Source organism: Taudactylus pleione, unplaced genomic scaffold (assembly GCF_031769625.1).
Source record: "Taudactylus pleione unplaced genomic scaffold, aTauple2 ptg000419l, whole genome shotgun sequence".
NCBI classification, from domain to species: domain Eukaryota; kingdom Metazoa; phylum Chordata; class Amphibia; order Anura; family Myobatrachidae; genus Taudactylus; species Taudactylus pleione.
In genome coordinates, this window is record NW_028284821.1 from 743,600 (window position 1) to 887,778 (window position 144,179).

General features: G+C 42.9%; 1 protein-coding gene across 1 annotated transcript; it reads right to left on the reverse strand.

The window, feature by feature from the left end:
- Window positions 1-10,149: 10,149 nt before the first annotated feature.
- WDR1 (WD repeat domain 1) lies at window positions 10,150-72,595 on the reverse strand. Its single transcript, XM_088447122.1, has 15 exons — window positions 72,377-72,595; window positions 70,400-70,521; window positions 68,490-68,580; window positions 66,314-66,461; window positions 47,547-47,727; window positions 45,101-45,178; window positions 40,863-40,943; window positions 39,896-40,129; window positions 38,840-38,929; window positions 34,258-34,412; window positions 25,967-26,054; window positions 16,405-16,515; window positions 14,520-14,693; window positions 12,614-12,758; window positions 10,150-10,870 (listed from the first exon to the last, which is right to left on the reverse strand). The coding sequence occupies exons 1-15, from the start codon at window positions 72,390-72,392 to the stop codon at window positions 10,761-10,763; spliced, it is 1,824 nt and encodes a 607-aa protein (XP_088303248.1). The 5' UTR covers window positions 72,393-72,595; the 3' UTR covers window positions 10,150-10,760.
- Window positions 72,596-144,179: the final 71,584 nt, after the last annotated feature.

Consider the following 144,179-nt stretch of genomic DNA (forward strand, 5'->3'; position numbering starts at 1 on the left):
GTAGCTATGCCATCTCCTGGCATTCACCCTCTATCACCAATCATATTATTACTGTGATCTACTAGTGCCAATTACTGTATTGTCACACTGGTGCCAATTAATGCAAGCCTGAGCCTTATCTGATACCCTGTATGTAAAATCCCCCAAGTCACTGTTCCCTCATGTCCTACTAATTCTGGAGCTGGATCCATATTAGTTTATTGCTGAGCAAGTGCTCTTCCTGCTCTGAAAGCTGACAACCAATCGGTATTCAGGAGGAAGTAAACTAAGCACGATCAGCCAATTACATCTGATGTGGCACAACGGAGAACATCTTGTACAAGAGGACAGGGCCCCAGTCGAAAACTGCAGTTTTTTGATCGTCATGGCTACCTGGCACTCAGTATATGTCTTGAGACTTGGTATAAGCTATATTACAACTCCACTCCTCTGTGCTGGAAATAGGATTATTCAAAGAAAATCAGTGGGATTGTCCTCTTGTTCTGGAAATGGGTCCAAACTTTTGTCTCCTAAATATTACAAATACAGCCACTGTTTGACTCCTGGGATTACATTTACTAAATGGCAAATGCCTGACTATCTTTTAAGTAGGAGTGTTGCTCTGCAGGGAACCTGCTTTGATTTTCATACAAACACTGTGTGTTGTGTACATATTTGGGGAGATTAATTTAGCCTCTGCTCCCTAGTAAAGATCCTGCTGCTATTCATATTAAAGGCCCGGGGCAGAACTTAAGGTGACATTTTGCTTGCGTCTCCAGAGGGTGGGAGCAGAAACTCGCGTTAAGTGCTTCCTCAGGGTTATTCTCAGTTTGATCACAAGGCTCCACCTGAATAGCCCCCAGCACTTTACACGGTAGCAGAGGACGTACTGCACAACCTGCAGCTAATTGAATCTCCCCCAATCCAGTATAGTTTTGTAAAATAAAAGTGTTTTTGTATCTTTCCATATGCATTTGACAAAGTGATTCTGAACTAAGGCTAGGTACACACCTAAACGACCAGCAATCGTGCCGATGTTCAGGGCGATTTGCCTTCACCCTGGATATCGCATTATTGCCGGTACACACTTAAAAGTTTTAGAAAAGAGGGGTAGTGATAGCGCAACTGGTGATGAATATTGTATATGGAAATTAGTGAGGAACAGTAAACTCGAGATCACACTTAATATAATCTATAAAGCTGCATACACACACAACTATTTTGTAAATGAACGATTTTAGTAAACGATTTTCGTTCAGTTTTTCAAGGGAAAAATTTAAATCATTTACTAAATGTAATGAACATTTTTTTTGAACTACAAACGATTTTTGCATATTCCCTTAATGAAAATCATTCAGTTGGTCAGTCTGACTGAACTACAAACGTGAACGCACATGAACGATAATCGTACATTGTTTTAACTCAGAAAGTGAACGATTTTTTCAACAATTGAACGATAAACGATATCGATAATCGGTCAAAAAAATCGTTGTGTGTGTGTATGCACCTTAACATAGCAGATTTCTTTTAAAAAAACATTACACATTCTATGTCTCATTCATCTTAAAAACAGAAAACATGATGGAAATTAACAGTGAAAATATTGGTTATTGCTTGGTATAGTGTTGATAAAGTGTAATAAAACAATAATAAGAATAAAAATTAAAACACAGATGTGGAAAATCAAGTGGATGAATTGCTATTAGGAATAAGGTCTTTGTGAGTTCTCAAAACACGTTGCTGGAAAAATGCAACAAAGTGCCTAACCTGCAGGTTGGTGTGATTTAGAATCAGTGTCTCACAGAGTGCTCAAGGTATACTGGCGTCCCTAAGATTAAGGGGCTCATGTCCGAGAAGCAAGGCACCCCAAAAAAATTCCAGCCAAGGGCCATCCCCAGGGCATCACATGAAAAAGGTGATAGTGAAGTGTAAAGAAAAGATGTGTAAGTATAAATCAATTAAATCAATAAGTGTTAATGAAATGAGAAAGAATTAAAATGACATAAATAATATACAGAGAAGTGATAAAAGTATTCTATGTGAATTAAGTGGTGATGCCATAAGAAAGGTCCAGTCAGAACCCCCCGGGAGCCCCACTCCCAAACGCTCACCCCAAAATAATTATTGCTAGATAATGGTAGCACCCACTCTGGGTCATATAATTACAATTGATGTACTGCATGATAACAATACATATATAAGCCGAGAGCTAACTTACCTTGGAGGTACCCCAAAAAACCTCCACATGGCACTACAAGGATCAGCACATCCTCCTAATGCTGACTCCCTTCATGCCTCTCCAAACTGCGCTTATTCATATATTTGCAAATGTATGTAACTAATACCTCTGAATCGCTATTATCATGTAGGATTTAAGTATTGTTTTTGCTGCAGTGTGCTGGGGGGCAAATCTCTTTTTTCTGTGCTGTGTAAACCCCGCCATTTACAAGCACCTGTGGTATGCAACTAAGCTGATTTCAGCAACTACCATATTTTTTTGCAGTTTGTATAATTTCCAAGACTTGACTTAGATCTACGAGACATGCCTAATGAGCACACTAATTACTAACGGGTAAAGTCATGAATAAAATGTGTCTGCTGGCTTGCAATTGGTCACAGCTATTTGGCAGCACTATATACTTCAGATCTACAGCAAAATAAACAGAGACTATGTGCCAATGCGACTTCACTGTAGACTCGTAGAGTGTTATTTAGCCTGGAGTGGCACAAAACCATACTTGCCTACTCTCCCAGAACGACCTGGAGGCACCCTAAAATCGGGTGGTGCTTCCAGCCGCCTGGAAAAGTGGGCAAGTCTTCCGGCCGCCAAATCCCCGCAACCCCCCCCCCAACCCTCTCTGTAGCTGAGCACTTGTGGGCGGTTTGAATGGGGGAGGGGGCGATGACGCAATTTGCGCTGATTCACTTCTTATTCACAATGCTGGTAATCTCGATGAGGCAATAATGCAGTCATGCCCTCATGCTCCGCCGCCAATGCGGCATCACATCCCAACCACGCCCCCTCCTATAACAGCCTGGTTGCCCTCTCCCGGGGCCAAAATGCCAGCAAATATCACACAAAGATGCCATAGAGTGAGTTATTGTATACAAATGTGGGCTTCTTTCTTCATGGGGAAATCACCCCTTTTCTAGGTAAATGCAAACTCACTTTGGATGACGTTTGCATTTACCTACATAGCTGGGCTGGTGCAGAGTTGAATGCTTTGCGGAGAGTATCTCGTATGAATTTGCACATGCTCTAGAACCGAGTGCACACAAGTATAGGCAATGCAGAGCTAAAACGCCTCTCTAGCAAATCTCTATCTTGAGACTAGAAGAGTCGTAACTGGTCTGTTATGGGTGCAATCGCGTAGGCAAAGTTCAGATAATGCAGTGGAGGAAAAAGCCATTGTACCAAGAAGAGACTATTCCTTGATATACAGTGTATTATACAGAGCCCATTTTCAGATTGTAACATACGAAGTCCAGTCCCTGTAGTGCACCACACAGAAAACACTGTCTGTTGGCAAATGTCCCAGCTGTTCTGTGTTAATCGTCTGAGTGCAACATCTTGTCCAAATCCTGCCTCGGCGATTTAATATTCTTGTCCGAGCTTGGAGATTATGGTAAAAATAGGTGGTCATACTTTGGGCTTGATTCAGATTTGAGAATAGAGTAAGATATAGCAATTAACTGTGTACCTGGATAACCCATGTTGCAATGCAGGGGGTGCACATACATTTATTTATTTTTGCATGCAGGGTAAATACTAGCTGCTTTTGCATGTAGCCCACAAACGCTGGGCAGCTTTATTTTTACACTGTAATTTAGATGTCAGTTTGGACACACCCCTCCCAAACCTAACTTTCTCTGCACACTTTACATCTGCCCCACCTGCAGTGCAGCATGGTTTTACCGAGGTGCACAGTTACTTGCTCTCTCTTACTCTATTCCCAAACCTGAAACCGGCTCATTGTGTGCTATATGTGAGAAAAACTTGACTTTAATTTTTATACCCAATGAAGAATTTTGAATCAATAAAAGATGATTATAGGTAGGTATTTACAGACAAGTATACACTGCAGAAAGTATTAGGGGTTCATATGTATCAAAAAACATAACATGAGGTAAGGGGCCACTGTTATTATTCATATCTACAGGGATCACTATTATTTACTATTTTTCCCTGGTATCCAAAGACAACGGGTATCTGGAAAGACCCATCGTTACATGGAACTGTGCAGGATACCTAGAGGTGAGGGCGCAAACGTTCAGGTCCTTCCCTCCCTCCAAGTAGCTTAGCCTATTTGTTAATCGGAAGGACAGGGTTTTTTTTTTATTGCACATACTGATAGGCAAGATACTATAGCATAAAATGCCTGCGCTTTCTGAAATTTTTCACCTGTCAAAACCAACAGAATTTACTCCTGTGGTCTGTGAAACGCAGAATGATACACAATTATTTTTTTACATAATAAAAAAAAAAATATCCATGAAGGCGATTCGTAGCCTGCCAAGCTCAACCATAGTGCTTTTGCCTCTAATAAATCTGAACGTAAATTTTACAGAAAACGCTCTTTGATAAATTCGCCTCCAAGTCTAACTTCAAGAAAGGCTGCACAGTGTAATGAAATCATAGGGTAAAATTGAATATGGTGTGCCTGCATAAAATGCATGAAAGGACCTAGACAAAAGAACAAAACTAAAATATACACATTTGTCCAAATAAAAAAAAAAATTAAAAGAAAATGGCTTTATGGTTCCAGCAGTAAAGACAGTGCTGCACTTTAGATCAGTCCTAAGCTCAACCTCCCATATAATCGTATCCTCACAAAGTTGAAAAGATGTATTTTTACCACTGTATTAAAACTAATCTTATTTTCCATGGCACTTTCATAAGAAAGCTGAACACTGGATTTCCCTGCACTGCTTGCATCAGGTCTTGCCGATGTTAAAGCACTGAGACAGCAGATACCATCCAAATCTGCATTTCACTGAGCTATAGACGCTCATCCCATGTTTCACTGCCCAGACACAACAGGGGAAAGCACAAGATGAATGTAACTCTATCTTACCAATCTCAGGGGCAGTGGAGGTGCCAGCGCATGTCAAAATTCAAACAGGGGAGCTAGACCAACTTCCCTTACAAACGCTGCCACACATTGCCGGCCAGGACGCACTGGCAGTTGGTGTGACTCCCCTATTTGAATTTTGTACTGCTCTGGAGCCACCACTGCTCAGGTGTCTGACCCCCATAAAGTGATCGATAACATTGTGATATTTATCCCTTTAACCTGATTTATTGGTTTATGGCGCATTTTTAAATTTTTGTACTTTCTTATATATTGCTTTCATCTTTTACTTATATTTTGCCTCCCTTTTCACCACTTATTTTGGTAATAATCACACCACTATCACACTTATCTCACTCTAAAATATAGATCGTTTACATATTTTTATTTTTTCTTTACATATCCTACAATTTTACTTATTGGTGACACTAGGACACCAAAATGTTTTATTATTCCTCTATTGGCGTTCAGATTAGTAATTGGTTAAGCCTTCTATTTCAACTAAGATAATAAAAGCACAATTTTAATACTAATGCACAAATCTATCAGTGTGTGCGCCCCAACTACTGGAGCTTCTGTTTTTTTCTTTTGTTCATAAAGGTAAAAGAGCGAAATGTTTGCGGAGGCGGTTGGAAATGACGGCACTTGCAGCGGTCTATCATACGACGGACATTATTGAGAAGATCTACTGCAGCAGCTGCGCTCGGTGAGCTCAACGGCAATTGTAATCTCTCCTCTAACTTTGGGGATGTCCACTGCATCCTTCACCAGCTGAACCCAAACAGCACTAGAAACCACTGTCCTGGCTCCATTCAAAGCAGCAAACATGATAGTAATGATAACCCACAATCACAGAGGTACTCCGAGCTGTCAGAGAACTCCAATAACAGCCATGCAAAACAAAAGCCTTTCCTAATACCATAAGATATTTCAGGATAGGCCGTAGAGAGAAGGCCTGGTCCCAGGGGAAGGGGACGTGGCCTAAGTGAGTCACACAGATCTGGAAATAAATCTGCTAGATGTCAATTTGGCACCTACATAAAACTAGGAGCACTTTTGGAAATGTAAATGAACACTGACACATTTTTGCTCTCACCGCATCCATAGAGCCTTATTCAATTAGAGCGGACCCGCGCTACTTTTTCGCCTCCCCGGACTTTCCGCCTACTTCGCCTGTTTTGCAGGTGGAAAAGTATTGCGCACGTGCCCGCGTATCGCCGTATTCAATTTGAAAGTAGGCGAAAACGGGAGCGGCGAAACTTTAACAGGCGGAAAGTACTGTCAGATTTGGGGAAATCAGCTTGACACCCCCCCAAATGATGCTCGAACATGGGGGTTAGCTATGGTACCCCCCGATTTGGCTTGCTGAAGGTATTTGGTGTTTTTAAACAGACTCAATAGCTGCGAAATAGCTTTTTTTTTAATAAGTGGTGCAGAATAGTATTTAGGAGTTTTTGTTAAAAATAACTTATCCCAGCAAATTTGGGGTACTTGAAAATGGGCACCAGCATATTTAAAAGTTGCTAAAGTTGAAAAAAAAATCTTGAAAAATCCACCTGCCGCAAGCACCTTTCAATAAAAAAAAACCACCTGGAGCATACTTGGGACCCTCCCAGAGTCAAGTTGGCTAGTTTTTTAACTTTGTACCCCAACATTTTTTTTTTTTACGCCCCCAAATTCAAAGTCATTTTTTTTGGGTGTTTGTAAATGTTTTTATTTTTTTTAAATTTTGACACAGTTTACCTTTGGGGGACTGTCTGAAGGCTGCATGGGGGTTCCCGCAATGTTGCACCCCAAAACCCCAATTCTGCACTTTTTTCCACCTGCTATTCATAGGCGAAACTTTTCCGCCTAGTACATTGCATTGACTTTCCGCCTAGGCGAAAAGTCTTCCAAATTGAATACGGAGTGAAATCAAATCAGGCAAAAAAGCTGAAAGTACAGGTGTAGAGATAGGTGTGCAGTTTACGTTCATCTATAAAATCAGGCCAATGGTGGATTATTAAGGCGCCCCTATTTTCTACATTATCGGTCACCGAGCATAACTGGTTTACAAGGAAAAAAATGACTGCCACATTAGTGCCGCCTATTTGCCACCACTGTTTTGGGGAACAGCACAACTTTAAGCATGAAAACAGCATAGATGACATGTAATGATCCACGTACAATGACCTAGATAGAGAACTCAGCTTTTCTGCAGTTAACAAATGCAAGGTACAGAGAGCAGCGACATACGGGCAGCCCCGGGGAGAGCCATGAAGTGTACCGTAGAGTATATTTAGGTCAAATGCGTCAGTAATGTTATTTTTATATTTTCAAGAAGTCTCTTCTCCTTTATACGAGCCTTATAGTAATACTTCTAAGTCAGACGAGTATCTTTCGTCTAGCAGGCATTTCCAATAAAAACTCCAGAGGTTTTGTTCAATAGTCAATTCCTTCCCTTACCTGTATCTGATTGCCCAATCAGAAAACCATAATGAGCAGTATGTGGCAAAACCAAGTGTGCAACATATGAATTAGACCATATCCCATAAGATACATGTGCACATCATGACTGGAGAGTTATGAACAGTTGGATTATCCCTACAGAGCAGCGTTTATCACTCTGGGTCTCATTCAGACCCGCTCACGAGCACAGGACGCTCGCAAGCGGGTCAATGGTACCCAAATGCACATGCGCACGACGGAGGGAGCTCCGCCATGCGCGAGACCCAGCAAGCGACGGGGTAGCCGTTGCTCGGGGTCTCGCACCAAAGGGGGCGTGCTGTCGATGGTGACAGCACGCCCCCTTTGGTGGGCATGCCGGGGGCGTGGCTGCCAGATGGAGGCGTTCCCATGGGAATGCCTACCGTCTGGGTCCGGCCCCACTGACATCACTAGTGATGTCAGTGGGAGTGCTTTTGGCTCTGATAGAGCCAAAATCACTCCAGGGCTTGCGGCAACGAGACCCTCCCGCAGGGTCTCGTCGCAAGCCCGATGGTCTTGACCATCGCGACCATCATCATGGACGCTCGCATAAGCTGTGGGTGGTAATCCACAGCTATGCGAGCGTCCAAGAGGCCGCTCCAATTTGAGGTAGGAGGGCCCTGATTCAGAGCGAGCGCTCTGGTCAGAGCTTCCGGCTCTGAATCAGGCCCTCTGTCCTTCAGTTGCCCTAACTGCGTTTTTTCAAGGTATCCTCAGGAATAATTAGTACCATCCGTAGATCTATTGTGTTAGTTAATTAACCAGGGATACCTTCAGGATCACTACAGTGGAGATTCTGGCGTTCACAACACCGACGCCAGAATCCAGACACTTATCGGAATACCACCGTCGGCATCCCATTTGCCGTGATCTCCAAGGTGTGGGAGGGAGGGTTAGGCACTAAGGGGAAGGTTATGGGTAGGGTTAGGCTAGGATATTACCTGGTCGGATTTCTGACCACCAACATCCTGTACCCAACCCAACCAATTAAACACACCAGTGTTCCAGGCAGATGATCTGGAAAACATGCACTGTTACAGTTCAATGAGGACCTAAATTGAGAAACACTGCTATAGAGGCATCACATGTGCTCTGCCCAAGATCTAACACTATATAGAACATAAAAGATACAACCTTTCATAGGACCAATGATGATAACCGGACGTCAGCATAAAGAAAAAAAAAAAAAAAAATTAACACCAATATCTATTTAAGAGAAGTTCGTTGCCATAAAGGGAAATGTAAAGAACAGGAATTTGTCGAAAAATAATGGAAATAGTCCTGGATGGCCAGAAGAAAGATATGGAACTGTAGTTTCTACCAGAGCAGGTGACTAACAACCTTTTCACATTCGCTAAATAAAATAAAAAAAGGATTTGTTAAATTAAGCAAATAATCAACTACGTATATACACTTATGCAATATTAGGTTTAGACTGGGGTCATGTATCACCAACATCAGGTTGTGTGTAGGACACCTCATTAGCACGCCTTACGCAGTGGTCACACAAGGAAGGGGGGTCAATGGTATAGGGCAAAAGTTCTCACTTTCGCTGGGAGGCCACAAGGAGTGAAAGGGCTGGGCTGAAGGTGCATTACAGGCGCGTGCTGGAGTTTGGGAGAATGGAGGGAAGCCACCTACAGTAGGAAATAGAGGAATCGAGGCTGGTAGCCTCTGCAGAGAATCCTTGTTTTTTCACTGTCCCATAATGCACTTCTTTCTCAAAATCTCCTATCAAATGAGTAAACATTTTTCGTGGTCTCCTTTTCCATGTTTTACATTGAGAGGATTAGCATAAAGAGGCAGGTCTGTTTCCACAGGGGGCGGGGCACCCAAAAACAGCCATACAGCAGGTAAGAATTAAGGTGATCACAAACCTTCCTGATTACTCACAGCCTATGCAGATACTGTATAACTGCCCGATGCATGCATTCCCCTATGTAGTGTGTGCAATTAAGCAAATCCAATACTCTTGATCCTAAGATCACAGGTAGATGAAGCGTTCACATTACCATAGGCACAGCGTGGCTACACGTGATAGCAGCTTTTTGTTTACATCTTTGGAAAGTAAAGAAAAGGAGGTAGTCCGTCTTCCAGTGTCACTAGCTCATTCTGAGACCCGAAGAACTGGGCATTTCTTAGTAAACCTGCTGTAGAACGGTGTCCACTAATACCACTGGAATGGTTAATAACCTGTTATCAGAAACAGATGTGATCTTTGCCCACACTCGTATATTACAAGTTTTTTTATTTATTTTTTAAATAGATCCTATTAAAAGCATATTGATGCTTGCAATACCTAAAAACAGGTCAACCATTTTCGGACTAGTGCGCGCTTCACATCACCTCCAATGTTGCCTTCAGTGATCTGAAGCTTTAAATTCCAGAAAACAATGGGATCTCCATTAGTATGCTCCGCTGCACCATCGTGTACAGTTTAGAGACTTGTGACCCAACACGATTCTAATACCCCGAAAGTACCAGCTTTAATGATCCCTGTTTTTCCAACACCTGTGTGCGTGTCAGTCTTTGCACATTTTACATTTTCAATTTATTCAATGCAAAAAAAAATAAAGAATACATTTTAAATAAATAAATTTGTGAAATATATACAATAACTCCACAATAGTAATCTATACATAAAAATTGTTTTTTATTATTTTTTTTTTTAATTTTCCTCATCTACCCCATTCATCATTGGAGGATTTTTTTTTTTTTTTTATTAGTTATTTTTTTATTTTTATTTTTTGAGGCAACAGTTTTATGGACAAGCAGAGCAACAAGACACATTAGCTGCACACCAGGATTTTTAAAAATAGATCACAATTTTTGTCACCATGACAGCAGATACAGGACACTGCTGTAATAGAAAAAAGAAAATAAAAAAACAAAAAGAACATAAGTATGTATTTTCTCATGCTGTTACAGAGCACGCACACATACTGTCTCTCCATTAGAGGCCGAAATCAGTCTGCAACCTTCCTGCAAGTGCTACAGTATTTGGCTGTTGCCTCTGGAATGTAGATCACAACATCGGGTATGTGAGAGAGATTTACCTGCAAGCGGTCACTGACTAAAGCTTTTAAAGTACATGTGTTAGAGAGAGAAAGACACCACCGTTTCTGGAGAGTGAGAATGTGGCACAAAACCACGGAGCATATAACAGAAATATATATATATATATTTAATAGAATTTCCAATTGCAGTAGTCCTAGCCATCACGTGCCGGTACACGATCCGTGCTCATTTGTAGGAGATTGTCCACTGTTTGACACAAGCATCATGGGACACGGTAGCCAATGTGTGCTCGTCCAGCCAAGCCAAGCCACTGACGTGGTGTAGCCGATGGGTATCTGTAGAAGTAAAGGATTTATATCAAACTGATCTCCCCACGTCTTCCAAAAACAGATTGCCAAATTCTGCCAACATTCTATTGTTAGAGCAAATTTTTCCATTAAACTAAAAAATAATCCTAATAAACCCTCTACTGGAAGTTGAAGCCGATAAATATGACACTGCGGATTTCCGCTCTACTTTTCTAAAGATTGCCAGATCATATAAGGTATCACATAAAGCAACCGCCCTAAAATGTCGGCTTGGAGAAAAAAAAGGAAACACATTTTGCCACTTAAAACAGCGTCTGCCGCAAGCAAGAGATGTGACCATCGGTAGCAGATGCAGACCATCGGTTTCAGATGCGTATCCCTCTCCATGCGAGAAACAGGAGTAATTGTGCTATAAATTCATGTTGAGCACAAAAGATACTCAAAAACAAACAAACAAACAAAAAAAAAAGTTAAAAAAAACCACACTCATGCACAATGCAAATTAAATAAGTAAAAATATATATATATTTTTATTTGAAGTCCACACTAACATACCTACAGATGTGAGGTTATAGATCTTTGCTTCAGTTGAATTAAAAAGCCCCTCTCGGCACGCCAGCTCCTGTGAGACTGCTGGCGCTGGGCGTCTTTTTTGCCGAAAATGAGCCTAAAGTTACTTGGACGTACCATCAGACTGAGTCGATTAATTTGATATGCGACACTTGTATGTCTGTATACAGAGTCAGAGACTCAGTCGCACACAAAGTGATACAATGTAGCGGCCGCAGCTATTTTCATGCCAAATTCCGTTGTGCTTCATATACAGATGCACATATGATATACACGCGTCACATATCAAATGAATCAGCAGAGTCTTCCGGTGCATCCTAGTTACATCGCATTGCGACTGAAGCCTGGTACACACTACACGATTTATCAGATGATTCCGACGGATCGGAACATACCGTCAAAATCATCTAGGGTGTGCCCACTGTCGGCTGTTGCACGTCCCTACATGCAGCTCAGCCTGACGATGCGACTGACAACCGGGGTATCAATCAGCTAGGTGAACCTATTCAGATAACCAGATGTTAAGGCAGCGTGAGAGGTCCTGACGGAATCTCGCCACTAATTAAATCTCTCACTAAAAGTTAAATGTAAAAATTCTGCTGTTGGCCACTAGAGGGAGATTTTTAGAACATGAGATTGTTAAGGCGCACATCCACTAGGCGATATTAATGAACGATAACGACATCGTTATCGTTCAATCGCTCATTAATCGTGCATCATAATGTCGGAAACTATCAGCAATGCGCGCTCCTGCTGGTAGTTTCCGACATCGATCATCGCCTGAACATGCCGGTCAATCTGCCTATAACGACAAATTGACCATGTTCAGGGATGAGGGAGGGTGCCTGTACTGACTGACACATCGTTCAGTGTAGGCCCTACAGAGGATCAGGCGATGTTGTAATCATACTGTCTTTCTGAGTGGGGTAGTGGATGCGCACCTTTACACTTCTCTCAAACTAGTCACACTAAAAAGAACGGAGCCAATGTGATGGACACATCTGGGAACGCCTGGGTACTTACTGTATCAGTGACTAGGTGTTAGGACGCACCTTTGTTGCTAAGTTATGAAAAACTAAAATCCAGTGCAGGATACTGAAAGGAATATACACTTCCTGCTATATTACGTCTACATACAGCTCTAACCTACAGCTCTTACTTACCAGTAATAATCAATGGACAAAAGGAAAATAATTATACCTGGCATTTTAAGACGTTTATCTGAATCACTCAACGTCCAAACAATCACCATCATATCCATCCCACCGGAGGCAAAGTGTTCATTGTCGGGCGACCAGGCCACACAGACCACTTTTGCGTGGTGTCCATAAAAGCTATCCTTCTCCTGTTGAATAGTGAAAATCGAGAAAGCAAAGTTTAGTGTCTAATTTAGTGCAGTCTAGACCTTAATCCATACTGACGCGCTGCAGCAATCTCATAGGAGTGCCCGATGGACTGTAGTCGGGGACAGCAAGCTGCCAAAATGTTGGAGCCAGGTAATATATAAATTATGCCTTTTCTCCAAGTTATTTTTCTTTTTGCATTTTATTGTGTGGATGAACGGAAGAAAAAAAATACTTCTATACTATACCTATACACAGGTTCTCAAAATCGGTTCTCGACCCCAAACAGCGCATGTTTTCCAGGTCTCCTCACAGAATCACAAATGAAATTACTAGCTTTACCTGTGGATCTTTTAAAATGTGTCAGTGAGTGATGACTACACCTGTGCACCTGCTGGGTGACCTGGAAAATGTGACCTGTGTGGGGTCCTTAGGAAATTTGAGAACCACTGATGTAGGAGAATACCTATAGCTGATTTAATATTATTTTAATTTTGTTAATGAAAAGTGTAAAAAACTTGGTTTTATACTTACATAAGTTTGTCACCTACTTTGGGAACCTCTGTTCTAGGTAACAAACGCAGTCCTCAAGGTTCCCCAACAGTACAGGTTTTAGAGATATCCATGGTTGAGCACAGGTGGTTACATCAAATTGACTGATACTAATTAAGTCACCTGTGCTCAACCATGGATATCTCTAAAACCTGTACTGTTGGGGAGCCTTGAGGACCGCGTTTGGGAACCTTTGATCTTGAATACATTTTACATACATATTCAGTTTTATAGTTCTAAGGTAAAACTGAAATGCAAACAGTTTTCTATATGGTGCTCAAACTAATACCCAAATATGTACTTGAAGTTGGCTTATAGATGTGAAAGCTAGATCGCTTTGGCTAAATTCAGCTATAGGTTTATATACGGCTATATGAGAGGACAGAGTATGGGAAAAACTGCATCTTTTGGGCACTACTTTGACGTCAATAAACAGAACTGGGACCTCAAAAGCCGCAAGTCAGAAAAAGGCACCACTCTGACAAAAAGGGAATAAAAATCAGATTTTTATATTACTCCGATCGTGTGTGCGATCGCATACACATTTTACTACATCGCCCATTTGAACATATATTTTTGTAGGTGTATCCTGTGCTATAAAAAAATATTAGATTCTAGACTGCTGGTATTACCTGTGGTTAAACGTTATTAATGTTTTATATGATTTATGGTGAGCTGGAGCATCATTGATGTATACACAAGTACTGTCTGCTTCCCGTATGGATGGGCTTCCAACACGTGGCAGACCAACACATATTTCAGGGAAACATTTGATTTTAAAGATGACAATGACTCAAACTGTTAAAGAGACTACATTAATATACAGCTAATATAAGCGAGCTGAGGTGATCTAATCAGTGTGTGCGCGTGTGTGTGTGTGTGTGTGTGTGTGTGTGTGTGTGTGTGTGTGTGTGTGTGTGTGTGTGTGTAAGTAATGATGATTCTTCACCTATTGGGTAATAAAAGTAAAAGGCAAATTTGAAATAAAAAGTGAAGTCTGACAATTCTCTGCAATGTAAGCTGGGGCAGGGAGCGGGCATAACTGCATGTTATAATATAGTATAGTAATGATTTAGAAACAAATGTACTTGTGCTTAGCACATCAGATACACATTTTGCAAAGGTAGGGAAACTAAAGCTGTACACAGCTTTCATGGAACTACGCGTCTAATACTCAGACAACCACCTGCAGAGCTCCGGCAACCACTTACCGCATATCCATCGGCAACACTGTAGACGGTGACCGTTCTGTTCACATCGGTAGCAGCTAGAAAGGCACCATCGTTGGAATAGGCGAGGCTGGTCACCACAGCCTTGACAAGCAGGGTTTTCCCCTCATCCTTCAGGGTGTTGCCTTGAATGGAATACAGATGGATGTTGCCGTCCTATCAGGAAACATGAGCAGGCACATGGGTAACAAAACATCCAATATAACAAGGAAACCTTGGTAATGTTACAGAACAGTCGACACAGACTCAGTTACTGCACAGTTATATAGGTTATCTTATCTTCAGTAAGATGTAGACACCAATTCTGTACCCATTTCCCTACATTAAGATGTACTGGACCTGAAGTGTGGCGGCCAAGGCAAAAATTAAATGTTTGCAAATGGATATGCCACAGCGCCACCTTGTGGCCAATGTAGGATCAGTTCAGCAGCATGTGTGACATTAACAAGCAAACCTCTTTACATTCCTACAGACAGCTGTTACACCTGTATAATCTGCATTAAGTACTTCGCCCCCTGACCATCAGCAAACACTAACTATATTGGTTACAACACAATAATTCAGGGGCATTCACTAAGGGCAGAAAAAGTAAACCGTGAAGGTAAAACTTTTTAGCTACCTGTTATTTTCGGACACCTATACACTTAGCAACTAGCAAGTGAATCATTCAATCACGTTAAAAAAAAACACCAAAAAACCCCCCAAAAACTCAAATTGACAACTGAATCGGCTAAATATCCCTATGAGCCAAAATAGATTTGCCAAAATTTTTTTACAAAAAATCCAGGAATACCTGGCGAGTAAATCCAAATTATTACTAAAAAAATTATATATATGCAATATAGAGTTACAGACATGGGATATCACCCAACATGGCAGAAATATATTCCGCTCTCAAGAATAACATTCTAAACACTTGTCCAGTAACTTATTCATACCGTGCAATTGAAAAGCTAAGGAATAGTAACGTAGTTGTTCATTGTAACTTATCAGCTGGCACAAAAGAGCCCGTCTGCGGGAGCTTACCTCCTTACAAGGTTAGGCCAGTGGAGAGGCAAAGATTAAACATTTCTAGTGCATGGATTTGTGTAAGCGAGTGTTACGGATCCTCCAGGGAGTAGGATCAAGATGGCAGGCGAGTGAAATTACACTCCAATGCAGATGACGGCGAGAGCAGGTCTGGCCAACCTGAAGCTCTCCAGCTGTTGTGAAACTGCATGTCCCAGCTTTACCAGTATTAAGTAATTGCTTTAGGTGCGTACACACACACAACGATATTTTGAACGATTTAACTAGAACGACGTTGTTATCGTTCAAAAAAAAAAAATCGTATTTTTTAGCCTAAATGATGAACGATTATCGTTCATGCGCGTTCACGTTTGTAGTCCATCGTCCATTCTGACTGCACAACTTAACGATTTTCATTAAAGGAAAGTTACAAAAATAGTTTGTAGTTCAAAGAAATCGTTCATTACATTATGAAAATGAACAATTTTAGTAAACGAGGTTCGTTAGGTTTTTTCCCTTGAAAAAATGAACGAAAATCGTTCACTAAAATCGTTCATTTAGAAAATCGTTGTGTGTGTATGCAGCTTTACTATTGAAAACAAATGTTAAATAAAACAAAAAAAACAACCAAAACTGTCCCGGGAGTCAGTTGCATGCGGCAATAAGAGAGACAGTACAGTTAGAAAACGATTGCCCACTCATGCACATATAAACTCACGTCCTTTATGTGCTACACAAGGTGGCAGTAGTAATAAAACCCAGAACGGCCAATAGCACTTGTGCCAAGGTGCGTGTAAGTAAAATAAAGACGTGTCAATATGTCTAAGAGGAAATAATTGTTATTGGCGCATATACTTACCGCTCCTCCAACAGCAACGATTCCAGAGCCTTTGTGAATTGCCACCACTTCTGGCTCGTAGTCCAGAGAGTCCAATACAAAAACCTTTTTTTTGTCTTTCAACAGGACAATCTGTGAGACGGGAGGTACAAGGAGTTTAGTCCGGCATGGAGTAAATCGCTTTGTCTGCAGAAGCCATATTACCCTGACCCAAAGGCTGACTGATATAAATGGGGACTATGTTCACGGCAAACTAAGAGTACTAATTTCCCTGTATTTCCTTCCATTTTAAATATTAAGAGGAATTCAAATTTATATTCCTGATGCAAGGCTTTAACAAACTCTTATAAAAGTGGTTACTCTGATTACATAACCTGTAGATTTAGTCGTCATTTTCCTAGAATCTCTGAAAGCCCCGTTAGGTCTTATATATGCAAGGTCACACAACACGCTAACATTGGCGTGTAACAGCAGGAATCGGGGCCTAATGCCAAAATGTGACAGAGACAGGTCAGACAAAACAGAAAATGAGGAAGGGAACACTCAAGACTGCTTCCAGCCTGCAGCGAGGCATGAACGTAGAATGTAAGCTCCTATGAGCAGGGCCCTCTACCCTCTTGTGCTTCTCCTTACTCTACCTTCATCTACTTCTTACTCTATACCAGGGCACCTAACACTTGGTTGCTTTGCATTGTTGCTTATCTGGGTGTTATGGTCGCGAATGTAGCAATGTATATTATCCATGCCCTGTAATAGATTTACAGTGACTTACAGTACAATACAATACATTTATGTACTTTGTAAGGCACTGCGGAACACTTGTGGCACCATATAAATGATAATAATAATAAACCTATGGCTAGTGCAGTCATTACATTGTACCAGGAACAGTTTGCTAAATTTCCAGTGAGAATTAGCCATAAAAATATAGAGGACAATAGCAGTTGAGCAAATAAAAATATTATGATCTAAAAATAAACTGCTGTGATAATAATAAGCCGCTTTCAAGGTATTGCATATAAAAGCTGCACACATTAACCTCAAACACTAACATATAATGCACAATAGTAGTAGGAGGAGGTTATGTAACAAAGATCAAGACTGTAGAGTGGTTGTTGTTGCTGTACCTTGCACATTTACAGATAAGGGATTTGTTGATCCCACCTTCTAATGATTATTGTAGCATGACATATTAAGTAATCAACTCATTCATCCAAAAAACAAGTGGCTGAGATAATCATGCCAATAACATAAAACAGGCAAAAAAAACAAAACAGACTTTAAATAGGAAAAAAAAAAAATATATATAAATCGAACACCTCAAATAAACCAAAACAGCAATTTATCAGATTAGAGACAAAGAATATATGGCTGAAAATATGTATGAACGTATGTATGTACATAAGAATGTACCAAGTAATTCGTTGTACATGCCAGGAAAGACCATAAACAAACAGTATGCAACTTAAACAGGTAAAAGATTTTTGACTGAATAGGATATTTTACGTCACTGGTATACACTATGTAGTATCTATTTCTGGTCTACAATTTGGTGCATACAGTATGAAAAAGGCAACTGGTGCGGAGGGGGTGGGGGGTTAGACAACTAGCCAGATGGCACCAATGAGGGCGGTATCTAAAAAGTTTACATTTCAATAAGTCCTAAGTATACAGGTCACATTTTGTCACATGGAGAATTTCTTTATTCAACATCATTAAGGGACTAACGCAGAGTCAAAAAACGATTGTAATTTACAATTAACAAAAGGCGCACACAATAAATAGCATATATAGCTTGAGATAGTGTCAGTGATGTCTGGAAGAATATCCCAGAGCTATTCAAGTCACCGCGCTCTTAAGTCAGACTAAAACTTAAGTCGGAGAATGCCGGTGGCGAGGCTGTTAGCACCGCGCTAAGATGAAAGACAGCATCGCGGCCGGCACTTTAGTCTGATTTCTGCTCACGGCATCAGGAGGGTGCGAGATGAAATCCTTTAGTCGGGCTAACTGCGCAGTGAATTAAATAGCTCCCGGAGCTCCTTGCCGAGACTAAACATCGCACTGAACTGAATCGCCCTCTAACATCGCAGATGTGCCCATTTTGTAAACAGTTTGTTTTATGTGCAGCAAACACTAGTAAGCATAAACTAACCTACAGCCATGGCGGAAAGTTTTGAAAATGACACAAGTATTGGTTTCACAAAGTTTGCTGCTTCAGTGGTTTTTAGACCTTTTTGTCAGATGTTACCATGGTATACTGAAGTAATATTACAAGCATTTCATAAGTGTCAAAGGCTTTTATTAACAATTACATTAAGTTTATGCAAAGAGTCAATATTTGTAGTGTTGACCCTTCTTTTTCAAGGACTCTGCAATTCACCCTCTAATGCTTTCGATCAACTTCTGGGCCACATACTGACAGATGGCCGCCCATTCTTGCCCAATCAGTGCTTGGAGTTTGTCAGAATTTGTGGGGTTTTGTTTGTCCACCCGCCTCTTTAAGATTGACCACAAGTTCTCAATGGGATTCAGGTCTGGGGAGTTTCCTGGCCATGGACCCAAAATTTTGATGTTTTGTTCCCCGAGCCACTCAGAGCACCTTGCCATAAGGCAAAAGTGATAACTATTATACTGAAAAAGGCAATTTTCGTCACCAAACTGTTCTTGGATGGTTGGGAGAAGTTGCTCTTGGAGGATGTTTTGGTACCATTCTTTATTCATGGCTGTGAGAACTTGTGATCAATCCTCAAGAGGCGGGAGGACAAACAAAACCCACAAATTCTAACAAAACTCCAATAGGCAAGAATGGGCGGCCATCAGTCAGTATGTGGCCCAGAAGTTGATTGTCAGCATTAGAGGGCAAGTCATTGAATTTTGGTACTTACCGATAAATCCCTTTCTCCGATTCCACAGGGGACACTGGAGTTCAAGACAGTGGGGTATAGACGGTGGTAGAGTAGAGCCTGGCACCTTAAATAATTTTGAAGTGTGACTGGCTCCTCCCCCTCTATGCCCCATCAGCCCCAGTTTAAGAACTGAGCTCGAGAAGAGACGGAGGACAACAGGAAAACGAGGAGAAGGAGAAAACCACAGAACGGAACAAGACCGACTGAAGGAGAACAGAGGAAACCACTGCAGGGAATCATGCAGTCACACAACCATAGAAGGAACGAAACAACTGGCAGGTATGCAGCGCTGGGCGGGCGTCCAGTGTCCCCTGTGGAATCGGAGAAAGGGATTTATCGGTAAGTACCAAAATCCTGTTTTCTCCTTCATCCACTAGGGGACACTGGAGTTCAAGACAGTGGGGACGTCCCAAAGCCAACCTCCTGGGTGGGAAGCGCTGAGAACATGCCAACCCTTTGGCCAACCGAACAGGGACCGCCAAGAACCAGAGGTTCAACGGAAAGGCAAGAGCTGAGGATCAAATGTCGTGAGCCAGGAGACATGAGCCAGGAGACAATCAGAACTCCCTGCGGAACAGACACAGAAATACCACAACTTACAGCGTAAATAGAATGGAATAAGCGGCTTGCGATAAAACACCCTCAGGTGAGAAGCATCCTAACGCTGTAAGCTCAGCTGAAAACAGACCAAGCCGGACTGTTGGGAGCAGAGAACTCCAACCCGAATCCATATGAGAAGGGCAGTAACCCGAGAACAAAACTCGAGAAAATCGTACCAGATTCAGAAACAGAAAGCTGCAACAGTCGCAGATAGCAGAATACCAGCACTGTTGGACATAGTCATAAAGATACAAGTATAACGATACCAATCTACAGAAACAGAGCTGATCCTGTCCACAGACTCTTAACAGAGTATGCAGAGAGGTAAAAGTCAAGGCCGAACAGTCACCATGAACCATTCTGGAAGTCCAACTACTACAAAGTTGTAAACCAGCGGAAGGGAGAGACCATAGAAATCTCCAACGAGTGGAGATCACACTGGGAATGAGGCGGAGGCAGCTTCGAGAGGATTGAGATTACAATACCTGTCAGAGGGTCAGACAGCAGAACAACCCATTCTGAAAACAGAGAAGAAAACAGCGACTGAACACCTGCAGTCGAAAAGCAAATCACAGCCACAAACTCAAAAACAACAGACAACTTCCAACATGATGGAAGTGCGTAGTCAGTACCAACCGCTGGCCTGAACATAGGGTGAACAACCAGGATACCCTAGTAGTTATAGAGCACGGATGCAACAGCCACGCAGGAAGCTACCAATATAGGGAAGCATTCCATACCACAAGGCTAGAGCACTAGGACAACCCTGAAGGTACCAGTCAGGTACCCGTCAATGTGATGAAAACATCCACAGAGACTGAACAGGAAATCCACCAGGCCCCCTGCGTAGGACATATTGACTGTCACACTTTAATGTAAAGATGTGCACTAGACCCTCAAAGCGCTTCAGTCCATAATCCCAACAGATCTAGTAGAAGAGTGTCACTAATCTCAATGTTGAAACTATGCACCAGGGAAGCTCTAAAGTGTAGAGCCAACTGATTAAAAGAGCAGATGGCTGCTAGGACCGCAGCTAGGGTGCATAAGGGAGAAAACGGCTATGCAATGACAGGTTGAGCATTAGTGGGGTTAGCCCGCTTACCTGTGAGCGGCCAAAAGCCCTCTGGACGCTATGTAGAATGTCACTGACCTTTTTCATCTCACAGCAACCTGCCCCATCAGGTATAGGGAATAGCTTCAGTGGGCTAAGACCCAATGCTCTACAGCACGGACTTCAGTCTGGAGATGTTGCAGTAGAAAACACTGTATAAACTAGCAAAATGTTAGTGGAGGCAGGAAGGTCGTTCAACAGGACTCTATACCTGAGCTTGTTATATTAGGGATGTGTATCCATATAGACATTATACCTATACCACAAAACGGTCTAATAGTTTAAGTATCAGTACATTAACACTTATAATGGGAGAAGTGTGTATTACGCCCATCAATCTAATAAAATCCAGGCCTGACCGTGCCTATATCGGCGGGGGCCCTAGGCCTTCATGTAATTTAACAAATGAATCCCTGATTACAGAATAGAACCTGGATTCTCTATGTACAGATAGAATGTACCTAGGGGCCCTTTAGAGACTCATGTTATTGAGATATGTGACAAGACAATAATATGGAGTACCGGAATCTATACTGAGAAGGGTACCTGTACATAGACAGAGTGCATTAGTTATCCCGAGAAAGGAAGGGACATATCTGTAGTGATAACCAATAGGGTTAAAACCAGGCTTTGCCAATTATTAGAAAATATGCATACAAGGAATGGGAATATATCAGTATATATACACCCATACATACAGATAAACATAGTTGCATAAGAAGGCCATCTCTTTGAAAGGAAGAGTAGTGCCAACATAGCAAGTTAACTTGTCAGACTCCTGCATCGGGAGATCAGCATGCTATATTTATATATGTCCTGCTATATCCTGCATTCTCAGTGTCTTATAAGTTTGCTACCAAGTGCAAAGTTAAAATAATCATAGATCACCCTAAAGGGGGGCGCCATAGATAGGGACTAACAAGAAGGAACTATAACCCCAGGAGGATGTAAGTACATATCTTTATATACAAGAAGGCCCCAGTCATGTATAGGGTTCATAATAGAAGCAATGTCTATCACTATGTAAGCTGCAGAACATGACTCTAGTCTACAGAGCCACCATTTAATTTTAATATTAATATATATATATATATATATATATATATATATATATATATACATACACACACACGCATATATATATATATATATATATATATATATATATATATATATATATAGATAGATAGATAAGCTGACAGCTTTGGTAATCGCAGGCGGCTTCCCATCCGTGGAAATATAGGTACGTACACACACCCACATACAAATCCTTAGGGAGAGATGGTGTAAAGCGGAGTTATTGTACCAACTACTGGATGAGGAGAGTCCAGAATTCAATTGCAGAATCCTTCTTTTAAATAAGCTAGGTACCAGACATAAAACTGATAACAGATCCTACCTCTGCCTTATAAGGATAAGAAGCGATATATACATCTCCACATATGCATACCTACATACAAGATTAGTAGGTGACGATAATATTTAAAATTAGAACATGAGCAATACACGTATATGTTCTATAGAAGGGCTTAGTATAATTACATGTGGCTTACCTCAACGCAGGGAGACTGCTCAAGTGTTGCGTGTAGCCATCAGCCTGCAACGGTGTAATGGGCAGGATATTTTATCAGCGTGCTGTCCCAGACTGGTATCGAACCTGGGACCCTTCTGTTACTGGAGTGCTCGCCTTAATCAGTTGAGCTATATATGTGTGCAGAAGAGTAACAATCCACAAATTTAAGGGATTACTGTCCCCAAAAAGTGAGCTGTATTCTAACAGAGCCTTCCCAACATATTAAAAGGGAGACCTGTCCCTTGGGAAAAACCACAGCGCAATCCCCCCATCTAAACAGGGGATAAAGGCCTGCTGTTGTTATTAACACAGCTAAAGAAGTGGCCGTCCCGGCCTCTAATGCTGGGCCACAGGGATGGTAAGCCCAATATGGGATTCTCGTTCCTGAGAATGGATGATTCGGGAGGACCTGACCCAAGGCCTGCCCCCTCAGCCAACGCTGGGTTGAGACCCAACCCAATGGAGAGTTCTCCTCACCCACAGATATCGTTTCAATATTTTTGTATATGTGCTGCCAAAGCGTGCACTGGAATGCTTGTCATCCTCTCTGGAATAAGGCTTGTCCATAGACCACCCGATTAGCAGAGTAGAAAAAAAAAGGTATACACATACATACACTATATATATATATATAATATATTATATATATATATATATATATATATATATATATATATAAAATATATATTATATATATATACATATATATATATATACATATACACACACACATATATACATACATACACACCCTATATGGGATTACATACACACACACACACACACAACACGTACATTGTAGGCGCCGGGACAAGGGGAGCGATCTGCAGAAGTGACAGAGATGACTCTTACACTGCGCTAGGGTAAAGTTATACCGCGCTGTGTGCGCAAAATGTCCATGCTAGGCTGGAAGAGTCCCGGCTAACATAAGCTGTCCCCTCAACAGAACCGCATAAAGCGGAGTCATAGTGCACCTGCTAAGCGCAAGGTTGAGGGAGGGGCAGCAAAAGGCTAGACATATCCATCAGAGCAGCAGGTGTTAGGGCAATGAGCTATACTGCTGTGGAGGGCGCCGAAGCGGCTTAAACACAAGTGCCCCGAAGTAGCTAGCGCCGGAGCTTATACATTAAAGCACCGCCTCAGCAGACTAACAGCTATAAAACACACACAAGCACAGGGAGAATATACAAACTCCACACAGGGTCATAGTGGGAAACAAACCCATGACCTCAGTGCTGTGAGGCAGCAATGCTAACCATTACACAGTCTGTGCTGCCCTGTTAAATATATACAGGCTGCCTCATTGCGACTGGCGCTGTACCTACAGTGAGAGCTCCAGCGCCTTTTTGTAAGTGATAGCGCAGTCAGCCGTCTGTCACTTACCTGACCTACAGTTAACGGAGCTTCAATACACATCTCCCCCTTGTGGGGGGAGGGGCAGGAGACCCGGACTCAGCCGGCGGCGGGACCCTTTTCTTCCTCGAGCAGGAGTGAGTCAGCGCTGTGCTACACAACGGACCACTCTTGATAAAAGGGGGAGTTGTTTATATTGTAAGCTGTCCCCTCTCCTTAAGAGGGAAGCGCGCTCCCTTGCAGGCGCTGGTCCGCGCTGCATACTCTTAAAAGGACACCTCTCCTGCTAAGCAGGAGAGGAGAGCCTCAGCTGATGTCCACTGCTCCAGTGAAATGACTCAGCGCTGTGCTTGCCGGCTATTGCTGCTGCGGAGCAATAAGGGGGAGAACCCTTACAAATGGCGCCGCTGTTGCAGGACGCGCCATAAGCGTTTGTTTAGGGCGGGTCTCGACGCCGGGTCCGTGCGCTGATTAAGACAGCGGGACTTATTAGCCACAGCAGCCCGCCTTGTGTGAGGAGGGCAAGCGCAATCGGCGCTGCTAACGAGCTCTCCTATGCAGCAGCGCCGACAGCCGCGTGGTGCACACAGCGCGGCAGTGAGGAGGGAGCCCGACTATAATAGGCGCCGCTAGATTGCATGACGCGCCTCCAGCAGCCCCAGCGACGACCGGGGCTGTAATTTGCGCCCTCGTGACTACAGCACCTGGTGACCCCCTTGACCTGGTATCCGAAGTCGGGGAGAGGGTGGTGCGGGGGCAGGGAAAAGTCGGGCCCTCCTAACAGTGACAGTGTCACTGAGCCCAGCTATACTTCCACTGCTCCTGCTAATCAGGAGCAGTGGTCATACTTACAGCTGCTGCGGCCGGGATGCTGGGCTGAGGGGGCGGAGAGGAACCCGGACACATGCCGGTGTCAGCAGTGGCGGGTCTTCTCAGGGTCCGATGACTCCTTTGTGTGTGCCCCCTCCTCAGGGTCACCGGACACAGGCTGCAGTAGCCGTGTGGTGCCCTTCCCGGCGGCTCCCACGTAGCAGGCAGACTGCCACAGCAAGCAGCCTGCCTGTCCTCAGTGTTATAAAAATTAAAAAATATGAAAAAGGCTGGAGACAGCCTGATGTGCGACCGGCTCTCTCGGGCACATTCTAAAAACTGGGGCTGATGGGGCATAGAGGGGGAGGAGCCAGTCACACTTCTAAATTATTTAAGGTGCCAGGCTCTACTCTACCACCGTATATACCCCACTGTCTTGAACTCCAGTGTCCCCTAGTGGATGAAGGAGAAAAAGAAGGGTCAACACTGCAAATATTGACTCTTTGCATAAACTTAATGTAACTGTCAATAAAAGCCTTTGACACTTATGAAATGCTTGTAATTTTACATCAGTATACCATAGTAACATCTGACAAAAAGGTCTATAAACACTGAAGGAGCAGACTTTGTGAAAACCAATACTTGTGTCCTTCTCAAAACTTTTGGCCACGGCTATACAAAAACATCTTTCGCTAAAACGCGCTCGCTAAAGCAAGATCTATGCCAGAGTGATGAGGTGAGCACCAATCAGTGACAGCAGAACATTCGCAATCAGCCAATCACAAGCAGTTTGCCGATACTGGGACAGTCATCACTGCTATTTGTACCTACACATATATACTACTGCTTTCCCAGGCGTATATCTTTTCCGCCACGTGCGTTCGCAATTGCGCAAACAGGCCCTCATCATATGACTTGCATTAGAACACCCCGTCCCGCCTATCTAGGCAGTTTGTGCGCACATATGTGTCAATGCGTATTTGCATCAAAGTTATGGGTATGTGCGGAGCAAATTCATATAAGATACACTACACGCAGACTGGCATCGCACCCGCTGCATCAGGCCCTGAATGGCTACGGAGGATGTGAAAACTTAGAACCCGGTAACACTGCCGGCTTTTAAAACTTCCAGAAGTGATGCAGTGACATTTGTGCTTTGACAATCCTCATTCTCCTATCCGGTTCTATGGTAATCCAATTAGCCAAACACTTAGAATGTGCAGAGGGTACCTGGCCAATGCAGATTGTCACAGCGTATCCGTTAGAGCCAGCAGCGATGCTCTTTGGCTGGACATCCAACTTCACGGCATCCTGAGGACTAAAGAGGAAACAAAAATGAAATTGATGCTGCTATGGGATAGAGACTGTATATATACAGAAAACATTGATATTTCCACTGTAATAGTGCAGCACGTTCATCTCTGCCAAATATTAATGCTGTTCTGTTTCTTTCAGGACCTCTAGGCTCAGCCAGGCGCCTCCGCTAAAGCAACAATATCACTTTGGGAATTTTCATTTGGACCAATCACACTGGAGGGTCGAACCCAAAGTTCAAATTAAGACCTGTGCTATATAAGAGCAATTCTATTCTGTATGTGTATTAGACAGTCAATGACGAAATCCCAGAATGAAAGTAGCAGGTGGTACAGATCAGCATCCATGGCACCAGTATGAAGAGGCATTCATTAAATTATACATTGTAAAAAGTATACATTGCTTTCAATTATATAATGCTACGTATCCCAGTGAGGAAGCCGTATCCTGGCATTGGAGTACTGCCACAAAACTAGTCTGGTGGTGGCCATTGTAATGGGGCAGCATACTACACTCTCCCGCATACCTCCACAATAGTAAGGCCACTTATCAAAGGGACAATCTGCCATTACTACAGATCATACCTCAATAAAATTGTTTTTAGAGAAGCACTGACCAAGACTGCCCATGTACACTATAACACACACTTCCTCCATTCTGAACCCAAATTCGCAGAAATATAGAGGTATAAGAATCCAGGTCACCCCCAATATCCCTCCTGAAACTCCCACTTCACGGGTGTTTCTACATATCACGTACAGAATTAAATATATCACCACAAGTAACTCTTTGTATATTACCACAAGTCGCTCTCTGTATGACTATCAGTCATACAGAGAAAGAAAACAGCTTGGCTAGAATAAAAATTATGCCCCATCAAATCACAGCACCTCCAAAACAAAACAATTATTGTGGGCATTGGGCGGTGATGGATTTATGTATTGATGGATAATTATATATATATATATATATATATATATATATATATATACACACACACTCACATTTATATATATTCGGGTGCCAATGTTTTATATAGCTGTGATTACTGAGACACAGGGGTCTATTTATCAAGCAGTGAAAAGTGTGCAGAAGTGAACTAGTGGAGAAGTTGCCCATAGCAACCAATCAGCTTTGAAGTAGCATTTATCAAAGTACAGTCTATAAAATAATAGGCAGGAGCTGATTGGTTGCTATGGGCAACTTCTCCGCTGGTCCTCTTCTCCACGCTTTTCACTGCTCGATAAATAGACCCACAGTCACCAGAGAAGAGTCACAAAATAATGACTGCTGGTTAGAAAAGCATCCTCCCATTTCTCTATGAGGATTCCTATCATAGGTGAAACGGTTTCCACATTAATAGAACATATTAAATGAATGTCAGCCCTCTCTGGCTGGGTCTTGCTATTCTTTTACCTAACAGCTACCCCTCCATCTCACAAACTCGGCCCCCAGGTCTCCCCACAGAATCACAAGGGGATTCATCTCCGTTGTGTCAGTGAGTAATGAATACACCTGTGCACCTGCTGGGTGACCTGGAAAATGTGACCTGTTTGGGGGAACAGAGGACAGAGTTTGAGAACCACTGTATCTGATAATTTCGTCTCCATCTATGGTCTCATTATACAACACAAAAAACAGTGACATCACTACAGGTTGAGTCTCCCATATCCAAAATGCTTGGGACCAGGGGTATTTTGGATAAAGGAATATTGCGTATTTTAGAATATTTGCATATCATAATGAAATATCTTGGGAATGGGACCCCAATATACACACAGAATGCAGTTATGTGTTATATACACACCTTATACACACAGCCTGATGGTAATTTTATACAATATTTTTTAATAATTTGTGCCTTAGACAAAGTTTGTGTACATTGAACCATCAAAAATCAAAAGGTTTCATTATCTGAGTCATGCCAAAATAATTCCGTATTTCGGAATATTTGGATATGGGAGACTCAACCTGCATCACACCCAAATCAGACAACCTGCAATCAGTGTTTATGTAGTAGTTTGTGATGGGGGTCAGGGACAGGGAACAAGTTCATGAAACCTCATGGTACAACTGAACTAGTTTTATGTTTGTGCTTAGTGGATAAAAATATGAGATATGGTAAGAACTTACCCTTGTTATCTCTATTTCTACGAAGTCCATAGGGTTCCACAGGATACCTTGGGTATAGGTGTGACGTCAGTCGCAGGGCACCAAAGAGTTAAGCTTTCAGCCTCCCAGGATGCACTAGGTCCCCCTCCTATACCCCGCCCCCGGGCCAAGGCACCTCAGTTAGTTACCAAGCCATAGGCCGGAGGAGGAGAAGGAAGAGAGAGAACAAAGATCTGGACACATACAAGAATCACATTCTCACCAGAGGGAGACGGAAAACCGGTGACCAGAGCAAAGCCCATCTGCAGCACAGGTGCGACAGGGCGGGAGTCCTGTGGAACCCTATGGACTTCGTAGAAATAGAGATAACAAGGGTAAGTTCTTACCATATCTCATATTTTCTACTTCAGGGTCCATAGGGTATCCACAGGATACCTTGGGGATGTCCCAAAGCAGTATCCTTTAAGGGTGGGGACGCTCCTGTGCAGAAAGGAGAATCCGCCGCCCGAAGGAAGCATCCTGAGAGGCGAAGGTGTCAAACCTGTAATACCTCACGAAGGTATGGACAGAAGACCACGTAGCAGCCTTGCAGATCTGAACTGCCGAGGCACCACGTCGAGCTGCCCACGAAGGACCCACAGACCTAGTGGAATGAGCCTTCAGAGAAGGAGGGACCGGTAGGCCTTCATGAAGATAAGCTTCAGAAATAGCCATACGGATCCAGGCTGCCAAAGTTTGCTTTGAAGCAGGCCAACCCTTTTTACGGAAGCCAAAGAGGACAAACAAAGCGTCCGACTTCCTAAACGAAGAAGTGCGGTCAACATAAGTCCTTAAGGCCCGCACAACATCCAATGAGGCCTCACCCACGGAAAGACCCGGTGAGTTAAAGGCCGGAACAACTATTTCCTCGTTAATATGAAACTGGGAAATAACTTTGGGAAGAAACTCGGGCCGAGTGCGGAGCACTGCCCTGTTCCCATAAAAAACCAAGAAAGGGGGTCTACAAGAAAGAGCCCCTAACTCAGAAACACGTCTGGCCGAAGCAATGGCCAGAAGGAAAACAGTCTTAGCTGTTAGCCATTTAAGATCCACTGAGCCCAGTGGTTCAAACGGCGGTCCTTGGAGAGCCCTCAGGACCACAGCCAAATCCCAAGGCGCCACAGGTGGAACAAAGGGCGGCTGAATGCGGAGAACACCCTGCATAAAGGTGCGCACATCCGGGATTGTAGCAATCCTACGGTGAAACCAGACAGATAGGGCCGAAACCTGTACCTTCAAAGAAGCAAGGCGAAGCCCATGATCTAGTCCCGCTTGCAGGAAGGCGAGAATCCGAGACAGACGAAACTCCCGCGGTGCATAACCTCTCGGTCGACACCACTGGAAGAACGTATGCCACACGCGATGGTATATCCTCGCGGAAGACGGTTTCCGAGCTCGTAACATGGTACGCACCACAGAGCTGGAAAACCCCCGGGACCTCAGCATGGCCGTCTCAACAGCCACGCCGTCAAAGACAGCCGAGTCAGGTCCGGGTGAAGGCAAGGACCCTGAGACAGAAGGTCCGGTCGTAGCGGCAACCGCAGAGGAATGTCCACGGACAGACCCTGAAGGTCTGAGAACCAGTGCCGTCTGGGCCACGCGGGAGCTATCAACAGGAGCGTCCCTCCTTCCTGTTTGAATTTCCGGATTACCCGTGGAAGAAGGGAGACCGGAGGGAACAGGTATGCGAACCGGAACGTCCACCGGACGGACAGAGCATCCACCAGAGACGCCCCTTTGTCTCTTGTGCGAGACCCGTACACCGGCAACTTGTTGTTGTGCCGGGACGCCATGAGGTCGATTTCTGGAAGACCCCACCTGTCCACCAGTAGTTGAAAAACGTCCGGGTGCAGGGACCATTCCCCCGGATGAACGTCCTGGCGACTTAGAAAGTCCGCCTCCCAATTGAGCACTCCCGGGATGAAGACCGCTGATATGGCCGGAAGATTGCGCTCCGCCCAAACCAGGATCCGAGAGACCTCTACGAGAGCCGCCCGACTGCGAGTTCCTCCTTGCCTGTTTATGTAGGCCACGGTGGTAGCGTTGTCCGACTGGACCTGCACCGGGCGACCCTGGAGAAACCGCTGTGCCTGCTGGAGAGCATTGAAGACCGCACGGAGTTCCAAGATATTTATTGGAAGCTCCGCTTCTGTCGGCGTCCACCTGCCCTGGAACAAGTGTGGACCCGAAACTGCTCCCCAGCCCCGAAGACTGGCGTCCGTTGTCAACAGGACCCAATTTGGAACCCAGAACGGACGTCCCTTGTTGAGGTGGGTCGTCTGTAACCACCACGTAAGGGACAGGCGAACCTCCTGGGTGAGCACAATCGTCTGGGACTTCAGAGACTGAGTCAGCCCGTTCCACTTGGACAGGATCAGGTGCTGCAGAGGTCTGGAGTGAAACTGGGCGTATTCCACCATGTCGAACACCGACACCATGGAGCCCAGTAACCTCATCGCCGAGTGTAAGGACACCCGGCGGCTGTGCAGACAACTGCGCACCCTTGACTGTAAAGCAGAGATCTTGTCCTCCGTCACGAAGATCCTTTGCTGTCCCGAGTCCAATAAGGCTCCAAGATGCAGAATCCTCCGAGACGGGATTAGAGTGGACTTCTGCCAGTTGATTAGCCAGCCGTGCCGTTGCAGCAGTGCAATGGTCAGGTCCAAGTGGCGTAACAGGAGCTCTGGAGATCCTGCCACCAATAACAGGTCGTCCAAATACGGCAACATGCGGACTCCCTGCAGCCGCAGAGAAGCCGCCATGACCGCCATCACCTTGGTGAAAACACGTGGTGCTGTTGCCAGGCCAAAAGGTAACGCCCGAAACTGGAAGTGGTCGCTGCTGATTGCAAACCTGAGGAACTGTTGATGGCGCCAAAGAATAGGGACATGCAGGTAAGCGTCCTGTATGTCCAATGACACCAAGTAGTCCCCAGGTTCCAGCGCCAGAATGATGGACCGTAGGGTCTCCATCCGAAACTTCGGGACCCGCAAAGACTTGTTGAGTGCTTTGAGGTTGAGTATCGGACGATATGACCCATTGGGTTTCTGTACCAAAAATAGATTTGAATAGAAACCCTGGCCCCTCTGGGAGAATGGAACCGCCACTATAACTCCAGCCTGGAGCATAGTGTGCAATACCTTCCGCAGCTCCGTAGCCTTGTTCCGGTCTGATGGGAGACCCGTGGTGAAGAAGCGAGCCGGGGGTCTGTGCCGGAAGGAGAGGGCGTATCCGTGGGAAACCACCTCCAGAACCCAAGTGTCTGTCGTAGTGGTCGACCAACACTGGGCGAACTGTAGCAGGCGGCCTCCCACCCTGGGATCCCCCAAAGGGAGGCCCGGACCGTCAGGCCGCAGGCTTGTCATCTGGCTTGGGGGCCGGACGTCTGGTACTCCATGCCTGCTTCCGGGGCTTGACCGATTTCTTAGGGCCAGCCTGTCGAGGAAACGACTGTGGTTTGGGCCTGCCCTGGGCCCTAGATGACCGAAAGGACGATGGTCCCGAACCAGAAGGAGCAGCGGCCGACGGGAGACAGGCAGATTTGGCTGCCGCCAGCGTGGCCACAATCTTATCCAGATCCGGACCGAAGAGAACTTCTCCGGTAAACGGCAACGCTTCCAGACCTTTCTTGGAATCTGCGTCCGCCTTCCAGGATCGCAGCCACAAGGTGCGACGAGCAGCTACCGCTGCTGAAGAAATTCTAGACACCAGAGTACTAATGTCTAGAGCCGCCTCGTTGATGTAGGTGGCCGAATCACGGAGATTGCCAATCAACTCCGCCTGATCGGCCGGACAGTCGGATTCAAAAGAAGCCTCTAATGAATCCGCCCAGCGCTCCATCGCTCTGGCAACCCAGCAAATGGCCATAGCCGGCCGTGCTGCCCCCCCTGCAAGGGAATAAGCGGACTTCAGGCAGATTTCTACCTTGCGGTCCGTAGCATCCTTAAGGGAGGACATGGATGGCATCGGCAATGTGGCACTACGGACAAGACGGGTCACGTGAGAATCCACCTGTGGAGGGGATTCCCACTTAGCAAAATAATTATCCGCGAACGGATAAGCCACCGCCAGGCGTCTCTGCGGCTGGTATCTTTTGCCAGGTTGTTTCCACGCCTCCTCTAAATGGTCCACCAACTGACCCGAAAGAGGAAAGACTGTGGCATCGCCCTTCACATCTTTGAAAAAGGCATACTTAGATTTAGCCGCTGGGGGAACTTCGTCCTCAATCACCAAGGCTGTGCGGACCGCCCGAATAAGTCCAGGAATATATACTTTGGACTTAGCATCAGCGTCCTTAGTATGGAGAGGTTCCTGATCGTAAGGATCTAGAATCTCCCCATCATCAGACGTCCCTTCGTCATCCTCATAAGGAGCGGACAGAGACGCCACCGGCCTTTTATGAGACCGCATCACAGACTCCCCTTGCAACACATCCGACAAGTGCTGTACAGAACTTGTCAGGGAGTTAACCCACGCTGGCTCCTGAGAACCCGGGAGCGGGGAAATAGGGAGACTGTGGGGTACCACCAATTGTCGTGGGAACCCCTGCATGGGTGACGACACCACAGACTGCTGGGACAAACCCATCGGAGTAAACGCGGGCTGCGGAGCTAACTGGCCCACTAAAGCTGTTAACGCCTGAGCGAAACAAGCCCAGGGCGGCTCCTGTACCGGTGCTGTAACCGTAATAGGCCGCGCCATGGACAAACACTGCCGGCAAAGGCCCTCCGCGCTACCCTCCCCCTCCGCTAACGGTACTTGCACGTGGTACACTGTAGCCGGAGGGGAAAATCACTTTCAGACATGATGGCACCACGTATGTGACCTCTCTCACCAATTAAGTATTAAATAGGCGAGAGACCACCCTGCAGCACCGCACCGCAAGGGCTTTAGCAGAAAGAACAGGGACAGTAATAAAGCTGACAGTTTAGAGAAGAAAAGATTACAGGCAGCAGCGCTAGCACAGTCACATACAATGCAGAAAAATAACAATTCCTGCACTAACAGCGCTGATCACTCAACTACACAGACACAGGGCCTGGTAGGACACAGCGCTGCATACACAGACCTGACCACAGCGGAGGAGAGGTATGCGGGGGGACCCAGACCACGATGCTTCCGTCCAGCGCTTCCAGCAGCGTTCACCATGCGTTCTGGAGAAGATGGCCGCCGAGGAGCAGAGAGGAGGCTGGCCTGGGGGAGGAGCGCTGCCACAGGACCAGTCGGCAGCATGCAGAGAGGGCTGTGTGCAGCGGGGGAGGCGCCGGCTGTGAGACAGGGAAGGCGCGCTCCCCTGGCATGCATTTAACCCCTGGGACGCCGCAGCGCTACCGCTCTGCTGCGGTCCGCTGTCCCAGGGGGTAGTGGAAGCGCAGGTTGGTCGCCTGGCTCCACGCTGCAGCCAGTCCCCAGGGAGCCCCCTGCCTGGGGACTTAGGACCATGTGATCAGCGGGGACCCACCGCGGGACCCCGCTGCTTACCTCTGTCCCCCTTGAATCCGGCCATGGTCCGGAGCATCTGGGGTGACCGCTAGCTGTGACCCCAGACGCCCACCAGCATCCCCGGATCAGTACCGGCGTTCTGGTACCGGCGGGGTGTAGGGAAGACAGCATGGACGTCAGGACTGACTGTCCATGCTGTTCATCCAGATGTGCAGCCACAGCTGCATGAAGAATAAGCTTCAGGGGCTCTTCTAGCCCCCACTCCAACAGGTGCACCCGACTCCGGCCGGGCACCAAACTAAACTGAGGTGCCTTGGCCCGGGGGCGGGGTATAGGAGGGGGACCTAGTGCATCCTGGGAGGCTGAAAGCTTAACTCTTTGGTGCCCTGCGACTGACGTCACACCTATACCCAAGGTATCCTGTGGATACCCTATGGACCCTGAAGTAGAAATTTTGAATGTTTATCAAGGGACAATTGAACCGAATGTATGGTACAGTCTGAGAAGAACTGCCAGGGGTCTATATTACTGTGCTTGTGTGGTAACACATACATAAATGCAAGTCTGAAATGAATGACACAGCCTGATCAGCCGAAACAATGACCCACACTAACCTGTAGGCTCTGGAAGTCACATTAGTGTATCGCACAGTGTCGTCCATGCTGCAAGTGACCAGCTGGTTGGAGCTGTCCATGTCCATGCTGGACACCTGGTTTGTATGGCCTTTCCCACTGAAGGTGTCATTGTCCCCAGTCTCAGCATCAAAATAATGTATTCAGTAACATTAAGGAAAATATAATCATGCAACACAATTCTAGCCAAGAGTAACTCCTGATGCGAATTGCAAGGGCCTCTAAACTTAAAATGCATGTTACCCCACATAACGAAACTGCTTGCAACATATACAGAGGTGTGCGTTTCCAGAACGTTCACAAGCTCTTTACATCGGCTATGCAGCCATATGCAAGCTATAGTACTCTTGTCAGTAACAGGCTTACCGGCAGGATGTCTGCTGTATGTGAGTATGAAACCATTTCCCTCCACAATCACAACTTTATCATAAAATAACCTTCAAATTTGATACATTAAATACGTAATATTGATGCATTGATGTAACCTAAAACAAAAGTAGTCATCTTAATCGAGCATTACTGCAGACAGACAAGATTATCTTGAAACTTCGGGCCAGGGCACCACTGGGCTCTTCCGGGTTGCTCAGAAGCGGCCCCATGCCATGACCTGTGTCCTGTCCTATGGAGACGCAGCAACGTGACATCATAGGTCACAGAGGCCGCGACGCTCTCCCTCCCGCCTGCACAGTGCTCTCTGCTCAGCAGTGATTTGGCTCTTTACCCTCCAGTGCTGGGACATCTGTGATCTTCTCTCTCAGTTACTAAAAGGTAGGGACCAATGTGTTTTGTTTTTTTCTGTAGGGGCCATTGTGATTGTATTTCTTCTGTGTGGGCCACTATTACTGTAGTTTTTTCAGAGGGGTCATTGTGATTGTGTTTTATTTCTACTAATTTGTACAAAAATAATTAGCAAATAACATATATTAAATGTTATTTGTTGTTTGCTATTATACATAAAGAAAACTGCTAAGTCATGGTGTGACTTGGCAGTTTTAACATTTTGTTTACTATGCTGTGAGCTGAGAATCACCAATATATGGGACTAGAGAAAAAAAAAACTGTAGTGAGCACACTTAATAAAATTTTAACTTGGAGCATTATAATTTAACTTATCAATTCTTAGGGGTTTTTTTTAACTAAAGTTCAGGTTTTTAGAACTGGAGATGTTGCCCATAGCAACCAATCAGCTTCTAAAAACATTTATCTAGCACCTTCTAACAGAGAATAGCTAGAATCTGATTGGTTGCTCTGTGCAACATCTTCAATTGTAAAAACCCGCACTTTAGCAAATTTCGGCCCGAATTCAATTTGGAGCGAAAAGCCAGAATCGATAATGTCACTTTTCCGCCTGGTGAAATATCGCCGAATTCAATTTGAAAGGCTTTCCGCCTAGGCAGAAAGTCAATGCAATGTATTAGGCGAAAAAGTTTTGCCTATTAATTGCAGGCGGAAAAAAGTGCAGAATTGGGGTTTTGGGGTGCAACGTTGCGGGAACCCCGTGCAGCCTTCAGACAGTCCCCCAAAGGTGAACTGCGTCAAATATTTTTCCAAAAAAACTAAACACCCTATAAAATCACTTTCAATTTGGGGGCGAAAAAATAAAACAATGTTGGAGGACAAAAGTTAAAAGTTAGCGAACTAGACTACAGGGGGGTCCCCCCAAGTATGCCCCAGGTGTTTTTATCATTGCAGGGGGGTTTGCGACAGGTGGATTTTTCACAATTTTTTAAACTTAACTTTACCAACTTTTAAATATGCTGACCCCCATTTTCAAGTACCCCAGATTTGCTGGGATAAGTTATTTTCAGTAAAAAAAACACCCTCCTGAATACTATTCTTCACCACTTATACAAAAACGCTATTTAGCAGCTATTGAGCCCATTTAAAAACACCAAATACCATCAGCAAGCCAAACCGGGCGGTACCATAGCTAAGCCCCACGTCAGAGCATCTTTTAGGGGGGTGTCAGGCTGATTTCCCCACAGCTGACATGACTTTCCACTTACTTAAGTTTCGCCGGGCCCCGTTTTTGCGTACTTTCAAATTGAATACGGGGATACGAGGCCACACGCGCGATACTTTTCAGCCTCCCGGACTTTCCGCCTGTTTTGCAGGCGGAAAAGTATTGCGGGTCCGCTCAAATTGAATATGGCTCTAGGAGAGAAACTAAGGTGTATATTTACTAATGGGTCATTCCATGGTAACTTATGTTACAAAGTGACATATCAAACAATTAGCAATTGCTGTATACTGTTTTTTAAAGCATTACATTTTTTTTTTTTTTATTCTGTATATTTACTTATTATCTATAAGTTTTAAATTTATCTCCCATTAATCTAGGATTTGTGGTAACTTTCTGTGCTTGGACCTTCGATTATTACTAAAGCATGACCTGTCTTATTTCCTAGCGTTCCCGCTGGGCTGTTTTAGCCTTCTGGAGTGCAAAAAGCGCCCTGCCCTCATCAAGCGGGTGGGGAAATGTGCCGTAACCTGGTCACCGCCAGTGAATAGACGCTGGGCACATGCAGCAGCGTTTGGAGACACGCCCCCAAGAGTGACGAAAAGAGGACGCGTCATATAGACATGCCCCCTTTGCAATTACCACGCCCACTTTTCGGGTGTGCGCGTGGAAGTGCCCTCTCTAGCTCCGGCGCCCTGCCTGCCACCAGAGCTAGAGTGAACACTATTTCCTCAGTAAATAAAATTAATTTCACTTAAATTCGTTTTGCTGTTGATAGCCATGCATATACTTATGTCACTTTGTAACGTGAGTTACAATGGAATGACCCTAATCAAGAATACATAAAACAAAGTAGCAATTATTGTGATCTTACTTTAGTATTGTTATTTACTGGCTTATAGTGAAATATAACAATAGAAGAAAGTTGTAGTCATACAGTACATGTACATTATTTAGCACAGGGCTTTCTGAATACTAGATTTTCAATATGACTTAAGTTGCTTAGACAAATACAGCATTAGAATTGTAAATTAGGAATCTATTAGACTATATGTACTTTTTTAGCAGTCATTAACAAAAATAAAATAAAATCACAAGTGGCACTACAGTCAGGGTTAAAAGTATTTGAAATAAACGATAATAAAATCTAACTTTAAACAATTGTTATTTGCTTGACTACAGAATACTTTTTCTTGCCTTTACCCATCCCGTAGCGCTAATATAAAGACCAAATTGTAAGCTAGGTTTACTGGCGCTTTAAGACGCACCCCGCTGTCACTCCACAGGTCAGTACAAGAATAGATGTTCCTTGTGTGCATGTAACAGATTTCCATTTATGCCGAATTATAAAGATTTGACTGACATTCATTGAAGATGAGTCAGAACTAACTTATGTGACCAGACTAGTACAGCACAACCCACTTCCCTCAAAGTTCCTGAAGTCTGCAGGCAGGGGGAGAGGAAATAAAAATGAATAATGCAAGGAGGGATATTCAGAAAAACAGCTATATTGATCTCAACAAAAATCAGTAGCAAAAATCTATTACAGCAAGGATTACCAAGACTGCATCCTCAGACTAATGTGGGGTACATGACCAATCTAACAATCTGGCTAATTTATGAAGTCCTTGTGCATACAAACTTACCAATCGGTGTATCGGGCCAGAAGGACCAGCCGTGAGGTTCCTGCGGCCAGCACATCGGTTGGTCAGTCGTATGTGTACACACAAGCAGATGTGAAAGATATATCTTTCAGACAGGGCTGCCATCGGAAATTGTGGGGCCCGGGACTGATAAAATAGCCGCCCCCCCCCAGTCTTCCAGCAACTCCAGTTCCACAGTGTCTCTCCAGCCCCTCCTCTGGCTTTCCAGCCAGTCCCTCCCGCTTTTTTTTTTTTTCTTAACACTCCCAACCCCCATCACTTGTCATTATATATGTATTGTATTGGCCCCCGGGTAGGAGCCAGGTGCGGGTCCCCTTCTCTGCCCAGGCCTCCAGGACCGGCAGTCCCCCCCTAATGGCGGCCCTGCTTTCAGATGTATTGTGTCTGCTGTGCTGCACAGCCGATGCTATATATCTGTCAAAGACGTCTTTCACAGATACATTGTGTATACGCACTGCCCGATGGACTGGAAGATATATTGTTTGTTGGCTGTGCATACAATATATCGCCTGGTGCATACCCAGCATAAGTTATAGCCATGGTTACCAAACAAATGCAGTCTAGAGGACCTGAAAAAACATGCTAATAGCAGCTATGACAGTAGTAATGACCCAGCTCCTGTAACAATACTGTATCTACAAATAAATAAAACACAGCTAAAGCCATTTCCTCCTTCCAGGTTTCATCAAAGAAATCTAGATGGAGAGTTGAGGGTTTCTTCAAGTTCTGAATTTTGTTTTCTGTAGTGTTTGTTCAATAAAGCAAATTGTATTGTAGGAGTAATCACCATCTGCGCACAGCGGACACCAAGTTGGAGGGCTGCACCTAGATTTATGAGAATGTGTTTCGCAGGGGGTAAGTTCGTGTCACATGATTATATTCAGGACAGGGGTATACTGGGAGCAACAAGGAGGGACATTGACTTTGCAGAAAAAAGGATATTGATATGTCCATCGTGACTGCCTGTATAAATGGTGGAACAGCCATCATTATTGTGGACGGTCAGGCATTGGATTGACTTGCTGTGTCCCTGCAGAAGCAAAACAAAAATCACACATCATAAGAGCACAACAAAATTCAGTCGCCAGGGTGCCTAGAAAATACCCCTGGCAACTGGGGGAGCAGGACTGGATCATACATTTTTTCATGGCGCTGAATCCGGACATTGACACGTCGCAGTGGACACTTCCGGTTTTGGCCTTCAGCATTGCATGCCCCGGCTCGCAGACTATTAGAGAGGAAGCGTTTACAACTGATCAGGCAAAGAGCCTGGCAGCAAATGAGAATTATAAGTAACTGACAATATTAGAATTAACTGTGGCAGCACCATTGAGGTATAAATTACATCCATATAGAATCAGAATAGTTAACCTATCTCCAGATTTCTGCAATCGATGTTAACACAAGCATATCAGAATGACTCAGCTGCATGGATTAGTTGTTAGACAGTCACTCACACGTTTTCCAGGACAGACATACAAAACAGGAAAAGCACAATGTGGGTCCTTTATGAAAGATGAAAATCCAAAATGGGTATATTTACATAGCTGCAGTTAATCAAAGCTGGCGGTCTTCGACTTTGATTAACGAATTTAAAACGGTAACGGAATTAATTGCTAAACCAGCATTGGTTTAGCCTTTATTTTTGTTGCCACTTTAACATTGATTTGCCTAAGCCGTCAATTATCAGCAGCTTTGACAAACCACAAGTTAATAAATCTACAAACAAAAATGTGCTATAAAAAAACGCTTTACCATCTAGTGCAGTTTGCAAAGTGAAAGCAATTGTGCAAGGAGATTTTTTTTTTGGCCAGTACCTAGTCTCAAAAGTAATAGAGGAGAAAAAAAAAAAAGCAATAAAATAGATATCTACCATACAATATATGCCATACAAACCAATCATTATCCATTACATAAAGTGCTGGAAACTAGTAGATAATTCACAAGAATCTGCAGTGTGAATAGTAATAAATGGGCGTTTTTCATTAGACTGTACCTTGATCACACGTATAGGTCTGTCCGGATTATTCTTGTCCAAATAATTGATGTAACCAGACAGAGAAAGACTCAGCAAGTAATCCTTCTGCCACAAGCATCCCAACTGCTGATCCAGCGTGTCTGTCCCGAGGTTAAACGTGGTGACTGCTGAGTTAGCCGCCACATCCCAGATTTTTGCGGTTTTGTCCCCAGAAGAAGAAAGAAGATGGGTGCTGTCAGCACTCCAGCTAATCTGAGGTAAAACAAAACCCATTCATTACAGCTGGAAGTCTATCAGGCACATACAACTGGTGCAGCTGCAATATAAAAGATCATAAACTGCATACAAACTCATTACCCCCAAAAAATGGTCAGCTATAGTGCACCAGACATCCTGCCACACTTAATAAACCGTGATCTCTCAGAGACCCTCGCAATTTAATTCACCATGTTCTCCCTTCTCACATAACAGTGGAGGCTACATTTATAATGCACCGCAGGACTATAAAGTTAGTCACTAGTATCCTGACACACCTCAGTGCAGCACAACCTCCAGTAATAGGACTTCCCTAGATAGCGTCATGGTCTCTAATGTTGGTCACACATCTTGGATGGGATCATAACTGTACGTAACCGTAGAAGCGGTCAAAGAGTGCAGCTATCAGACGGTGTAATGTCACTATGCAGCACTCACTGGGACACAGGGAGAAATGCAGCTGCTGAAGCCCAGTGCTTAAGGACTGGACCCTTTCCAATTTGCACACTTGCGGGTGTACACATTGGAGTCACACAGCAATGTGTTAACTTTGTGTGTTAATCCGAGAACTATTTCAGTGTATAGAAAACCGTATAAAACAAAAATACTTTTTATTTTTTTTGCTTTATTGGAAAAGTAAATAATATTGATTAAAATTACCACAGTACACGGTTAAAACTAAAATATCCAATAAAAACCCCAACACAACAACAACAAAAAATAACCTTACTGCGTATACTCCTCCACCATGGGCGCTTTCTCCTCCAAGTGTGGTGATTTTTTCACCAGTTTTTCCATCATAAAGTAAAATCTATATGTATAAAAAAAAAATTGTTTTACAAATAATCATCATCGTCCTCCAAGTGGTATATTTTAAGTGATGGGATTTACCTGCAGGATTTAAAACTGCAATAACAGAATTTTGGTACTCACCGTTAAATCTGTCTCTCAGTTTCCATAGGGGACACTGGAGTCAATACTGTGGGGTATAGAAGGGTGCAGAGTGGAGCCGGCACTTTAAGAATTTAATAAAAGTGTGACCCTCTCCTCCACCTCTATGCCCCTCATCTCTTCAGTTATAGAACAGTGCAGAGAGGAGACAGACGGAAGAACCTCTAGAGAAGGACGAATAATCATAACAAGCAGAATAAAAATAAGAACCAACAGATAAGCAGCACAGGGAGGGCGTCCAGTGTCCCCTGTGGAATCAGATTTAACGGAGAGTACTAAAATCCTGTTTTCTCCTTCATCCACAGGGGACACTGGAGTCAATACTGTGCAGACGTCCCAACGCTACCCGCACGGGAGGGTGTGCTGCATCACCTGTAAAACTGAACGGCCAAACAGAGTCAGCAGCCTGGTGGGGACCGGGATGCTGCTAAATAAGCCTGACGAATAGTCAGCCTTAACCAACGCGCCAGAACCTGTTTTGAAGCAGACCACCCACGTTTAGCTGCTTCGTACATAAACAAGGAATCGGACTTGTGCAACTCAGCAATCCGGTCTACATAGATTTGTAAAGGCGCAAGCCACATCCAAGGAATGACAGGATGGAAGGTCCTCCTCCAACACCGGGACCACAATAGGTTGGTTTATATGAAAAGAGGAAACCACCTTAGGCAAGAAAGTAGGTCACGTACACAGAACTGCCCGATCCACATGAAAAAAAAATCAGATAGGGAAAGCAGCATGAAAGAGCTCCAAGCTCAGAGACTCGCCTAGCCAAGGACAGCAAAAGAACAGTCTTCCAAGAAAGATATTTCAAATCCACAGTCTCCAATGGTTCAAATACAGAAAACGGAAGGAAAGAACTAAGTTGAGATCACAAGGGGCCATCAGGGAATGAATGCAAAGGACCCCCTGCAAAAATGTCTGAACCTCGGGAAGCAACGCCAATTTACGTTGGAAGAAGATGGACAGAGCTGAAACCTGGACCTACAATGATCCCAAGTGAAGGCCCGCATCCAGACCTAACTGAAGGAACCCCAAAAGATGTCCCAAGCGAAAAGACTAGGTATGAAACCCATCTCTCTCACACCATGCCACATAGGCCTTCCAAATTCGAGAATGGGCCGAGGTCACTGGCTTCAGAGCCCGGAAAATGGTAGGAATAACCGCTGGTAGAATACCCTTCAGTTTCAAGGGCACGGTTTCAACAGCCATACAGTCAAAAGAAGCCGTTGTAAGGCAGGGTAGTGGAAAGGACTCTGTTGAACGAGGTATTGACGAAGAGGCAACGGCCAAGGATCTGCTGCGAGAAGCATCTTCAGGTCTGAGAACCAAGTCCTGTGCGGCCAGTTTGAAGCCACCAGAAGGACCATGACATTCTCCCCGCTTGATGCGTTTGGGTACTCGAGGCAGAAGGGGAAAGGTGTAAACAGATAAACTGGAATGGCCACGGACCTGTTAGCGCGTCCGCTGCCACCGGGTTCGGGAGCAATAACGCAAAGTCTATTCTGTACCCCTGTGAAACAAGATTTCAGACCTAGGCTTTGGAACAAGTTTGAAGCCACACTTCCTTGCAGAAAGACGAGTTCCCACGATAGAAGCCCCCAGGTGGGCAAGCAGCCTCTACACCTTGATCCTCGTGAAGTCGCAGAGGAGCCTCTTGCACGACCTCAAAATTTTGTAGAAACCCGAAAGGAAGTTCCAGAATAAGATTTTTGTTGCAACGGAGCTGATGAGGAAGAAAAGTAGACTTGTCCCCTGTGGCCTGAGAGATCCATTTATCCAACTCAGGGGGAAAGAAAACATCTGTGGTGAAAGGTAAGGTCTCCACTGCCTTCTTTGACTCCACTCCTGGTAAGCTGATGCTGAGTCAAAGAGGTCTGCGAGCAGCAATTGCTGAAGCTGAAATCCCAGCCCATTAAACTAACATTCCTGGAAGGAAGATGGCCGATTCTCTAATGTGCTCTGCTAAAGTAAGGAGCTCTGATCTCAGCATTCGAAAACACAAACCTTTTGCCAACTCTTCAGCCCATCGTTCAATAGCCTTATTGACCCAGGATCCTACCAGGGCAGGTTGAAAGTTGAAGCCCCGCTACAGTATATATGGATTTATAAGTTGTTTCCAACTTGCGGTCAGCAGGCTCTTTTAAAAGGAAATAACTCCCAGAACTGGGAGAGTAGTTTTCTTGGAGAGACAGGATACAGGAGGAGTCCACCGGCAGAGGAGATTCCCATAGACTTCTCTTTTCTGTAGGAAAAAGGATAGGATGAGAGAAGGCGCTTAGAAATCTGGAACTTTATGTCTGAATGTTTCCACGCCACCAAGTTCCTGTGAGATAGGAAATGTGATAGCAGATCTTTGTTGTTTAGCAAAAAGGGATGTCGGAGCTGGAGACTCCTCATCCGAAACCTTAAGTACCTGGCGTACCACTAGAGTGAGAGTCTAGCCCTTGAAGACCCTCCAGCTCCTAAGGATCCTCCTCCTGAAGCATCTCTTCTTCTGAATCCTGAAAGAAACCTCCCTCATCTACTAGACACTCTGTTGTCCTCCGACTGCAGAATCGCCAGTACGGCTCTTTCTGGCCGGAGGTTTGGAGGTGCCACCTGGACCTGTGAACCAGAGCCTCCCACCTGAACTAAAAAAAACAAAACCTTTACATAGAGCGTGCTAAGGCCTGAGCCCAGGCCGGCTCAGCCATTTCTCTAGAAGCCTCCCTTTCTTTGAGAGTCCGCAGAGAGATGCAACATGACTTAATGAGTGAATTTAGAATTACACTTTGTACAGGCGAACAGTTTTTGTGCAGCCTTAGAGGCAGCACCTTTCCCTGTCATACTTGCAGTGACAGATAGCAATATTCCACTTACACTCAGACACAGTGTAGGAGAGAGGGAAGATATAGAGAGAAGACATAGCAATAGATAGGGAGGAGTGTCACACAAGCCCTCAATAGGGCTCCATTAAAGATAGCACCCAACAGTAACTCACTGTCGCTTTTGTAGGCAAGACAGGATATAGTCTGCTGTAGGAGCGTTGGTGGAGCTGTAGATGCTGTGCTGATCGCAGAGCGTCTGCATGCAGAGCTGTGCGTGTAACGGATGCCAGAGTAATGCAGAACTCGGGAAAAGCAGTGTACTTTCACCCAACTCCAGCCCGTTGAAGAAGCGCCGCCTACACCAAGCTGTCTGCTACGGAAGCAGCTCCTACACCGCGCTTTACTTAAAACCAGCGCTTACCCTGCTAGCGGGGAAGGCTGGGAGTACTTACCACGCCATGCCGCCAGTACGCGGCGGACCCGGTCCCAGCCCCATGCAGCAGCGACGGGTCCCTTGTTCACAACGATGTCCGGCACTTGTATCTGGCCGGGTCACTGTCAGGGACACGGCACGCGCCTCAAGAAGCGGCGATGGGTCCCTCCAGCGGCTACAGCGTTGCAGGCAGACAGGGGCGAACTGTCTGCCTGTGAAGAAAATGAAGTAAAATAAAAAATTCTCAGAGAGTGCGCCTAGGGACCAGCTCCCATGAGGCACTTTTCTAAACACTGAAGAGGTGAGGGGCATAGAGGGGGAGGAGCCAGTCACACTTTCTAAATTCTTAAAAGTGCCGGCTCCACTCTGCACCCATCTATACTGCACCACAGTATTGACTCCAGTGTCCCCTGTGGATGAAGAAGAAATTTTTGGATGCACAAAAAAAAAAATTAAAGACTTGTTTTCCCATTTATTATTTTTGTCTTTTTTCTGCAAGCTTTAAAAAAAAAAACAAAAAAAAAAAAACAGAAAATGTAAAATTTAGTAAATAAAGTGGCTGAAACTGTAATTTAAGCTTGAAAGAAAAGTTAAATTAATAATAGGGAGGGGAAAAGAACGTGAAATGCTACAAATGTAAGTACAAGTAACTGGATCTACTATCTACAAATTGCAAACAAAATATATATATATTTTATATTTTCTTGAAAAAGGGAGATTGGTGAAACACTATAGGAATTGCTTCAAGTTACCCACTACTTCCCCATAACTCACCTGGCCATCGGCACTCGCTGTCGCAAACCTGTTGCCGTCAGGTGAAAATCGAACGCAGTTAACAAATCGGTTGTGGTCCTGCAATCAAACAAATGTTACAAGTAACGTAGTAACCAGAATGTTGTAGGACTAGAACTATTGTATCAAAACACTTGTTTGGAAACAGCTGAACAAAAAAACCAAAGTATCTTTTAGCCTAAGACCTGGGTGGACATCTCTGAGGAAGCACGTGAACTATTAAAACAAAATGAGAGCTGTGAAAACAACCATTACAATTGAATTAAAATAAACTGAGAATTACAGTAAACTCCATTATTCCGATTAGTACGACACAATCACAGTGCGTGCGCCGTAAGAATGCGGTAGGCTGTATAATCTGAGAAGGCATGAGAGGATGCTTTCGTTGGAAAGCTAATAATTTATTGAAACACGTTGCCTGATCAGCTTTCAGTGGAAGTATTATTTGCAACATTTGTCACACTCTGAAGATTACAAGGAAAGTGAATAAAGTGTAAAGTAAGTACTGATAATACATCTGGTCATTAAAGAGCCAATGAACACACTAATGATATGTATTTTTGTCCCCCCAATACACACAGTCTTATTTAACAAAACAGTGCAAACAAAAGACAAGCTCTATAATCCATCACACCCAAGATATTACCATTATTCTAGTTAGCCTTTAAAAAGAAGATATGCAATTAGTTAATGTGTGTTACGGCTATTTGCACTATTAAATAACCCGAAAAGACACCAGTGGCCCCAAATACTAGTCAAATCCTTGGAATTTACAATGAAGGGGATTTATAATTTTATATACATAGGAGCAGAGAATTCTGTAACATAAAATGGGATTGAGCCAGACACCCCTCAGTAATAATTAAGACAGACAACCGAGACTGGGGGCTCGTTCACACACATGGATAATGACGCAGACTTGACATAAATTTCCAAGTGCTTTCACCAATAGTCTAGCCTACTGCATGGTTAGCGTGCATTAATGAATGAGCATTAGGGCATGGTGTGCTCTGATATTCTAAATGCAGCATTACATTTGGTGGGAATGCCAGAGTGAACTCTTAGTGGTCTGATTTTTCAACATGCTTTTCCTGTAATTATTAAAGAGTGTAAAGAACAATGTAAGAAAATTGGGAGTTTGCTAGAGGCTGAAGCTGTGCACTTAAAGAAAGGGAGGACAAAAAAAACAAAAAAAGGGCCTCTATGTTGTGCGTTTGTATAGTACATTGTATAGTGTTTCATGACCTGGACAATAAAATGTATTTAAATTAAAAGTGACAAGGCGGCACTCTCTAATGAGGTCTGGGTCTGTCACTTTAATATGCTCAGTGCGCACTGAACTTAATGACAGTATATTTTAAATTGAAAAATAAATTTTATTTACCATTTTTCAATGTGCCCTCAAAAGTACCCCAAAATCACTTTTTACTACTTTCTTTTTTTTATTTTTCGTTTAATTCGTTTGAGATTAAACAAAAAAAAAAAGGGCTTTTTATAATTTTTTTGCATTTGTTAAAAAAAAAAACACACAAATCAGCCATTTGACAGCATTAAAAAAACCTACCTAATGCCCACAAACAGCCTTCTATACAGTCCTGGTAACTAAATAATCAATTTTGGGGTGGTCCAGGATGGTCTCCACACTTTTTTTTATGCACCTCTCTCACATCTCATTTGGCAGTCAATTCGCACCTCTCTACTGCGAGTATCGCGAATAGGCATTTCTAATTGGATTGGAGAGTTCACAGGAGTGCACATTAGTGCGAAGTCTGCGAGTTTCAAGAAACAAACTTGCTACTCGCAATTCAAACCCAATTGGATTGACCCCTAACATTGATCGTACAAAAAGAAAAAAAAAACATTTTAAGCCAATTGTTTCCAAACTGCTTACCACAGATACACAGTGTATTATATACCAAACTGATTTACTTTATATGCCTTATGAATTGCTCACTTGCATAAAAAAAAAAACCACAAGAATACAGTATCGCATGCAGAATCCATAGCAACAGATAGGTTTAGATAACTACAGACCGTGTTTTTGGAATTAATCAGTTTCTAGTGGCTTTGAGACCAAACATTCATCCAGGGATGGAGCCAAATTGGAAAAACTGCATAATAAATACCTCTTCAAAAGCATTACTCCATAAATAAAATTACGAAAAAAAAAAAATTCAGAAATTAAATGAGAACCTTAACATAAAAAATCTGCAGGCAAACAAAACTTCCCAACAGTTTCCTACAATTTGCTAAAGTCTGGATTTCCACATCTCATGTGGTTTAAATACATAAACTAAAGGAATTTTTCACTCTGCTTAGTATACACTATTTAGACAAGTATAATCAGCACGAGAAGAACCCAAGTTTAAAACACAGAAAGAGGAGCGCAACATGTGAAGAGTGACAGAGAAAGGAGTAGAAAACTCACACTAATTGTAAACTTGAATTTGAAAGGTGGTCCCTCGAAGAAAGCAGAGCAGTTATCATCGCTTCCAGTTATCAGGCGATAGGGCCGTGTCTGTTTGATGTCCACCGAATTTATCACCTTGTTGTGACCTATAATTTCACCAACTGAGGAACCAGTATCCCAAAGAAAAACTGCACCGTACCTAAATTACAGAAAGGAATACAATGTTTATAGTGATATCTGCAAATATATTTTAAAATGTAATCATCTACAAAACACCATTAAAAAAATAAAATATCCGTCTCACTTACTTTAAATAGTATGCCACATGCCAGAGTTCTCAGCACAGATGAAAGCATCAATGTATGAATTTATGCCACATAAGAGGTGACAACTTTATCTGTGAGATTGGCCGTACAGGCTCTAACCAAATATGAAAGATTCAGCTATTAAGTGAATCAGCTGAGGTACATGGTTATCAATCTCCACATTTACCCCATCCCATTGGAGTTATGATCAGATTCAATGGTCCTTTCTAAACACATACAGGTGGTTATTTGACTAGAGTAGGTCTAATTGGCTATCAAAATTAGCATGTATGAACAACTTAAAACTGCAATTGCCCATACACTTTAGTCAATTTTTATTATGAATCATTGTTTCAGAGGTTACCCTATAACTTGGTGTTTCCTTTGCAAAACTGTTCTGCGCTGTGTATTCCTGGGGCTGCTACCATAAGATAAACTCTCTCAGCTGGAACGCATTAATATTTTAGCTCTCAAACTTGTTCATGAGGAGAGTGCCAGAGCCAGTCAGTCAGGAAGCCCTTCAGCGATTGTGTGATATCAGAGGAGGGAAGGGGATGTTCCAAAGCCTCTCTGCTCGCTAGGTCATGTGTGATGTGACTGTGGTGCTATGATAGCTGCATGAAACTATACATAAAGGCAATTTGCGAAAAGGGATTATTCTGTGATTATTCTCCTGATCCCATTGACTACAGATCAACTAACAACAGAAACCGGCAAGAGATGAGGATATCCAATATTTCTGGATATAGTTAGTAGTCATAATACGTCACACAAACTTCTACCCCATGTATAGTGTAATATATGGCTATACAAAAACACACCATCTTTCTGATATTTCCCTCATAGCTAGCAGTTAATGTAAGGCTATGGCTGCACTATGTGCTGCGCATAATCTGGACCACCTATAAATTACATCTGAACAAAAATATAACCCAGGCGCTGGAAGGTTAAAAAATCCTACCAGTCTCAGGGTCTCACTCAGACCCGCTCGCAAGCGCCTATGTGCTCGCAAGCGGGTCGATGTTGAGGCCCTGCACACGCGCAGCTGCCGCACTTCGCGTGCGCAAGCCCCGGAGCGACAGAGAAATTCTCTCGCTCCAGGACTCACTACAAAAGGGGCGGCTGTCGATGGTGATAGACAGCTCGCCCCGTTTTGTAGGCGGGGCCGGTTACACAAACGGAGGAGTTCCCGACGGAATGCCTGCCATTTGGGGGCGGCCTCACTGACATCACTCGTGAAGTCAGTGGTGAGCTTCCGGCTCTAACAGAGCCAAAAACCCACTGGGGCTTGTGGTAGACGAGACCCTACCACAAGGGTCTCGCCGCAAGCCCCGATGGTCTTGACCATCGCGACCATCAACCTGGATGCTCGCTATAACTTTGGGTGGTCACCCTCATATATATATATATATATATAACGAAGCAACCGTAGAGTCTGAAGGAACTAATAAATGTACTCAAGGCAATTGTCAGGAAAATATATTAAAAAAAAAAAAATTATAAAAGACATTTCGAACAACAGCTGACATTAAAGAAACAAGTAAAAATGATAGTATTGTAATAATACTGGCTTTAAAAATGGCTATAATTATAGCCTGCAAAACGTGTTCCCAGGATGTAAACCAATCATAGGTATTCTAAGTTGTTTTCAGAAAGATGAGGATACAGTTTCAATTAAAGTCTGTATTTTATCAGTTTGTAAATTGAACAAACTTTATGATGAAAATAGATGATTTGCAGTCAATAAGGAATGTAGCCTTAATGCCTCAGTAATGGTGTGCTCGACCCGACCAGCGGGGAGCACCCAAAAAGCCGAGGTGTGCAATTTGAATAAATGTGGAACCGCGTATTAGTGGAGATAGTAATTCCCACTCCGAATGCATTACAGCTCCAGCTGTTTAAGGTGATGCAAGTGTGTCTCTCAATTATTGCGCGAGGCCACGTTAGGTAGTCCCGTCTCTCACCCAATGTAGCGCTGTCCGGTGCGGCAATGGGAGAAAGTCTGTCTCCCCTGTTAGCTGGTAAACGTGCTCTACCCGTGCTTGGGGAGCATATAGAAGTGACGTGCAGGGGTTAGTGTGGCTGGATTATAGCCGGCTATAAATTACTTGTGAGCTGCCAGATCTGTGTCCGTGTCACCCCAACTTAAGCTAGGTACACATCTGACGGATTTGCCAATGACTACATTCTGATGACCAAAATGATCCCGATGTGGAGTGTATACACTATACAGTAATGGCTTAGTTTCAAACAATCACTTGGACTTCAAACCGTAGTGTTCATTCTAGGTCCGGTGCCGGGCCGAAGGAACGTGTGAACAGGGAATGTAGCCATCAGAAAAGGGGGGTGTCTTTAAGACGCGCCCCCTTTTCATAACTCTTAGAGGCGTGCCCGGCACTTACGGACTTGCCGGGCTGTCCCCAAGCTCTTCCTATTCTCCGAATAGATTCCGTGCTTTGCCGCAATCTTACCTACCCACGGGACACTGCGGATCGCTAGTGGGGACGGCACCCGCATGTTGGTTTAGCAGGGCACCGCCAAAAGGGAAGGGTGTATTCTGCCCTTTTCTAAATCGGGCAGGGAGCAGCACCGTGCTAAAAACAGCCTGGCGGGAAGGTTAAATCTATATCTATCTATCTTGCAGGATCGGTCCGATCTCTGCACACACTACAAATTCTGAAAAATGCACCACACGCTATATCCGGGAGCCGATTCAACGGGTTTCAGATCGACCATCGGGTCCTGTTGCTGTATACACACACACCACACAATTTACAGTAGCGGCTCTACCTCCATGGTTAGTGTGTGAGCAGGAATAGTTTAAAGAATAGTAGAGGTACAGCAAAGACCAGCAAAACCCATCATACATTCTTTAATTTACTGTTTCTCTGACTGTGCTACTGATCTCAGATAATCTGAAATTCTTCCAGTTTTCTGTAGGCTCAGATTCTAAAATGATGAAATTGGCCACGCAAATCGCCGCATGAGCAGAGTTACAGTGACCAATCCCTGTACATACTCAGCCCCTCCTGAGTTTCCAAAAAATAAAAAAAAACTACCACGGCAGAACACTCATTTATTTGTCTCCAGATATCTACATAGCGTTCCCGCTAGGCTGTTTAGCGGGGCGCTGCGCCCTGCCCTCTTTCTGGAGGGCAAAAAGCGCCCTGCCCTCACAGCCTGTGGGTGCCGTCTTCACCCGCGGGTCGCAGTGTCCGCATGCGCCCGGCATCTATTCGCCCTGTCAGCAGCGCTTGGGGGCTGCCCGGCGTGTCCGTAAGCGCCGGGCAGGCCCCCAAGAGTGACGCGACTTATCGACACGCCCCATTTTCAATGGACACACCCCCTTTTCGGCACACGCGGAAGTGCCCTCTTTAGCTCCGACGCCCTGCCTGCTGCCGGAGCTAGAGTGAACACTATCTACACTACACTGTACTTACACAGTCAGGTACATAAATATTGTGATATTGGTTGCTTTTGCAGTATACTTCAGGTCATTGTTTATCTGCACTGTGAAGCGCCGTCCAATGAGTTCTGAAGCATTTGACTGAATATGAGCATATAATATTGCCCGAAACACTTCACAATTCATTCTGCTGCTTTTGTCAGCAGTCACATCATCAATAAATACAAGGGAACCAGTTCCATTGGCAGCCATACAAGCCCACGCCACGACACTACCACCACCATGCTTCACTGATGAGGTGGTATGTTTTGGATCATGAGCGGTTCCTTTCCTTCTCCATACTCTTCTCTTCCCATCACTCTGGTACAAGTTGATCTTTGTCTCATCTGTCCATAGGATGTTGTTACAGAACTGTAATGGCTTTTTTAGATGTTGTTTGGCAAGCTCTAAAGCGGTCTTCCTGTTTTTGTGGCTCACCAATGGTTTACATCTTGTGGTGAACCCTCTATATTCACTCTTGTGAAGTCTTCTCTTGATTGTTGACTTTGACACATAAACACCTACCTCCTGGAGAGTGTTCTTGATTTGGCCAACTGTTGTGAAGGGGTTTTCTTCACCAGGGAAATAATTCTTCTGTCATCCACCACAGTTGTTTTCCGTAGTCTTCCGGGTCTTTTGCTGTTGCTGAGCTCTCCGGTGCGTTCTTTCTTTTTAAGAATGTTCCAAACAGTTGATTTGGCCACACCTAATGTTTTTGCTATCTCTCTGATGGGTTGTTTTGATTTTTCAGCCTAATGATGGCTTGCTTCACTGATCGTGACAGCTCTTTGGATCTGATATTGAGAGTCGACAGCAACTGATTCCAAATGCAAATGTCACACCTAGAATCAACTCCAGACCTTTTACCTGCTTAATTGATAATGAAATAATGAGGGAATAGCCCACACCTGTCCATGAAATAGCTTTTGAGTTGATAGTCCCATTACTTTTGGCCCCTTAAAAAGTGTGAGGCACATATAGAAACAGTTGTAATTCCTACACCGTTCACCTGATTTGGATGTAATTACCCTCAAATGAAATCTGAAAGTCTGCAGTTAAAGCACATCTTGTTTGTTTCATTTCAAAGCCATTGTGGTGGTGAATAGAGGCCAAAATATGAAAATTCTGTCAATGTCCAAATATAAATGCACCTGACTGTATATTGCCATATACCAGACACTAGGGCTGATTTACAAACATTGGGCTTAGGTTTCTCTACCCATACCATTAAAGTCACTTGCTTTACATTTTCCCAAATGATGCTAGCACAGTGCTAGACAAATTTTTCTAAAACCTTGGAGCCAGACCTCCCCCCCCCTTCCCCAGAGGGGAAGGGGGGGGGGGAAGCATTATTGAGCACCTACGCCCCTGACAACCAACCCCCATAACACAGATAGCGAATTAGCACTGCAGATCGCATTCCCATTTATCATTGGGGACTATCTGACTCCTAGGTACCAAGTTTGGCCACAAAGGTTTACACAATCTTCAGAAGGTGTAAACTGCTTTCAGCCTATGGATGATTACAAACATGAGAGCGATCTTCAGACTGATCTCCAGCAGCCTCTGGCAGAAACCGCTGTCCCAGTGAGTTTCCCTTAGTACATAGTGGGGATATTTTATTCAAAATTAAAATAGTCACCATGAAACAGATCCTTCATAAATCACTGCAGTACCAAGATTACTAGCACAGAGGCCCCATAATGTCTGGAAGGGAGATCATTAGCTATAGCGGAAGGGGGACAGTAGCTTCAGACCTCAACAGGTTAACCTGGAGCGTAAGAATAATATCACTTTATTTTATGGATCTAGGAAGCGAGCACTCTCAGTGACGTATAGAGAAATTCTCTCTTGAAGACAGCAGTAATCATTTAGATATCATCTGGTCCCTTATTTAGGCATAAAAGAGCTTGTGCAGTGTGGGAGCAATTTCCCTTTAATAAAAGGACTATAACTCGCTGTAGAGAACGTGGTCTTGTCTGTGATGAGCAAATACATCCCACAGGTATAGGACCATGTCCCAAAACCTCACCATTGTAAGTGCCCACAACTATTTCATTTGTACAACGGCCGAGTGGTACCACTGACTATGCAAACACCAGCCCAGATGGACTAGTGGACAAATAGTCAACATGTAGAGGCCAGTATAATGAATGCTTGATGTTTCATACTTATCAAAATTAAACTTTTGCTGGACGTGATGAGCCAAATTAAAGCAAAACATAGTCCTGTGAGATGTCCTGGTTCCTGCCTTTACTACTCCCACTTGGTAGTTGTTATTAGTTTAGAGTAGTCAATAAAATGCCTTCATAACGAAGAGGGGAATATTGCACCAGGTGTACATATCAAACAACACACACAATGGGCTACTCTACAATAGGCGAAAAGCAAACAGAAGTCAACATGAACGCGACTACGTACAAACAGTATTGCCGTCACTACAAAAAGGTCAGTGACTACTACAAAGGAATGCCATTTAGCAGAATAATGCAAAGCACTCTCAGATGATCCCTCTTGTAACAGTTCCATGCAGATCTGTCACCATAATCCAATGGCCGAAATAGAGAGTGGTGGGCCCAGATGCAAGAATATGCTTTGGACACCTCTATGCAGTTCCCCCAGTAGTAGTCCCCCCTATGCAGTGCCACCTGTAGTAGTCCCCCCTCTGCAGTGCCCGCAGTAGTAGTCTCCACTATGCATTGCCTTAGTAGCGCCCCCCCCTATACAGTGCCCTAGTAACACCCCCCCTTATACAGTGCCCCAGTAGTGGCCACACTCCTCCTATGCAGTGCCCCCCCTAATCAGTGTCACCAGAAGTGGCCCCCCTTATGCATTGCCCCCAGTAGTAGTCCCCCTTATGCAGTGACCCATTAGTAGTCCCCACTATGCAATGCCCCTAGTAGCGGCCCCACCCTGTACAGTGCCCCAGTAGAGGCCCCCTAATACAGTGTCCCCAGTAGCGGCCACCCCCACCTATGCAGTGCCCCCACAGTAGCAGCCACCCAAACTATGCAGTGCCCCCACAGTGTCCCCAGTAGAGGCCACCCAGTCTACGCAGTGCCCGTTAAAAAAAAGAAAAACGCAACTTACCTGATCCACGCTCCTGCCGACTACCGCCGATGTTCGCTCCTCCTGGCCGCTCTGCACTATGGGAGAGACGTCATGACGTCTCTCCCATCACCTGCAGCGGGGTGAGCCAGAAGGCGGAGCTCATGAGTAATTGAGTAGACTCATCTGTGGTGTGGACCGTGCTCGCGGTCTGCACTACAGGGCCCAGGGGTGGCTGAAAATCTGGTCGCCAGGCAACCAAATCTGGTCGCCATGGCGACCTGGCCCCCGGGTTTTGTCGAGCCCTGTGCTTGCAGATACAATCCATGGGAGGCATGGCTATCAGGTACTAAAAAAAAAAAAAAAAAAAAAACAACAACAAAAAAAAAAAACACACAAGCGAATCACTGGACCACTACCATCAAAATGGTAAAAACACTACCATCGGAACAAGAACATCAATGGTTAGTAACCATTGGATTTTGATGTCCATTTCTCCGCTGAACCTGCAGGCGAACTCCGGCCTTCACTTCCTCCACCGTGAAGTGCTCCCTCTCCAGTGTGATGTTCCCACTCAGCCATACGCCCTCGGTGAACAGGAGGCATCTCCCACAGAAGTCTGCACTGTTCTCGTACAGGGGCATCACAGCAATGAAGCCCAAAAGGAAGCCCTGAAAAACCGGGGTACATTGTGCAAAGAGGACATTGCTCATCGTCATATTCGGTAGCTTGGGAGGGGTGCGCATGGAGGCTGCGGAAATACGCAAAGATGACATGCTAAAGCCAGGTAAACACTAGACGATATGTCGCCCGATCGTCCACATCAGCAAGTGTGTACCGGCTATGTGCATACACACTTGCCGATGCCAGGAATGACGGCGGGGGCCAGGAGCACGCACCTTCAGCATGGCTGTCGCTCCCAGCATCAGCAAGTGTATAATGACCCCCGCTGGGTCCGGTGGTTAGCAAGATTGTGCTGGGTACACAGAGTTTAGTGTGTACCCAGCATTACGGTAAGCTGCAATACAAAACTCTCATCCATGATCCTTCTGCCCTCCCCAGCACAGCCGGGCACCAGCCAACTGCAGCAGCAGTGGGGGTTGTTGTTGACACTGGTGAGATGCAGAGGGCAGGAGTGAGAAGCAGGGACTGTGGCTGTGACGAGATGATACTGCTCCTGTGAAGCAGGGGCAGGTCGCTAGTAGTACATGAAGGGGACACTCCAACTATAGCTAAATGACTTCTATTTAGACATGAGAGTATGCACTGTTTAAAAAGCTTATTACACCATTTATAGAACCATTGCTGCATAGGCGCACTCTCTTTCTATAGGCTATTCATTCTGGGTGGAGGGTGCAGAAATTCTTTAGGAGGGGTTTATGCAGAAGTTATACACCGTAAATAAAATGCAATAAGAAATCGGGTTATGTAACAATTTGCCGCTGATAGCAGGAGTCTATAATTACAGTTCTGGTATCCTCATGGTAACACAACTCTTCACAGATTGTACAATTGTCAGCTCTATCTGTGCGTTTCCCTGCAGCCTGTCATATCTCAGCGTTTCTCTGTGTTCCTGCTTTGCATAATGTGCATTGTACAGAAAGCAAAAGAAACAACTTCTATAACAGCCAGAGACACATGCAAAGCGCACATCCAGTTACCCAGCCAAATGTGGAGCAGAAATTGTACACTTCCAAACAAAATACAGAAGGATTGGTTTAACACAGCATTGGAAAATGCAGTCAGTAAGTAGCTGGTTACTGCTAGCATCAGTAAAGGAAAAGAAAGCCAGTGAGTTAACGGTATGGATCATGGAAATTAAGCCCAGTGTTTGCAAGTCATCCCTAGTTTATGGAATATGGCAATATTTATGTAAAGTGCTGGCCAAATAGTGTAGATATTTGGAATCAAATTTGAGATTAATGGGGGATTTTTTTGGTACACAGGACAAAAGGTGGAGATGTACAGGGATTAGTCAGCATAACTCTGCCCATACATGCAGTGATTCAGATGGCTAAAGTCCCCCCATACTCGGTGCAATCGGGTGGCCGACCGCCCGATATGCCGGCTCCCTACTCCCTCACTCGCATAGCAATCCATGGGAACGCACACTGCATCCCCTGATCTTTCAGTCCTGCAGAAAGATCAGGGGGTGTGATGTACGGCCCCCACGGGAGCGTGCTCAGCCAGACATCAGGGCCATACACGGTGCGATATAGCAGGCAAATCGCACCAATCAGTCGGATCGCCTGTTTTATCACCCCGTGCATGAGTATTTTAGAGCCACAGCCTATGGTCCACAATAACGGTCAGTCGCACCAAAACTGCACCCATATTCCAGCAGTCAAATAACACTTTGGGAGGAAATTCAATTGTAAGCACTGGACGGCACACCGTATTTCCCAACATTGCCAATTGCTCCTCCGGCATAAAAGTCTAGAGAGACTACAAAGTCCACAGGGCTTGCTGAATATTTGTCAGTACGGCTACCGGATGGCTGCCTAGTCCAATCAGCTCGACTAATAGATTTTGTGGGCATGCTGTATATTTCCAAACATTTCCATGATTTAGGGGCCTATGAATTGTTGCTATGTACTAATAGCCAAATGCAGGAGATTTCACCGAAATCGCAGACAGATTGCTAATTAGCACTGCAAATCGCAGGCCCCGTTATCATTGGGGACTATCTGACTCCTAGGTACCAAGTTTGGCCACGAAGGTTTACACAATCTTCAGAAGGTGTAAACTGCTTTCAGCCTATGGATAATTACAAACATGAGAGAGATCTTCAGACTGATCTCCAGCAGAAACCGCTGTCCCAGCGAGTTTCCTTTAGTACATAGTGGGGATATTTTATTCAAAATTAAAAATGGTCACCATGAAACAGATCCTTCATAAATCGCTACAGTACCACGATTACTAGCACAGAGGCCCCATAATGTCTGGAAGGGAGATCATTAGCTATGGCGGAAGGGGGACAGTAGCTTCAGACCTGAACAGGTTAACCTGGAGCGTAAGAATAATATCACTTTATTTTATGGATCTAGGAAGCGAGCACTCTCAGTGACGTATAGAGAAATTCTCTCTTGAAGACAGCAGTAATCATTTAGATATCATCTGGTCCCTTATTTAGGCATAAAAGAGCTTGTGCAGTGTGGGAGCAATTTCCCTTTGATAAAAGGACTATAACTCGCTGTAGAGAACGTGGTCTTGTCTGTGATGAGCAAATACATCCCACAGGTATAGGGCCATGTACCACAAGTTATGAACCTCACCATTGTAAGCGCCCACAACTGTTTCATTTTATTTAATTTGTACAACGGCCGAGTGGTACCACTGACTTTGCAAACACCAGCCCAGATGGACTAATGGACAAATAATCAACATGTAGAGGCCAGTATAATGAATGCTTGGTGTTTCATAGGGCACCAATGCACTTTTAAGTAGGAGAAAAACAAACACACACAAGCTAAATGCTCTTGTTCCTACTTATCAAAATTAAACTTTTGCTGGACGTGATGAGCCAAATTAAAGCAACACATAGCCCTGTGAGCTGTCCTGGTTCCTGCCTTTACTACTCCCGCTTGGTAGCGGTTATTCGTTTAGAGTAGTCAATGAAATGCCTTCATGACGAAACAGGAATGTTGCTCCAGGTGTACATATCAAACAACACACACAATTGGGCTACTCTACAATAGGCGAAAAGCAAACAGAAGTCAACATGAAAGCGGCTACGTACAAACATTATTGCCGTCACTACAAAAAGGTCAGTGACTACTACAAAGGAATGCCATTTAGCAGAATAATGCAAAGCACTCTCAGATGATCCCTCTTGTAACAGTTCCATGCAGATCTGTCACCATAATGCAAACCCTTTTTTTACAGAGAATCACCAAAAATAGATTTTTCCCTACTATTCATATACTCGGGTGCTGCAAAATAAAATCACTGGTAACGTTTGTGGAGTCCTGGATCAATTTAAAGCGGATTTCCAACTGAACAGTAAAAAGTTGCTTAGAAGGATCTATTCGCTCACATTAAGGGCCTTTACCCGGCTGAAGGTATGCAAATGAAATGCTTTAAAATAATGCCAATGTGTACAAGGCCTGAAAGGCATAGATGCTCTATATAAGACTAACTACTAGTATACAAGTAAATGACTTGGAATGGACTTCTAATTTTGATTCATTTGTAGTCGTACTTTTGGCCATGCTTTTCCCAGTTTAGCGTACAACTGGGAGCATGTTTATCTAGTGATACTTCTTTGCTACCAAATCCCCGTGAGCATATCTCCATTACATATGAACACTAATACACCAGAGGACCATCTATCCATTAACCCAACAACATATACAATGTAGAAGAGCGGAGTGCACTGGAACACAAAAGATTAGTAGACAGCTCGTTTTTCCATTGAGATTACTTAAACGTACACAAAGAGCACAACATGTCTCAGTGCTCAAAAGATTCCCAACACTGTATGATTAATGCACATATGTTGCTGTGCGCTTACTCCGCTCCTAAGCGACCAATAATAGATCGATCAATGAGTCTCATTAACCTTGTGCTGCAGCATCTCATGTCATGTATCTTTTCCATGGTGGAGCAGTTAGAACTCATTCCTCAGTACATTAAAGGTTAATGCTTACAGGGAACGGAGGGTGGCAAGGATGATTATTGGCTTGCTCTAGTGCCAACACACTATTTCACCCAGGAGATAATATGAGATATGGTAAGAACTTACCCTTGTTATCTCTATTTCTACGAAGTCCATAGGGTTCCACAGGATACCTTGGGGTATAGGTGTGACGTCAGTCGCAGGGCACCAAAGAGTTAAGCTTTCAGCCTCCCAGGATGCACTAGGTCCCCCTCCTATACCCCGCCCCCGAGCCAAGGCACCTCAGTTAGTTACCAAGCCATAGGTCGGAGGAGGAGAAGGAAGAGAGAGAACAAAGATCTGGACACATACAAGAATCACATTCTCACCAGAGGGAGACGGAAAACCGGTGACCAGAGCAAAGCCCATCTGCAGCACAGGTGCGACAGGGCGGGAGTCCTGTGGAACCCTATGGACTTCGTAGAAATAGAGATAACAAGGGTAAGTTCTTACCATATCTCATATTTTCTACTTCAGGGTCCATAGGGTATCCACAGGATACCTTGGGGATGTCCCAAAGCAGTATCCTTTAAGGGTGGGGACGCTCCTGTGCAGAAAGGAGAATCCGCCGCCCGAAGGAAGCATCCTGAGAGGCGAAGGTGTCAAACCTGTAATACCTCACGAAGGTATGGACAGAAGACCACGTAGCAGCCTTGCAGATCTGAACTGCCGAGGCACCACGTCGAGCTGCCCACGAAGGACCCACAGACCTAGTGGAATGAGCCTTCAGAGAAGGAGGGACCGGTAGGCCTTCATGAAGATAAGCTTCAGAAATAGCCATACGGATCCAGGCTGCCAAAGTTTGCTTTGAAGCAGGCCAACCCTTTTTACGGAAGCCAAAGAGGACAAACAAAGCGTCCGACTTCCTAAACGAAGAAGTGCGGTCAACATAAGTCCTTAAGGCCCGCACAACATCCAAAGAGGCCTCACCCACGGAAAGACCCGGTGAGTTAAAGGCCGGAACAACTATTTCCTCGTTAATATGAAACTGGGAAACAACTTTGGGAAGAAACTCGGGCAGAGTGCGGAGCACTGCCCTGTTCCCATAAAAAACCAAGAAAGGGGGTCTACAAGAAAGAGCCCCTAACTCAGAAACACGTCTGGCCGAAGCAATGGCCAGAAGGAAAACAGTCTTAGCTGTTAGCCATTTAAGATCCACTGAGCCCAGTGGTTCAAACGGCGGTCCTTGGAGAGCCCTCAGGACCACAGCCAAATCCCAAGGCGCCACAGGTGGAACAAAGGGCGGCTGAATGCGGAGAACACCCTGCATAAAGGTGCGCACATCCGGGATTGTAGCAATCCTACGGTGAAACCAGACAGATAGGGCCGAAACCTGTACCTTCAAAGAAGCAAGGCGAAGCCCATGATCTAGTCCCGCTTGCAGGAAGGCGAGAATCCGAGACAGACGAAACTCCCGCGGTGCATAACCTCTCGGTCGACACCACTGGAAGAACGTATGCCACACGCGATGGTATATCCTCGCGGAAGACGGTTTCCGAGCTCGTAACATGGTACGCACCACAGAGCTGGAAAACCCCCGGGACCTCAGCATGGTCGTCTCAACAGCCACGCCGTCAAAGACAGCCGAGTTAGGTCCGGGTGAAGGCAAGGACCCTGAGACAGAAGGTCCGGTCGTAGCGGCAACCGCAGAGGAATGTCCACGGACAGACCCTGAAGGTCTGAGAACCAGTGCCGTCTGGGCCACGCGGGAGCTATCAACAGGAGCGTCCCTCCTTCCTGTTTGAATTTCCGGATTACCCGTGGAAGAAGGGAGACCGGAGGGAACAGGTATGCGAACCGGAACGTCCACCGGACGGACAGAGCATCCACCAGAGACGCCCCTTCGTCTCTTGTGCGAGACCCGTACACCGGCAACTTGTTGTTGTGCCGGGACGCCATGAGGTCGATTTCTGGAAGACCCCACCTGTCCACCAGTAGTTGAAAAACGTCCGGGTGCAGGGACCATTCCCCCGGATGAACGTCCTGGCGACTTAGAAAGTCCGCCTCCCAATTGAGCACTCCCGGGATGAAAACCGCTGATATGGCCGGAAGATTGCGCTCCGCCCAAACCAGGATCCGAGAGACCTCTACGAGAGCCGCCCGACTGCGAGTTCCTCCTTGCCTGTTTATGTAGGCCACGGTGGTAGCGTTGTCCGACTGGACCTGCACCGGGCGACCCTGGAGAAACCGCTGTGCCTGCTGGAGAGCATTGAAGACCGCATGGAGTTCCAAGATATTTATTGGAAGCTCCGCTTCTGTCGGCGTCCACCTGCCCTGGAACAAGTGTGGACCCGAAACTGCTCCCCAGCCCCGAAGACTGGCGTCCGTTGTCAACAGGACCCAATTTGGAACCCAGAACGGACGTCCCTTGTTGAGGTGGGTCGTCTGTAACCACCACGTAAGGGACAGGCGAACCTCCTGGGTGAGCACAATCGTCTGGGACTTCAGAGACTGAGTCAGCCCGTTCCACTTGGACAGGATCAGGTGCTGCAGAGGTCTGGAGTGAAACTGGGCGTATTCCACCATGTCGAACACCGACACCATGGAGCCCAGTAACCTCATCGCCGAGTGTAAGGACACCCGGCGGCTGTGCAGACAACTGCGCACCCTTGACTGTAAAGCAGAGATCTTGTCCTCCGTCACGAAGATCCTTTGCTGTCCCGAGTCCAATAAGGCTCCAAGATGCAGAATCCTCCGAGACGGGATTAGAGTGGACTTCTGCCAGTTGATTAGCCAGCCGTGCCGTTGCAGCAGTGCAATGGTCAGGTCCAAGTGGCGTAACAGGAGCTCTGGAGATCCTGCCACCAATAACAGGTCGTCCAAATACGGCAACATGCGGACTCCCTGCAGCCGCAGAGAAGCCGCCATGACCGCCATCACCTTGGTGAAAACACGTGGTGCTGTTGCCAGGCCAAAAGGTAACGCCCGAAACTGGAAGTGGTCGCTGCTGATTGCAAACCTGAGGAACTGTTGATGGCGCCAAAGAATAGGGACATGCAGGTAAGCGTCCTGTATGTCCAATGACACCAAGTAGTCCCCAGGTTCCAGCGCCAGAATGATGGACCGTAGGGTCTCCATCCGAAACTTCGGGACCCGCAAAGACTTGTTGAGTGCTTTGAGGTTGAGAATCGGACGATATGACCCATTGGGTTTCTGTACCAAAAATAGATTTGAATAGAAACCCTGGCCCCTCTGGGAGAATGGAACCGCCACTATAACTCCAGCCTGGAGCATAGTGTGCAATACCTTCCGCAGCTCCGTAGCCTTGTTCCGGTCTGATGGGAGACCCGTGGTGAAGAAGCGAGCCGGGGGTCTGTGCCGGAAGGAGAGGGCGTATCCGTGGGAAACCACCTCCAGAACCCAAGTGTCTGTCGTAGTAGTCGACCAACACTGGGCGAACTGTAGCAGGCGGCCTCCCACCCTGGGATCCCCCAAAGGGAGGCCCGGACCGTCAGGCCGCAGGCTTGCCATCTGGCTTGGGGGCCGGACGTCTGGTACTCCATGCCTGCTTCCGGGGCTTGACCGATTTCTTAGGGCCAGCCTGTCGAGGAAACGACTGTGGTTTGGGCCTGCCCTGGGCCCTAGATGACCGAAAGGACGATGGTCCCGAACCAGAAGGAGCAGCGGCCGACGGGAGACAGGCAGATTTGGCTGCCGCCAGCGTGGCCACAATCTTATCCAGATCCGGACCGAAGAGAACTTCTCCGGTAAACGGCAACGCTTCCAGACCTTTCTTGGAATCTGCGTCCGCCTTCCAGGATCGCAGCCACAAGGTGCGACGAGCAGCTACCGCTGCTGAAGAAATTCTAGACACCAGAGTACTAATGTCTAGAGCCGCCTCGTTGATGTAGGTGGCCGAATCACGGAGATTGCCAATCAACTCCGCCTGATCGGCCGGACAGTCGGATTCAAAAGAAGCCTCTAATGAATCCGCCCAGCGCTCCATCGCTCTGGCAACCCAGCAAATGGCCATAGCCGGCCGTGCTGCCCCCCCTGCAAGGGAATAAGCGGACTTCAGGCAGATTTCTACCTTGCGGTCCGTAGCATCCTTAAGGGAGGACATGGATGGCATCGGCAATGTGGCACTACGGACAAGACGGGTCACGTGAGAATCCACCTGTGGAGGGGATTCCCACTTCGCAAAATAATTATCCGCGAACGGATAAGCCACCGCCAGGCGTCTCTGCGGCTGGTATCTTTTGCCAGGTTGTTTCCACGCCTCCTCTAAATGGTCCACCAACTGACCCGAAAGAGGAAAGACTGTGGCATCGCCCTTCACATCTTTGAAAAAGGCATACTTAGATTTAGCCGCTGGGGGAACTTCGTCCTCAATCACCAAGGCTGTGCGGACCGCCCGAATAAGTCCAGGAATATATACTTTGGACTTAGCATCAGCGTCCTTAGTATGGAGAGGTTCCTGATCGTAAGGATCTAGAATCTCCCCATCATCAGACGTCCCTTCGTCATCCTCATAAGGAGCGGACAGAGACGCCACCGGCCTTTTATGAGACCGCATCACAGACTCCCCTTGCAACACATCCGACAAGTGCTGTACAGAACTCGTCAGGGAGTTAACCCACGCTGGCTCCTGAGAACCCGGGAGCGGGGAAATAGGGAGACTGTGGGGTACCACCAATTGTCGTGGGAACCCCTGCATGGGTGACGACACCACAGACTGCTGGGACAAACCCATCGGAGTAAACGCGGGCTGCGGAGCTAACTGGCCCACTAAAGCTGTTAACGCCTGAGCGAAACAAGCCCAGGGCGGCTCCTGTACCGGTGCTGTAACCGTAATAGGCCGCGCCATGGACAAACACTGCCGGCAAAGGCCCTCCGCGCTACCCTCCCCCTCCGCTAACGGTACTTTGCACGTGGTACACTGTAGCCGGAGGGGAAAATCACTTTCAGACATGATGGCACCACGTATGTGACCTCTCTCACCAATTAAGTATTAAATAGGCGAGAGACCACCCTGCAGCACCGCACCGCAAGGGCTTTAGCAGAAAGAACAGGGACAGTAATAAAGCTGACAGTTTAGAGAGAAAAGATTACAGGCAGCAGTGCTAGCACAGTCACATACAATGCAGAAAAATAACAATTCCTGCACTAACAGCGCTGATCACTCAACTACACAGACACAGGGCCTGGTAGGACACAGCGCTGCATACACAGACCTGACCACAGCGGAGGAGAGGTATGCGGGGGGACCCAGACCACGATGCTTCCTTCCAGCGCTTCCAGCAGCGTCCACCATGCGTTCTGGAGAAGATGGCCGCCGAGGAGCAGAGAGGAGGCTGGCCTGGGGGAGGAGCGCTGCCACAGGACCAGTCGGCAGCATGCAGAGAGGGCTGTGTGCAGCGGGGGAGGCGCCGGCTGTGAGACAGGGAAGGCGCGCTCCCCTGGCATGCATTTAACCCCTGGGACGCCGCAGCGCTACCGCTCTGCTGCGGTCCGCTGTCCCAGGGGGTAGTGGAAGCGCAGGTTGGTCGCCTGGCTCCACGCTGCAGCCAGTCCCCAGGGAGCCCCCTGCCTGGGGACTTAGGACCATGTGATCAGCGGGGACCCACCGCGGGACCCCGCTGCTTACCTCTGTCCCCCTTGAATCCGGCCATGGTCCGGAGCATCTGGGGTCACCGCTAGCTGTGACCCCAGACGCCCACCAGCATCCCCGGATCAGTACCGGCGTTCTGGTACCGGCGGGGTGTAGGGAAGACAGCATGGACGTCAGGACTGACTGTCCATGCTGTTCATCCAGTTGTGCAGCCACAGCTGCATGAAGAATAAGCTTCAGGGGCTCTTCTAGCCCCCACTCCAACAGGTGCACCCGACTCCGGCCGGGCACCAAACTAAACTGAGGTGCCTTGGCTCGGGGGCGGGGTATAGGAGGGGGACCTAGTGCATCCTGGGAGGCTGAAAGCTTAACTCTTTGGTGCCCTGCGACTGACGTCACACCTATACCCCAAGGTATCCTGTGGATACCCTATGGACCCTGAAGTAGAAATTGGTCCTCTCCTGTTTTTCTGTAACCTTTCAAAACACCCACTTACAGCATTATACTGTACATAGAAGTGTAAACATTCGTGCACAATGCCTCTTAAATGGATCACAGGGGGTAAACTACCTAGGTTTGCTGATTCTCCAAAAGCATTTCGGTTTATAAAACCGTGAGAGACCAATATCAAAGCAGGTGGTACAGCCTAACACATGCTACATCTGCTCACATATACAGCAGGGTATATTGCAGAAGATTTACATTTCTGTACATTGCCATCAATTTGAAACATAACATACTTTACAAGCCAATAATTTCTAATCAGACTAAACAAAATTAATATTATTTTTTTTATCACACACAGGTCCCGATTCAGAGATGTACGCTAACCCGATGGTTAGCGCACATCTCCGATGTTTGGAGGACTGCGCATGCGCAGCAGGTGTACTGCGGATATGCAGCCCTCCGACTGCGAGCATGCAGACTTCCTGGCCTCGCAAGCTCGGGAAGCTTTCGTTCCCGCAGCCTGGCCAATGGAACATCGACAACCATCAGTTTTGATGGTGACCCCAGGCTGCCACCTGGGTCGCAGCGCTGGGATCACGCAAATGCAGCAAGGAGGTGTGCGACACCTCCTTCTGCATTTCAATTTTAAATGGACGGAATTGCACAGCTGCTTGTGTGCGGCTCTGGAATTCCGGCCATCTCTAAATCAGGCCCACAATGATCATCATTTCTCTCTAGCAGAGAAGGCAGCCATTTTCCCTGCATCCACAATACATTGCGAGATTGTTGGGCTTTGAAGAGTACGCACTATAAATTGACCAGAGCTTCAATCCAATCTTTTAGGGCACAAATCTCCCACGTACAGTGCCGCAGCCGTACACAAATGCTTTATTGGCATCATGAGGTCACGAAGAGAGAGACTGGGCCAGGAAGCTGAGTACCAGGCACATTGCAAGGACATAAGAAGGGGGCTCTTGGGCAGATCCCCAGGCATCCTGCACATACCACCATTCCCACACCCCTAGTTACAGCCTTGCCCGCTACCTGGTCAGGTGATTGATTACTTGGCTACATACATTTAGCTGTTGCCCACAAATGGGGACTCTACTAATTCCATATAAAAGACAATTGGATTTTAGCTTGTGGCAAAGCTTACGTTCAAACAATACAAGCTATAACGAAATAAAGTACAGAGATAAATAAAACAGACTGAAGAACTATACGATGACAACCCATGTGTTTCATTTACCGTACGCGAAAGACAGAAGATTTCACATTTTGTCGTTTTCATCAAAATTAATAGTAGTTTTAATGTGTCCTTTAACAACTTACGTGTCCCTTCCTTCTCCAACCACCGCAACTCTCTTGCTATCTTCTGTCCAAGATATGTCTTTAACCTTTCCCGCAAACGGCTGATATTCATACTTCAGCAGGTGCTCCTTCTGTGTGGTGTCCCAGATTCTCACCTTCCCGGTTATATCTAGCACCCAGACACAGTACATTCATAGTTACAGAACATGTGACACTACAGAAGCAGACAATTGGATTAAGTGAACAAATTTATTTGATATGCAAAAATGTAGTCTCGTGGCCAGCAGATGCTTGCTTTCACAATGCAAAAAATATTGCCAGTTGCTACAGGTGGTAACATATTTGTCACATTGCACGGATTATTAAAGACCCAATGAGTTAAATTAGCACATAATTAAGAGTGACCGAAATCGGAAAAAAATAAATAAAAAAATAGTCGGTGATGTATATCCACCCACCCAAACTACTCTTACTTCATGGTATATGAATTGCTACAGCACAATATACTAGAAGGTGAGAGAGAGCATCACTCTATACCAGAGGTTCCCAAACTCCGCCATTACAGACCAGTTTTAAAGGACATCCATGCTCAAGCATAGGTGACTTAACTAGTACCGCAGTCGATTTGATTCAAACATCTGGGCCCAAACATGGATATCCTTAAAACCTGGACTGTAACGGTGGTGGAGTTTGGGAACCTCTGCACTATACAAAAGCACTGGGCAGACATTTTATTTCCATATGCAGACTGTGAGCTGCTTGAGCCTAAGCAACATTACCGGGAGTGCTGCTGCTTTTGCGCGAAAATGGCTGCAATTAACCCCATGCTGGTCAGTGATACCATTGCTGGTATGTGGCCAGTGCTAGTCTGCCCATAATACACATGACTGCACAGTAGCCCAACAGAGATCGCACACACATAACTAAGATACATCCTGAAGTTCTATAGGCAGCAGGGGAGAACAGAATCCTGGGACATACCACTAGCCATCACATCTCTGTCAGGTGACTATGTAGGCGCCCTGCCAGCCATGACACATTCATCAACACACAGAGGAGCCAGGATGCTGCAGGACTGGGAAATTAAGTATATATTACATAAATTTAAAAAAAAGTAACTTCATCCCACTTTCGTTTAAATGTAGATTTATGATCTATATATGGGGTGGTCCACGCTTCTAGTCGTGGAGATGGGGTAGGGTCCTATGTGTCTGGGGAGGGGGTGGCGGGGGGAATAGCGGGTGGGATGGGGGTTGGGTAGGTGCTGCAACGTGTAGCAGGAGTACTAGGGCCTGCTGGTTTGATGCGGTGGACAATAGGGGTTCCACGTGCGCTCCTCTGGTTGTGTGCAAGGTGGGGTGGGGTGATGAGCGGGAAGCAGGAGATGGGGGCAGGAGAGGGAAGTGTGTGAGATAGGTGTGAATGAAGAAACTGAAATGTATTGGGATCCAACCTCTTTATTGGTTAGACAGTGCTTTCCTAGGTGGTTCCGTTGGTGGGTTCAATTTGTGTGGATGGTGGTGTTGTCTCTGTTGACCCTTTGAGGGGGCTCCTTTTGCGTGCGGTCCTTACTCCTGCACGTTCCCCTGCTGGACCTTTGGTTAACAGACTTACGGCAACCAGGGTGTGGCACTGATGTAATAGCCGTATGTTCATGCAGTTGGCGGCGTCCCGCACTGTCGTTGGGATGGGCTTACCTACCGGTAGGTAACACAAAAGGAGCCCCCTCAAGGGGTCAACCTACCTCCCAACTGTGGGCTGTACAGAGGCAACACCCCCACTCAAAGATTGAACCCACCAACTGAGCCACCTAGGGAGCACTGTGTCTACCCAATAAAGAGGTTGGATCCCAATACATTTGTCAGTCTCTTCATTCACACCTACTGTATCTCACACACCAACACTTCCCTCTCCCGCCCCACCCCCACCTGCTGCTTCCCGCCCATCACCCCACCCCATCTTGCACACAACCAGAGGAGTGCACGTGGAACCCCTATATATTTATGATCTCACTACTCATGCAAACAATGAATTCCCATTATACTGACTAATGAAGATTTCACACCATTCATATTACAATATGTAATATGAATATTTTACATGTAAGCCTGCAGTCATAGTAACCCTCAGATAATAACGAGCGCCACCAGCAGTCTGACGCCATGCAGTGCCATTATTCAACGTGATAATAACCTACCTCCAGATGCAATGTAGAATCCACTGGGAGCGTATTTGGCAACAACAACTTGGTGAGCATGCTCCGTGTAGACGTCGGCGATGGCCGGGTTCTGCAAAGAGACCACGAGGGAATCAGGCACCACAACATATAGGGAATATATCACACGAACTGCACTTTCCAAACAATGATCATTATATTATATAGCGAAGCTAAGGGACGACAGATGCGCAGATCGGTTAGCTGTGCTTGAGAATATATGACAGATGAATCAGAATATATTTCAAAGCTAAAACTACAGAACATTCATAATTAATTCCCTATTTCCATATGTATACTTTTTTTTTTTCCTAGAACGTTTAAAAGATCAGAACATCACATCCAGTTGCCATGTGATTACCAGCTGTGCAGAGGCCTACTCTATAATGTGTGTAATGGATATAGTAAAAGAGAGCACAGAAAACTCACTGTATGCATATCAGCAACGCACCAGACCTACTCCTACAGACAAGAAGAGATTGTCAAAGACCTGCCAGAACCCAGTAATGTCTCAAACAAAATGATTGGCAGACTACAAGCGGACACCAGGTATCTGATGTTATGGGCGGCTCAATGATCCAATTCATTCCTCATACAGCAAGTGTATATTTGCAGCACACTGAAAAATTACATTTACTGCAATTTTTTTTTTTTGCTGTATCATAAATGTAACTTAGAATTTGAAACCAGTGGCTACAGGTCTATCTATTAATTTTATGACTCCTGTAAGTCCAGCAAAATCGGGAGTGGCTCTGACTCACCTGAATTACATACAACCCACAGGCAGTAAAATGATGCAGGACTCTAGCCTACAGATCAATCAATGCTTTGTAGTCTCGGTGAGAAGTGCCCATTGCTTGTGAGCGAGGCAGCGGGCCCTTGTGAAATCACGTGTTCCTACTTGTCAGCGTTCCATTCCGTCCTTTCCTAAACATCACCACAAGCAACTCACTGCCGCTCATGTAATGGTTTTAGGGAAAGTGACTATTTTGTAAATTCCTTACTTTTCTAAGGACTGGAAATATTCCCCTTCACCCCCCACCTACAGCAGTACTATAGCAATGATTTACATTCATCTAAGGATTAGAAATAGATATAACAAAACTTGTAAAAAGGGAAGCATTAGGTTCCATTATGCATTATGGTTTTATTTTAAAAAGACATACACAGTACCCGCTAAATACTTCTGCAAAAGGACAGACACTATAATATGTAACTTACATGTTTTGTTTGTTTTCTTAAAGGGACTAAATAAAAAAAGTCTGTATATATAGAATGTATTATATTTTAGAATAGACTTATTGGGATAAATTTACTAAGATGGGAGTTGTATTTAAGAAGTGATGTTGCCCATAGCAATCAGATTCCAGGTATCTTCTAGAAGGTGCTTAATAAATGAAAAGTGGAGTCTGATTGGTTGCTACGGGCAACATTACTTCTTAAATAGAACTCCCATCTTAGTGAATTTACCCCATTGCATGCTTTCAGACTAGACCTTTGCCCCTTTTACAAACATTTGAGAAAAAAAAAAAAAAAAATTACACACACACATAATATATATATATATATATATATACACACACACACATATACACACACACAAACGTGGACAAAATTCCTCAATGAATTAGTTGAATCACAGGTTTAAATTTAAAAGTACTGTATTCTTCATTGCTATGTTTAGTCAGCGACTATTACAGCAACGGAGTAAATTATTCCACTTCACATATGAGTTACACTAAGAACTTTCCACTTCCATTAGTAAAAAAAAAATAAAAAATATAGTAAATATATATATATAATTTTTTTTTTCTTTTGCATTTGGGATAGAGGACAGGTCCATGTTTAGAGAATGACACAGCGTGTGACATGCAGATCCAGTGATGCCGTACCTCTATGTTCCGGATGATAACACATTTCCCATTGGTGTACAGAAAGTTGTTGCCCTTTGGGTCTCCTCCAAGGACTTTCGCCACTCCTCTTTCCATCTGAGGAAGGCAGGCAAACACTTTTTCTACAGCAAAGAGGGGGAAAAAGCCATCGTAAGTCACACACAAGCCTATTATGTGCATTACTGTAGTTAACAGATTGACGAGAAGATGTAATAAGCCTTGGAGAGAGATAGTGGAGAGATTTAAGTACCAAACAAACAATCAGCTCCTGTCATTTTTCAAACACAAGCCTGTAAAGTGACAGCAGCTGATTGGCTGGTACTTTATCTCCACATAAAATACAAGACATTTTGCACCAATGCTGTAAATTAAATCAACATTGTTTATAGGACAGGTGGAGGCTGCGGCCAAGGCTAGCACAGACCATACCACAAGTGGATGTATAACATTCCTCCCAGTGTGACCTATTTCACACGATCTTCCCAGTACATCACTTGCCCCAGCTAAATAAAACTAATGCCTGTAATAAAAAAATAAAAAGGGGAGGGAGGAATCGCGCACACACACACATTTATTCATTGTGCCCAAGTAGCAGCTACATGCCAGTAATTAGTACAGACACTGTAGAGGGTGGGTTACCAGTGTCAGGAGCCCCCCTTCTAAGTTAAATATGGAGTAAAACCGATGCACTGATTACTCTAGCATTGTGCAGGCACTTGGCGGTAGCAGTGCTAAATAATTTGTAGGCTTTTCAGGAGCATGGCATAACATATAATGTTCCAAATATATAGCTTTTTGGTAAAAGAACACAACAGAAAGCAGTTCCAGATTTGTTTTTTCTGTATACTATTTAATTATTAAACTGGTTCCGGAAACAGAAATCTCTGACTCATGCAAGTACATGTGCTAACATCCATGGGAAGGGAGCACCTTAATCACCAGCTCCAGGACCAGCGACTGCCAGCCAAGCACCCATCCCTCCTAGAAGCCTGGAGGCTCTTTCTACTGATCTGTCAGTCAGTCTATAATGGCGCATACACACGTAACCATTTGTGTATCCAATGATTTTCGTTAAAAGATTTCTCTTCAGAATTTCCCTTGAAAAATAGAACGAATTTTTGTAACGAAATGAACGATTTTAACAACGATTTCCATCAACGATGATGGCTGTACTTAGTTGAAATCGTCATGTAGGACAGTCAGAATGGGCAACGATAACTACCAACAGGAGCGTGCATTGGTAGTTATCGTTCAGACCCTGAAACTGGACGATTTTTTGAACGATAACGACCAATCATTCAAAAAAAATCGTCCCGTGTGTACGCACCTTAAAAGACAAAAGTAGAAGGGGGGACAACGACTAGGGATGTGCCTCCAGAGCAGTCACTTCACGACCACCATCCTCACTTATTTTTCCGTGCACGTAAACATAAACAGTATGAGCACAAGAGGACATAGCAACACATCTGTAGGAACTTCACTGCCTCAATGAATCATTGGGCCATACATACAGGGAGAGGGAGAGACAGAGACCAAACCAGAATTCCCCCCCACTATGTGACACAGGACAGAGTCAATCCCAGCTAATGCAGCAGCACTCAGCCTATGCAGAGGGAGGAAATCCAGCTGCAACAGGCGGAGGAGAAAGTACATGACAAGTAATGTAGTGGGTGCAGAGCAGCCAGAGGGTGGAGAAGACCCCTATATACAGGATACATATGATCACTATATACACATGATTACATCTCTCCTGTGCCGCTGTCCGCAGGAGGACGTACTGATACATGCCTAGCACATACATGGAATGAGCACACATGATGTTGACCGGTGGCAGACCCAGTACACATGTATGAATGAATGAGGGCAGCGGCGGCCGGGTCTGGATGGAGGGGGGTGCCCCGCTGCCTGACAGCGCGGCCGGCCTGTCTGTGTGTGTGTGTGTGTGTGTGTGTGTGTGCCAGTGCTGCGGACACTTACTGATCTCGTACGGCATCTTCCCCCCGGAGTGTGTGTACGCGGAGCCCGGCGGCGCGGTCACTGCTCTCAGCCTCCTGTCTCCCGGCTGCTGCAGCCGCCCCGCGATTCAAACCCGGAAGCCCAGGACGAGCTGACACCGCGGCGATGTCTCCCTGTGGCTGTGACCATATATGGTCATCAGTGAGCGCTCCTCCACCACCACCAGCCGTGCCCGCTCCCTCCCCGGCCGCTGAGCACAGGCTCTATCCCCCCCACAGCCTGTCGCGTGACGTCACTGAGGCGCTCACCGCCATCTTTACTCTTGGCGACACTGTCGCCTCATCAACTGCTCGCCTCTGCCGTGTGCTGGTTATTTCTCTGGTGGTTACATTGTCACGTAGGTGTGACATTCCCTTCTTCGCCTTGCTGGCAGCAGTTTATTAGGGCAAACTTCATTCATTTTAACAAGGAGTCAAGCAAACAAGGGACATTGCTGCTCATCTGCTCTACATCAGCGGGCAGACCCAGACTTTTGACTGACAGGGCACGCTGGGACTGACAGTTCGACGACAACTGGAAAGATACAAGTAGTAATTAAACGGCGTGTGCTATGGTACTCCCACATCAAAGATGGCCGCCCGGAACTCTTGAGTGGCCCTTATAAGGCGCTGGGGAGAGAGGGCTGAGCTGAGATAGCGGCGCTCACTGGTTAGGGCGGGGTGTGTGGTCACGTGATGTGGTATGGCCGAGCACACAGTTCAGATTACACCTCATATGTCACTGAGTGACTGGCGGCTCCAACACTGTGAGCTCATGGTTATATGTGGCCAGTCATATAGGTGTCTCATGGTATTACCTCGTTATCTGCTGCAGAGAAGTGACCAAACTTGGTGACCCTGCAGCATAGTAATATAGAGACAGGCTCACTGCCTCCTTATTTGGCCAGGTTAACAGAGTTCCTAATAAATTGTGTTTATGATCGCTGCTCTACTATACAGAGTAGCGGAGTGCGCTCCCCCCACCACGGGACACTGCTGGCTGCGGGTGGGACAGCGGGACAGCCCCAGAAAGACGTGACTGTCCTGCTGAATGTTGGACAGTTGGGTGGTATGGCTGGGTACACACTAAACGATCCGTGCAGTCAGCGACGGACCCGGCCGGGGTGCCGGCATCGGCAAGTGCATACACACTTGGCGGCAATGATGAACGGCGGGGGGGGGGCATGCTGCATTCAGCAGCATGGCATCGTTAACGATATCCCCAGATTGGGCTGCATGTACAGCATACTTGCCGACAATGTGACTGCCTCCTCCGGGAGTAGGCAACCTAGATCGGCATTGCAGGGGGGGGGCGTGACACTAATTTGGGGGTGGATCAAGGGCGTGAGTGCACAATCACGTCATCTTAGCCACGCCCCCTCCACACAATGCCGAGGTTACCGGCATTGTGCAGCCGGGGACGGGGCCACGATGATGCGATTCAGCGTGAATCGCGCCTTTGGCTCCACCGAACTTCCCTCTTACAAAGGGCAATCAGACGCCAGCGGAGGGGAGGGGGAGTTGGCCGGCCGGGAGACTTGCCCAATCTTCCGGGGTGACAGAAGCACCACTCGATTTTCGTGAGGCTCCAGACCATCCTGGGAGAGTATTATGTACAGAAGACTGGGGACTTCGTTAACGACCTGCGGGAGCGCACATCGTTCGTCGGTAAGTGCATACACACTGGACGATTTGAATGATAAATCGTTGAAAGATATCGTTATCATTCATATTGTTCAAATAAATCACCCTGTATTTATCTCATATCTATCTGTCTCATATCTAACTAACAGCTGATGTACCCAGGTAGACTTAGATATTTACTGTTTCCATCTCCCCATTCTCATAACACATTAATCCATCACCTCTATAGTAATGCATCACTGCTATAGTAAGACATTACCTTCCCTCACCTGTGTACTAACCAGTGACGGCTCCAGAGGTGGGGCTGCAGCCTAGTCCAAAATTCAAGTAGGGGAGACACACCAACTGCCATTTGAAATGCTGCCCAACATAGATGGCCGGGACTCACTGGCAGTTGGTGGGGCTCCCCTATTCGAATTTTGAACTGCTCTGCAGCCCCACCTCTGGAGCCGCCACTAGTACTAACACATTCCACTCCCTCACCTCTGTAGTAAATGTTAGAAGAGTGTGATGAGGGCTATCTCTGAGAAGGTAATTTGATGCTCTGTTGATTGGAGGTCATATTATGCTGCTATCAAGCAGATGTATCTTAAATTTAAAAATTATCTTTAAAAAGTAATTTGGGACTGTTATGTAACGGGACACTTGTAATGATAGTTATGGAGTCAGGGGCTTAGTGATATAAACTGTTTATTGAAACAAAAACATAGGGCCTGATTCAGACCCACTCGCAAGCGGCTGTCCGCTCGCAAGTGGGTCGATGTTGTGCACTGCGCATGCGCACGACGGCGGGAGCTCCGTCGTGCGCATGCGCCAGACGCGACGAGCGAAGGAATTTCCTTCACTCGTGTCTGATCAAAGGGAGCGTGCTGTCGATGTTGATTGACACCACGCCCCCTTTGGTGGGCGTGCCGGGGGCGTGCCTCCCTGACGGGAGCGTTCCCAAGGGAACGCCTACCGTCAGAAGCCGGCCCACTGACATCACTAGTGATGTCAGTGGGAGTGATTTTGGCTCTGATAGAGCCAAAATCACTCCGGGCCTTGCGGTTGAAAAACTCAACCGCAGGCTCCGGCTCGCAGTGGCGATGGTCGCGATGATCAAGACCATCGCGGCCATCAAACTGCACGCTCGTATAGGCTGTGGGTGGTGACCCACAGCTATACGAGCGTCCAGGAGGACGCTCCATAATTATGGAGGACGGCCCTCATTCAGAGCGTGCGCTCTGCTCAGAGCGTACGGCTCTGAATGAGGGCCCTAGTCCAGGCAATGCATAAAAACCAGGAGTGATGCTTCAATCGTACTCGAACCGATGGTAAACAGAGACTTGAAGGCATCCAAAGCAGGATACAAACAATAATAATATGCTGCATAGTGGATGCTTCAGATTCACATGCAGCAATAGGTGTAATAGCTTGCAGAGACCCAGCAGGCTGGAGCTGCACAGATTACAGGCTGGAGATATATAGACTGGATACAAGCAAAGGCAAAAAGCTGCAGAGTAGATGAGACACAGGGCCTGATTCAGAGCCGCTCGCTCTGACAAAGCGCTCACTCTGAATCAGGGCCGGGCTTTTTTTTGGATCGGCCTCTTGGCCGCTCGCATAGCTTTGGGTGACCACCCACAGCTATTGCGAGCGGCCATGATGATGGTCGCAATGGTCAAGACCATCGCGACCATTGGGCTTGCAACGAGACCCTTGTGGTAGGGTCTCGTGGCTGCAAGCCCCAGAGAGATTTCGGCTCTAACAGAGCCGGAATCTCTCCTCTGACATAACTCGTGATGTCAGTGGGGCCGCCTCCAAAGGGCAGGTGTTCTCATGGGAACGCCTCCGTATGGGTAGCCACCCCCCCGGCCTGCCCACCAAAGGGGGCGAGCTGTCACTCAACATCGACAGCACGCCCCCTTTGGGGCGAGACCCGGAGCGACGGATTGCCCGTCGCTAGCTGGGTCTCGCGCATGCGCACAACGGAGCCGGCTGTGGGCCACCATGGACCCGGTTGCTAGCGCTCAGCGTTCAGGCAGTGGAATACAGGTTCAGGCAGTGGAATACAATCCAAGGAAAACAATCAATGAGCAGCAAGGTGAGGGGCAGGAATAAATAGTCAAGGCAGGTTATTAAACAGGAGAGTGAGAATGACTCCTACATGTGTGGAAAAAAATTCAGAATACATCAGCAGCACCCTATGGTGGCACAGAGGTTCTGCAAGTCAGATACAAAATAAAGGACAGAGGGGGTGATTCAGCAAGGATCGCAATTGCAAAGCTGCACACATGCAGCTTTGCAATTCTGTCCTTGCTATTGTGCAAATGCTGCAGGAGGTGTATGACACCCCCTGCTGAATATGTGATCCCAGCACTGTGACGGAGGTCGCAGACTGGGATCACCATAGTGACCATCGCTGGTCGCGATGGTGGACAGCGCTGGGCCGCCAGTCAGCTGAGCAAGCCTCAGCTTACTAAGGCTAGCTGGCTAGCAAGGCCAGGACACTGCATTGGTCGACACAGTCCCTAGCCTTGCCACTCCCTGAAAATGGGGGGGGCACCTATGTTTCCAGGAACACCGCCCATTAAATTCCTCAATAGGGCAAAGGCACAGAAGGGGCTGCGTGCAACTACGCAGGAACCATTCTGTGAACTCGCAGATTGGGTCCTGCACATGCGCATATTTTCGATAATCGGGAATCTGCGATCAGCAGTGCAGTTGCATGCACTGCTGAATCAGCCCCAGAGTCCTGACAAGGCAATAGTAAGAGTTGTTAGTATATTATTCTGTCCTATCTTCAGTGACACCATAGGAGAGTGGGCTGGGGAAAAACTAGAAGTTTTTAGATATCCTGTACAACTATAAAAAGAAATACATTACTTAATTTGCCCAATCTCATCTGATCTTGGAAGCTAAACAGTAATTGGCCAAGTTAGTACCAGGAAGGGTGACCTCCTGGAAATACCAGGTGCTGTAGGTTATAACAATAACTTGGGACTTTTTTGTGCACATGGTCAAACATTAGACACAACTTAGTATTCATCTATATAGTATCAATAATTTATACTAAATTTACTCTGTGTGATGTATAATTTATCAATATTTCGCCATTAGATTTCATTATGTTTATGAAGTCTATTTTCACAGATGAAGGATTTATATAATCCGTTTATCATGTTCAAACTGTATGGTACTATATCATTTTATTGATGTAAAATAAAAAAATAAAAGCTATATTTTAACAAGAATATAATTATTTCACAAGAGTGCCCCAAATAATAGCCCTACTTTCTTCTCCTTTGTTGTCTAACAAACCTACAAAGTAGTTAACCCTTTGAGGGTTAGCAAGTGATCTACTGCCAGATATCATAGAGCGCAGGTTCTCAAACTCGGTCCTCAGGACCCCCACACAGTGCATATTTTCCAGGTCTCCTCATAATCACAAGTGAAATAATTAGCTTCACCTTTGGATCTTTCAAAATGTGTCAGTGAGTAATGACTACACCTGTGCACCTGCTGGGTGACCTGGAAAACGTGACCTGTGTGGGGTCCTGAGGACCGAGTTTGAGAACCACTGTCATAGAGTATACTGAGTGGGACTGATTCAGAGTTGCATGCAAGTTAGCAACAATTGCACTTGCACTGGGTGCATGGAACTAAGGGGGTCATTCAGACCCACTCGCGAGCGGCAGTACGCTTGCAAGTGGGTCGATGTTCCCCACTGCGCATGCGCACGACGGAGGGAGCTCCGTCGTGCGCATGCGCGAGACCCGGCGGGCGACGGGCTTTCTATCGCTCGGGGTCTCGCACCAAAGGGGGCGTGCTGTCGATGTTGATTGACAGCACGCCCCCTTTGGTGGGCGTGCCGCGGGCGTGCCTGCCAGACGGAGGCGTTCCCATGGGAACGCCTACCGTCTGAAGCCGGCCCCACTGACATCACTAGTGATGTCAGTGGGAGTGATTTTGGCTCTGATAGAGCCAAAATCACTCCTGGCCTTGCGGCTGGGAAACCCGACCGCAGGGTTTCCCTCGCAAGTCCGATGGTCGCGATGGTCAAGACCATCGCGACCATCTTTTTGCACGCTCGTATATGCTGTGGGTGGTGACCCACAGCTATACGAGCGTCCAGGAGAACGCTCCATTTTAATGGAGGAGGGCCCTGATTCAGAGCGAGCGCTCTGGTCAGAGCCTCCGGCTCTGAATCATGGCCTAAATGCAGATATCCGTTTGCAACAAAGTAGTTAACATTTTAAGTTCAAAGAAGCAAATTGTTAAAATTTTCTACTACCAGATTTCATAGGGGGGAATTCCATATGTAACATTGACGTGATGTGCGAGAGAAAACTTGTGATATGGGCACTTCCATAAGTGTCCAATATGTGCACATCCAAGCATAGCGGAGATGCCTGGCGTCATTACCCACATGATTGAATTCCCGCATAGAATGAGTAAGCTTGAGTTCCTACTGACATTGATATTTGTAGGTGGTGGCAGTTACCATCATTTTAGGTCAATTATCATGAGAGTGTATGTAAAATTCCAGTTGAAATGGTCAATAGTAACTAGTTTTTATGGTCTGCAAGGAAGGCATTTTTCACAGAAGTAGATGATCATGTTTTTGGTCCTTTACAATACTTTTCTCTTATAGTGACCAATTTTTTTCTTACCCAATAATGTCCTTATTGATCGTGGTATGCTTTCAAGATTACATTGTCTCTTTCTATTGACAAATATTTGGTTCTTTTCTTAATGTGTGACAGTGTACATGCTTCTTATAATCTTCAAGTTTTCAATTATGATTTTGTTTCATGTTTTTAAGTTTAATTAAGTCTGTGTGGTTCACTTGTCCTCCAGAAGTTAGCTGTTTGTTTTTGTTGTTTTTTTTATTATGTGTCTTAACTCATTACACAGCACTTTTCATATGGACCAGGACGACTAGCCATTGTTGGTGGAATTTTACATCTTGGATTGTATCAGCAAATTCTACAGGAGCATGTTAGAGTTTCTGTTAGTGAACTGAAGCAAACAAGTCAAACACACAAGGCAGCCTACAAAAAAATTGTTTGCAATGGAAGACATTTCATATTTTAAGATGGCTAAAGTAAAAGTCCACACTTTGATCCATTAGAAGCAAATGGTGTGCATGCAAGAAAACCCACCAACACCATGAATTTAAACAGTTTTCTAAGGTGTATTGGGCCACACAGATTTGTCCCTCCAAGTGAGTACCAGAAGTGACCATCAGGAATAAACTGTATGAAGTTGAGGCACTTAGAATGAGTCATGAGGCACAACTGGAGTAAAGCACAGAAGGCACAAGGAGTAGGAGATGGAAGCAGTATTCTAAGCAATTGTAGCTGAATGAGGACAAGAATACAAATAATAGGAACTACAGGAGCAAAATGGAGGTCCAAAAAGAAAAGCAATTAAGAATGATACTCTGTCACCAGACTGCTAAGCAGACTGGTTTTAAGTAGCCCACCAGGGGCATCAGAGAGTGGAACTAGACATAAGTGGTCTTAGTTATAATTCCCAGTAAAGCAGAGTGGCACCGATGAGGGAGAAACTGCAGCAGAGATGACCAGGAACATGCCAGGCCAAGTTAAGACATCCAGATTGCCTGACAATACGTAATACCATCATTGGATGCTTGCTGGTGGCAGCTTTTTTCCTCTACTATTATGTAAAATATCCACAATCCCCAATGCAGCTTGATCAAGACCCTAAAGAACTAGAAACTTTTAAATAAGCAAGGTTATGATTTTGGGGAGTTTCCATTCCCACATAACCTGGATTCAATGGTCAACCCTTTCAAAAAGCTGAAAGCACATTAAAACACCTGGCAAGAGCTGGGGATTCTGGATCTCATTCAGAGTCGGTCATAAGCGGCCGCTCGGTCGTACGCATCCGATGTTTCCAAACCACGCATGCGGATGGTTAGTTGTGCGCATGTGCATACGAGACCTTGCAATCCAATATGCTGTAGATCGTACGGCTTATGAGCAGGAAGTGGCTTCCGAGAGTTGATTGACATGAAAGGCCGTTTGTGGGTGGTGACTGGGGTGGTGGTCTGAAAACACAGGCATCCAGGGGCGTACATAAATTACCTGCTACGACCGACATAGAAGGCCGGAAGTAGTAAAACGTCACTCTGCGAGCAGGTTTGAGGTCTTTCTGATCGTACAGCTTAAGGTTGGGTACGTGCTCTCTCAAGCCCCAGAGTACAATTGATACTATCGAATGTTACTGATGTTCGGAGTGATGTTTCTATTTTGAGCCACACAATGCAAGCAGCTAATAATCGTTTGTTGTAGCTAATAACACTGCTAATTGGCATGTATTGGCATTTGCATTAGCGAATAATAAGAATAAATACATTTCAGTAGGATGGCTTATTCTTTGTGTTTTTTTGGTAATTTTTTGAGTAATTTGCACACAACACAAGCGGTCGCAACCATCAGAAGAAAATTAACATACAGCGACTGACAATGACTGACAACGATTGACTCGATCGCTAGCTGCTATCACTCGTTAGCTAGAGGAGGTGCATTGTTCACGTATGGGCGTCACTTTGGTTACGACCGATCGGCCGTGCGATCGCTTCCTTTTTCAGTTTTGCGGTCGTTAGGCGTACGAACGAGCGGCCGCTTACGACCGACTCTGAATGAGGTCCTCTGTGCTTAAATTTGGAACTAGTCTCACTCCTAAGCTGGGTACACACTAAACAATATATTGGCTGATCATGCGATCCACGATGGAACGCAACATCCATCGTACAGTGTATACATCAAAATCCACCCAATTTATTGTTTTATTAGTTGGGTGGTCGAATCTTCCCTTCTGATTTGCTGCACATCAGAAAGAAAGATGCAACAGATGACACGGTGTAGTTAAGTTAAGCATGTAAAGATATATTGAATCATCTATCCCACTAACTGGCTGTCCATCTGCAGGCAAAACCTTCTTCACTAGTATCTAGTCTTGCACCAGCCCCTTGAAAGTTCAAAAACAGACATCCTATCTCAGTCCAAATGCTACAATCAGGCTTGGAAGGAATAAAAAGTTCAATTTGTTAAGCCAGTGTTAAATAGCAAATCCTTTGGGGGTCTTTTGTGCTAAATAGCACTATGGTAGAGATGAACCATCCTAGCTGCTGGTGCAGTTCCTATGGTGCAGCTTTCTCAGAGGGATTAAAGAATTTCTCTCTCCCAAAATCACAATGGACCTTACCCAAATAAGCTATTAGGCTATTATGCAGAAAGTCCAGAGTTCTTTACACATTTCTCTGCCTTTAACAAGGATCAGCGGCTTCCTCAGAAGGTAATTGGATAATGCCAAAGTGTGATCTTTTATACCAGCAGCCCCGCATCTGCGCAGTACATCTGCGTTCCTGTGTACCTGGTTCTTCATGGCAGGTACATTGATGATTTGTGTATTATCTGGGATGGGGACCTTTATTCTGTTCAACAGCTTATTGAGAATTTAAATAATAAGACTTATGGTTAAAGTTCACTTGCTCTTTTGATATAACAAAGATTAATTTTCTTGATATTGCACTCTCGGTGGAGGGTAATGAACTGGTAACAGAAACCTTTGTTAAAAGTGTTGACCAGAATAGGTCTATGTAGTATAATAGTTGCCATTCTAAAAAGTTTCGAGCCAACATACTCAAAGGTCAATTTATCAGAATAAAACGCAACTGCTCTATGGAACAAGCCTGTCATCGCCAGATTACAGTACTAATTGAGTCCTTCTTGGAACAGGGTTATCCATTAATATTTTAAATAAAGCATGTGAGGAAGTTAATAATGGTGGGTACACACTGGCAGACATATCGTGTGTGCATCGGCCAGTGTGTACCAGTGATATGTATTGCCCAGCCTCAAATCTTATATTAGGTAGTTGGCTACACCTCTAAGCATCTTGCTGTATTGCATTTGTATTGCCTAGCCTCAAATATTATATTAGGTAATTGGCTACACCTCTGAAGCTGCGTATCCACTTGCCAACTATGGAAAGACAGTACGATTAAAACATCCTAATTCGTACAGTCGCTCCTGATCCCCTGTAGTGCCTACACTAAATGATATGTCGTTCAGTGTAGGCATGCTCCCTCATCCCTGATCATGGCCAATCTACGTTTTCAGCAGATTGACCGGCATGTTCAGGCGATGCGTCGTAATCGTTCAATAGCTCACCAATGCCACTTTAGCATCTTGCTGAATTGAATTTGTATTGCCCAGCCTCAAATCTTATATTAGGTAATTGGTTACACCTGCATAGTTTCTTTTTCTGATTTTTTTTTCCCCTTAGCTTATAGATGTCTAGACCCAGATTTTAGCTTAGTGGTATGTATGTGCTTTTAGTTTGCTTAAGTTAATTTACTGCTAGCCATATTACTGGGAGTGTTTTGGGGGGTTGTTAGCAATCAGTGGTTTCACATTCCAGGTCTCCTATGTAAGGGTCATTATTAGGCTCGAAGTCTGGCTGGAGTGCCAAATTCAAAAGTTCACTTTATATTTTAAATTAATTTTGGTGTTATACTGGCGTTAAACTGAAGTGAAACAGAAACCAAAACTATACTGCAACAAAGTTTGAACAACCATTGTGAGTTCACAATCTCCTTACTACAAGATCCATTAGCCTACATAACCAGGACTTTCATCACTGGCCTTCCTGTTTGGACACTGCAAAAATCTTGTGCCTCAACTACTACTATTTGTGCTGGCTCTATACTTTATACTGTATTTAATCTTAATGCATACTGTATCTGTATTAATGTCAGTTTATGTCTCTAATAATGTGCCTAGTCTTACATCATCTAGCTACTACCACTGTCTACTTTATTTTTAATTTTCTGCTAACATCAAATCTCCACTTTTATTATACTCATTAATAAACTTTTTCCCACATTGTACTTTTTATTGCATTTCTGGAAATCTACACTTTCTCTTACATTATTTCTTCATTCCTACTTTCAACTCTTCCTTTCCCTATTTACCTAATCCTTACCATGGCCATGTTCTCTTCAACTCCCCCCTTCACTCAGTGTCTACCTAATCTTTTGTTCTGCCCATTGCTTCCACCTTTATCCTTTCCTCCTGGTCTCCACCACTTCCTTCTCCCATTATCTCCCCTGCTCTGTTTGCCTTCCTCCCCCCTCCTCCCATTATTCCACTTTCATTTTCTTATACCCCACCGGGGCCCTACTACCACATTGCTAATCTCTCCTTACATCCTCCTCTCCCTGTCAGTTCACCCCACCTCCATCCACATCTCATTAACCTCCCTCCCTACCCACCTCTTACAGGTTTCTCTCCTAGCACTGGAGCCCGCATGATCACTACACTCTATTCATCTCAGTCCCCAAAATTAATCTCACCTCCACGCTACAGCAACTCTGATAATCTCATTCACATCTCTTCCACAAACTCTGTCCCTCTGTCCTGTGCTCTCTGGAATGACAGATCAGTCTGTAATAAACTGGTCCCCACCCATGACCTTTTTATCTCTAACTCCCTGAATCTCCTAGCCATTACTGAAACTTGGATTTCACCCTCTGACACCACTTCTCCTGCAGCTCTCTCCTCTGGGGGTCTTACCTTCTCACACACACCCTGGCCTGGGGGTCGCTATGGTGGTGGTGTTGGGCTCCTTCTATTCCCCGATTACTCATACCAACTCATACCTTCTGAACCATCCTTTACATTCTCTACATTTGAAGTTCATGCCATATGCCTCTTCCAACCAGTACGAGTAGCTGTCATTTACCATTCCATTGGCCCTCCCTCCAAGTTCCTTGACAACTTTGCTTCCTGCCTCCGTTACTTTCTATGCTCAGACCTTCACTCCATTATCCTAGGTGACTTTAATATTCCTATTGATATCCCCACAGGATCCTCTGCCTCCAAACTCCTCACCCTTACATCTTCATTTGGCCTCTACCAATAGACCTCCTCATCTTCCTATGTGAGTGGGCATTCGCTTGATCTGGTCTTCACTCATCATTGTGATATTTCCAATTACTCCAATTCCCCATTCCCCCTCTCTGACCATCACCTTCTCTCTTTTAACCTATCCCTCTCTACTTCCCCTCCTCTACCTCCTAAAGCCACCATCACTAAGCGTAACATTGAGGCTATCAACACAGTCTCCTTTTCTTCCTTGCTTGACTCACTTCTCTCTCCTATCCTCTCTCTCTCTCCTGCCCTGAACAAGCTGCTTCCCTATACAATGCCTCCCTTACTTCTGCTCTTGACTCTGTTGCTCCGGTGATCACTACTCACTCTCACAGATCCACACCTCAACCCTGGCATTCCAAATGCACCAGATACCTCCAAAAGTGTTCATGAACCGCTGAGTGACAATGGAGAAGATCAGTCTCTAATGCAGATTTTTTTCCATTTAGGATGTATGCTGTTATCCTACAGTCCTGCCCTTTCCCTCTCTAAACAGTCATATTTCAAGAACCTCATGTCCTCCCAGTCCTCAAATCCCAGCATTTCTTCACCACCTTCAACTCTCCTCTGCCCACCCCCTCCTCATCTCCCCTCCTCGCTCTCTGCCCTTGACTTTGCTAGCTACTTCACATCTAAAATTGATTCCATACATCACAACATCATATCTAACCAGTCCCCTAGCTCTCCACCTCCTCCTTTCCTGGATCACCCCTCCCCATCCATTTTACTGACTCTGACATCCTTCTCCCCTGTATCTGGAGAGAAAGTCATGTCCTCATCTGGTCCCGCCCCCTCCACCATCCCCCTTGACCCTATCTCCTCCCACCTCCTCCGCTACCTTTCTCCTTCTGCCTGCTCCCATCTTGCTCACCTCAATCTATCCCTCTCATCAGGCACTGTCCCTTTTGCATTCAAGCATGCCCTTGTCTCCCCATTCTTAAAAGACCTAATATTGAAAAAAACTAATATTGATCCTAATATGCTCTCTAACTACCGACCCATCTCTCTCCTCCTTTTTGCCTCCAAACTCCTTGAGCGTATTGTTTACAACCGCTTTACCACCTTTCTTTCCTCACCCTCGCTCCTTGTCCCTTTTCAGTCTGACTTAGTTTTTTCCACTCCACTGAAACTGCCTTCACAAAAGTCAGCAATGACCTCCTTGCTGCAAAATTCCAGGGCCATTACTCTCTGCTCATTCTCCTTGACCTCTCTGCTGCTTTCAACACTGTGGACCACCCTCTGCTGTTGCAAATCCTTCACTCCCTTGGTCTACGTGACACTGCCCTCTCCTGGCTGCCCTCCTACCTCTCTGACTGATCCTTCCCTGTTTCCTCTCATGAATCCTTTTCCCCCCACAGCCTTTTTCAGTAGGTGTTCCCCAAGGTTCTGTTCTTGGAACTCTCTCATTCTCACTCTATAAGTCATCTCTAGGTGAACTCATCAGCTCTATCGACCTCCATTATCATCTCTATGCTGATGATACTCAGATCTACCTTTCCTCCCCTGATCTCTCCCCTTCTCTACTGACTCGTATCTCCAACTGTCTCTCTGCTATCTCTTCCTGGATGTCCCAGCGATTTATTAAACTTAATATGTCTCAGACAGAGCCAATCATCTTACCACCCTCCACCATAACGTCACTTCCCACTATTTCTTTATCTATTGATGGCACAACTATCTCATCTAGCCCCAAAGTGTGCTGTCTTGGAGTTATACTGGACTCATCCCTATCCTTCAAACCATATATCCAGAACCTCTCACAGTCCTGTTGTTTTAATCTCAAAAATATTTCCAGGATCAGACCCTATCTCACCCAGGATGCTACTAAAACCCTCATACACTCACTGGTAATTTCAAGATTGGACTACTGTAACCTACTATCTGGCCTCCCCAAATCCCATCTCTCTCCTCTCCAGTCTGTCCTCAATGCTGCTGCTCGGCTCATCTCCCTCTCCAAAAACTCTACATCTGCCTCCCCTCTCTTACAAGCCCTCCACTGGCTCCCCTTCCCTTTCAGAACCCAATTCAAGGTCCTCACCCTCGCTTACAAAGCCCTCTCCCAATCTTCTCCCATTTATATCTCTGATCTAATCTCCTTTCACTCTCCTGTCCACCCTCTTCGTTCAACTAATGCACGCCGCCTTTCATGCCAACTGATTACTTCCTCTCACTCTCGCCTCCAAGATTTGACCGTGCAGCTCCACACCTTTGGAACAATCTCCCTCTCCCCGTCAGACTCTCCACCTCACTACAGTCATTCAAATGGGCTCTCAAGACTCACTACTTCATTAAAGCCTTCCAGCTCTCATCCTAACTTGCTGCTATATGCTCCTTCCTCCCTGTCTACCGCCTTCTGTGTCACACCTGATTGTCTGCCCCTCCCCTTTAGAATATAAGCTCTTATGAGCAGGACCCTCTGCCCTCTTGTGCTTCTCCCTACTTTACTTTCATCTACTTCTTATTCCCCACTAGGGCACCTAACACTTGGCTGTTTAAGCTTTGCTACTTATGTGGGTGTTATGGTTGCTAATGTAGCAATGTATATTATCCATGTCCTTGTCCTCCGTCGTATTGTATTGTAATATACTGTAAGTATTTGGTCACCTATTTGTTTATATACTGTGTAAGGTGCTGCATAACACTTGTGGCGCCATATAAATAAATGATAATAATAATAATATGTCTATGAACGACATCATTCACAGACATGTCAGCTGTGCTGCACAGCCGATGCCCAATATAGCTGCAGATATATTAGGGCATCGTCCTGTGTGCTGTGTGTATGGGCGGTCAGCCGACCACCCGTACACTTGCTGCATTGTCCGGCGGTGATTGACAGCTCACCTGGGCGGGCGCATGTAAATGTCCGCCCAGTGAATCGGGCAGTCTGTATGAAGAACAGATGTTCTGCACAGACTGCAGATATATCTGCAGATCAGTTGATCTGCATATATATCGGTGAGGTGTGTACCCACCTTTTAGATAGAAATTATCTCTTAAATGACAAGCTTATGGTACAGAATAGAGAATCTAAAAAGGAAGAAGAAAGATCAGCTATGTTCATAACCCAAGACAATAAGTATGCACAAGAAATAAGAAAAATTATTAAAATAAATTCGTCATTGCTAAGACTGGATAATATTCTAAAACAACATGTTCATTTAAATAATGTAAATGCGGATGAACACTATCTGACACTTCAAGCAATACCACGCTGTCGGGATATTCTCTCAGTTCCACCCTAGAACCAACAATGCTAAATTGAAGTAAAATAATTGGAGATAATCCTGACGCCAGTATTTGCTCACGGAATACAACCAAATGTATGGTCTCATTTAGTGTAAGAAATAAAAAATACGCTGTTGTGACTAAACATGAATTACTTCCCATTTGCCTAATGCGGGTATCGCCTTGTCAATAATCAGCCTGTTTCAATCCTCTCTCTACGATCAATATAGTTAACACGTAGTTACCTCCGCATGTGGGAAAGAAAGAAGTTTCCACAATAGTGCTTTACCATATAAAAAAATTAACATTTATTATTTTCTCAAAAGTACAGAAATGGAATGCTCTTGAGAAAGAGTACCTACTCGAAACGTGTTGGGGGAGTGATCGGCTGACTAGTGCATGAGAGAAAGGATTCCAGCTTTGCAGCATGTGAAGTCATGGAAGGGGTTCCGGAGCCCTGATTTTACTACAAGCCTTGTTGGAGTAAATTTCTGGTGTAGTCTCCATTACTTATCAGTGTCAGCTGGTGTGATTTTTTGCATTCCATTGCCATACTTTTGAGATAAATGTTAAAAAAAGTTCCAAAAGTACTTATTGCAGTATTTAGCATGTTCACTGTAGTATAAAAAGATTTATTTTGGGGGTACTGCAAATATTTAGGGCCTTTTTAAGAGTTAAAAATAAATTCAATTAAATGGTGCAAATTTGTACTTACAGTAGACACACCATCAGGAGCACCAAGGGGATTCCCGGGCCTTGGCTGCTTATGCAGCTGCTTCAAAAGCAATGTGCCGTTAGACTGCAGCTAGGTTTTGACCACATTGGCCAGTAGGAAGCTATTTGTCTCGCTCCCCACACCCTCACAACATACTTGCATACTCTCCCTGAAGGTACGGGAGGCTCCTGATTCACAATATGGCTGTGATATGGTCATAGCCACACCCGATCCCACCAAATCATCTCTGTCGGGCATTTCCTTTTCCATGTTGCAATTAAAGGTTTGCAAATACACCCACATCTTTGAGATTTAGTATAACAATTATTCTGTGGTGGAGGTGTGATTTGTAAAGCTGCTATGCAGTTAACAGTGTATATATATATATATATATATATATATATATATATATATACTGTACTGTCCTGACTTTATCTTCTTTCATCCTCAAATGCTCAATGTTAAATCATTTTATCCCGTGTATCAGGTACATTCAATTTACTGCATGCAAACTTATTATTTTAAACATGTCTTAACATATGACCCATGCATTGTGGGGGCATAGAATTCTGGAGCTGTTCTTCCATTTGAGATTGAAATGAGAGTCTTTACTTAGTAATGTGCAACAAAATGGAGAAGCTGGTAATGCAATAAATCCAGTTATATTATATGTTGCTGTATAGTGACCTCTACTGTGCAACTAATGTATTACATATGGTATACATATAATTGGTTTCTGCTCTGAGAATCTCTTTGCAATATAAACATGCTCCTAGACAGTACATATTCAACGTGACAATGCATAACTAGAGAATAAAATAGTGATTTATATATGGGTTGTAATAAAAATATCACTCTGTACTTTGTTTTTATTGAAAAAGAAGAGAAATTAAGACTTTTCTACTTCAGGGTCCATAGGGTATCCACAGGATACCTTGGGGGTATAGGTGATGACGTCAGGCATCGGGCACCATAGAGTTAAGTTTTCAGCCTCCCAGGATGCACTAGGCCGGAGTCGGATGCACCTGTTTAGAGGGGGGCTAAGGATAGCCCCTGAAGTTTTCTTCAAGGCAGCTGTGGCTGCACATCTGGAGGTACAGCATGGACAGTCATTCTTGACGTCCATGCTGTCTTCCCTACACCCCCGCCAGTACCAGAACACCGGTACTGATCCGGGGATGCTGGTAGGCATCTGGGGTAATAGCTAGCCCCAGATGTTTGGGACCATGGCCGGATTCAAGGGGGACAGCAGGTAAGCAGCGGGGTCCCGTGGTGGGTCCCTGATGGAACATGGTCCAGAGTCCCCATGCAGGGGGTTCCCTGGGGACTGGCTGCAGCGTGGAGCCAGGTTTCCGACCTGTGCTTCCACTACCCCCTGGGACAGCAGACCGGAGCTGAGCGGTAGCGCTGCGGCGTCCCAGGGGTTAATTGCATGCCAGGGGAGCGCGCCTTCCCTGTACACAGCCGGCGCCTCCCCCGCTGCACACAGCCCTCTCTGCACCTGCCGATTGGCCCTGTGGCAGCGCTCCTCCTCAGGCCGGCCTCCTCTCTGCTCCTCGGTGGCCATCTTTATGGAAGCATGGTGAACGCTGCTGGAAGCTTCTGATCGGTGGCATCGTGGTCTGGGTCCCCCAGCATACCTCTCCTCCGTTGGAACAGGTCTGGGTATGCAGCACTGAGTCCTACCAGGCCCTGTGTCTGCGTAGTTGAGGATCAGCGCTGATAATGCAGGGATTGATTTCTTTGCATTGTATGTGACTGCTGCTAGCGTCTGCTGCCTGTACTTTCACTTTCTAGTGTCAGCCTTTTCACTGTCCCTGATCTTCTTCTGCTAAAGCCCTTGCGGTGCGGTGATTGCAGGGCGGTTCTCTCACTATACTAATGCGTATCAGTGAGAGGGGTCACATACTTGCCATCATGTCTGAAAGTGATTTTCCTCTCCAGCTTCTGTATACTACATGTAAGGTACCTATAGCGGAGTGGGAGGACAGCGCGGAGGGGCTATGTCGGCCGTGTTTTTTATTGACGCGGCCAATTACTGTCACGGCCCCGGTACAGGAACCACCCTGGGCTTGTTTCTCTAAAGCGCTTACAACCCTAGTGGGCCAGTTAGCTCCGCAACCTGCGTTCCCTCAAATGGGATTGTCCCATCAGTCAGTGGTGTTGTCACCCATGTAGGGGTTCCCGAGACAATTGATGGTACCCCACAGTCTCCCTATTTCCCCTCCTCAGGTCTCTCAGGAGCCCACGTGGGTTAATTCTCTGACAAGTTCTGTGCAGCATTTGTCAGACGTGTTACAAGGAGAGTCCGTGTTACGGCCTCACAAGCGGCCGGTGGCGTCTCTGTCTACTCCTTATGAGGATGACGAGGGGATGACCGATGATGGGGAGATTCTGGGTCTGTCGGACCAAGAACATCTCCGTACTAAAGAGTCGGACGCTAAGTCTAAGGTTTATATACCTGGCCTTATTCGTGCAGTCCGCACAGCTTTAGTTATTGAGGATGAAGACTTCCGGTCTCAAAATCCAAATATGCCTTTTTCAAAGATGTTAAGGATGACGCCACAGTGTTTCCTCTTTTGGGTCAATTGGTGGACCACTTAGAGGAAGCGTGGAAACCTCCTGGCAGACGGTATCAGCCTCAAAAACATTTAGCAGTGGCTTATCCATTTGCGGACAATTATTTTGCTAAGTGGGAATCCCCGCCACAGGTGGATTCTCATGTGACACGCCTGGTCCGAAGTGCCACGTTGTCCATGTCCTCCTTAAAAGATGCCACGGACCATAAGGTGGAAATCTGCCTGAAGTCCGTTTATTCCCTCGAGGGGGGGGGGCAGCCAGGCCGGCTATGGCCATTTGTTGGGTAGCCAGAGCTATGGAGCGCTGGGCTGATAGTTTGGAGGCGTCTTTCGATTCCGACTGTTCGGCTGAACAGACCGAGTTGATAGGCAATCTCCGGGATTCGGCCACTTACATTAACAAAGCGGCTTTAGATATCAGTACCCTGACTTCCCGAGTTTCTTCGGCAGTTGTGGCGGCTCATCGCACCTTATGGTTGCGATCTTGGAAGGCGGACCCTGATTCCAAAAAGGGTTTGGAAGCTTTGCCTTTTAATGGAGAAGTCCTATTTGGTCCGGATCTGGACAAAATTGTAGCCACGCTGGCGGCAGCCAAATCAGCATGTCTCCCGTCTGCTGCAGTTCCTTCCAGTTCAGGTACGTCATCCTTTCGGCCTTACAGGGCCCAGGGTAGGCCTAAAGCACAGTCCTTTCCCCATCAGACTGGCCCCCAAAAATCGGCAAAGCCCCGGAAGCAGGCCTGGAGTACCAGACGTCCGGCCCCTAAGTCCGATGACAAACCTGCAGCCTGACGGTCCGGGCCTCCCTTTGGGGGATCTCAGAGTGGGAGGCCGCCTGCTGCAGTTCGCCCAGTGTTGGTCGGTTGCCACGACAGACACTTGGGTTCTCGAGGTGGTTTCTCACGGGTATGCCCTCTCCTTCTGGCACAGGCCTCCATCCCGATTCTTCACCACGGGTCTTCCATCAGACCGGAACAAATCCATGGAACTGAGGAAGGCTTTGCACACTATGCTCCAGGCTGGAGTTATAGTGCCTGTTCCATTCTCCCAGAGGGGCCAGGGTTTCTATTCCAATCTGTTTTTGGTGCAGAAACCCAATGGGTCGTACCGTCCGATCCTCAACCTCAAAGCACTCAACAAGTCCTTGGGGGTGCCGAGGTTTTGGATGGAGACCCTACAGTCCATCATCCTGGCGCTGGAACCTGGGGATTACATGGTGTCGTTGGACATACAGGACGCTTACCTGCATGTCCCTATTCTTTTACACAATCAACAGTTCCTCAGGTTTGCAATCCGCAACGATCATTTCCAGTTCCGGGCGTTACCTTTTGGGCTGGCGACAGCACCACGTGTGTTCACCAGGGTTATGGCGGTCATGGCGGCTTCCCTGCGGCTGCAGGGAGTCCGCATGTTGCCGTACCTGGATGACCTTCTGTTGGTAGCAGGATCTCCAGAGCTCCTTCTACGCCACTTGGACCTGACGATTGCAGTACTCCAACGGCACGGCTGGTTAATAAACTGGCAGAAGTCCACCCTGATCCCGTCTCAGAGGATTCTGCACCTCGGAACCTTATTGGACTCCGGACAGCAAAGGATCTTTGTGACGAGGGAAAAGATCTCTGCCTTACAGTTGAGGGTGCGAAGTTGTCTGCAGAGTCGCCGGGTGTCTCTGCATTCGGCGATGAGGTTACTGGGCTCCATGTTTCTCAGTCGCCAGGACGTTCATCCGGGGGAATGGTCTCTGCACCAGGACGTCTTTCAACTTCTGGTGGACAGGTGGGGTCTTCCAGAGTTTGACCTCATGGCATCACAGCACAACAACAAGTTGCCGGTGTACGGGTCTCGCACAAGAGACGAAAAGGCGTCTCTGGTGGATGCTCTGTCCCTCCAGTGGACGTTCCAGTTTGCCTATCTCTTTCCGCTACGACCGGATCTACTGTCACAGGGTCCTTGTCTTCACCTGGACCTGACTCGGCTGTCTTTGACGGCGTGGCTGTTGAGACGGCCATGTTAAGGTCCAGGGGGTTTTCCAGCTCTGTAGTACGCACTATGCTGAGAGCTCGGAAACCGTCTTCTGCAAGAATATACCATCGTGTGTGGCATACGTTCTTCCAATGGTGTTGACCGAGAGGTTATGCACCTCGGGAGTTCCATCTGTCTAGAGTGCTAGCCTTCCTACAGGCGGGACTAGACCATGGGCTTCGCCTTGCTTCTTTAAAGGTGCAGGTTTCTGCCCTGTGTGTCTGGTTCCATCGTAGGACTGCTACAATCCCTGATGTGCACACCTTTATGCAAGGTGTTCTTAGAATTCAGCCGCCATTTGTTCCACCGGTGGTGCCTTGGGATTTAGCTGTGGTCCTGAGGGCTCTCCAGGGACCGCCATTTGAACCACTGGGCTCAGTGGATCTTAAATGGCTGACAGCTAAAACTATTTTCCTTCTGGCCATCGTTTCAGCCAGACGTGTTTCTGATTTAGGGGCTCTCTCTTGTAGACCCCCTTTCTTGATTTTTCATGGGAACAGGGCGGTGCTGCACACTCGTCCTGATTTTCTTCCCAAAGTTGTTTCCCATTTTCATATCAACGAGGAAATAGTTGTGCCGGCTTTTAACTCACTTGACCTGTTGGTGGGTGAGGCCACTTTGGACGTTGTGCGGGCCTTAAGGATTTATGTTGACCGCACTTCTTCTTTTAGGAAGTCGGACGCCTTGTTTGTCCTCTATGGCTTCCGTAAAAAGCGTTGGCCTGCTTCAAAGCAAACTTTGGCAGCTTGGATCCGTATGGCCATTTCAGAAGCTTATCTTCATGAAGGCCTGCCGGTTCCATCCTCTGTGAGGGCTCATTTCACTAGGTCTGTTGGTCCTTCATGGGCAGCTCAATGTGGTGCCTCTGCAGTCCAGATCTGCAAGGCTGCCACCTGGTCCTCGGTCCATACATTTGTGAGGTATTACGCGTTTGACACCTTTGCCTCTCAGGATGCTTCCTTCAGGCGGCGGATTCTCCTTTCAGCACAGGAGCGTCCCCACCCTTGAAGGATACTGCTTTGGGACATCCCCAAGGTATCCTGCGGATACCCTATGGACCATGAAGAAGAAAATATGAGATATGGTAAGAACTTACCCTTGTTATCTCTATTTCTACGAAGTCCATAGGGTTCCACAGGACTCCCGCCCTGTCGCACCTGTGCTGCAGATGGGCTTTACTCTGGTCACCGGTTTTTCTGTCTCCATCTGGTGAGAATGTGATTCTTATGTGTGTCCAGATCTTTCTTCTCTCTCTTCCTTCTCCTCCTCCGGCCTATGGCTTGGTACGTAACTGAGATGCCTTGGCTCGGGGGCGGGGTATAGGAGGGGGACCCTAGTGCATCCTGGGAGACTGAAAACTTAACTCTATGGTGCCCGATGCCTGATGTCATCACCTATACCCCCAAGGTATCTTGTGGAACCCTATGGACTTCGTAGAAATAGAGATAACAAGGGTAAGTTCTTACCATATCTCATATTCTTTGGGGGGCACACTTTGCTAAATAAATATGAAAAATATTAAAATATAACTTTTATTAGGTTGTTTAAAAAATATAATATATCAAATGGGTACAAACAAAACAAACAATATATTTCAGGATAATGTGTATACTGTATATAATTTTACCTATATAGGGTTCCCTTGTGTAATGGAGACCATATGAATTATGAATTATTATAGTAGCTTTCTTAGGGGTGAGCAATAAAACAATTTTACTAAGTCTGATTGTGAATTCTTATTTCAATGATGGAGTCAGACCAGTAACATACTGTTTATATATCATCAAAAAGTTAAGATAACTCATAAATGCAACAAAATGTATATTTCTTGCAACCGCATTCTAATAACACTCATCAAAGCATCAAAATATAGAAGTTGATCCTCCATATAATTGTAATAGAAATTTGGTACTCTGTATCCCAGGGTCAGAAATTACCCTGACATGCAGGGAGGATATAGTTATACATAATACATACACATATACAATTGCTGTTCAAATGCAATATCTTATAAATGTGAGCCTATTCTTGTAGGCTGAAATACACTTTGGTAGCAAACAACAGTATTAAAATTTTGCTCCAAAAGCACGTTTTTCACATGTGCACTTAATCAGTAAAGCAGAAATGTATATTGATAGAGCTTTGTAGATAGCTCTTGTGAGTAGATGGGAACCACAGAGCACATCAGGGTGTATAGGAAACTCATTTCTAATGCCTCCCTGTGTGCTAAATTGCAGTGAACAGGGGATTGGAGCGCCAGTGTGCTAATCCCTGATCTAGAAATGAGGAAAAGTGGTGAATCTGCTTTTGGACAGTAGGGGGACAAAACACCTTAGCAGGATTACCCACTGCAAGATCCGGTTGTTCCCTGTTTCAATGAGCATTCACCTGATATATAAAGATGATAAAGGTAAGATATAAATAACATAAATTAATGTTATTAACAATGTATGACTTAATATTCCAAATGCATTGTATAGAATAGTTCCACACATGAATGCTTTAGCTGGCAAACATCATTGATGAATGATAAAACCAATGCAGGTGTTGCATAGATACATATATATTAAACCAAGTTGGGGAATACCAATAATTACCAGGAGTCCTGCCCAGATACATGTCCTTTCACAGACCAGCACCATATGGTGCATTTCACTTGATGGCTCGTACACAAAATTTCCAATATATGTATTTGTTTTGTTTTCTACACATTTGATAGAGAAACTGTTTAAAATGACATAATAACAGTTATATTTTAATATTTTTAATATTTAAATAGCAAGTCTGTCCCACTTACCTAATTTCCCTTACCTAATTTCATGAGTATGACAGCAACTGCCACAACCTCCATGATTGATTATAAACATGATCTACCAAATAAAGTAAATTTCTGTACTAATTTATAGAGAAGTTTTTATACACATGCTTCTGTGTCAATACCCATGATGCAAAACTATGTCTATTATACCTGAAAAGATAAAAGTGTATAGCGTAAACAGATAATGAAAATGTTAGAAGCTATTCAGTTTCTGCCTGTAGGAGGAATATACTTCCTCAACATCTTTTTCCCAAGTTAAAGGATCAGACACATTCAATGGCATCAATTATCAATGTTTAAAAGACTATCAACTGCAATAACCAGTCATGGCCAAAATTAATTTTTTTTTTTTTTTATCACTTAGGAATTCTGATTGTGGTCTGGATCATATCTTGAGTACATGACCTAGATAGTCTACTGTTGGGAAGCATAATTGCAATATTTCTTTAGAAATTTTATCACACTTTAAAGCAAGTAAGTATATATATAAAAAAAAATAGTTTTGCAATCATTCACATTCTAAAAAGAAACACATACCCCTGTGACAATTTGGTCCAGGTGCATTGCTGAATATGCAAAGAGAATGTATAGGAATAAAATAATATTCTGATTTATTACTGTAAAGTACTTTGTCATAGATGGAATGCTAGATTGTATTGTTAAAGCATTGGGCACTGTGGGAAAATTAATAAAACTATGTTATTCATAGCTCTAAGATCCTGTACATTTCTGTAAGTATAATTACCTAACGTCTTCACTGATTGGACATATGTATTACAGTCACTTAGAAACTGATTTATTAAACATATGCAGTATTACTGTATTGGATTATTTCTATTTAATCATCAATTCAAACAATTTATGTTGATTATTTTCCTTTTACATTGCCTCTCTTCAATCCCACATAAAGTATACAGCTCAAATATTGAAAATGACTAACAATATGGAATGGAGAGTTTTCTAATGATTTCTACCATTAGATGTTCAGGCTCTATATACCCACATGTCACATCTAGCAGTGGTGTTGATGGTTAATAGGTGTCTTTTTAGTAATAGTGAGAGCTCAGACAATATGAATTTCTCTTATATTCTATCTCTTTTATTGTGTCGCACATTTATTTTATATTTGATTGTAAACGTTATTTGCAAATATTGGGGACAGCTATGGGTACCATATTCACACCAAGTTTCACTAATCTATTTATGGATCAATTAAGTGATCAATTTATTTCACAAGGTCCCATTGGAACAAACATTGGCCCTGATTCAGAGCCAGACGCTCTGACCAGAGCGCTCACTCTGAATCAGGGCCCACCTCCAGTAAAATGGAGCATCCTCCTGGATGCTCGTATAGCTGTGGGTCACCACCCACAGCATATACGAGCGTCCAACAAGATGGTCGCGATGGTCTTGACCACCCTGTGGTCGGGTTTCTCAACCGCAAGGCCAGGAGTGATTTTGGCTCTATCAGAGCCAAAATCACTTCCACTGACATCACTAGTGATGTCATTGGGGCCGGCTTCAGACGGCAGGCGTTCCCATAGGAATGCCTCCGTCTGGCAGGCACGCCCCCGGAACGCCCACCAAAGGGGGCGTGCTGTCAATCAACATCGACAGCACACCCCCTTTGATGCGAGACCCCGAGCGATGGAATGTCCTTCGCTCGCCGGGTCGTGCGCATGCGCAGTGGGGACCATTGACCCACTTGCGAGCGGGCTGCTGCTGCTCGCGAGTGGGTCTGAATGATCCCCATTATGCCCTACAGATGTTTTATAGATGCTTTGTTTACTATTTGTAATATGTATTCTGATTAAGCACTTAGTTTTGTTTCATACTTTAATTGCAATGATGTTAAATTTACTCACAATTATGACAAATGTTCAACAAATGATCTGGATTTCAAGAAAACAATAAATTGGATACTTTAAATAAGTCACAATGTCAGTTTAATATACTGTGTACCTTAAAAATGTTACTCATAGTAAAAGGATATACTACTATTTTGAATTAGTTATAAATTGCATTAACATCTTTGAAATGCAATGTAGAGTCTCTTTATACAAACATCCTACTTGAAACAGGTATATAATTTTCTTATAAAAGAGGTCTCAAGCACATAAACTTGAATATATTTTGGTTTCATTCAGTTTTATTTTGTTACACAATTTTACCTTCTATCCAACAGTGGGGACTTCCATTAGTACTAGTTTCACTAAGAGTTTTTAAAATCTATATATGGGCTCACCATATTTGGATTAGCCCCTTCAGATATAACCCAGTTCTATTTAACAGGTTTTGTATATTGAAAATACGATTTTATATTCTTTTGTTTATTATTTAAATGTCACACATTGCATTACAAATTTATTTTCTTGATATTGTTCTTTTATCAAGTGGTGGACTAATTACTATGAGGACCTACCATATAAAAGTGGATTGTAATGGTATTAATAGTATTCTTAATTACAATAATAATTATTTAAGATAGTGGAAGAATAATATTTGTAAGAGTAGAAATTACATGACAATGCTTTCTTTAAGTAAGCTAGGAAATTCTTATGAAATCTGTTTTTCTTTAGTTTTCTAAATTGAATAGAAACTTCCTTTTGAAGCATAAGTATAATCTAGAGCACTGGAGAGGATATATATATGGCATTTGTGTTTTAGTATAGCTTTTTTGTTTTGAATATTAAAAGGATTTTAAATAAAAAAATATTTAGATACCACCTTCAGACTTAATTTAACATGTAAAGATAGTCTTTTGAATATCTAAAAAAATAAGCATAACATAAATGATTTTGGTCAACTAGATTGTACTAACCTCTATGGAAGGTTTTAATTTTTTCAAATGTGGGAATATAAACATTTTATGAAACCTCAATCAACTTTTGTAATATGTTTGATTAAGTGTTGTTGTGGAGTTCATTATGTTGGCATACCTTTTGCTCTCTTAATATTAAGTTTCTGAAACAAGAGTAACACTTAAAAAAAAGATTTTAAATAAACTATCTTCAGATTTCTTATACCTTGCATTCTATGTATATTCACTGCTTGATTAAAGACAAAGGTTTAATATTATTTACCCAGGAAGCCTGGCATTTTAAGGGTACGTGATTGCTTTATTCTTTAGAGTGTGCAGTTTTAATTGAAATGTTCAGGATGCTAACTATTTTTTGTGTTTATATATATAATTTTACTTATATTATATTCAGCTTTTGTTTACTTAACTTTTCTATACAATACAAATTAGTCTCACAGGAACAAGCATGAGTGTGGCTTTGATTATATAAAATATACCGCAGTTTATACTGTCATTCACACTACCATTATCTTTGAAGTAATCATTGTGCTGTATCTAAGATAGCAATGTTACTATTGATGAATCTATGTGCAACTACTGTTTTTATGAATAAAATAAGTTTTAATTGTTTATGATCAAAATGTGTTCTGTTTGATTGATTAATTTGTATTTATGTAAGACCAGGCAAAGGTGGAAATGGTCATCCCCTAAAGAAACTAAAATACCAATTAGTGGAGGAACACATTAGTCACTTTTCTTGAACTCCATTTGGATTATGTGTTTTATACAAACAAATTGTGTATATATTTCTTTGTGGAAGAGTTAAATGAATAATAAATAAAATGTATATTTTAATAAATTGTTGACATCATCCAGTGCACCTGTTATTTATCCTTTGTTCTAATTTGTGTGTATTTGGAATATTTTTTGGAAACATTTGGTGACAAATTTCTATTGGAGTGCTGTACAGCACTAATAAGTATTTAAATTGACTAGCTGTGACTAAGATAATTGTGAAGCTAGTATTCGTTCTATCTGTGCAGCCATGTATGTTCATTACGGATGATTATCTTTATTGAAAATCCCCTACATTCTTTGGAGATATAGAGATCAGTATTTTGTCTTATTCACAGTACCTTATTGTGGAATGAATTGCTCTAAGCTGGCTGGCTGTCATGAATATAGGAAATATGAAAGATGCTTTTTATATGTACTGCCTTTTGGCGGATATAAACTGTACAAGGTTATTCTAAGATAGGGACACTTCTTTTGGATTAAGAAAACTCTGTCTTCTTTGATGCGTTAACTTATTGTTTTCTGTGGGCATTAAAGTTTACTAGGTTGATCCAAGTAATTTTTTTATTTAAAACTTTAATTGTGATTCTTAAGCACATCCAGCTTTTTTAGTGTACCCTCATATTGATTCCATTAGATTTGTGGAAAGGGTTAGAATATAGTATACGCTAACTATCCGAAACCAGGAGACTCCAGTAACTATTTATATTGTTAAAGTAATCACTATACACCCTGGCTTCATTATACTCCTAAGAGCCAAGTTAAGAGGCTAAGAAATTATTAGACATAAATTATCTTTGACAATATTGATGGCAATTTATTATGATATATTCACAATTTATGTATTTATTTATATTATCTGAGATACATGTTCTTTGTGCTCTGGAAACCTAAATTTTTATCCTGGTGATAATGTGTAGTCCTTACCCATATTATGGACTCTTACATGGCTGGAGTGCTATTGAAAACCTATTTAAGACACAATTACTCTTTTGCTTTGATATCTCAATATTATTAACAATTTTTAATTACAGATACCATTGTTTGAATTAGAAGCATTTTGTACTGATCTGTGTTGAGGATGGGTTTTCATAAGTAAATGTTGCTTTAATGTTCTCAGCATAAAGTAAAAGAAAATAATGAACATACTAGCCCCCATTCAGGCCACTATCTCACTATATCAGCCCATTTTAACAAGGATCAGATAGTCATCACTTCATAAAAGTCTAAAAGTCCTGCCTAGTTGCAGGTATGGCCAGTGGCCCTGTCCTCATGGCAGCCCATAGGTGTGGTTACATTTTTTTTTAAACTTTTGTGGGAAGATCCAACCCTCACAGCATAGAATCAGTGGCTTACCAATGCCACCTAGCCTCATTCTACCACACTATATAGATTTACTTTTTGAAGAGAGAGAGAGAGCGATAGAGAGATCCTTTATAGAGAGAAAGTGTCTGGATTTTTGATACTTGCAGTGCATTAACTGCTCTCTAGCATATCACACCTGATAATCAGGTGAATTTAGCTTGCTACTGAAAATTAGTTTTCTCCTTGTGACTGTGATCTATATCAAATAGTACAGTGGGATAGCCTAATAATTGAAATTAAATCTGAACTATTCATTATTAGTTCTATGTATTTTAGAAATAAGAATAATTTATTGTAGACATTTTACCATATTATCTTAAATAATCTAGAATAAGGATTTGACTTTCTGTTAGATTCTTTTAAGATTTTAGTTAAATAAACAATCATGTGCATACAGGACCATCTTTAGAAATTGTGGAGCCAAGTATAGAAGAAACAGACAGGGACCCTGGCCTTTGACCTGGTGGATGCAGTGGTATAGCATGGATCCTGGTGCACAGAGCATGTGCATGCTATTACTCACTGCTACAGTAATAACATGTGCAGGGTTACAGACTACAGTAACCATTTAGAATGAGAAAAAGTCCAACTGATACATTAATAAAAATGTTTAGGTTGTATAATGGCAATAAACTTGGCCTTGCCTCCGTTCATCTGTGCTACTTCTGATCAGCAGCCACCAGCCATGGCAAGGGAGAAAGCACAGTTGGGGATGTTGTGGATGTTGGTAAAGGCAAGATCAAAACTGGGTAAGGGGGTTAGAGGAACACATTGGGAGGGATGTTTCAGAAGCACAATCATGGAGAGGGTTCAGAGGTACACACTGAGAGGGGTGGGGCTAAGGTACACATGGGGAGGGGGGTCAGAGGCATAGGCACACATGGGTAGGGATGTCAGAGGCACACATGGGGAGGGGTTCAGAGGCACACATTTGGAAGGAATGGGCAGAAGCACACATGTGGTAGAGGCACACATGGTGAGGGGGCAGAAACATACATGGGAAGGGGGTCAGAGGCACACATGGGGAGGGATGGTGCAGAGGAAACCATGGAGAGGGGGGTCAGGCACACATGGGGATGGGGGTCAGAGGCCCACATTGAGAACTACAGTAAGGGCAGTGGCACATATGAGGTGGGGGCAGAGGCACACAGGAGGAGTGATGGGGCAGAGGCACACATGGGGAGGGGATCAGAGTCACACATGGGGTAGGGGGTCAGAGGCACACATGGGGAGGCAGGGTCAGAAGCACACATGGTGAGGTATAGGGTAGAGGCACACATGGGAAGGGATGGGACACACAGGGAGAGGGGTTAGAGGCACAGATTGGGAGAGGAGTCAGAGGCACACATGGGGAGGAATGGGGGCAGAAGCACAAATAGGGAGAGGAAATGAAAAACACATGAGGGATGGGGCAGAGAAAGACATGCCTTTCAGTAAAAAAATAGTTCACAGGAGGGATCATCTGCCAGGGCCCAGTGCATTAATACTGCCTCTACCACCTAATGGCTGCCTTGTGCGCATATAGCTTTTAGATCTGGTTGTATTGCTTGTGTCAAAACAACTAGGTGAGTACTGTATTTGAAAATGCTGATTTTTTAAAATGTATTTCTTAATTTTATTATTTTCTAAATAATATTTTGACAAGATAATTGGCCTAATATTTTTTAAAAGTTAAAGAATTTTTTTTTAAATGGCTCTGGCTATTCTAGTGTGCTCACAGCTGAGAGTTAATTCATTAGATCTGGTGACCTCCAAGGTGCTTAAATACAGGGCATTCTTTTAGTATGCTTATGTGTCTGAAGAAGTCTCTGTAGTGAGGAAATGCATTAGTGGCGGAGACAGCACCTTGGGGCAACCAACATACCAGTTTTTCCTGTAGAGGTGTGTAGAAACAATTTGCAATAATTACTGCAAATTCCAGGAAAGTGGACAGCTGAATATTGCAGTGGTACATTCCTAAATACTGTATTCCCCTAAATTTTTTTCAAAAAACCTTATTATTATACTGCTAATCTAAGGCCAGTCACCAATGTTACAGAATGTTCATTGAATGTGACTGTTAGATGCTTCTTAATACAGCAATGACATCTATCTAACATTGGTACAGGATCTGCAGTGATAGCTGTTGTTCAAGTGACTGGTCAGCTCACATGGCTTCACTGAGGTTTGTATAGTAATTATCCATATCCATTATTTCCCTCGTTAAACTGCAATTTAATTATTGCAAATGTAGAGTTTTTCTCTGTTTCTCATTCATTCGGGTATAAATTCAAGATGGATGACTAACTATAATGTTATCTGGAACTGATTATTTCCCATCCTAGAGGTTAATATTTTATATTATCACCAATGTTTACACCATCTATGTGACATTACTGTTTATTTTTATTTGCTTAATCATTTTTTTTTCATTTTTTTAATTAATTTATATTTTAGAAATGTGTCTGCAGAATAATTCTTCCGTAGGAAAAATGGGGATTTGAGCAATTTTGAGTTAATAAGATTAAAGTCAGTTTTTTTCATCAGGGTAGGTATGATAGGATCAACAGTTATGTTAACTGGATTATTTGCTTTAGACAAATTGTATACTTAATCACATTTGGACTTTGCTCTGGACATTGTAAGGGACTATCAATCTCTCTTGCAGTGCAGCTAATACTGTATACTTATTTTCTATGGAAATTACAATAAACCTTGTTTGTAATCAATAGGAAACAAGGCTTAATTGATTAAACGAGGTTAACAACAGTAGCACAATTGGGATATAAGCTTAATTGTCAGTTTTAGGACCAATGACCACAGTCAAAGGCTGTAAAATACTGTGTTCAGGGCTGTTTAGACATAACAACAGCTGTGACTGTCAGATTAATAAAAGGTGAAGATGAAAATAGACTCAGAAGCAACCTTGTCTATTATATATTATACAGTTTTCCCAGAAACCGTGCAAATAATAATGATTAATCTACTGTACATAAATTTAAAGGACTGTTAAAATTATATTTTACTTTCAGGATTTAGTCGATGGTGTGATTGTGGTTGTGAGGGTAGAAAAGGGTTAAGATTCCGCTGCTGGGTCTGGCACTAAGAACACAGTGATTTTCCATTTCCTCTTTCAAGGCAGTGAAAACATGCTACAGCTGCTTGGTCCTTTTCCATTTGTCTGCCAGTCTGGACTGTCTGGCTTCCCCTGGGTTTCTTCAATCTTTTTTCCTCATCCCTGCTCTAATCTGAGAAGCTAAATTTGAATACTATTAAACTGGGCTTGTTTTGTAGCTGTTGTTTTATAATCAGTATTCATAAAGTGGCTAGTTACATTTATAGTGTCTTTCATGCAATATTTTACAGTAGTTCTGGAGAAGGGACAAAAGACCATTAGCAAAGGCTGCAGCTCCAGCCAGCTGAGATTGGTCAGTAGGATTACGATACCAGAATTACTAACAAATACATCCCAAATATTTTTTAAATTATCTGCTGGTGAGTCCTTTTACTGTAGATCAATTGGTATGTGTTGGAAAAATATATTTTGCTGCATTTGCAGTGTATGGATTGCAGGTTTATCCTGAGCGAAGCCTATTTTTACCAGCCCTTATCTTTATAAACTCATTTCACATGGTACACTCGCATATGGAAAATCTAGGGGTCCTTTAACCCCTAGATTTTGACAGAGCATTATAGTTTCATACCTGATCACCGAAGCCACTTTGTCAATACCACTAATACAATACTTTGCAATCCTGTGCTTAGGAGAGACACTTAAGCCAAAGGACCAAGTCCAAGCATGACACCACAGAGACCTGTTAAAGGACCTAAATATATGGTTGCTATGACTCCCTCTAGGGGAATGGGGTATGTAGCTCTAGCAGTAATATTAATTCATTTGTCATCCACCTTTATATGGTACTAAAAGTACATAATGATGCTTGATGCTCACTGAAGAAAAACATTTATTTCATCATAGTGAGTGGGTGTCATTTACTTTAAACTGAGTGTCCTTTTGACTGTTATTTTTCCTTATATTTTTTTTTCACTTATATTTATGCTTTCTTTCATGAATCTCTAATATTCTCAGAACACTCTGACATTAAGATAATCCTATTGGTTTTATCTTTTTGTGGGCAATTCGCCCAGGGTTATACTGAAATCCATGTTGATATTTAATTAATCTAATTAACTTAGAGTGATAATCCACCAGGACATTTTGTCCTCTCTGTATAGTTATTTTTGTATGTCATAATTGTGATGTAGGTCTAAATGTTTGTATATAAACTAATACCATTTAATGTCATATACCTCTTAAATGTTTGATATCTAGTGTGCCCTTTAGAAGTACTTTGTACACTCATATGTGTTTCTTTGTCTGCTATTACTCCCTCCTCAGACCTGAACTCCGCATTGAGATTAAAAAGCTTGGAAAAGAGTCCAGGGTCTACCAGAAATTATCTTGTGACTACTTTAAGTAACATTAGAAAACTATTTAAGGACCTAACTTACCTTATAGCTATCTTCTTTTATATGAAGTATATTACTTTTTTTAATTTATCACATATGTTAGAGATTTTCAAATGAATTTATGAAAATGACCCTTTAATATATTCCACCTTCTCTGAATTTCACTATGCAGGAATAGTCGATTTTTGTTTTTAAGTGATATACTGTATGATGATTTTTTTCTGTGAGGCTTTAAAAAATGGAGATTCACATCTCCATTTAGTAGAGTAAATTAATTGCAGGTAAATGTAAATCACTAAAAAATACAAGATTTGGTGTATATTTCTACTACTGTATATGCTTTATAAAGTAGCATATTAACTTTGGAGCATTATTTGAAATATTGTAACTATCATGAAATAAAAAAAATAAATATAAAACTGACAGTGTATAGTACAGTATTTTTTGTTTTCATATTAATTAAATGTTTTGCAACATCACATTTAGGGTGCAGTTGCAAATTATCCATAAGCTTTATGTCTAATTTTCAAAACGCATGACTAATAATTGAAATAATTTTAATTATATACTGGTCAATTGTTTGACTTTTCCCCCTTATAATAGCCATATAAGTTTTAGTCCTATGTAAAAACTGTTTACAATTATATTCAGCTGTAAAAAAAAGAATAAACATAATGCTAATTATATTTTTTTAATTTATTTATTTAAAAATTATTTAAATAGCATCAGAGTCATGTCAGATATACATACAAACTTAATAAAAATAACAAATATAGTAATAAAACAAATATAGTAAATGTTGTTTTTGTGTTTGAACAGAAAACATACGAATTGAGCTATAATTTTAAGCAGCAACAACGGCAAGAAATACTCCTAACAAAAGAAGGTTATTGAGAAATAAAAATTTTAAAGATATTTTTTTGCCCTATTATTTACCATTGATATTATAACTGAATTGACCTAGCATCAAATTAATAACATATGTTAAAGGCTTCATACCATTAATTTGCCAGATATATATGTAAAGAGCATAGATTGTTTTTCCATATTGTTTAATCATTTAAGGAAATAAATTAGAATTTTGGACTGTATATTTGTATTGGCATTCCTAGTAGCATCAATGATTTTATTATTTTATATATATGGCATTTATTTTCCCACAAAAATTATACAGTTTGTCAAGATGTTCCCTTTTTATTTACTGTTGTCAGATTTCCAATGTAGGACTACCACACCTTTTTTCTCTCCAACACCAATTCTTATTATCATCCAAGATACACATTTCAGTGACCTCGTAGTTCAACCATAATACACTCTGGTAGATTGCATTTAAGATTCCGTAATTAAAAAAATGTGTTTTTGTGACTTAGAACCATCAAACTACTTGAGAGATTCCAGATAAATGGAAGTCCATTTAATATTATTCAACTAAATATTACTTAAGACACACTAAGGCCCTCATTCAGAGCCGCTCGTTAACAGCAGTACGCTCGTTGCATTCCGATGTTGAGAAAGCGCGCATGCGTCGGTGTAACACTGCGCATGTGCGTACGGCATATTGCGAGTTTTTTTTGTCTCGATCGTCAAATAGCGTACAGGAAGTGACATGTCAAATGTGATTGACAGAACAGGGCGTTTTTGGGCGTTGACGGGGGTGGAGATGGAAAAACGCAGGCGTGGCGAGGCGTTTTTTGGGCGTACATACATTATCTGATGCGAACGTCAAATGTGTTCGTACCAACTCATACGTCACTGGATGATCCTCTTTCCGTTCAAACTGCTCGCACAGCTTAGGGTCTGGATTACTCAACCACATTGGCGACGGCTTCTCCTCCGTCCCGGCCCTCCACGATGTTTCATCGATTAATCACGGCTTGTCAGAAAAACAATTAGTTTTGTATTGAAAACCAGCTTGTAATGTGTTTTGAAATCAGTTTTTTGGGTTAGCACAAAACCGTACGCAGGTGGAAATCATAGCTGCTAATGTCAGGATTACACAATCAATTAGCGTACATTTGTTGGTCTGTTTTTTTTGGTTGATATTTGGTTTTTGTGCTATTGTAACAATAATGTCATCATGTTTGTGTGTATTTTTCCATTTTGCTTTTGTCTGGAGAATTTGCATCCTTATGTAAATTTTAAAGTGTTCCTTAAAGAGGCCTTTTTTTTTTATTTCGTTCAAATTTTTTGGGAGCTCGTTTTTGCCTTGTGGGCCAGGATTAAATGTAAACCATTTCTAAAATAATGTCAGAATACAATGTCGAACATTTTTTCAAAATTTATTGGAATCTAAAAACATTTTCAGGCACATTTTTGCCCCAAACATTTTTGGCAGTGTTATTCCCAATAATTTTTTCTTTTGTGCAAACATAAAAGGTATGGAAACTTAAATCTAAAAATTAAAAACAATTCACAAGAAAGGAGAGGGAAGTTTTGGCCAGAAAGGAATATGGGGCAAGCACAGAAGGAGTGTGGGAAAAGTAGCCAGTGCTGTCAACGTTTTTTCCCCCGTTTGGCTGGGGGAGGGTGGGCGCGAGACCAGGTCCGGGATGTCATCGGGCTGGCCTGTCCAGAGGCAGATGTTGTGGCCTCTGGACTAGGCACAGGGCTAGGCACATTTGGAGGATTGGCTGATGTTGTGCCAGAGGTGGAGGATCCTGATGTTCCGGCAGGAAGGGAGGTCGGGTCCACCATGTGCTGGCGAACGAGCTGCTCCAGGGCATTGGCGATGCGGATGTTGGCCCTGGTATTTTCCGCCAGGGCCTGACCAATGGTCACGTTGGCCGCAGCATTTTGCTCCAGGGCCTCAGCCACCCGTACCAGACTGGCGTCCATCCTCTGCAGAATCTCCGTATGGAAATCCGATTTAAAATTGAGTTCTGTGAGGAGGGACACTGCCTGCGAGGGGGATTGCCCTGGACTGGCTTCTGCAGGGTCCTCAGCCGGATGTACTGGTTCCTCCCCTGCAGAGCCAGCAGAAATTCTGCGGCCAAGGCTCCCCTCTGGAGCAGACTCATCCGCCTGTGTCTCTGTTGGAAAAATGAGAAAAGAGTCACATTTTACATACATATTGGCACAATAACATTTCAGAGTTGGTGACATCACAATATTTACCTGGGACAACATGAGGAGCCGCAAAGTCTGGCATGTCCGTATCCATGTTGGACACGCCAAACACCTCCACAGCCTGCACACACCCCTGTGCCAGCTCTTCTAAATCATTCAACTCCAATGACACAGGGGTGGGACCCCCACCTGTCCCCCTTGTATGCCTAGCCCTGTCTGCCAGTTTTTGCTTCAGGCGATATTTGAAGTCGCCCCATCTGTGGGTGAAAAAGGAACCATTATTCTGGGGTTTTTTTTGGGTTTTGGTTTTAGGGGGGTCAAGTTTTTACTTACCGCCGTTTGACATCCCGGGCTAGACGGACATAATCACCCACCCTATTGACAGCACTGGCTACCTCCTCCCACATTCTCCACTTCTGGCTTGCACTCATATTCCTGTCTGTCTGTGGTAAGGATGTCCACACACTTCTGAACCAAAACCTCCATCTCCTTTCTTGTGAATTGTGGCTGCCTTTTCTTTTTCCCTGCTTTGGCCAAAATACTGGGCCCAGCAGCCTCTTCCATGTCATCCTCCTCACCTATTTGTTTAAATGTTGAGAAATTTAAGCTTGCAAACTTGCACTATATTATGTTTCAAAATAATCATTGTTTGGAAATGCATGAAATACTTACCGGCAGACTCTTGGCCATTGTTTCCCTGGTCTGTAGCCATTTCTTATCTCCAAACAAGAAATACACCAGAAAGTTTTTCTTGGCTCGTGACGTATTTATACATGCGTCCTTATTTTTCGGCCGCATCATTGATTGTGCGTTCCTATGATCCCTCCTTAATTTGTGCGTGAAAATAAACACTATTTATGGCTTGGGGCGTCTCGAGTCGAGGTGGCGGTTGTTGGTTGTTGGAGGTTACGTTGGTCGGAGTGGATTGTTGGCGGGATTTGGATTTGGCGTTGTTTGGAGTTGTTTTTGGTTTGTCTTTATGTTTTTTGTTTTTCCGTTCACTTTTTTTGGTGTGGTTGTTTTCTTTGTCGTGTTTTTTTTTGGTAAGTTATTGGCCGTCTTACTTTTGTTCACTTTGTGTCTCCTTCTTTTTGTGAATTTTGGCTCGTTAATTTATTCAAAAATCTCCTTTGTTAGGTTTCTTTTGGCTCTGCCCCAACGACCTTTTTATCCGGTGACTTATATATCCTCTATTAGTAAGTTTATTTTTTCACTTGTTTATTAAATGTTCATGTTTTTTTTAACGCAACTTTGTTTGACCTTACACTTTTAACCTTTGGTTTTGTGAGTCCGAAATGTATGAACTAATTCGTGCTTTTTTATCTGCGTATTTTTTTACTTGTATTTGCGAACTAATTAGCGCATTTTTATCTGTTTCTTTTTTGACTTGTATTTGCGAACTAATTAGCGCATTTTTATCTGTTTCTTTTTTGACTTGTATTTGCGAACTAATTAGCGCATTTTTATGTTTCTTTTTTGATTTGTATTTGCGTACTAATTAGCGCATTTTTATCTGTTTCTTTTTTAACTTGTATTTGCAAACTAATTAGCGCATTTTATCTGTTTCTTTTTTGACTTGTATTTGCGAACTAATTAGCGCATTTTTATCTGTTTCTTTTTTTACTTGTATCTGCGAACTAATTAGCGCATTTTTATCTGTTTCTTTTTTGACTTGTATTTGCGAACTAATTAGCGCATTTTTATCTGTTTCTTTTTTGACTTGTATTTGCGAACTAATTAGCGCATTTTTATCTGTTTCTTTTGATCCGTGAAATTGGTTGTGTTTTCCCTTTAGCATTTGTTTAATACATTTGGGCCCAAATTGAGGTAGTCTGCGCACTGTCGTTTTGCTCTTTGCCCAAATGTGTGTTTCTCCCCTTTTCTGTTTTGTCTTGCACCCAATTTAGATTCCTAAATGCCCACCCTAAATTGTTGCATTGTTTATTTGTTATTATTTATAGGTTTGGACAATCATGACAATACCCCGGCATGTAAGCATCATTGGATTGTATCATCAAGCTAAGTAATTTTTCAAATATTTTTGCCCAAAAAAGCCTTACAATCAAATCTTGCCATTTTAGGTTGATCTTGGTCGGATTGTTGTGGCCATGCTCCTGGAAGCCGACCAACCTCAATTTCGTCCCAGGCGTAGGCATCGTAGGTGTGCAAGGCCCAAGATATATCGAACACGTGTCACCCTTTTTGGAATGCCCGATGATGAGGTGTTAAGACGCTACCGTCTTCCGCCCAAAATCATCATAGACACTCTCTCATTAATAGAGAGTGATCTTGAGCGGCAAATTGGCAGTCCTACAGCAATACCACCACTTACGCAATTTATGGTGGTGTTACATTTCTGTGCCTCAGGATCGTTTCAAACAACGGTGGGAATAGTGGCGGGAATCTCCTTTTCCCGGATCCTGAGGGCAGTGATGGAGGCCCTTTTCAAGCACCTCCATCATTTTATTCAAATGCCTTTGGATATGGGTGCCCTTAGTGTGGCCAAGGCCAATTTTTACCAAATAGCTGGCTTCCCACACATCATAGGGGTTGTGGATGGTACTCACATACCACTTCAGCCCCCAGCACGGCTGGAGCCCATATTTCGCAACCGGAAACACTATCACTCCCTGAATGTAATGGTGGTATGTGATGCCTCCCTCCAGATCCTGTCCCTGAATGCAAAATTACCCGGAAGTGCACATGACTCATTCGTCATCCGGCAATCAGGGATATGGCACAAATTAAACAACCTACAAGCTGGTGATGCGTGGCTTCTGGGTAAGTGGAGACCTTTAGTACATAACAATGTTAAGCTTGATACACAGTGATCCTGATGTTGTCACTTCTTTTTCACAGGAGACAGTGGCTACCCTTGCACGCCCTGGCTGCTCACTCCTTATTTGGCTCCCACACCAGGGCCACAAAGTAATTTTAATGCCGCACTTACAGCCACCAGGCAAGTGGTGGAGCGCTGTATCGGCCTTTTAAAAGGCCGATTCAGATGCCTCCACCGCTCTGGTGGCGAGCTCATGTATTTGCCGGATATGGTTTCGAAAATTGAGGTCCTGTGTGGGATATTTCACAACATCGCCATAAGGAGTGGTGTCCCAATGCAGCCAGAGGTTGCCTTGCCTGAGGATGGCCCCCCCGAGGTTGGTCGGAGGTCAGTATGTGGGGGGGCCATACACGATGATGTGGTGGCCAGATATTTTAGGTAATTATTGGCAACACAAAAGTGTTTAGACACAATGTGGTAAGGATTTTTAGAGAACATCTAATTAATTTGATTTTTGTTTCCCATCTTCTGTTTGATTTCATAATCTTTGGGACTCAAACGATGACTACTTCCTGCTACCCAAAGAAAACCTTCATGGGGACACATTGGATATATATTCTGGAACCCATATTGCAACGCCACATTTGTGGAATCATGTTGGCATGCTCCTTCGTCAACCAGTTCTTGATTTTTCATTTCTTTTTTCATATGGTGTTTTATGGGTTGTATTTTTGGTTTTCACTGTGTGTATTGTTTGTGAGTCAACACTTTGTTATTTTAGTTATGTTGTGAATAAATGTTTTGAGAGTGTAATTTTGGTCAGTTTATTGCCCATTACAAGCAAGTGTAACCAGGTTCACCCACGTTAAAATTTATTAAGGGTTAATCCTGTAATGACGCAATTTGATCTAAATTTAAAGATGCTTTCTGGGTCAAAACCAACACCAAAAGGAATCCTGTACAATCAGTAGGCTTTGTAATCTCGGCCTAAGCAGGTTTCCCCCCAAATTGGAACATGTAAAATGTAGTAATATATAAATTGTCAAACACAAAAAAAGGACAAGCAGATTGTTACTGTTAGGTGTTTCATGTGCCTGTTTTCCTAAAAAATACAACACACAATCTTAGTGACATTAATTGCAAATACTTGCTGGAAGAGTCTACTTATGTCAGTGTAAACAATCTAAGATTTGGAGACAAGGAATGAGACAGAACGTTAAGTTTAAAATTTTAATGAATACAACTATTTTTTAATAACAAAAATAAATTAGGGACGCAGGATGACAGACATATGGTCAAGGACCACCAGCAGCCCGATGACGTAGCCCCGCATCCTTTCTACGCATTCGGCTAAGTCCGCCAAATGCCTCTGTTCCTCTGTGGGTTAGAAAAGTGTGGGGCTTAATACATAATTAATGAAACCACATTAAAAAACAAGCCAAACAAAGCTATCCAAAAATGACAATATTGTGACCAAAAGCAGATTTACCCCAAAAAAACCAAGGCCCCAAAAATGGACACCCCAAAAATTGCAACAAAAAACATCAGATTCTGACAGGTGTGATATGTGTATGGGGAAATCAGCAGTAAAAGGTAAAGACAAACAGAAATCTACACCAAATTCTGACAAACCCCCCCAAAAAAGGCACAGACTCAGGATTACATACAAACACTTTTATAAAAAAAGAAGAAAAAAAAACAAACATACCGTTCAAAATCACGCCCGGGACAGAAGCAACTCCCTCGTCCTCGGAGGTGCCAACATTCCCCAACGAGGTTGGAGGGGTGATTTGGGATTCAGGGGAGGGGGTAGTTACGAGAGGGGTGGTTGGAGGGGAGGGGGAATTGGGATGGAGGGGAAGGAGCCCCGACACATCTTCCACAGGGTCTGTGCAGGCTGGGGAGGAGGGGGAAATAATGGAATTTTGGGGTGTGGAGGTTTGGCTGGGGGTTGGGGAGAGGGGCCGAGAGCGCCGTCTTTGACGGCGATGACGCCGTAGTCTTCGCTCTGCCCCTAAAAGATGGGAAACAAATTGTGGTTATTTTCAACCCTGACCTAGTTAAACGCTAATTTTTGACAACACAAATATGTAAACATGGCCATGCAGATATGAGTACAAAGAATAAATAGGACATACATGAAAACATGACCATGCAGATATGAGTACAAAGAATAAATAGGACATACATGAAAACATGGCCATGCAGATATGAGTACAAAGAATAAATAGGACATACATGAAAACATGGCCATGCAGATATGAGTACAAAGAATAAATAGGACATACATGAAAACATGGCCATGCAGATATGAGTACAAAGAATAAATAGGACATACATGAAAACATGGCCATGCAGATATGAGTACAAAGAATAAATAGGACATACATGAAAACATGGCCATGCAGATATGAGTACAAAGAATAAATAGGACATACATGAAAACATGCCCATGCAGATATGAGTACAAAGAATAAATAGGACAAACATGAAAACATGGCCATGCACATATGGCCACAAAGAAAAACATGAAAACCACAGTCACAAAAACTTACTTTCCGAGATCTGCATGCGAAAGCATGCCAGCAAGCTGGGCGTCCGCCGTTGCAGGTCGGACCACCTGCGCTCCAGCTGGCCGATCTAGCGGCGTGAGCCGAAGGAACGCAGGCGGCCACGTACCTCCGCATATGCGGAACGCTTTTCCCTATTGGTGAAGGGGGGAGGCTGGCTGGTGATCCGCCTGTCCATGACCTCGGTTAACACCATCAGCTCGCGCCTGGTGAATGCCGAGGCTCTCATGATGGCAATGGTGTATTTTTAAAAAATCTATTTTAATAAAGACCCGAAAATAAATTTGATTGGCTAATGTATTTGGGTAATTAACAGGACCAATTCTCTTGGTTAGTGTATGAGTCATGTGTTCGACAGGGCCACAAATCTTTTGCGAGTTATGATAGGCTTGATGCAGTGACATGCGTAAGCAAATTTAAATAAAGAAATGAACCCAGTAAAATATGCGTGGTTAAAAACAAATAAAACAAATGTTTAATTGTCTCAAACATGTATTTTGACAAATAACAGCGAATGTTTAAGCCGTACGTATTCTGCGGGTAAACACAAACACGGACAAGAGTAAAGTTTATTGCATTGCCAAAAAAAAAAAAAAAGCAATTAAGATAATTGATATATTGATTGGCATGATACGATTGAGGGAGGTAGGCAGAATAAAGTAGCAGGTAATCGGAATCTGACAGGCCCACTTCCGGTTTGTAGTTGTGCGTGCGTTCCCTGCAAGCCACATTGGGGATGTACGCTCGCTATTTGGCACGCTCGTTAGTTAGAGGAGGGGTTGGTAGAGTTTGGGGAGGATGTTTAGATGTGTTCGAAATTACGAGCGAGTGCTTGAATTAACATATGTCTGTACGTACGCCGAACGTACGAACGGCCACTTGCGTCCGGGTCTGAATGAGGGCCTAAGTTTCTTGTATTGCAATCACTCTATACACACAGATCACAGGAATATAAATATTTTATGAAGACTCAATTTAACATTTACTTTCCATAGGTCTCATATTCCCCTACATTGTCATTGTCATGTGAATATCTCTTATTTCTTAGTCTTTTTCTAGTCACTCAAAACAAATCTTGTTCTTTCACTGGTAGTGACATTCAATTTTGTTCTTTGCATAGCATTGCATTACTTTCCTATCAATGTATCATTCAGGTACATGGTCTGTTTCCAACATTCTATTTACACTAGTTGTATATAGACTAAATACTGTTCATAGAGTGAAACAGCTCCTGTCTGCTGCTTTATTTCCTTTACACAGAGATCATTATGCAATTGTGCTTGGGCGGCCCTATTTATATAATTTTTCAGGTACGGAAAGCCCCACCCTTGTTTATGTTTCTGATAAAAGGGTGACCTCTTGTGCCCTGATATTCTGTTGTTGGTCCTAGGGATTTGCAGGGAACACTGCACCACAGGACTCGCCATCACTTTTGGAACTATATTCGATTAACAAGCACAAGAGCTACTTCTCTACAAACATACCACCTTACAGTACAAGTACTTTAACAATATATTAAATGTAGAAGTTAGTAACATACAGTTAGGTCCATATACAGTATATTTGAACACTAATACAATTTTTGTTATTTTAGCTTTTTACCAAAACATATTCAAGATAGTTATATAATGAATATGATTTTGAGGGTATTCAAATCCAAATTAGAGGAAGAGCTTTAGGAAATACAGCTGTTTAATATGTAGCCACCTTTTTTTAAGTGACTAATAGTAACTAGACAATTGACTCAAAAGCTGTTTCATAAACAGGTGTGGGCAATTCCTTTGTTATTTCTTTATCAATTAAGCAGACAAAAGGTCTGGAGTTGATTTCAAGTGGTATATTTGCATTTGGAAGCTGTTACTGTCAACCCACAATATGTGGCCAAAGGAGCTCTCAATGCAAGTGACACAGGACCATCCTTGGACTGCAAAAACACAAAATAAATCAGAGAGATAGTGAGAACCTTAGGAGTGGCTAAATCAACAGTTTGATACATTCTGCAAAAAATATAATGCACTGGTGAGCTCATTAACACAAAAAGGCCTGGATGTCCATGGAAGACCACATTGGTGAATGATCGCAGGATCCTTTACATGGTAAAGACAAAAAGGCTTCACAACATCCAGCCAAGCGAAGAACACGCTCCAAAATGTAGGCATATTATTATCCAAGTCTTCAATAAATAGACAACTTCACAAGAGCAAACACAGGGGGTTCACCATAAGGTGCAAACCATTCATAAGCCTCAAGAATAGAAAAGCCAGATTAGACTTTGTCAAAAATAGACAGCCCAGTTCTTGAACAGCATTCTTTGGGCAGATGACATGAAGATCAACCTATATCAGAATGATGTGAAGAAAAAAGTATAGAGAGGGTTTGGAATGGATCATGATTCAAAGCATACCACATCATTTGTAAAACACGGTGAAGGCAATGTGATGGCATAAGCATGCATGGCTTCCATTCACTTGTGTTTATTGATGATATGACAGAAGACAGAAGCAGCCAGATGAATTCTGCAATGTATGGGGATATACTGCTCAGATTCAGCAAAGTTGATTTGACTGTAAACAATGACCCAAAGCATACTGTGAAAGCAACCCAGGAGTTTTTTTAAGGCAAAGAAGTGGAATATTTTGCAATGGCCGAGTCAATCACCTGATCTCAACCCGATCGGGCATGCATTTCACTTGCTGAGGACAAAACTAAAGGCAAAGGCCCACAAACATGCATTTCACTTGCTAAGGACAAAACTAAAGGCAAAGGCCCACCAACAAACAGCAACTGAAAGCAGCTGCATTGAAGGTGTGGCAAAGCATAGGGTTCCAGACCAGACAATTGTTGCCTGTAAAGGATTCTTGAAAAAGCATTAAAAATTAACATTTTATTTTTGATTATGTTTATTTGTCTATATACATATGATAGCAATTCCTAAACGTTTCATACAATAATTTTGTTCATTTCTTTGAATTAAAGCTGAAAGTTTGCACTTCATTTGCATCACCATTATTTCATATCAAATACATTGTAGTGGTGTATAAAACCAAAATTATGAACATTGTGTCAGTGGGCCTGATTCAGAGATGGATGCTAATCCGATTTGCACAGAACACAGCTGCAAAAATATGATAGTTTCAAAGCTTACCAGAGAATAGTGACACCCACCGTTGCCTTCTCATATATGTACAATATTGCTTACTTGCGTAAATATCGGTAACATCGACGCATATCAAGCAGCCATCTTGCCCTTCTGGCAGGTCTGACCAGTTGCAAACTCTGCGGCTCTCCTGACATGCAGAGGGCTCTCATGCTGTGTATGTAATCGCAATGGATATTTATGTATGCCAATGTAACAGCATTTAAACGGTAAGGCACACCTGTGTTTTTCTGACCACCCCCCTGTTACCTCCCCCAAATGCTGACTACCTGTCACTCACTTTGCAAATGGGTTATCTGTGCATGCAGAATCGCAGCATTATGCGCAGTGCGGGTTATATGCATGCGCAATAGCAAACAATCGCTCGATCTGTGTAAAAATCGCCATTGCATCCGTCTCTGAATCTGGCCCAGTGTCCAAATACATATGGACCTAACTGTATATGTAACAAAATAATGGTATTGCAAATTACAATTGAGTGGTCATTTGGGCCCCTTTTGCTTTTTTTCAGAAGTTCATTAAGGATACTCTTTATAACTTTATTTTCATGTAAATTATGCTATTTTATTATATAACTAACACTAAAACACTACACTATTAGCATTAGCATTTATTTATTTATGCTAATATGCTAATGTTTGCAACCACTCAGCCAGCATAGAGACGCTCACTACTGCTTTCTCACCATAAGATCTCACAGTCCTGTGTACACATTGGTAACATCGAGTAACATTGGTCCCTCACACAGAATTACAACAGCTCTGACCTGTCTTAGTGGCTAATTCATGCAACGTAGTTCAAATGGACAGGCACGCCTGTGTTTTTTCGACCACTCCTACGTCACCCCCCCAAACACTGACGTCCCGTCTTTCACTCACTGATGGCTTCCTATCTGCGTGCATGATGCTATCCTGCGCATGGACACTGCAGTGCATACGCTTGCGCAATACGCACCATCAGCCGATCTGCGTACACGGTTGCAATTGAGATCCATGCTGAATCAGTCTCCTGGTCCTATAATCAAGGACACTTTATTTTTGCAAAGCCTGACTGTCCCCATGAGATTACTGTTTTTCCTGCTTGTAATTTGCAGCTTTGTTCTACCTTGGCCCAGATTCCAGCTAGTTTATGTCCTGCCTTTGGATTCTCTTGTCTTGTACATTGATTGTTCTGCACTTCATCAGTTGCTGTCTGCCTTGTGTCCCCTGCCTTTGGATTCTCTTGTCTTGCCTGGAACTGAAATATTCTTCTATCTTGCACAGCAAGTAACTGTCATGTTTAATTATGATTTGTGCACACTCACTTACATTTGGGCTTTTAATTCACCTTCACATGTTCTGTCATGCTAGAACTGATCAAAAGGAAAGAAGTAGAAATTAATAACAATAACAAAATTATTGCACATATGTATGGATGTCCATGAGTGATAGCATTGTGCAGGGAATAACTCAAATAGATAGGAATGTGGAAGTAGGTCTTAAAAGCCAGACATTTATGAGCTAAAGGTATTTCTACAAGTGTAAAGATAACATTGGTACGTATTTCTGTAAGGATATCTATAGTTACCTAAGTGATTAGGCTTTATTGGATACTGTATGCTATTTTATGTGTACAAACTGCATAATATAGGACTTTACTCTAGATTGTATTGCTTATGGGGGGCATCCACTAGACGATTTTATCCCTGTCCAACCTCTTAACGATTTTCCCTTGAAGTTTCCCTTGAAATATGATCTTCCACTCTGAACAATTTGCAAAAGATCTAACAATAAACTATGTTGTTTTAATCTGTGATTGAGAGCTTTCAGCTATAGTGGGCAGACAGTGGTTTGTTTTCAGCAAAGTTGATTTGACTGTAAACAATGACCCAAAGCATACTGTGAAAGCAACCCAGGAGTTTTTTTTAAGGCAAAGAAGTGGAATATTTTGCAATGGCCGAGTCAATCACCTGATCTCAACCCGATCGGGCATGCATTTCACTTGCTGAGGACAAAACTAAAGGCAAAGGCCCACAAACATGCATTTCACTTGCTAAGGACAAAACTAAAGGCAAAGGCCCACCAACAAACAGCAACTGAAAGCAGCTGCATTGAAGGTGTGGCAAAGCATAGGGTTCCAGATCAGACAATTGTTGCCTGTAAAGGATTCTTGAAAAAGCATTAAAAATTAACATTTTATTTTTGATTATGTTTATTTGTCTATATACATATGATAGCAATTCCTAAACGTTTCATACAATAATTTTGTTCATTTCTTTGAATTAAAGCTGAAAGTTTGCACTTCATTTGCATCACCATTATTTCATATCAAATACATTGTAGTGGTGTACAAAACCAAAATTATTAACATTGTGTCAGTGGGCCTGATTCAGAGATGGATGCTAATCCGATTTGCACAGAACACAGCTGCAAAAATATGATAGTTTCAAAGCTTACCAGAGAATAGGGACACCCACCGTTGCCTTCTCATATATGTACAATATTGCTTACTTGCGTAAATATCGGTAACATCGACGCATATCAAGCAGCCATCTTGCCCTTCTGGCAGGTCTGACCAGTTGCAAACTCTGCGGCTCTCCTGACATGCAGAGGGCTCTCATGCTGTGTATGTAATCGCAATGGATATTTATGTATGCCAATGTAACAGCATTTAAACGGTAAGGCACACCTGTGTTTTTCTGACCACCCCCCTGTTACTTCCCCCAAATGCTGACTACCTGTCACTCACTTTGCAAATGGGTTATCTGTGCATGCAGAATCGCAGCACATGCGCAGTGCGGGTTATATGCATGTACAATAGCAAACAATCGCTCGATCTGTGTAAAAATCGCCATTGCATCCGTCTCTGAATCTGGCCCAGTGTCCAAATACATATGGACCTAACTGTATATGCAACAAAATAATGGTATTGCAAATTACAATTGAGTGGTCATTTGGGCCCCTTTTGCTTTTTTTCAGAAGTTCATTGAGGATACTCTTTATAACTTTATTTTCATGTAAATTATGCTATTTTATTATATAACTAACACTAAAACACTACACTATTAGCATTAGCATTATTAGCATTTATTTATTTGTTTTTATCCCTAAATGTAATTCTAATTTATTTTTTTAAATCCAAGCGGTAAATGTTTTAACTTGGTTTAAAAGTACTCTTATTTCCATTCTAAACATATCAATGTTTGTTGTTGGAGCTTTGAAAAAGTAATGTTATTTTTTTAAAATTGTTTTTATTAAACATTCTTTCTAGAATGGTGTCGTGCAAGAAATTATATGCCAAATATATTTTCTGTAAATAAATAAAAAATGTTTTATTAAAATGTTCTTTTTGTTGTTGATAAAAAAATATATAGAAATTAAGCTTTAAAGCAAGCGAACAAATTACTACTAATGAATAAATAAATTTTTTTCTGTCTATGACAAAATGTGTATCTGTACTATTATTTTAACATCGATTATGTGACTGAATTACCTTGGCCTCATTTAAGTAATGGAGATGAAAGATGTGGTATCTCTGCAGACATAAATGCAGATTTTTTTTTCTATTGGTTTATATAAACATTATGTTATGTGCTATGATTGTATAATAGACTTGTAATAATAGTGATAAGTTGAGGAAAAATTATTGACACCTATTAGACTCACCTGTATTTTATAATAACACTAGTAAACAAAGATTTTGTCACAGGGTAACTCCGGTGGTATGATATATGTATCTTCTACGCTAATTTCAAAAATGGTCTTAGAATCTTTCTATCACCCATAGTTTTAAAGTTACAGTATGCCCTCTTTAAGAATATACATTACGATATATAACCTATTTATAGAGAGTTTAGGGAGTTTTTTTTTTCTTCGTAAAATTCCATTGTTTAATTATACTGTACTAGTGACATTCTAAAATTAAGTTTGAATTCAGCACAGAAAATACTATTAGATTCACTTATATTCACTCTTGTAACAAAAAGTAAGAAAATTTTTGTTAACCAGTGTAATCAGTCGCCAATAAAAATTAATGCACAAAGCTGCACAAATTATGTTTTGTGAGGTTGGGTTAGTTTTGTGGACATTCATCATGTCAACATGAGAATGTCAACATGCTGAAATGGTAGCGGCTCTGGCGATGTATTATTGTCTTCTGGAACAGCAGATCCAGTGTTCCAATGGTCATCTGATCTGTGATGGTGAGTAATGCTAACCCTCCTAGTGCCTAACCCTAGCCCTCTTCAAAGTGCCTAACCCTCATCTTCACGTCCTGCAGCCTAACACTAACCCCCCGCTATCTGTAGAATGTTGACATTTATTCCCCTGCATGCACTTTTGGTTTAGGCGCATGCTCCCCAGAGTGCCATTCGCATGGCATTCTGGGGCGCAAGTTTGAGAGTGTTGTCACAGACCGCAACATCACTCCCAGGGGGCCGGATCAGGAGGAGGACATGTGCAGTCTAGATTTCCTTCATTACAGATAAGGGGACACAACAGGACAGCAAGGACACATGAGATGCAACCATGTCAGCTGAAGCACAGCTGGCTGCGGTCACATCCCATGCTTTAAGGCCAGGTAAGAGGGATATCCATGCTTGAGCACAAGTGACTTAATTAGTAACTCAGTCAATTTGATTTAACCACCTATGCTCAACCATTTGATATTCTTACAATCTGGACGGTTAGGGTGTCTTGAGATCAGAGCTTGGGTACCACTGGGTAAAGCCCATGGCAAACATTTATTTATTAGTTGCCATGAAGAGTCAGAGAAAACATTCCATTTAAAAAGCAATTATGAAAATGGGAGGGGAGGGAGTAACATTTAATTAAATTCAAAACATCCAACTATCTATCAATTACAATTCAAGCACTTCTGTAGCACTTCAAGTATTAATACCAGCAGACCTGTCTATCAGCATATCTAACATTCCAGGTAACTATCTTAGAACATTAAATCACTAACAACATAGAATACATAAACTAGTATTATATTAAGAACAGTTGGACAGTTTTGTAGATAATGTTCACACATAAGGAAAATATGTAGGTTTTAAGAAATGTACCAGACACTTAAATATATAAAGTACTTAAGGAAATAAATAGGTTAGTGTAATTATTGGGGAAAAAGGGTTCCAAGCTTTAAGAATAATGTCACTATTTTAATAATTCAAGAATTATTTTATATTAAATGACTGCCAACAAAAATATTGTTTCAGTAAATATATATTTCATAGGCAATATTCTCTCTTTGAGGGGATTTATGAAATTATCGAATTGGAGGAAGATAAATCAATTCTGGTCGTTTGACCTCATCAGTGGCTATTAGATAGAATATACATAAACTTGATGCAAATGGACATGTTCCCTTTTCTTAAAGGTAGGCTTAGGGAAATGAGAGACATTTCTCAAATGGTTAGGTATTTGCTACAGTATCTTGTTAAACATTTATAGAGTCAGTAGAACTATAAATAAAGTTAAAATAGAGGCTCTGATTCAGCTTCAGACGGGATTGCTAAGCAGCTTAGCTATTCCGTCTGTGCTGATGTGGTTATGCATTACCTATCCGAGCTGTGTTGTCCAACAGCTGGCTAAGGTGACCCATGGGGCCATGCAGCCGGCTGTCACAGCTGCGAGGAAGAGGCCAGGAAATCTCCATCAGCCAACGGAGATCCTGGCCTCTTCCCTCCCCCACGATGGCAGTGACATGCCTCCGTTTCAGGAAACGGAGGCCATCGCCGCACCCTCCCCACCCCCAAGCTGGAGCAGATTGTCAATTACTCACAGTCTCCTGCCAGTTTATGCGCGGGCTCGCAGATCCGTTCTGCACATGCATAATTAGGCCCATAATCCACAGTGCTAGCAGAGGTGCCTGCTGTAAAAAAAGAGTGTTATTTCTGCTTTGATAGCAATGAGGGTCTAATAGTGAGGCAAATATGCTAATTACCATTTAATAACTATACATTACCTATACAATTAATCACTTGCAAAGGTGTATATAAAACAGTTTCTCTGAGAAATAACACATAATAAAGTTTTCTTTACTCTGTAATTATAAAATGCATTACAAAGTTTACCTGCTTTATATATATGTATAAGTGTGTGTGGAATACATACGATTTACCGCCGGCCGCATGGCCAGCGGTTCTATTCCCATGACAGCGGCATCCCGGCACAAGAGGAAATCCTGATCGTCAAAAGTAAGTATTCTTTAACCTATTTCTATCCCCTAACCCTAACCTCCCCCAAGCGCCTAACCCTAATCCCCCCTCTAAGTGCCTAAACCTAATCCTCCCTTCCCCGCTGCCCAAACCTAAGTCCCCCAGGGGGGTGCCTAGCCCTAACCTCCCCCAGGGGTGCCCAACTCTAACCCCCCTTCCCCTAGCCTAAACCTAACCTCCCGGGGGGGTGCCTAACCCTGTCCCCCCTGGGAACCCTAAACTTAACTCTCCCCACCCCCGTGGCTCGGTAAGCCAGGTGTCAAGCTCCCGGCATAGGTAAAATGACAGGCGTCAGGATTTCAACACCTGTCATTTATCCCTGGCCGGGATTAGACAGCCGGGAAGCCGGCGGTCGGGTTTCCGTCCATCGGCTTCCCGACTGCTTCCCGTGTGTGTGAGTGTGTGATATTCACTTTATAAGCTATACTATTGGGTGGGGAAGGAATGAGGGAGAGGTTGATGCTTTTTCAGTTGTCTTATTTTCTTGCATCTGCCTAGGGACCTAAATAACAAACTAGACCACAAACTCAGTCGGTGATGTGCATTTAAAAAATTACAATTTGCTGAAACCGGCATGATTTCAGTAATATATCCACCAGAATAGTTTTGCCTTAAAACAAATTGCTGCTTTAAAATAAGGCGACTATATTGTCAAAATCATGTCGGTTCCAGGAAATTAGAATCTGTTATTACATATACCTAATAAACTAAGTTTGTGGTCTAGATTTACAAATCTGGTGCCTAATTCATCACGGATCGCTATTGAGATTGCAGCTGCGTAATCACACGCAGTTCTGCTGCAAAAATATGCTAATGTTTGCAACCACTCAGCCAGCATAGAGACGCCCACTACTGGTTTCTCACCCTAAGATTTCGCAACGTAGTTCAAATGGACAGGCACGCCTGCGTTTCTTCGACCACTCCTCCGTCACCCCCCCAAACACTGACGTCCCGTCTTTCACTCACTGATGGCTTCCTATCTGTGTGCATGATGCAATTCTGGTCATGCACACTGCAGTGCATACGCATGTGCAGTACGCACCATCAGCCGATCTGCGTACACGGTTGCAAATGAGATCCATGCTGAATCAGTCTCCTGGTCCTATAATCAAGGACACTTTATTTTTGCAAAGCCTGACTGTCCCCATCAGATTACTGTTTTTCCTGCTTGTAATTTGCAGCTTTGTTCTACCTTGGCCCAGATTCCGGCTAGTTTATGTCCTGCCTTTGGATTCTCTTGTCTTGTACGTTGATTGTTCCGCACTTCGTCAGTTGCTGTCTGCCTTGTGTCCCCTGCCTGGAACTGAAATATTCTTCTATCTTGCACAGCAAGTAACTGTCATGTTTAATTATGATTTGTGCACACTCACTTACATTTGGGCTTTTAATTCACCTTCACATGTTCTGTCATGCTAGAACTGAGCAAAAGGAAAGAAATAGAAAATAATAACAATAACAAAATTATTGCACATATGTATGGATGTCCATGAGTGATAGCATTGTGCAGGGAATAACTCAAATAGATAGGAATGTGGAAGTAGGTCTTAAAAGCCAGACATTTGTAAGCTAAAGGTATTTCTACAAGTGTAAAGATAACATTGGTACTTATATCTGTAAGGATATCTATTGTTACCTAAGTGATTAGGCTTTATTGGATACTGTATGCTATTTTATGTGTACAAACTGCATAATATAGGACTTTACTCAGCTAGATTGTATTGCTTACTGTGCATATACCATTGTAGAATGTTGCTCTTAAGCATGTTATGGAGTATTTAGTTCAGGTGGAAAACACAGCAGATTTCTTTGGTATCCACAGCAAATCAGACTTTATATACAGGAGCAGCAGTTCATGATATACAGTAATATAAGAAGGGGACAACTGTTCAGCTCTTGCAGTTAGATGAAAGAGGCGATAGATATTCTTCCTTCACACTAGCTATGTACATACTGAAAGCCAGGCCCTAAATAGGCCAGAAGTCTCCCGCCTGTGAGAAAGGAGCAGAGTCATGACCTGACACCTCAGTGGTTAGTTAACCCCTTCCTCACATATTTAAGTCTTTCACACTACCACATCAATAAGTTTTTCTTTTTATTTCATTGTATCGATCTGTTAATACATATAATTAGTGACAGGAGAGTATCCGGTAACTTGTATGTTGAATATATGCTGAGATTAATTCTCCTCCTGACTCATACCTGATTTCTAAATATACATTGGCTCTCTTAGTTGAGACATTCTCTAATTCTAGCACAACATATAAGGGTGGTTCAATAAGTAAGGTAACAAGACCTCTCACTCGTTTAATATTCTCTATTTCATGCTAATTTCCCACCAGGCCAGAGCAGGTAGACCACTGCTTTCCCTCATGACTTCCTTAGACTGCGCCTCATATCAGTCATACTGTCCCAAGATCAGTTGCAAGATGACGGGGCTGGTGGACACATGGTCAGACACTGAGGTGCGTAGTGTGATCAGATTTCTGCATCTAAAGAGCAAATCAGCAGCTGAAATTCATCGCCAACTTGTAGAGGTGTACAGTGATAATGTCATGTCACGGAAACAGGTTTGGGTTTGGTGCACTGGCTTTGATAACGGCAGAAGTGACGTTCAGGATGAGCAGTGATCTGTAATGGTGCTTCCATTGGGAGGCACTGGACCATCCACCCTATGGCCCTGATCTGGGACAGAGTGATTTCCATCTCTTTGGACCATTGAAGAAGCACCTGGGCAGAAAGCAATTTGCAACGGACGGTGAAGTTCAGCAAGTTGTCATGTCCTGGCTTCAGGGGCTTGACACTGATTTCTTCTATGTCGGGATAGATGCCTTGGTGTACCATTGGAACAAATGTATAGACAAGTATGGGGACTATGTGGAAAAATAATCTGTACCAAGGCCATACTATTGATTATACGTACTGTATATATACCAGTTGTATAGATTTCCGCAATGACAGCTCTTGTTACCTTATTTAATGAACCACCCTCGTATATTCTGACATTTGTTTGTTGACATTAAGCTCTGCACATAGGGTCTGATTCAGACTTGGGAATAGAGAGAGATATCTCTCTCAACTGATTATCTTGGTGAAACCATGCTGCACTGCAAGTGGGGCAGATTTAAAATGTGCAGAGATTTAGATTTGGGAGGAGTGTTTCCAAACTGACATCTAAATTGTAGAGTAATAATAAAGCTGTGCAGTATTTGTGGGCTACATGCAAAAGTAGACAGTATTTACCCTACATGTAAAAAAATGTATGTATTTACACCCCTTGTATTGCAATATGGTTTGTTCAGGTTCACAGTTGAGAGAGATATCTCTCTCTATTCCCAAGTCTGAATCAGGCTCTTAGTTGCAAATTCACCCTTTCCCAAACAAATTCAGCAAATCATTTGTAAGACATTTTGTGCCCACTTGTATTCAAAATAGATGATTTTCTAATTTTCTATTCCTTGTGGCAGATCATAAATGTGTGAACTCCTAACTTTGCTATGATATTTCTAATAATAAATTAATATTTGTTACACTTTTAACCTATTTTAGAACTATTGAAAGAAAATGTATTAATCCTGACAATTTATGTCTTAGTTATTTTCCTTATTAGAAATATAGATGCTTCAGTCATATCTTGAAGGTTCCGTGGGCCTCTTCTATGAACTCTGATCTTTAGTTCTTTCCATAGATTTTTAAATGGATTTAAGTCAGGTGATTGGCTGGGCCATTCTAGCAGCTTTATTTTCTTTTTCTGAAACCAATTGAGAGTGGCCTTGGCTTTGTGTTTGGGATCATTGTCTTGCTGAAATGTTTCAGCTTCTGCATCCTGGTAGATGGCATCAGATTTTTATCAAGAATGTCTCGGTACATTTTTCCATTCATCCATACCTTCAGTCACATAAAGTATGCCAGTACTGTATGTTAAAAAACACCCCCACACATGATGTTCCCACCTCCAAACTTCACTGTTGGTATGGTGTTTTTGGGGTGATGCGCAGTGCCATTTCTCTTTCAAACATGGTATTATTGCATCCAAAGAGTTACATTTTGGTCTCATCTGACCAGACTATATTCTCCCAGTATTTCACAGGCTTGTCCAAATGTTGTGCAGCAAACTTCAAACGAGCTTCAACATGCTTTTTTTTCAGCAATAGAGTCTTGCGTGGTGAGTGTGCATACAGGCCATGGCAGTTGAGTGCATAACTTTGTGTTTTCTTTGAAACAACTGTGCCTGTTATTTTAAGGTCTTTCTGAAGCTCTCCAAAAGTGGTCCTTGGCTCTTGGACAACTCTTCTGATAGCTTTTTTCACTCCTCTGTCAGAAATCTTGCGAGGAGCACCTGGTCATGGCCGAATTATGGTGAAATTGTTTTCTTTCCACTCCCAGATTATGGCCCCAACAGTGCTCACTGAAACACTCAGAAGTTTAGAAATCCTTCTATAACCAATGCCATCAGTATGTTTTGCAACAAAATGGTTACGAAGGTCTTGAGAGGGATCTTTGCTTTTACCCATCATGAGATGTTTTTTGTGTGACACCTTGGTAATGAGACACCTTTTTATAGGCCATCAGTTGGGAGTGAACCATTTTATATGTGCACTGACAAGGGGCAGGATTGCTTTCTAATAACTGATATATTTCAGCTGGTGTCTTGGCTTTCCATGCTTTTTTGCACCTCCCTTTCTTCATGTGTTCAATACTTTTACCCTGTGTCATTTCACTTTATTACACATAACTTAATTTATGGACATCTGTAGTTTGATTTTTTTTGCATGTGTGGATTGCATGGGTTGTTGCTGACACTTGGCAAAAATGTAATTACAATAGCCCCATTACAACATTACAAATACATTTACTGAGAAAAATGTTGATGTGTTCAATACTTATTTACCCGCTATATATATATCACATTAAAGTTATTAGTCATAATAATAGTTGTTGACCAGTTCTAACTGCATATTGTTATTTGAAAAAGTTAATGTTATTGATGTGTTGTCAGAACAAACCTTTAATATACCTAATTAACATTTTATTTAATTACTCTTTGAAATGGTAAATCATTATTGCAAATCACCACTTTACATTCAGTCTCAATCACTCAATGATGGGTCAAGTTCCCACTGTATTACCTATTAGTCTGAATAAAAATCTGTACCAAAATGTGTAATAATGCCTTATTTTTTTTAAATCAGCATTTGTAATGATCGTTTAAATTGCCTTTTGTTTAAATTCAACATTTTACTCATTGTTTATAAGCTATGTAATGTTGGAAGAGTTGAAGATTAGTAGGTGTAGGCATATTTTGGGTACCCATCACAGTTCCCTTTGTTATGAATGCAATACTACATAAACTACACAATAAAAGGAACTACAGCAATTGTTTAATTTCAGTTAATAAATAAAATATGTATTTATATTTGGATATGATTTTATAACAAATTGTTATTGAAATACAGTATACACAGGTAAAATGCATTTATAGCTTATACTTTTCTGGGAATGATATTACAGATAATTAAAATAACATACTTATTAGGAATAAATGCTGATTTCCTGATTAGTGTACTGTGATTGATAATCTGAAGTGTAGAAACTCCTATTAGATTGTATGACCAGTTTCTTACAGATATAGAATGTATCTTTATATTTTATATTCTTGAAACTTTTATGAAAAAGAATCTACTTATATTTTGCCATTTGTTTTATGTGATAAAAACTTTCAGTATAGTGTTATTATTTACAGACATTTAAAACGCACAAAGCTAATGTTTTTCCTCATTAATTTAAATGATTTCTTTTTCCTTGTCAGTTTACAGTCATAAATTTGTAAGCTCTCACCAGTGTACGAAAGTATGTATGTATGTATATATGTATGAGGTAGCTATAGCTCTTGTTAATAGAATAGTTACAAACTGTTTAATTGAGAGGAAGGTTGAGTCATGGTTTTTACATTTGTTTCTTAAGCTCTGTCTGTAAATAGGTTTTACATTTTAAAGTTAGTTTTTTATTCAGTTTCCACTTTAGCTACATTTTTTCTTTCAGATCTTCCTTCTATTCCAGTATATAGTTACTTACGTAAATCTCCTTTTAAATGGCAACTAAATGCACCTTCTAACAAATTTTGTTGTTGCAAACTGGGAAATAAAGAATACCTTTTGTTTTAGCTTGGTTTACGCCACTACTTCAAGTGGTTGTAAAAATTTTTATAATACCAGCTAATTAGCAATGACTTTGCTCATGTACCTCTTCAATGGTGCCCCACCCAACCCCCACTGTTACTTTAATACAGCTCACAAACCTGCATTGTTGGTAGCTGGGAGAGCAATACTAGATCCATTCTATTGAGGCTATTCAAATTGGTAAACGGGCCTCCTGAATGGATCAACCACTTTTCATGCATTTTAGGTGCTGCATAGTGAACTGGAATCTGAAAATTGTTTCCCATTGCCCTCAGACAGCATTGAAATATAAGCTTTCAGTGCTAACAGTGAACATCTTCAATTGGTAAACGAGAAGGCAGCTGATTAAGACAACTTACGGATGATTTGCCACAGATGGTCTGTGGTTTTGCTATAAATAACAGAGACTCAATGTTTTTCATCCTTCAAAAGAGATACACATCAATTTTTATTCCCAGCACAGTGGTGCATGGTATTAAGTGCACACCAATATATACCTAGCGCTAATTGAGCCGGGAGATCAAATATCAGTGCAGCAGTACAAGAAAGAGGTGATTGCCAACCTCACTAGTAGAAACAGAAAATAGATATTCTGCGCTCTAATATTTATGTTGGAACATATAGCAACAACACATGAAAAAATTTTACTAAACAAAGAATAATTTATTGCACCTTAGATAGGAAAAAACGTTATAGATATGGCATGAGCATATACAACATATAAGTTGGAGAAAATGGTTATAAATAACTCTTCTAGTACCTCATAAGCATAACTAAAAATAAAACATGGTGAATATCACATTAATTTAACTTAAAAACATGAAGTTGATCAGATTTTAATAAAAATATATCTCAGTAGTCAAATGCACATTGAAACATAAAATCTAATGATTAGAAACAGTTCCAAGCTGTGGTATTAGAAAGACCACACAAAGTCTGATAATACTGGTATATTGAACCTCTGATGATTCTTTAGTAGACAGATGTAAATATCTGTATCTGATGGCAACTCTCCCTGTGAATTATTGAGTATCAAAATTATAGGTTTATGCCCGTCACAATGGTAAAATTGGGCTATATTGTAGAAAGATCTCAAACAATGAATCACCTCCCAACTGAAAGTAGGATAAAGTGAAGTCACACAATCCGGTTTAGACACCTTCACTAATTAATAAATACTGGTCCCATGTATTACACTTCAAGGTTTGAAGTATAGCAATGTTGGCACAGGTTAACTTTAACCAGTAATGTACCTGCAGGTAGAATAACTCAGTACCTGGATGTATCAGGACACTGCAAGTGCAGACGGCTCAGCACGGGTTGACAGCAATTCAGCAGCTGGTATCTAGCAGTATTGCAGCAATTCACGACCACCCCGTAATCGGCGCCGGTCTCCATCCCAGTGAGTCTGACGGAGTTGCTGGATATTAGAGTGATGACAAGGGGCTCCTGTCTGTGTGCCCAGCAGCGTGGAGAAAGAGCGGAGGTCAGGTGGCACGTGTAGTCACTCCAGTAATGCACCAGCCTCTATCTCAGTAGAACCTGATAGCGGGAAGCTTTTACTAGTAAGGATGACGATAAATGGCTTTCTGTGGGATGGTAGCAGGTAGTCAGCAGTGAAGGGAGAGACTCCATCAAAACTTTGTAAGAGAGCAGCAAAGCGTTTCGGTTTTTAATATCAATTTGCCAAAATGATTAATATACAATATAAAAGACTCATATACATATTCGACCAATTACTTACAACATATAATAATAATTATAATAATCAAATAAATCACATAAATACTCAGTTATAATATCCAAATATTGAAAATCTAATGTCACTACAAAAAAACATGACAGTCATATATATCAAATTGATGAATGGTAAAACTATAATTATATATCGAATTCAGAATAGATTGGTAGTTAGATACCACACTGCATAAACATAATATGCTCTAGTGCCATCTATAATTACAAATTATGATTTTATATATAAAGGAGAGGAAAGGATGTTTATGAACTAGCAAATTTAGTTTATTTCTAAAATATTATTATATATTAGATATTACTATTATTAATATTTTCTGTTTAATCTCCATTATATTATTTTTACTAGCTCATATCATGATAATGGATCAATAATTGAGGGAGTGGTCTATTTACAGGTTAGATATCTTGTATGATTATAAGTGTAACATCCTTTTGGTTTCATATGTATCCAAGTAACAGTTCTCCCAAGTGTATTTATGTTGCTATTGAAAGCACTTGAAGCTAAGAAACTTTCAAGTTCCTATTCATTTTGAAGACTATACTAGGTTTAGGTGCAATAATGTTAGAAAGTACTGGATCACAATGTAAAATTTTGTAGTCTTTATTAATAATAGAGCTGATCCGTCTGGATTCGTTGAATTGAGTAACAAACAATAAAGAAGTGTGTTTTTTTGTTGTATTTTTACTTCCCTAGATTTATTTGTTGATTCAGTTATTGTTCCTTTCTTCTCCCAATGGGAGTCTGATATCTCGTCAGGTTTAACCGTACCACTATTAGTATACGGAACAGTGTTCTGTACAAGTTTAGATTTATGAGTTGTTTCGGCATGGTTTTTGCATTTTCTATAAATCCTAGAGGATAACCTCTATCCAGAAAATTACCCTTCAAATTATTAGCATGTAAGTTAAAATCGACATCTCTGGTGCAATTGCGCCTGATCCTACTCATTTGACTTCTTGGGATATTTTGAACCCAAAGGTGATGGTGGCCACTGGTTTAGTGCAGATAAGAGCTGCAGTCTACATTTTTTGAGTAGAGTCGAGATGATTTTATCATCAACAACTGATAATGTGAAGTCCAAAAATGTAATGGAAATGTGACTAAAATGTGAAGTGAATTTTAGGTTCCTGGTGTTAGTGTACAAAAAATTAGTGAAGTGAGCAGCTAAATCCAAATCCCAATCCCAAATAAAGAATAAATCTATATATCGGCCATAGAACACCAGACTTGCTCCGGCTGGTCCATCCCATATACACTACCATTCAAAAGTTTGGGGTCACCCAGACAATTTCATGTTTTACATGAAAATGTACTTTTATTTATCAAATGAGTTGCAAAATGAATAGAACATATAGTCAAGACATTGGCAAGGTTAGAAATAATGATTTTTATTTGAAATAATAATAATTTTGTCCTTCAAACTTTGCTTTTGTCAAAGAATGCTCCTTTTGCAGCAATTACAGCATTGCAGATCTTTGGCATTCTAGCTGTTAAATTGTTGAGGTAATCTGAAGAAATTTCCCCCCACGCTTCCTGAAACACCTCCTGCAAGTTGGATTGGCTTGATGGGCACTTCTTGCATACCATACGGTCAAGCTGCTCCCACAACAGCTCATTGGGGACTGCGCTGGCCACTCCATTACAGACAGAGTACCAGCTGCCTGCTTCTTCCCTAAATAGTTCTTGCATAATTTGGAGGTGTGCTTTGGGTCATTGTCCTGTTGGAGGATTAAATTGGCTCCAATCAAGTGCTGTCCACAGGGCATTGCATGGCATTCCTAAATGGAGTGATAGCCTTCCTTATTCAAAATCCCTTTTACCTTGTACAAATATCCCACTTTACCAGCACCACAGCAGCCCCTGACCATCATATTACCTCCACCAGATGGCATCAGGCACTCTTCCAGCATCTTTTCACTTGTTCTGCATCTCACAAATGTTCTCATGTGTAATCCAAACACCTCAAACTTCAATTTGTCTGTCCATAACACTTTTTTCCAATCTTCCTCTGTCCAATGTCTGTGTTCATTTGCCCATATTAATCTTTTACTTTTATTGGCCAGTCTCAGATATGGCTTTTTCTTTGCCACTCTGCCTAGAAGGCCAGCATACCGGAGTTGCCTCTTCACTATAGACGTTGATGCTGGCATTCTGCGGGTACCATTTAATGAAGCTGCCAGTTGAGGACTTGTGAGGCATTTATTTTTCAAACTAGAGACTCTAATGTACTTGTGTTGCACAGTTGTGCACCAGGGCCTCCCACTTCTCTTTCTACTTGGGTTAGAGGCTGTTTGTGCTGTTCTCTAAAGGGAGTAGTATATACCATTGTAGGAAATGTTCAGTTTCTTGGCAATTTCTCGCATGGAATAGCCTTCATTTCTGAGAACTAGAATAGACTGTCCAGTTTCATATGAAAGTTCTCCTTTTCTGGCCATTTGGAGAGTATAATCAAACCCACAAATGTGATGCTCCAGATATTCAACTAGCTCAAAGGAAGGCCAGTTTTATAGCTTCTCTAACGAGCAAACCCATTTTCAGCTGTGCTAACATAATTGCACAAGGATTTTCAAGGGTTTTCTAATCATCCATTAGTCTTCTAACACGCTTAGCAAACACAATGTACCAATAGAACACTGGAGTGATGGTTGCTGGAAATGGGCCTCTATACAGCTATGTAGATATGCCTTTAAAAACCAGACGTTTGCAGCTAGTATAGTCATTTACCAAATTAACAATGTATAGAGTGTATTTCTGATAAATTTTTTCTTCATTGAAAAAAACAGTGCTTTTCTTTCGAAAATAAGGAAATTTCTAAGTGACCCCAAACTTGAACGTTAATGTATATAGGTCCTCAAATACACCCATGTAAATATTGGATGAAGATTGGAGCGAATCTGGTGCCCATGGTTGTTCTGTGAATTTGTAAATAGTGGGTGGAGTCAATAAAATTATTACGTTTTAAAATCGGATACAGTTTAGCAAAAAATCATGTTGTCCCATGTATTAATATCATTAGCCAGTATTTTTCTGACCGCAGAGATCCCTGCCTAATGGGGAATATTGGTGTAAAGTGCCTGGACGTCAAGGGTGAAAAACCCATAATTATGACGCCATGTGATAGTTTTCAATTTCTCTAATAAATCGGTAGTATCCCGAATATGTGACCTCTGAGCAACAACGTGACCCTGCAACAAGTGATCAACAAAAAAAAGACATATTAGAAGTTGGTGAGTCAATACCGGAAATAATAGGACACCCTGGTGGTGAAACTAAAAACCTGTGTAGTTTTAACAAATAATAAAACACTGGTGTGATAGGGTGACAAACAAATAAAAAGTGAAATTCATCCTTGCTATCCCACGCCCTTTCTAATAGTATCTTCAGCTCCTTCTGAAATGACAGTGTTGGGTCACAACCCAGGGTTTGATAGAAGGACACATCCTGGAGTTGGTTTAATGCTTCCCTAATATAATCTTGTTTATTCAGGATGACAACTCCACCACCCTTATCGGCAGGTTTGATTAGAATGGAGTCGTCATCCTGAAGTCTCCTAAGGGCCATTCTTTCTCCATGTGACAAATTTATTTTGCCTAGATCTTTATTGGAATTGGAGTTACATAACGCCTGAAACTCTTTCAATGTATTTTTATAGAACATTTGTATACTTGAAATCTTGTGGTTGAAAGGAAAAAAGTTTGATTTTCTCTTGAATTTGTTTCCATCTAAATACGTTGATGGACCTTGAATATTGTAAATTTTGTTTTCTTGTCCACTAGTTCTAAGACATTCCAAGTCATCCACATCTAAAATTATTGGATTATCACACTCTACCAGCCTATCTTTTTCAGTTTTGGAGAAGAAATACCGTTGTCTACATAATGACCTTACAGAGCGATTAAGCTCTGAAAATAGGTTAAAGAGGTTGGATTTTGTACTGGGGTCAAAATTTAAGCCCTTAGAGAGGAGCTGTGATTCTGTCTCATTTAAAGAACTATCTGATAGATTGAAAATGCCTGATTTATTTAATGAAACCTTGGACGTCTGAGGTCTCCTTCCTCCCAATCCTCTATTTCCCCTATATCTCTTGTTCTTTTTGGTGTTCTCTCCTGAAGGGGTTGATACCAATTGTAGTGTGATGGTATCCTCCAATCTTTCGAGTGGGAAAATCCCATTTTCTTTGTAACTGATTAGTTCTATTTTTGGGTCTAGCTCTCAAACTGAACTTGTGAGAAAGATTGTGAATTCTTTCATTTCTACCTGATTTATATAAATCAAGCGGTGATTCAGAAACACTCACTGTCCTATTGCCCCTCAATTGTTCCACTAATGTGGATGGTGATTTTACTCTCTGATAATGGGTAGACAAAGATCGAGGGTGAAACCTCTTAGGAATTCAATTATCATTTGTATGGGAATCTTTATATATCAACTTTTTTTTTCTCTTTGTTATTAGCTCCTTTTCAAAATTAGAAATCTTATAACTGTGTTCCAATTCTCATCTTTTGAATTCTGGGTCAACATTAAATACTAATAGGTCTTGTTGGACCTGTTATATCTGTTTATTTACCTTTTCCATTTTCATTTCTCTATAACTAATCAAAGCTTTTAATAGAGAAATAGAGCAGTGTTTTAAAGATAGTTCCCAATCTTTGGTTAATTCTGAATCGTCATTGATAGATAGGATACCCAAGGGTTTGCAGGTGAACAAAAACCTATCTAATTCAATATATTTTAACAAAAAAACACTATATAACCAATGTCTACTTTCGGTTAACAACAGTGTTTCAAGTTCAAGAAAGCCTTGATTTAAATCTGGCTCTATATCATCCGTAATATTGTCAGAATCAAATCTAGATAGAAAATCCTCTCTTCTACTTTTCCTTTCCTTAATCCATGAAAACTCTGTCATACAGTGGTGCATGGTGCTTATCCCTGTCTCCCCACTCCACTACATAGCCCCGCCTCTTAACTTGATTGGTCTGCTGTAGTCACTTGCCCCACAGTAGGGATAGCTGTCAATTCAAACTATCAATGTTTTCCTGTTATCGATGGAAAGTACCGATGGCACCATTGATGAAGACCATCAATGGTAAACCCTTTGATCTACATACCTTGGGCAACTAGAAATGTTCAATACAAGGTAAATGCTCCACGTAACACCTTGGATAGCATCATCTATTCACTAAGTTTGTTCCTCTGTATTATAAACAGCTGTATATTTTGTAAGGGTGTACATACTGTAAAAAGAGTATTTGACTATTCAATTGCATTAACGGAAACATCTGTTTTTCATGCCTACCTTGACATGAGAGAGAGAAAACAATTGTGAACAACCCCATGCATTATAAAGTGTTTTCTGCTTATATATATATATATATATAGAAATGAACCAGACAATTTTATAACTTGCCAAATTAGGGTGATTTACGTAGGAAAAGTACATAGGCTACTATCTCTGTGGATTTATACAATGGATATATCAATAAACACATTTTTATTCAAATGAACCTGCTGCATTCCTACATACTATACTATAAATTCTCATGCCAAATATGTCATTCTATATTTAATCATGTTATTCTGTCATCCCACTCTGTTTACTCTCTCGTCCTGTTCTTAAACTGTACTTCTGTGTGGTCCAATCAGAAAATACCATGTTATGAAAACAGATAAGTGAAAAACAGAGTAATTTGCACTTGTCAGATACATTAAGGGGTACAGTATTTACTAAAGTGCGGGTTTATAGAAGTGGAGATGTTGTTCATAGCAACCAATCAGATTCTACTTATCTTTTATCTAGCACCTTCTAAGAGATAACAGCTAGAAACTGATTGGTTGCTATGGGCAACTACTCCACTTCTAAAACCAGCACTTTAGTAAGTATACCCCATAGAGTGTGACATGCTTGGATGCACTAGCTCAACAGCAAAGTGCCCCTGGAAATTATTTTATATAAATGTTGGAAGCATGCTTGTTGTTCCTCCAGTTAGTTTATTCCAGACTGCAGCTACCAGCTTAGTGCACATGCAATAAAGAAACAAAGCGGTAGCAAATATGGGGCAACTTAAGGTGGGTACACACTATACAGATATATCTGCAGATGATGGTCATTCATACACACTGAACGGCCATCATCTGTGTCTGGCTGCGGATCCCATTGGCCAAGGGGTGTGTCAGGGGCGTGTCCCTGTGGGCAGGGTGGAGTGTCCCACCCCCCTTCCTGCAGCTGCTGCTGTGTTTACGGGAGGGTGTGTGTGTATACGGGAGGTCTGCAGACATATCTGTCCATCGGCTGTGCAGTACAGCCAATGCAATATACATATCGCGGGTACACACTCAATCAATTGATTGGCCAATATATCTGTCAGTGTGTACCCAGCATTACATACAACAGACATCCAAATGTCATTGCTGCTTTGCACAGACACATCAGAGCACGCTGTGAGAATTGTGTCTAGGGGGATATCGGAAATAAAACAGGAAACTTTACCAGACGTGCTTTGTTGCCTTGTTATAACTTTCCTTATGCAAGCCTGTGGCCTTATCACCAATTACAAGCACTGGGGAGGTAACTGACAAAGTTTAAAACATTGGTTAAAAACTATCTTGAAATGCACTGTGTATCTCAATTTGCACTCAGTTATCTCAATGTGATCTATATTTCTGCTGCTGTACACTACAAGGCTGGAGGAGCAGCAATAGGGGTACTGGCATCTAAAATAAAGACATTTCCAGTGCACATATTAAATACACTGGGAGTCTGAACATGGGAGCTGCTAATTGTTTGAGAGTTCACCAACCTCTTGATAAACTAGAACAATTGTGTAATTTAAGCAAGTGCACACCTTATGCAATATAGTTGAATCTGTAAGGTCTGTTATATGAACTACTTTGAATAAGTGACAAAGGGCAAATGCATAGATAATGTTTATTGTTATGCACAATATGGGTATAGGTTAATAGTAACTGATAAAGAACAGAAACACAGGGATAACAACCACAAAAGGATAAGAGGTTGGGATGGTGTAAGGTAGGGGTAAAAAAAAGGTTCTTATTAAATTAGAATTAATTAAATGAACCAAATGATAAAAATAAGTCCTTTTAATTAAAAATGTTAAAAAAAAGTTAGAAACGCCAATGGTGACAGTGCAGTGTATAAACTGTTTAGAATCCTCCTTAGGAAAGCCGGAGGGAGGATGTTAAAGGCAGAAAGCCGAATAGCCCTGTAGTGGTTAATGTTGTTATAGAGGTTAGCATCCAGGATGCCGCGGATAAGCTGCAGTGCTGACCATAGCTTCAACGCGGTGCCTCCCAGATGCAGGTGGGGGGGCCAAGCTGCAGACTGAGTGAAGGCAAGCAGTTCACACAGCTAGCGTACATGGTGCTGAGTGCTGGAGATGGTTAGTGCACTTAAATAAGGTGCAAAAGGTGCATTTTTAGGGGTTTCTTGCTATGCAATGAACACTGCCATTTTCACTGTTCATTTTGCACCAACTCAGAGCCTTTCGGTCTCCAACTATGGCCCGTATTCAAATTGAGGCGAAAAGTCCGGATCCGCGATACTTTTTCGCCAATGACATCATTTTCTCCTGTTTTGAGTTTCCTCCGTATTCAATTTGGAATACTTTTCGCCTAGGCGGAAAGTCAGTGCAATGTAATAGGCGAAAAAGTTTCACCTATGAATAGCAGGCTGAAAAAAGTGTAGAATTGCGGTTTTGGGGTACAACATTGCGGGAACCCTCGTGCAGCCTTAAGACAGTCCCCTAAAGGTAAACTGCGTCAAAAGAAAGTTTAAAAATATTTGGGACACCCCAAAACAATTAAGTTTCATTTTGGGGGTAAAAAAAAAAAAATAGGGGAACAAAGTGCCAAACTATCTAAATTAATTCTGGTCGGTCCCTATGTATGTGGCAGGTGTTTTCTTCATTGCGGGACAAGAAGTAGGTGCAATTTTGCAGATTTTTAAAAATAACTTTAGGGACTTAAAAAAATGCTTACCCCCATTTTCATGTACCCCAAATTTGATAGGAATAGTTATTTCCCCCCCAAAAAAATCTAAGTGCTATTCTCTACCACTTCTTCATAGCCGCAAAATTGCACCTTGCGCGACTATTACAAACCCCTACTTCCTTCAGCAGGCAAAAATGGGGGTACCCATAGTGATCCCCCATGTCTGTACATCTTTAGGGGGGTCCCAGGCATATTTCCGGAAAAGTCCAGTTTTTTTCCTAAATGTGGCGAAGGGTCATTTTAAAAAAAACAGGGATCATTTTTCAATTACCTATAGCAGGTGAAAAAAAGTGCAGATTTGGGGTTTAGAGGTGCAGGCTTAAAAAAATAGCCTATACCATTGGGAATGCCCCCTTAAAATGAAATTTGCAAAAGAAAATAAAAAAAAATCGGGGCACGCCAAAAAATATTTTCAAAATTTTGGGGTGAAAAAAAATAGGGAAACAAAATGCCAAACTAACTAAATTAATTCTGGTGGGGTCCCCAAATATGTGGCAGGTGTTTTCTCCATTGCGCAGAGTAGCGGCAGCTGTATTTTTGAAGAATTTTTAAAATTACCTTTAGGGACTTAAAAATATGCTTACCCCCATTTTCATGTACCCCAAATTTGATGGGACCACTTAAAAAAACAAAACAAAACCTAAAGTGCTCTTCTGCATCACTTCTTCAATGTCGGGAAAACTTTCTTCTGCAGGTAAAAACGGGGGTACCCATTTTGGGTGATCCCCGAGGTCTGGACATCTTTAGGGGGTCCTACAATTATTTCTCGAAAATTCCTGTATTCCCAATTTCGCCTACTTTGGAATTGAATACGGGGAATAGCGGGCACGCGTACGATACTTTTCCGCCTGGAAAACAGGCGAACGAGGCGAAAAGTCCAGCAGGCAAAAAGTCTGGACTTTTCACCTCAAATTGAATACGGGCCTATATCTTTATTGGGATGTTTTTGGTGTCCAAAACCTTGGTAGGAAGTTCATATCTCGGCCAACTCCCAGACTGTAATAGAGAACTGTACATACACAAAATGGCCATATGTGATTATCTGTCACTCATGTCTACCTAGATATGACAGAGACATAACAAAAGGGGTTCATGACACAGGGTACACAATTGTGAGCACAATACATTAATCATATAATGCTATTAGATTTTTATTGTAAGGTAATGGTGTTTCCTGCTAATTAGAGATTATCCAATTTGGTAAATTTTATAATTTGTAGATTTTTGGGGGCAATTTAGATGGGGAAACAAGCAACTATATCCAACTATCTCATAAGCAGAGATCTATAATGGATATACAGTACCAATAAACCTTTTTATTCAAATGAGCCAGCTGGTGTAAGGAAACAATAGTGAAAAAGACCTTTTCCATATCCCCATCAGTCTCATGAACATTTAAGCCATAAATAAAACTAAACCAAGTGTTTTTTTTAGAAGCAGTAATGCTAACCACTGCCCCAACCATGCTGCCCCATTTTTCTGCCTCTCAGAGAAACTATGTTAGCAACTTTTATCCAGACATCTAACACTAAAGAAATGAACTAATTGAAATTATGTTGTGTCTCAGTGCCTCCTATGTTTATATATTCACCCACATGCAATACATTCTATAATTAGTGCTATAGATAGTCACATTACATTCCACACTCATTCAAAAGAGTTTCAAGCAACAAAGGTAAATAACTGTTACTCCGGTATGGCCGGATTATTTAAAATTTCAGAACTCTTTATATACTGTATTGCATTATTTTAAAGAAAATTAAAGGGACACAATGTATAATGAAATGTGTCTTATGTCTCTGTAATTGTCATATACACACATCTGCATATACACACATCTGCACACAGTTCAGTTGTTGAGAAATGCATGTACATAATGTAATGAGGAAGAGCCATAAAGAGTTAACTGTATTTAATCCCTAAGTAGTTTTTCTTATCAGAGATAAGAAGAAGTCAGGTATTGCTGTTGTAATTACCAAGAATAATATACATTAGTTGCCTTTAAATGATAAGTGCGCTGTTTTGGATTTTTACTTATTTTCTAACTAAACTAACCTTTATAGATTGAAAGTGTCAACTCTGTAAGTACAATTCCATATCTGTTTAATTGGGTGTATGCAATATCTACCAAAGCATATATATAATTGTCTACAGATTGTAGACCATCCTCCAAATCCTTTAGTCCCCGCAATCACATTTTGTGTTCACATCAGTCTGGACTGGAAACACCACAAATGGAAATGTGGGTAAGAATGTTCTGCTGTTGAAGAAACTGAGCACTGGAGTTTAAACAACAATGGAAGAAAACTATACTGGAGAGTATAGTTCTGGAGTGTTTGTAGAACACAATCGACACTCAGGCACTGGAGGAATGCACTGAGCAGGTTCTTATAGTGGCTGGCTGATTGGTGATTCCCTGCATAAGTCATCATTGCTGGAGGTTAGTGGCAACACCTGAAAAAGGTATGTTATCTCTAGGCAAGCTGGGTTCTGTTATGTATTCTAATTGGTAAGGCCAGCAAGCAGTGACCTGCTGGTGTCCATGACTGCTGGTACTGACAGAAGCTATAACAAACAAATATGACAACAAAGTAGGAAGGAGCTGGTGGCCACAAGTGGGGGCTTGGAGAGCTGCACAAGGCCCCAGGACCACCTGTTTCCATCAATGCTGTAGGGTCTTTTACATTTGTTTTACAAAAATGAATAAATATGGACATATACTTTATTTGTAAAAACCTATGTCGAAGTCAAAACTATTAAATACACTACAAAATATGCCTTATATTTCAGACTTTAACAAAATCCCAGTTTACATTTCAAATTGGCCTAAAACACATTATCAGATTGTTCTGTCCAAAAACTTTTAATAGACCTTGGATTGGTTGGGAGTGTAAATACCATATGTTTGCTTCAATTGTTAACTTGGACAATTGGAATTTGTTGGTGATCAAATAGACCCTGTACGGTAATTGTCTCTGGTCTGCAGAAAACCAACAAGAAGGTCAGATAACATACAAAATGCTAAGGCTATGCAGATCTTTAATTGTAGCTCCTGACTGCATTTTGTTTAACACACCCTGTGCATGCCATTATCTGTACATTTTACTATAAGTTGTATTCAAGGTTCTATATATAGTACAGATCAGACATTTATATTAGAATTAATAGTGACATGTCCAAGGTATTATATAATATCCTGGCTTTCGTGGCTCACACAATACAATCTGCCTCCTACTCAATAATTTACACATAGTAGTCACACATACAACCAATGGTTTACACCAAAGTACAAATATATTAAAGAGAAGAAAACCAGCTATACATATAGTCCAGGGACGGGACAACATATTAACATCGTGTTTGGGGTCATAATGTACAGAATTGTGTTAACAGTAAGCCGGTGGTTGCGAATAGATTGTCGCACATTGCGGCAAGCAAATATTAGCAATGCCAGATTCATGTTTAATATAGCATATAACAATGGTTGATTTGAACTAGATTTTCAGCGGGAACTCTGAGGTGAACATCTGCAACAGAATTCTGAGCCTAGGCATCGCCCACTGTTTGAACCAACCAATGACCCACAGTGAACTGGAAACATCATGCCCCTGGGCCAATGGAAGAAGACACAGCCTGCTATTATACACACCCATAATTTAACTGTATAAATTAGGCTCCCCTGGTCCAGAGAGTAGTAGCTGTATTCTACCAGTCATCTGGTGACGCCTGTACTCCAGGGAGCGCATGCGAATGTATGTATACTGGTTTGTAACTCTGACCTTTTTTGTGAATTGTTTTATACCACTGTATAACTTGTGATAATAATATTATATCCTTTTAATACAATATTTACCTTTGTGTGTTGGACCACAGAAACTGGAGTGTGTGTGTTCACCTAAGATTATTATACTGTGCTATATATATTGCACTGTAATTCACATTATGTTTTGATATGAAGATAGCGACTATTACGCATACTGGTGGTGTTACAATAAGGGTAGATATTGCGTATGCGTCACACGTTGCGTACACAATGCATCCACATTTGCGTATCGCCATACGCAAGGTGCGTACACTTGGCGTCAACAGTCATAGAGAGATTTAAATAGGATTTCACACCTAATCACAAATATCAGTCAGACCTGGATTCAAGATTCGTAAGTTAGCCCCCTCACTCTCCTTAGCCAGGCCAGGCAACTCACCCCAAGTATCTACATCAAAAAGAACATTATATGAATCTGTCTTACTTTACCTCCATTCTGCTAAACAGCTCAGGACTGCAATGAGGTACCAGACACCCACTGCAAAAGATTATTTGTAAACAATGTGCCTGGCTGTGCTGTGCCACCCCTGGTTTGCTGGATCTTAGGGCCTGATTCAGACCCGCTCGCGAGCGCATACCGCTCGCAAGTGGGTCGATGGTGAGAAATCACTTGCTCCGAGGCTCGCTACAAGATGGGGCGGCTGTCGATGTTGATCGACAGCTCGCCCCGTTTTGCAGGGAGGGGGGGTGGCTGCACAAACAGAGGCATTCCCGTAGGAATGCCTGCCATTTGTGGGTGGCCCTACTGACAACACTAGTGATGTCAGTAGCGGACTTCCTGCTCTGTTAGATCAGGAAGTCCATTCGGGCTTGCGAGATCTGAGACCCTACAACAGGATCTCTTCGCAAGCCTGATGGTCATGATAATCGCGACCATCGTCAGGCCGCACGCACACGCCATGGGTGGTCACCCACAGCTGTGCGAGCAGCCTGGAGGCCAGTTTAAAAAAAAAAAGGGATTCTAATTCAGAGCGTGCGCACGCAAATAGTGTGCGCCTCTAAATCAGGCCCTTAGTCCCCTCTTTATTTTATGTCCAGCCTGCCTGTCACTGTGTATGGTGGGTGGTGCTGGTGGTGTGACAGGGGAATTAGGCAACATGACATCACAACTCATAATTTCTCATCCTCAAAAGGAACAGAGCAGTAAGAGGAGCTAGTGCCACCCTGGCCAGCCTAAGTCCAGCCCCTACAGGTCATAAAGAAGACAGAAGGTAATGAAGACAGAAAATGATCAGAGGAAGTGGAGGGACAGGTAAGTCAAAAGAGACAAAAGGTGGGGACAAATTGTAAACTATATATAAGTGGTGGGTGAAAATCATTACATGATCATTACATATATATACACGGAAAGGGGTGGACTAAATAGTCAAATATATATATAAGGGAAGGGTGGGGGGGACAAAATCATATATATATATATATATATATATATATTTTGAATTATGAGCTTTTGTATTGATTGTATTATCAGACTAGGTTACCGTGGTGATGGGTGCATGAGGTGTGATGTCATATGACCACCCAAACTGTGGGACGTGCAGCAGGGGGGTCTTGGTGAAAGGGAGCACTTTATAAGGTGAGTGTTACACAATGTTATTTGTCCTGATGAAAATAGAATGGTGTGTGTACATATGCACACCCATTCTATTTTCATCCAGATTGGAATGAATTGGATTGAAATGAATGACAAACATTATCTTTAAAGCACTGCATAAATTGGTAGCACTATATAAAGAAGCAATGATAATCCTTAGCAACACTGTGCAGTCCCATTAGGCTGTAAAGTAATTTGCATTATTATTTGTGATATACTAGAACTACACCAACTAAACCTTGTCATATTATGCTAAATGTTCACCTTACCTGCACACCTCCCATCTTTCCTCCTC

Coding starts and splice junctions, on each gene's coding strand:
- WDR1 (XM_088447122.1), bottom strand. Junction 40,944..45,100: donor CAGCGAGTGCCGATGGCCAG/GTGAGTTATGGG, acceptor TTATACATATAG/ATTTTACTTTATGATGGAAA. Junction 12,759..14,519: donor GTGTTGCCGATGGATATGCG/GTAAGTGGTTGC, acceptor ACTATTCAACAG/GAGAAGGATAGCTTTTATGG.